The sequence below is a fragment of the Cetorhinus maximus genome, chromosome 19, assembly GCF_964194155.1.
Source record: "Cetorhinus maximus chromosome 19, sCetMax3.hap1.1, whole genome shotgun sequence".
NCBI classification, from domain to species: domain Eukaryota; kingdom Metazoa; phylum Chordata; class Chondrichthyes; order Lamniformes; family Cetorhinidae; genus Cetorhinus; species Cetorhinus maximus.
Genome location: NC_135897.1, coordinates 90,859,908 through 91,004,086, shown reverse-complemented (window position 1 = coordinate 91,004,086; position 144,179 = coordinate 90,859,908).

The following is a 144,179-nucleotide window of genomic DNA, read 5'->3' as shown; positions in this document are numbered from 1 at the left end:
AAATTACTCCTTCCAAAGTGTATCACATCAAACTTTTCAGGATTAAATTCCATCTGCCGCTTATTTGCCCATTTGACTATCCCATCTATATCTTCCTGTAGCCCAAGACACTCAACCTCACTGTTAACCACCTGGCCAATCTTTGTGTCATCCGCAAACTTACTAATCCTAACCCCCACATAGTCATCTATGTCGTTTATATAAATGACGAATAATAGGGGACCCAGCACAGATCCCTGTGGTATGCCACTGGACACTGGCTTCCAGTCACTAAAGCATCCTTCTGTCATCATCCTCTGTCTCTTACAACTAAGCCAATTTTGAATCCACCTTATCAAATTACCCTGTATTCCATGTGCATTTGCCTTCTTTATAAGCCTCCCATGTGGGACCTTGTCAAAGGCTTTGCTGAAATCCATATAAACTACATCAACTACACTACCCTCATCTACACACCTGACCACCTCCTCAAAATATTCAATCAAATTTGTTAGGCATGACCTCCCTCTGACAAAGCCATGCTGACTATCCCTGATCAAACCTTGCCTCTCCAAGTGGAGATAGATTCTCTCCTTCAGAGTTTTCTCCAATAGTTTCCCTACCACTGACGTGAGACTCACTGGTCTGTAGTTCCCTGGCTTATCGCTACAATGCTTCTTAAATAGCGGAACCACATTAGCTGTTCTCCAGTCCTCTGGCACCTCCCCCATGACCAGAGAGGAATTAAAAATTTGGGTCAGAGCCCCTGCGATCTCCTCCCTTCCCTCCCTCAGCAGTCTGGGACACAAATCATCCGGACCTGGAGATTTTTCCACTTTTAAGCCTGCCAACATCTCCAATACCTTGTCACTCCCTATATCAATTTGCTTAAGAACCTCGCAGTCTCTCTCCCTGAGTTCGATACCTTCATCCTCATTCTCTTGGGTGAAGACAGATGTGAAGTATTCGTTCAACACTCTACTGATGTCCTCTGGCTCCACCCAAAGATTGCCCCCTTGGTCCCTAATGGGCCCTACTCTTTCCCTGGTTATCCTCTTCCCATTGATATACCTATAGAATATCTTTCGATTTTCCCTACTTTTACCAGCCAGAACTTTCTCATATCCCCTCTTTGCTCTCCTAATTGCTTTCTTAAGCTCCAACCTGTACTTTCTGTACTCCACTAATGCCTCTGCTGATTTGCTTCCCTTGTACCTGCTAAAAGCCTCTCTTTTCCTTCTCATCGTATCCTGAATATCTCTGGTCATCCATGGTTCTCTGGGCTTGTTACTCCTTCCTATCACCCTAGAGGGAACATGTTGAGCCTGTACCCTACCCATTTCCTTTTTGAACTGCTCCTCTGTAGATTTCCCCACAAGTAGCTGTTCCCAGTCTACCTTGGCCAGATCCTACCTTATTTTATTAAAATCTGCTCTCCCCCAATGCAAAACATTTTTTTTTTCCTGGGAGTGTTTGATGGGACAGTGTAGAGGGAGCTTTACTCTGTGTTTAACTGCTTCCATAACTAATACTAGATGGGACAGATTCTGTCTCAACTATAAAAATTATGTTTAATATTTCTTGGATTTATTCATTAAAATTATGCTCATTTCAACTTCAAATAATAGTTCTTTGAAACCCCAATTTGTCTCCTTTCTGTACATTTATGGGTGGGTGTTTTGCTAGAATCCTGTTGCCATGGGCCCAAAGCTCTGCCATTGGTTGGGGCTCCAGCAGTGCCCAATTTATTACATTCTGACTTAACAGCGGGACGCTGATAACTGTGACAGAGAGCAGATGTTCCCAGAGTTAGGAAGGCTCCCTGGACCTTTAAAAGTGGCGGCTGGGACCCGGATGCAGAACTCCCGCCCCTATTTCCAACAAATCCAGTTTTTGCCGGTGGGGGAAAGGGGGGCGTGGCGTGATTCACACAGGCAGGAAACCCAAACTTAACAGGGCAATTTGAACTCAGATAAAAGCAAAGACAGAAGACCCTGGAAACGCTCATCAGGCCTGACGGCTTCTGTGGAGAGAGAAACAGAGCCAACGTTTCGAGTCTGAGTGACCCTTCTTCAGAGCTTCTTCAATTTGAGCTCAGTACTGAGTTCAAACAGACTCCATTTTGGCTGGTCCACAACATGGGGATCACAAATTGATGGAGTAGACGTAAATGTTCCTGAAGGGTGGGCATGTTCTGTGTCGCTGTCAGGGTCTGAAGTTTTTTTTAAATGCTCTGGACTTAAAACTTCAAAGTGAACAGGCTGCAGCTGTCAATGAGAATTAAACAAAAAGCTCTTGGCTGGACTGTTTATGTTAGAGGGGGAAAAGTGGTATTTAGTCATGTAGTTTCAATAGAGCTCCTTGCTGGCATTTCCCAAAGGGCTGTCATTATGAATGCTTGACTGAGTTTCAAAATCTACAATTATCTGAGCAAGAGGTTCTGAGTTCACAATTTGATTGACAATTTAAAGAAGCTGTCAAAGGTTCAGCTGCCTTTGATGTGGTTACTGAATAGAGGTTTTTTTGGGTTTTTTTAAGAGGAGATTTAAAACCTTTGAATTAATTTTATGAATGTGTGCTTTTTTCACTATTAAGTGTATAAGAATGAGAGCTATATAGGATTGTTAGAAGTCTACTCTTTCTCATTTCTATCACCTACCATGGTGGGATTTCAACTCAGGGCCAGATTTTCTGGCCCTCTGCTGAACATGTTCCTGCTGAGGGCATGTAAAATATGATGGATTTCAAGCCCACCACTTTCCTGCCCGCCTCCAAGCTGCTCCCCATAACATGGTAGGTGGGTGAATTGGCAATCCATCAGCCATTTTCAAAACATCAATCAATCTGTGAACATCACAGAGTCACAGAATTGTTACAGTGTAGAAGGAGGCCATCATGCCTGCACTCGATCTCTGAGCATTTTAACTTAGTAACAATCGCCTTTTCCACGTAACCCTGCACATTGTTTTCATTTAGACAATCATCCAATGCCCTCTTGAATGCCTCAATCGAACTTGTCTCCACCATACTTCCAGGCAGTGCATTCCAAACCCTAACTACTCGCTGTGTGAAAAAGTTTTTTCTCACCTCACATTTGCTTCTTTTGCAAAACACTTTAAAACTGTGCCCCCTGGTTCTTGATCCGTTTACAAGCGGGAACAGTTTCCCCCTATCTACTCTGTCCAGGCCCCTCATTATTTTGAAAACTTCTATCAAGTCTTCCCTTAGCCTTCTCCTCTCCAAGGAAAACAGTCCCAACTACTCCAATCTTTCCTCATAACTGAAGTGTCATCCCTGGAACCATTCTCGTAAACCCCTTCTGCACTCTCTCCAATGCGTTTACATCCTTCCTATAGTGTGACACCCAGAATTGTACACAATACTCCAGCTGAGGTATAACCAGTGCCTTATATAAGTTCATCACAACCTCCCTGCTCTTGTACTGTATGCCCCTATTAATGAAGCCTAGAGTACAGAATGCTTTAGAAACAACTCTCTCTACCTGTCCTGCCACCTTTAATGACTTATGTGCATTCACTCCCAAGTCTCTCTGCTCCTGCACATCCTTTAGAATAGTACCATTTATTTTATACTATCTCTCCATGTTCTTTGTACCAAAGTGTATCACCTCACACTTCTCTGCGTTGAACTTCATCTGCCACCTATCTGCCCACTCCACCAATGTGTCAATGTCCTTTTGAAGTTTTACACTGTCCTCTTCACAGTTTACAATTCTCCCAAGTTTTGTGTCATCCGTAAACTTTGAAATTGTCCCCTGCACACCAAGATCTAGATCATTTATATACATCAGGAAGAGCAAGGGTCCCAATACTGACCCCTGGGGAGCTCCACTAAAAACCTTCTTCCAGCCCAAAAAAACCCATTAACCATTACTTTCTGTTTCCTATCCCTCAGCCAGTTTTGTATCCATGTTGCTACTGCCCCTTTTATTCCATGACCTATAACTTTCCTCTCAAGTCTGTTGTGTGGCAGTGCATCTAACGCCTTTTGGAAGTCCATATACACCACATAAATGGCCTTGTCCTCATCAACTATCTCTGTTACCTCTTCAAAAAACTCCAGCAAATTAGTTGGACATGGTTTTCCTTTAACAAATCTATGCTGACTCTTCCGAATCAATCCATGTTTTTCCATGTGACTATTTTTCCATGGCGCATCACAGCCATCCCCCAAAATGTTACCCCCCTTTCATTCCCTTCTCCCTGGCCTCCAAAACCAGCGCCCCCATCCCACTCACCCACCCCCTACCCTCCTTCTATAGGCTTCCCGATCCCACCCTTCCCAAAAAGCCTGACTTACTTGGCTCCAACATCCATCCTCTCCTCGTCTTCCTGGGCCCGCTTGCAGTCCATGCAACACCCACTACTGCCCCCTGGCACTGCCGGGACTGCTGCCTCTGCCTGGCCAATCTGATTGGCCCTCAAGTCCAGCTCTCAAAGGCTGGACGTCCTCTCACTGAGGGGTGGGAGTCTCACTATCACCTGGTTTAACCTGCCCACAGCATGCTATGGCTGCCAGGTGACTTCCCTTCCAGAAGTCCACACCCACCCCACCCCTACTCCCCAACCCCGGAACGTCCAGCCCAATATCCTTAGAGCACTAGCCTGGGCCTCTGGATAACTAGTCCAGTGATATTACCACAGCACCACTGTCGCCAAAATGATGATCAGTGGAGTTCAGGAGGAGTCTATCCCACTATAAAGCAGAAACAATCCAGCCAGTGTCATTCGGATGAATAAATAAATAAGGGTTAAATTGAAACTTCGAAAGGCGTAGACCAAATACACAGACAACAACGGAGAGGATGAGGTGCTGGAATACCGAAAGGTTGGGAAAGGAATCAAAAATTCAATTGGAAAGGCAAAGAGAAATTAAATTCTCAAGAGATGGAAAAAGAAATGATAAATTATTCTCCAGTCACATAAATAACAAATCAACAGAGGGATGGGGTCGCTACACGTACAATAGACCCACAGGTAATGACAGTGGAATGGCAGAAATATTGAATAATGACTTTGCTCTTGTATTTACCAGGGAGACTAACATGGAGGATATGACACTGGAAGAAGAGATCAAAAAAGATTTAAAGACATTTGAGATAGAAAGAGGAGGGGGAATAATCGATAACCTAATCAAATTTAAAGCGGATAAAACCCTTGTTTGGATGGATTGCATTCACAGATATTACAAGAAGCTAGGAAAGAACAGCACAGGCACTATTATACATATATAACATTTCACTAGAAGAGGAAATAGTGCCAAATGGACAACTAATGTCATTCCCTTTATTTGAAAAGGGAAATGGAACAAATCTAGGAAACTATGGAATTCTTACTCAAAGATGTATTAGAAAAACATCTAGGAAGTAAAAGTATAATAGAATGGTCAGCATGGAGTCCAAAATGGAAGGTTATGCTTGGCCAACCTTATTGAATTCTTTGAAGTAACATAAAATGTAGACAAGGTGAACGCAGTAGAAATGATCATTCAGGATTTCCAAAAGGCCTTTGATAAGGTGCTACACAGTAGATTCATGTCTAAGGTCAGAACATTTGAAGTCAAGGGACATATAGCAGAGTGGATAGCAAGTTGGCTACAAAACAGAAAACACAGAGTAGGGGTTAAAGGTAATTACTCAGACTGGCAAAAGGTAGGAAGTGATATTCCATAGGGTTCAGTGCTGGGACCATTGTTGCTCACCATTTATATAAAGAATTTTGGCTCAGGGGATGGAAAGGCAAATTTAATATTTGCTGATGCCACTGAATTGAGGAGCGTGGTTAATACAGAGGAAGACTGCAAGAAAATACAGGAAGACATTAGCAAGCTTGCAGCATTGCCATGTCATTGGCAAATGAACATCAATTTAGTGTGTGAGGCGGTGCATTTTGGTCAGAAAAATAAAGAGGCCTCACACTGCTTGGAGAATAAGGCCTGGATTTTTAGCACTGAGGCGGGTAGCGGGGGTCAGGAAAATTCCTGGTTTGTCCGGCCCACCTCGGGAGAAAATGCCCACAAAGGTTGGATCTTCGTTGCCGAGGAGTGACGGCAGGCTGGAGTCGGGCCAGCTGACCTGGGGTAAAGTTTGGAGGCAGCCACAGGAGCTGCCGAGTGCCAAGGCAGGCTGTTTAAAAGGCCTGCCTCGATGCTCTGGGACCACACCCAGTTCAAATCAAAGCACAAAGGCCATCCAGCCACCCTCACACCCCACACACCCCCCCAATGCCCCATCCATGCCACCTCATGGCCCCCTCCACCTCCTATGGCCTCTCGTGCCCCCATGCTAAGCTATGGCACGTCCATGCCCTTTCACTCATTGTACACTGCATAGAAACAATGAACCCCATAGCGAAAGTCGGATGTGCAAAAATACCTTTAAAAACACTCATTCATTGATGATTTCCCACTTCCTTAAAAAAAACTTATTTTTACTACAGGCCAATAAAAGTGTCAATCATCCAGACCCTTTAAAGTTTCAACAGCTGAAATTACAGGTACTTGAAACCTCTTGTGTAAATATACATTGTGAAATTGACAGCAGAGATCAGAAGCAGAGCTGTCAATCAAGCAAAGTTTTCCTTGGATGTCTGGCCTCTCCTCACCTCCCAGCCACTCCTGATAGTGGAGGAAAGAGAGTCATTAAATTCCATGCCATGAGTGCTGGATACACTGAAATGTTAACATGAGAGATGGAACAGCGACAGCTTGCACCTTTAACATAGTAAAGTATCTTAAGTCGCTTCACAGGAATGCTACAAACAAAATTTAACAATCGAGCCGCATAAGGAGCCATTAGGACAAGTGACCAAATGTTTGATCAAAGAGGTAGATATAGAGATGTGGAGAACTTCAGTGAGCAGCTGAAGGGATGGCTGCCAGTAGTGGTGTGATGAAAATTGAGGGTGCCAAGGAGGCCAGAATTGAAGGAGCGCAGAGATCTTGGACGGTTGTAGGGCTGAAGGAGGTTATTGAGATAGGGAAGGGGGCGAGGCCAACGGGAGGATTTGAAAACAAAAACGGGAACTTTCAAAACGAGGTCAGGACTGCCATACAACATCACCCCATGCTGCCCAGTCCTACTTTCAAAGTTTTATTTTCCCAATGGCATCATTTTAACTGTGAAAAATGACGCCGATGGCAAAAGCAAGATCAAATGTGTTAAGGTTAACGGTGTCAAACATGACATTATCTTAGCACTGCACACAGGCCCCAAAGGTCAAAAGCCCTGTTTGTCACTTGGGACTGCCAAATTTCTTTCACTCCACTGGCCAAGGGTCATGGTAGAGATTTTCTGTCAGCTCCCCTTCAAAAGGATTTGCAAATACTCCAGCGATATTGATTTCGGTTTTCATCCAGGATAATACTGTAAATCTGAATGATAAATAAAAGACTGGCGCATCTTCTCAAGGGAAGTGGGAACAGATAAGATTGTTTTTTCTTGTCATTTCACAGCAGTGCTAAAAAAATTTATTCCATTCCTAATCTCCTCTCCATGCGACTGTCTCCAAATCCATCATCCTGTCAAAGTGAAAAGCAGGATGTCATTTTGCTAAGGTGAAAGTAGGTGGGCAGTGCATCACTGGAACTGAGCTTCAATGATATAAAGCAAGGGCTGAATGAAGTGGGAACTATTTGTTAACACGGGCTGGCCTATGAATAATGACAGCCAGCCCCATCTAGCCTACCTCATAGATAAGATAAATGTAATCGTTAAGAAGGCTGCCAGGAAAGTTGCCTCCTGACCAAACCCTCATTAATCTCAAGCTGATTATGTTTATTTGGAAATGGGAAATTCAGCTAGATATCCTGTGTGTGGTATCCTAGCCTGCATTGACCAAGAAAACATATCTTATCCTAGAGTCATATAGCACAGGAGGAGGCCATTTGGCCCATCACATCTGTGCCTGCTCTTTGAAAGAGCTATCTAATTTGTCTTTCTGAATCTACTCTTTCAAACTTTGACACAGAGCCAAAGGTACTTTAACAGATGAAGAAAAGCTTGCTCAAAAATGAAGGTTCTAAAGAGGGTCTAAAGGAGGAGAGCGATGGAGAAGCAGAGAAATTTAGGGAGGGAATCCCAAAGTTAACAGCCTAGACAGCTGAAGACATGTTCACCAATGGTGGAATAAAGGGAACTTGTGATATACAAGAGATCAGGGATGGAGGAGCACAGAGTTCTTGAGATGGTTGTAGGGCTGAAGGATGTAGAATTGGGGAGCGACGTATGTAAACATGAAGATGACAGTTTTAAATTCAAGGCCTCTCAAGCCTGCTCCTCTGTGCAGTAAGATTTTCCGATTTTCTTTTTAACCTCAGCTCCACTTTCAATGGGAGCTGTACCATTGGGATGGTCTTCACCTGAACTGTGCTAGGGCCTATGTTCTGGAGAATGACATAACTAGGGTGGTAGAGAGGGCTTTAAATGAAATAGTAGGGGTAAGGGATCATGTGAGAGAAGATATGATAATGTAAAGAGTGAGGACAAGGTAAGGGAGCAAGGTGGTAATAAGGAAAATAATAATGTGTGGCAGGAAGAGACAGAGCATACAAACTTAAGAGTGCATCAGCAGATAAGACTAGTGCGAAAATAATAAAAAGACATAATTAAAGACGCTCTATCTGAATGCACACAGCATTCGTAACAAGTTAAATGAATTGATGGCGCAAATAGCAGTAAACAAATATGACCTAATTGTCATTACAGAGATGTGGCTCTAGGGTGACCAAGGCTGGGAACTGAATGTTCAAGGATAGTCGGCATTTAGGAAGGATGGGCAAAAAAGGAAAGGAGGTGGGGTAGGGCTGTTAATAAGGGATGAGATCAGTGCATTAGTGAGGGAGGATCTTCGATCAGAAGGTAAAGGCGTAGAATCAGTTTGGGTGGAGCTAAGAAAGAGCAAGGGGCAGCAAACATTGGTAGGAGCTTTTTATTGGCTGCCATACAGTGGTGGTAATGTAGGGCATGGTATAAATCAGGTAATTAGAGGTGCATGTGGGCTGGGTAAACCTAATTAGCACAAATGTTGTGGGGGACGAATCCCTGGAAAGTATAGGAGATGGCTTTCTAGAACAGTATGTTGTGGAACCAGCTAGAGAATGGGGTATTTTAGATCTAGTATTGTGTAATGACAAAGGGCTAATCTTATTGTAAAGGAGCCTTTTGGGAAAAGTGACCATAGTATGATAGAATTTTACATAAAGTTTGCAAGTGATGTAGTTCAATACGATACAAGTCATAAATCTAAACAAAGGAAACTATGAAGGTGTGAGTGGCAAGTTGGCTGTGGTAGACTGGGAAACTACATTGTATTAAAAAAATTAATACATAGTTTACAACAAATTTACATTCCTTTGAGGCACAAAAGCCCAACAGTTAAAGCGATCCAAACATGGCTAACAAGGGAAGTTAAAGATTGTATTAGGACAAAGGAAGAGACTTATAAAGTTGCCAAAATAAGTACGACCTGAGGATTGGGAAAATTTTAGAATTCAGCAAAGGAGGGTCAAGAAACTGATAAAAAAAAAACAGAATATGAAAGTAAACTAGTGAGAAACATAAAAACAGACTGTAAAAGCTTCTATAGGTATAAAAAAAGGAAAGGATTAGCAAAGACAAATGTGGGACCACCGCAGGCAGAGACAGGAGAATTTATAATGGGGAACAAGGAAACAGTTGAGAAACTAAACAAATTCTTTGGCCAGGATTTTCCATGCGTCGGGCGGGCTTGGCGGGAGCAGGCAGGGGTGGTCAGAGAGCCGACCATCGCCAGCGATCAGCTCTGCATCGCGATTTCACGTGGATGGGCCAATTAAGACCCACCCCGCGTGGATCGCGAGTGGTAGCGCTGAGCGCTACCTGTGCGGGCCTGGGGGGGTGGGGAAAGAGGGAGAGTCGGGTCTAACGTGCAGTTCGCACATGCGCGTGAAAGAGTGCTTCAATCTCCCTGAGGCACAGAGCTGCTTCAGGGAGATTGAAGCACTTTTTTAAAAAAATTAATAAATACATTAAAAACTCAATGAAACATGTCCCCGCATGCGACTGTGTCAAATGAGATGGGACATGTTTTTAATTTCAAAGGGAAGTTTTAATTTAAGTTGTAATAGCTTTCGGAAACCTCATCTCATTCGTGGATGAGGTTTCCTAAAAAACGTAAAGGTCACTTGGCTTTTTCACCTGCCCGCCAGCTGTAAGGTTGGACGGGCAGCATAAAATTCACCTTAATTACCTAGTTAATGGCCTCAACAGGCCTTTGAATTATTGGCGGGTGCGCAGCCGACTCCAGCATGTGCCTGCCAAACGAAATATGACGCGAGTTCGAGATGACGTTGGGACACACGCCCGACATCATCACATGTAATTTTATGTTCTGGCATGTTGGGCATGCGCCCGCACGCCGAATGTAAAATTCTGCCCTTTGTGTCTGTCTTAATGGAGGATAATGGAGAAAAACCTCCCAGAAACACCAGAGGACCAAGGGACTAGTGAGATTGAGGACCTGAAAGAAACTAGTGTTAGTAAAAAAAAATTGTACTGGAGAAATTAATGGGACTGAAAGCGGATAAATCCCCTGACATGATGATCTGCATCACAGAGTGTTGAAAGGGGCAGCTGTAGAGATACTGGATGCATTTGATGGTCATTTTCCAAAATCCTATAGATTCTGGAATGGCTCCTGCAGATTGGAAGGTAGTAAATATTACCCCACTATTTAAGCAAGGAGGGAGAGAGAAAACAGGGAACTAGAGGTGTGTTAGCCTGACATCAGTAGATAGAATCTATTATAAAGCATGTGGTAACTGAATACTGAAAAAATAATGGTAGGATTGTACAGAGTCAACATGGGTTTATGAAAGGGAAATCATGTTTGACAAACTGTTAAAGCTTTTTGATAATGTTACAAATGGAATAAATAAAGGAGAATCGGTGGATGTGATGTATTTGGATTTTCAGAAGGCTTTTGATAAGGTCCCACATGTGAGGTTAGTAAGCAAAATTAGAACACATGGGAGTAGGGGTAATCTACTGGCATGGACAGAGGATTGGTTAATGGGCAGAAAACAGAGCGTACGAGTAAACGGATCATTCTCAGGTTGGTAAGCTGTGATTAGCGGGGGTACCGCAAGGATCAGCGCTTGGGCCCCAGCTGTTCACAATCAATGTCAATGATTTGGATGTGGGGACTAAAAGTAATATTTCCAAGCCTGCTGATGATACAAAACTTGGTGGGAATGTGTTTGGCAAGAAGGATGCAAACAGCCTTCAAGGAGATTCAGACAGGCAAAGTGAATGGTCAAGAACATGGCAGATGGAAGATAATGTGGAAAAAATGTTTTTACCCACTTTGGTTGGAAAAACAGAAATACTGAGTATTTCTTGAATGTTGAGAGATTGGGAAGTGTTGATGTACAAAGGGCACTGTGTGCTCTTGTTCACTGAAAGCTAATGTGCAGGTGCAACAAGTAATTAGGAAGACAAATGGTAGGTTGGCATTTATTGCAAGAGGATTTGAAGACAGGACTAAAGGAGTCTTCTTCATTTGTATTGAACCTTGCTTAGTCCACACCTGGAGTATTGTGGACAGTTTGGGTCTCCTTACCTATGGAAGGATATACATGTCATAGAGGGAATGCAATGAAGGTTCACCACACTGATCCCTGGGATGGCGGGATTGCTCTATGTGGAGAGATGGAGGAGACAGGGCCTGTATTCTCCAGAGTTTAGAAGAATGAGTGGTGATCCCATCGAAGAGTACAAAATTCTGACAGAATAGATGCAGGAAGGCTGTTTCCCCTGGCTGGTGGGTCTAGAAAAAGGGGACACAGTCTCAGAATAATTTAGGACTGAGATGAGGAGGAATTCTTCATTCAGAGGGTGGTGACTCTTTGGAATTCTCTACCCCTGGGAGCTGTGGTGGCTCAGTCATTGAATGTGTTCAAAACAGAGATCGATAGATTTCTAGATATTAAAGATATCAAGAGATATGGGGATAGTGCGGGAAAATAGCACTGAGGTGGAAGATCAGCCCTAATCTAGTTGATTGGCAGAGCAGGATCAAGGGGCCGAATGTTCCTATTTCCCACCCTATTCCCATCTCACTTGATTAATTTACTGCGCAAAAATCTTTCAATCTCTGTCTTAAATATACTCATCGACTGAGCAATAACCTGTTCAATGACGCCCAGTTTAGGTTCTGCCAGGTTCACTCGGCTCCTGACCTCATTGCAACCTTGGTTCAAACATGGACAGAAGAGCTGAACTCCAGAGGTGAGGTGAGAGTGAGTGCCCTTGACATCAAGGCAGCATTGGACCAAGTGAGGCATCAAGGAGCCCTGGCAAAACTGGAATCAGGTGGAAAATTCTCTGCTGGTTGTGGTCATGCCTAGCACAGAGGAAGATGGTTGTGGTTGTTAAAGGACAATCATCTCAATTCCAGGACATCACTGCAGGAGTTCCTCAGGATGGTGTCCTTGGCCCAACCATCTTCAGCTGCTTCATCAATGACCTTCCTTCCAATATAAGGTCAGAAGTGAGGATGTTCGCTGATGATTGCACAATGTTCAGCACCATTTGCCACTTCTTAGATACTGAAGCAGTCTATGTCCAAATACAGCAAGACCTGGACAATATCCAGGCTTGGCCTGACAAGTAGAAAGTAACATTCGTGCCAGGCAATGACCATCTCCATCAAGAGAGAATCTAACCATCGCCCCTTGATGTTCAATGGCATTACCATCGCCGAACCCCCCACCATCAACATCCTGGGGGTTACCATTGATCAGAAACTGAACTAGACTAGCCATATGAATACTGTGGCTACAAGATCAGGTCAGAGGCTAGGAATCGTGTGACAAGTAACTCACCTCCTGACTCCCCAAAGCCTGTCCATCATCTACAAGGCACAAGTCAGGAGTGTGATGGAATGCTCCCCACTTGCCTGGATGAGTGCAGCTCCCACAACACACAGGAAGCTTGACACCATCCAGGACAAAGCAGCCCGCTTGATTGGCACCACATTCACAAACATTCACCCCCTCCACAGCAACGCACAGTAGCAGCAGTGTGTACCATCTACAAGGTGCACTGCAGGAATTCACCAAGGCTCCTGAGGCAGCCTCAGACTCGAAACGTTAACTCTGTTTCTCTCTCCACAGACGCTGTCGGACCTGCTGAGTTTTTCCAGCATTTTTTGTTTTTATTTCAGATTTCCAGGATCTGCAGTATTTTGCTTTAATCTCCTTAGACAGTGCCTTCCAAACCCACGGCCACTACCATCTAGAAGGACAAGGGCAGCAGACAGCTGGAAGTTTCCCTCCAAGCCACACACCATCCTGACTTGGAAATATATCGGCCGTTCCTTCACTGTCGCTGGGTCAAAATCCTGAAACTCCCTCCCTAACAGCACTGTGGGTGTACCTACACCACATGGACTGCAGCGGCTCAAGAGGGTAACTCACCACCACCTTCTCAAGGGCAATTAGGGATGGGCAATAAATACTGGTCTAGCCAGTGACACCCACATCCCATAAATGAATTTTTAAAAACCTGAATTGAGGAAATCATGATTGCCCCTCTCTAAGGCAAATTATCCTCCCTTCGACAAGGAGATCACAATGTATGCTGTCCCCCAGCTATGGTCTCACCAAAACCCTATGTAATTGCAGCAAGGTTTCCGGTGCTCTTGTACTCCAACCGCTTTGCAGTAACATACCATTCCCCCTTCCTAACTGCTTGTGCACTTGCATATTAAATGTGATTTGTGTAAAAGGACTTGCTTCTATATTGGCATCTTTCACAGCTTTCGGACACCCTCAAGCAATTTACAGCCAATTAATATAGATGCGATATAGAGGAACATGGCAGCCAATTTATGCACAGCAAGATCCCACAAGCGGCAATGTGATAAAGACCGGGTAATCTATTCTTAGTGGACGTTGGAAAAGCTACCCTGCTCTTCTTGGGATCTTTTGCTGAGGCAGCAAACGGGCCTCACTTCAACTACAGCTGAAAAACAGCTCCTCCGACAGTGCAGCACTTCCTGCGCACGGCACTCAAGTGCCCATCTAGATTTTGAGGAGCAAGACTTGAACCCACAACTTTCTGACTTAGTGGTGACAGTGCGACTCCGTGACACATCTGAACTGAAAACACTGGAAGAAAACATGAGATAAGTAAAGTTGATTAAGTCTATGGATGGAATTGCCCCAGGTTTGCACTAAGTGCGGCAGTGGGCTGGAAAAGGGACATTTTACCCACCAGCAACATGATGGCTTTTCATGTCGTATCATCCACTTCTCACCTCATTAATTATTCAGCCACAGGAAACATACCATCTCGCTAGTGGGCAGTCTCTGAATCGCCCACCACCCCGTTACCTCACCGCTTCCTCACTCTGGGTGCCCTATCTAAACTGCAGCCATGTGCACACAGTTCTCAATGCCTGCAGCCCAGGACTGCTCCAGTGTAGACATGGCCCTGGAAGCCAAGAAGAGTTCAGTGACCCGTCACTGGACTGCGTTTTGGAGGCCCCCGCAGTGATGTCCTCCATCCCTTCTTTGGCCGCAGGAGGTCCAGCAATCTCACCACTCCAGCTTGGGAGGTGATGGCAGACGTGGTCAGTGCCAACGCTGCACAGAAGAGGTTGGCCATCCAGTGCAGATAGAGGATGAATGACCTCATCTGTGCCGCCAGGGTAAGGCAACAACCTGGTCACCCTAAACTCACACACTCACAAGCCCAGCACACATTCACTGGCATCTCACTCACTGCCAGCTCAAGGGACATCACCACTCACTCTCTCACACACACCCTCACATCTCCATCTGGCCTCATCTCCTCTGGAGACTGCCTCCTCAGGCCTCATTATCTTGAGGCCACTTTATTGATCAACGCACCCCCCTGGGATACCCTCCTTCCCCAGTACAGCCCTCGCCCTGCAGCCTCTTCCCTTGCCTGAGGCCACTTCACCCCCTCACTCAAGCGAGCCCTAGTCCTGCAGCCATTGAAAAGCCGTCCCGCCCTTCGGCTGGTCTGGTAGGTAGAGACCTGCCCGTGAGTGGCCCTAAAAGTGATGTGGTGCTGCCTGTGAAGCCTGGCGCTGATGACCGCGAGTGCTGCCTGAAGCAAGGGAGGCAAACTGACCTCGAAGCCCCGTGCGGAGTGCAGCTCGGCAAATGCACGTCGTTTATGTTCAGTTCTGAAATACGTCGGGGTCAATCACACCGGTGTGCCTGGATGGTTCAGCATTGAGGGGGGAATGGTTCCGGCGGGCAGGGAGTATAATTATATGCAGATGTATTAAAATGACATTCCCAACATCCGGAGGTGGGAAACGAGGCCCAACATTGACGGGTGGAGTGAACAAACACAAACTGCGTGAAATGGATTTTTGGCCTTCCTGCCATCTTGTCCACTCACGCCCACCATGCCTGCCATGTCCACCATGCCCGCCAATACCACCATGCCCACCATGCCCACCATGCCCACCATGCCTGCCATGCCCACCATGCCTGCCATGCCCACCATGCCCACCATGCCTGCCATGCCCACCATGCCTGTCATGCCCACCATGCCCACCATGCCTGCCATGCCCACCATGCCCACCATGCCCACCACGCCCACCATGACGCCTGACGTCAAGCGGGCACGGAAAATTCCAGCCCGTATCTTTCACAGGCCATGCAACTGATTATGAACCCTGTAGCCCCAAAGAGCAAACTGAATGAAACTCCAGGGCATTTGTTGGAGTACAGTACGTTTCGATTCAGATGGAAGTGAAGGATCCCACGGTGCAGAGCAGGGGACTCCTCCCTCCTGTCCCCACGACCAATATTTCTCCCTGAACCAACGTCAGGGAGGTGTCTCATTTTGCAATCTCAGCTTCAGTTAAATAACCTGCCCTCTCACTCCGAATGATCTATTCCTCCATTACACCCTTCACAAAGAAACTCCTCACGGTCGAAACTGCAGGTGATAAATCAGCTGACTCCTTTACAAGCAATTCCCCCGTCTAGTGTTTTAATAAAAGCGGTAAAGCAGTTTAAAGTAAATTATAAAATAATAGGTAATTTAATTTCATGCAAACTCTTCTCTGCAGTTGTTACTGAGACCTCACTGGGCAATTTCAATCCCTCTTAATCTTTTCAACTCTGCCAGTAAACTGATTATCCAGTTATTTATGACACCGCTGTTTAAGGGAGCTGGCTGTGTGATAGCTAGCTGCCATATTTCCCAACGTTGACAGTTGGAGGGTAAGCACTTTAATGCATGAAATTTTTCATGAGAAATATAAGCCTGTGTACTTCCTTTAACTCTCGCTGGTTTTGCCCGGCTCAGCTGATAGGCAGAGGACAAAAAAAAACAATCGACAACCAGCAAGGCTGAGAAAGAGGAAAAGAGGAAACAGGTGTGAAAATCCAGCCCCAAAAAAAAGGCAAAGGCTTTAGGGGCCGGGAGGAAGGAGATGACAAAGGGCGAAATTCTCCCAAAATGAAACGAAGGGCGGCGGTGGGCAGTTCCAGCAACGCCCAGCCCGCTATCCGTAATGGCAGCGACTCCCCCCTCGATTCTGCGCTTGGAACTTCGTCAATTACGCAGGAGCACATTCCGCTCTGGATCGCCTGGCTCGGGAGCTGCTTCGACCTCCCGCTGTCAACCGGCAGGCTCGGAGGTCCAGGCGCCGTATTTTTAAACGCCAGGACAACACACCCTCTCTCTCCGGCCCACCAGGGATGCCTGTAACCCAGAGGAGGAAAAGCCGAGAGCCTCACGGCAAAGTCTGCACCGCGCTTCACCCACCAGATCCCCCAGGCCTTGGTCAGAGGGGTGCAGGAACACCGGCATGTGCTCTACCCCACAGGTGGCTGCAGGAAACACAGCAGCCCCACTTCTCAGGCCCGAGACACCGTAGCAGAACAGGTAAGCGTGGCTGACACCCACACCTGAAGTGCCACCCAGGCAGGGAGAGGGTGAATGATCTCATCTGCTCCGCCAGGGTAAGTCATCCTTCAACACCCTCCAAAATCAAACTCTCATCGTGACATCATGCACTCAAACGGCTACTCCCTTTAGGGAGCTCACGCAACCATTTGTGGGGGCCACATATCAACACTCATTTTCTCACCGAGACTTTCACATCACCACCATCCCATCGATCATGTTGCTCACACTCCATCCTCTGGCCCTTCTGGGCAGGACTCACCACACACAGGGAACATGCATCTCACCCAAACTCTGCTCCATCCCTTCTCATCACATGCCTTTCATTCTTCTTCATACAGGCCAAGCTGCTGCACAACAGGTGCAAGAGAGCGCAAACTGGGGGAGGGGTGGCCAAAATCATGGCCGCACTCACCACCCACGCCTGCCTGGCATCCTTATCATCTGCCCTGGCATGTGTCCTGCTCAGACTCTCCACTTGTCTTTATGCAGGACGAGCTCACATACAATCGCAGGTAGAGTGCTCAGACTGGGGGTGGAGTGGCTGAAGTCAAGGTCCTCACTCCCTGTGAGAATCGAGCCATCGCGCTGGCTGGAGAGGATGTGGACAGTGCCTGTGGTGATGGTGAGGGTGGGCAGCACAAACCCAGGGGAGGATCCTGCACCAGCTTATCCCTCGGACAGCCATACCGTGAGCGCACTGTCCTGTTTTAGAGTCGTCTGCCGTGCACTAATTATCCCTCCTTTCTTTCATAGGCACCTCTGGAAAGCACCCGATGGCATCCACAAGCCAGACCCTCAGCTCCAGCCTCGACGATACCTCAGATGAGGAGCCAGACGGCAGCACCATAGAAGACCCGTCAGGGTGCTGACCCACACCCTCCAACATCGCAGAGACGCACGCACACCTCGGTGGGACCTACTTCTGGAGCAGCCTCGGGGTCACAATCTGCACATAACACAATCTGGTCCACGGAAGGCGGAAACAGGGACATCTAAGGTCACCAGCACTTGGAGGGCTGTGGAGCCAGGAATCTGTGAAGTCCGAGGCAGATGACAAGCCTCCAGACTCGGTACTAAATCAGTTGGTGGATGTACAGCGACAATCACAGGACCACCAGTAAAGCGATATCAGCTTCATCCCTCAGGTTGCAACACACGACAGGGGATTCCATCCATGTTCAGTCTGAGGTCATAGCACCAATGGCCAACACGCCAAAGTCAACACTGGTAGGATGGCGGCCACCATGGAGACCTTCGTGCAGGACATAGGTCCTGCGCTAAATCACTTTGGCCATTGGTTCGTGGCATCTATCAGTGGCTACCCAAGGGGGGCAGGACACCTTGATCTCACTCCAGCTGCCCCTTCTCCTCAAGCTGTCAGCCAGGGGCCCTCATGCACCCATAGGGAGGAGGACCAGCAGCTGGACACCCCAGGTCCATCCACCCCAGGTGACTCCGGGACTGTCTGGCTGGTCCCAATCCCCTCTTCCTGTGGCCCCATCACCTCCAGCTCCATCTGCCCCATAGCAGGGCACCCAAAACAAGCTGGTGCCCTCCAGGTATTGGCCCTCCTGAGGACACCCACTAATACAGACAACAGGGAGTAGCAGTCACAGGGAGTAGCAGTCAGCAAGCTGCCTCCACCTCTGCTGTGGACATCGGGGATGCACCTAGACCCAGTGGTAGGTTTGTATATAATGTTCAGAAATGTAAATAGAAGAGTCACACGGACTCAAAACATTAACTCTGTTTCTCTCTCCACAGATGCTGTTAGACCTGCTGAGTTTTTCCAGCATTTTCTGTTTCTATTTCAGATTACAACACTCTGTGTTGCTTTTATTTAATTTAATTTAATTTATTATTATTAAATATTTTGCTTTTATTTAATTTAATTTAATTTATTATTATTAAATAGAACACCTAGTTCTCATCTCCCCTTGTGTTTGGCTCCTTTTTATGATAAACTGTGTTGTTGTCAATCAGGTGTGATACCATGGCCCCTACCCCTGCTAATCGCAGATGTCGCTATCATGGGCCTCTCGTCTATGTAGTCTGCTTCTCTATCACCACAGCCTGTGCCCCTCTTTCAGACCATTCTCAACATCAGTGACGCCTCGACGCTAATGTTAAGTGTGCATCTGGATGGAACCTCATTCACATGCTTGGCAGGGTCATGCCATGTTTATTCTTGGCTGTGTAAGATTGAGAAGGTGATATTCTCCTATCTTGTCTGCATTCCTGAAAGGTGAAGGTGTAGTGTACAAGGAGAGGGTGTGTTTATGCACGGAGAAGGGTCATATATCGTGCAACTGCATCTACTCTCTGTCATCCAGCAGACTCAAGCAATGAGCCCATACCCCGAGCTCCTGTGCTCTCCTGTCTGCCCACCGCATTTCCGACGCTCCAAGTGTACGTCTGCTAAGCTCACCAATAAACGGGAGCAGCCTGCCACCTCAGGGTGCCGAAGTTCTGCCCCCTCAGCCACCTTATTGCCCTGGTGCTCAAACCTACAACCGTGAGCGTTTCTCAACCTGTAATTGTCCGGTTTGCAGCCACAAGGTTCTCGTGGCCGTGCTGGGGTGCAGCGCCGTGCGTCCCGTCACCTAAACACTCGCCCAGATGAGTGACGCTAATTGCGAATGGTGATTTTTAGCAGTCAGTGGAGCCTCTGAACATGCCCTGGAAGTGCACATCGTACCTTTAGACAATGTTGAGTGGAGCAATAGGATAGGAGCGGGGATGTATTGAAGCTGACCTATGCTCTTTAATAGCAACGAGCCAACACCTTGACGGCCTTGTGGTGTCTGAGCATTTTGGAGTTCACAAGGGCCAGGGCTGATCATGAGGGCACAATGTGTGTCTTAAAGAGGAGGCATTTTAATGCTTGGCATGCAAGCGGTTAAACATCATCATCCTCAGGTGGTCCACATGCATCGTAGGGCGAGGATAAAAGCAGGTCAGCATCCCTAACTGAGAGTGCCGGATGTCAATGTGATAGAGAAGGTGACACAGAGGATTGAGTCACCTCTGATTAGGTGTATACCTGCCGAATGTCCTCGGCTGCCTTGGCCCAAGTGTCACCTATCAGTTTCACCATCAATGGTCAGTAAGGGGCACGCAAGTAGACAGGCGACTACACTGGAGTGAGACGGAGACTGCGTGAGTCGCAAATTAGGCTCACGTGGGAATTTGGTGCACTGGGTAAGGAGGTGTGGTGTACATAGGAATTACTCTAAACTGGGAACAGGAGCAGCTGAGCAGAAAGTTATCTGGGTGTAATCTCCAGATTACACTTAGTGCCATGTGCAAGTGAGTTCAGAAATAGGAGGTAAAAGCAAAATATTGCAGATGCTGGAAATCTGAAACAAAAACAGAAAATACTGGAAAAACTCAGCAGGTCTGACAGCATCTGCGGAGAGAGAAAAAGAGTTGACGTTTCGAGTTCATGTGACCCTTAGTCATGCGGACTCGAATAGTAAGTTAAAAGGGGGAGTCGGAGCAAGGGAGAAAGTAGTGAAGTCTAAATCAGGCTTACTGTGCATGGATGTGAATGCACGGAGTATAGTAAATAAGATCGGTGAGTTACAGGCGCAGATTGCCATGTGGAAATATGATGCTGTGGCGATAATGGAGACTTGGCTCAAGGAAGAGCTGGAAGAAAAGGAGGAAGAGTAGCTATAAGGAGAGCATTGCAGTGCTGGAGAAAGAGGATTTCCCACAGGGTTCAAGGACAGAATTAATTTGGTTAGAGCTAAGGAACAAAAAGGATGCAAATACATTGCTCAGTGTGGTCTATAGGCCATTATACAAAACATAGGAGCATACGAAATAGGAGCAGAAATAGACCATTTGGCCCCTCGAGCTGCTCTGCCACTCAATAAGATGATGGCTGATCTGATTCCCTTTGATTCCCTTGCCTAACAAGAATCTATCTCCCTCTGCCTTAAAAATATTCAATGACCCCACATCCACTGCCTTCTGAGGCAGAGAGTTCCAAAGTTGCACAACCCTCTGAGAGAAAAAAATTCTCCTCATCTCTGTCCTAAAAGGGCGACCCCTAATTTTAAAACAGTGGCCCCTAGTTCTGGACTCACCCACAAGAGGAAACATCATTTCCACATCTGCCTTGTCAAGGCCGTTCAGGATCTTGTATACTTCAATCAAATCACCCCTCACTCTTCTAAACTCCAGTGGAAACAAGCCCAGCCTGTCCAACCTTTCCTCATAAGACAGCCCACTCATTCCAGGTATCATAGTAAACCTCCCCTGAACCGCCTCCAATGCATTTACATTCTCCCTTAAATAAGGAGACCAAAACTGCACACAGTATTCGAGGTGTGGTCTCACCAATGCCCTGTATAACTGAAGCATAACATCCTTACTTTTATGTTCAATTCCTCTCATAATAAAGGATAACATTCCATTAGACTTCTTAATTACTTGCTGTACCTGCATACTAACCTTTGTGACTCATGCACTAGAACACCTAGATCCCTCTGCAGCTCGGAATTCAGCAGCCATTCTCTATTTAAGTAATGCTTTGCTTTTATATTCTTCTCGCCTAAGTGAACAACTTCACATTTTCCTACATTATATCCATCTGCTAGATCTTTACCAACTCACTCAACCTATCTATACCCGTCAGCAACCTCCTTATGTCCTCTTCACAACATACTTTCCTACCTATCTTTGTGTCATCTGCAAATTTAGCTACCATGCCTTCACTCCCCTCATCTAAATCATTGATGTAAATCATAAAAAGTTGAGGCCACAGCGCAGACCCCTGTGGGACTCCACTCATCACATCCTGCCAATCAGGCAAAGAGCTATTTATGCACACTCTCTGCTTTCTGCCAGCCAGCCAATCTTCTCTCCAGGCTAATATGTTACCACCTAAATCATGAGCTTCTATTTTCTGCAATAACCTTTGATGTGGCAGCTTATCAAATGCCTTCTGGAAATCCAAGTACAGTACGTCCATAGGCTCTCCTTTATCTACAGCACATGTTACTCCTTCAAAGAACTCCGATGAATTGGTTAGACATGATTTCCATTTCACAAAATCATGCTGACTCTTCCCGATTACCTTCAGTTTCTCTAAGTGCCCAGCTATAACCTCCTTAATGATCAATTCTAACACCTTCCCCACAACAGACATCAAGTTAATTGGCCTATGGTTTCCTGTTTTCTGCCTCCCTCCCTCCCTCCCTCCTTGAATATAGGGGTTATATTTGCTACTTTCCAGTGTGATGGAACCTTTCCAGAATCTAGCGAATTTTGGAAAATTAACACCAGCACACCTACTACCTCATGAGCTACATCTTTTAAGGCCTTAGGATGCAGTCCATCGGGACCTAGAGACTTGTTAGCCCACAGCTCCATCAGTTTGCTCAGTACTGCTTCCCTAGTGATTGTACTTTCACCAAGTTCCTCTCTCCCCTCCACCTCCTGATTTGTAGCTATGACTGGAAGGTTTTTGTATCTTCTATAGTGAAGACAGAAGCAAAATAATTGTTTATTTCATCCGCCATTTCCTTATTATCTATTAACTCCCCACTGCCACTCTCTAGAGGACCAGCATTCACTTTACTTACTCTTTTCTTTTTCAAATACCTGTTGAAACTCTTGATATCCGTTTTTACATTTCTAGCTAACTTCCTTTCATGCTCTAATTCCTTTCTCCTGATAAACCTTTTAGTCATTCTCTACCATTCTTTACATTCTGACCAATCATCTGACCTGCCACTCATCTTTGCTCAGTTATATGCTTTTTTCTCAAGTTTGATGCTTTCCCTAACTTCTTTAGCCATGGATAGTGGGTTCTCCCCTTAGAATTTTTCTTTATAGTAGAAATATATTTATTCTGAGTATTCTGAATCCCCTTAAATCCTGCCGCTGCTTCTCTATTGATCTACCCCCTAGCCTAGTATCCTAGTTCATTTCAGCTAACTCAGCTTTCACAGTTGCCCTTATTTAAGTTTAAGATATTAGTCTTAGACCCGCTCTTCTCCCTTTCAAACTGGATGTAAAATTCAGTCATGTTGTGGTCGCTTGCTACCTACGGGTGACTTGACTCTGAGGTCATTAATTAATCCTGTCACATTACAGAATACCAGTTCTAGTATAACTTTTTCTCTGGTTGGTTCTAGAACATGCTGCTCTAAAAAAACTATCTTGAAAACATTCCATGAACTCCTCATCCAGGCTACTACTGCCAATCTGATTTCTCCAGTTTATATGTAGATTAAAATCAGCCATGATTATTGCTGCCACTTTACAGCCTTCCGGGCTGAATATTGAATTCAACAACTTTAGATCTTGAACTCCCTCCCCCCATCCCCACCCCGTTTCTTCCCCCCCTCACCCCCCGCTTATTTTTCAATAATTTATACAGATTCTTCTTTCCCCACCTATTTCCATCATTTTTAAATCTAAAACTAAAACCTTGTTAGCCTTTCCACCCCACCCCCACTAGAGCTGTACTTTGAATATCCTGTCCTCCATTCTTAATTAGCACTTTTCTCAGACAAAACACCTCTTTGACCCTTTTGTCTGTGACATCTTTTGATTATCTGCTCATCTCCACAATCACCACACCCTCAATGTCTCTCTCTCCCCCCACCACCCCCCCACCCCACCCCCCACCTTAAACCAATTTATATTTCTCCCTTCTTCTAACTATGCTTCAGTTCTGCCGAAGGGCCATGAAGGCTCGAAACGTTGACTGATTTCTTCTCCGCCGATGCTGCCAGACCTGCTGAGTTTTTCCAGGTAATTCTGTTTTTGTTTTGGATTTCCAGCATCCGCAGTAGCTTTTAGCTTTTTGTTTTTATGATTATTGCTGTCCCTTTATCACAAGCACACAATATTTCCTCTTGAATACTTTGTCCTAAACTATGGCTACTGTTAGGGGGCCTGTAGACCACTCCCCTAGTGATTCTTTCCTCTATTATTCCTCATCTCCACCAAAACTGATTCTACATCATGATCCCCTGAACTAAGGTCATCTCTAACTATTGCACCCAAACTGTCCTTGACCAACAGTGCTACCCCTCCAGCTTTCCCTAGCTTCCTAATCTTCTTGAATTTCAATATTCAGGACCCAGCCCTTGTTATCCTGCAGACACGTCTCTGTAATGGCTATCAGATCATATTTATTTACTTCAAAGTGCGCTATCAGTTCATTTACTTTGTTATGAATGCTATGTGCATTCAGATACAGAGCCTTTGGATTTGTCTTTTTGTTATTCTTAGGTTTTATCTCTCTGCCCCTTCCTGCCATTCTATGACCCTCCATATTACTATTATGGTCCCCTGCCTTGAATCTACCCCTTGATTTGCCACATCTACTCAAGCTTGATCCCTCACCTCCACTTATTTAGTTTAAAGCCCTCTCTACTTCGCTAGTTATGCAATACACAAGAACACAGGTCCCAGCACGGTTCAAGTGTAGACTGTCCCAATGGTACAGCCCCTGCTTTCTCCAATGCTGGTGCCAGTGCCCATGCACCGGAATCCACTTCTCCCACAGCAGCTTTTGAGCCAAGCATTCACTTCTTTTTATTCATTTACAGGATGTGAGCTTCGCTGGCCGGGCCAGAATTTATTGCTCATCCCTAATTCCCCTTGAGAAGGTGGTGGTGAGCTGCCTTCTTGAGCTGCTGCAGTCCATGTGGTGTAGGTACACCCACAGTGCTGTTAGGGAGGGAGTTCCAGGATTTTGACCCAGCAACATTGAAGTAATAGCGATATATTTCCAAGACAGGATGGTTGAGTGGCTCGTAGGGGAACTTGCAGGTGGTGGTGTTTCCACGTACCTGCTGCCCTTGTCCTTCTAGATGGTAGCGGTCCCCCTAATTTTATTTGCCCTATGCCAATTTGCACCTGGTTTAGGTAATAAACCAGAGAGGTTCCTTTGAGGTTCTGCTTCTCAATTTGGAACCTAGCTTCTCATACTGACTGTACAGAACCTCCTTCCTTGTCCTGCCTATGTCATTGGTATTTACATGGACCATGACAACTGGATCCTTCCCCTCCCACTGCAAGTTCCTCTCCAGCCCTGAGCAGATGTCCGGAACCCTGGCACCGGGCAGGCAACACAGTGTCAATCCCTCTCACTATACTATCCTCTACTACCACTACATTCCTCTTTGCTCCCCCTGCTTGAATGGCTTCCTGTACCATGGTGCCATTGTCAGCCAGCTCATCCACCTTGAAGACTTCACTTTCGTCCATGCAGATTGTGAGCACCTCAAACATGTTTGACAAAAGCAAAGCCTGAAGCTCCTCCCCTACTGTCTGCTCGGTCCCATTATCTGCCTCATTCACGGTCCCATCCTCCTGTCCCTCACTGCTGACCAAAACAGATGACCCTATTCTAAGAGGCGTGACCATCTTCTGGAACAAAGTATCCAAAAGCTCCCACATTCCACAGCTGCAAAATAGCACCTATCCTCCCATTGTTAATTATGTTATTTAGTTAACTTAATTTAATTACTCACTTAATTAACTTAGAATAATTCCTATGTCTACCACGCCTCTTTCCCCCCGCGCACTGAATTCCCATGTGAGTTTAATTCACTTCTCACTCAGTCTCCATCTCACTCCGGCGTAGTCGCCTGTCTCCTCACACGCCCCTTGCTGATCGTGCAGTTTGAAAGGCCTGTCTCTTTCATACTCTTCTGAGAGCCGAATAAAACAAATTAAACAATCAAACAAACTGGGTTGGGGGTGGTGGTGAAGTGGTCCACTAAAGGGACAACCTAAAGCAAAACACCTAAAGGAAATTTACTAACTTCAAATCAAAATGTGGTTCTGGTGAGAAATGATGCACCCCAGACCCCGCTGTGCCCACCGATCACAGAAGGCCTCCAATGTGCGGGCGCGCACAGTGTGCTCCCTCTCTATGGACACCCAGCCACGAACATAGCCGCGGAAGAGGGGCACAGACAGTCGGGTTGGACGACCCCCTTGATCGCCCACTGCCTGGTCCTGTTAATGGCCAGCTCGGCCAGGGCTAGGAGCAGGCCCAATGTCTCTTTTCTAGACCCTCTGATGAGTCACTAGCTAGTTTAGCTCTGTTAAAGCCAAACAAATTAACCAAATTAACAAAATGAGGGATAAAGTAAACACAGCCCCTAAGTTAGGTTAGCTGTAAAACCAAAATACAAAGTTTAAAGAAAACTTACAAACACCAAACCAAAATGTGACTAATGGGGTCGATAAAGCACCCCAGCCGCCGCACCCCCCCACCCCCCCCCCCCCCCCCCACCCCCGGTGCCCACCGGGCACGGAGGCCTCGACGGTGCCGGCAGACACCGCGTGCTCCCTCTCCAAAGACACCCGGGCGCGAACGTAGCCACGGAAGGGGGGCAGACAGTCGGGTTGGACGACCCCCTTGAACGCCCGCTGCCTGGATCTGTTAATGGCCAACTTGGCCAGGCCCAGGAGCAGGTTCATGAGGAGGTCCTCCTCCCTCCCGGCCCCCCTCCGCACCGGGTGTCCATAGATCAGGAGGGTGGGACTGAAGTGCAAACAAAACATTAATAAAAGGTTTTTTAACTAACTGAAAAGGGAGTGCAGCCTATCACACCCTATATATACATGGTCCACGGACTCCACAAGGCCGCAAAAAGGGCAGGTATCTTGGGATTCTGTGAACCAACACATCCTACGATTGTAGGGGACTGCTGCATGCAACACCCTCCACCCCAGGTCCCCGATGGAAAGCGGGAGGACACCTCCATAGAGGGCCTCCCAATGGGGACCTCCGCTGCCGGACGGCAATAAGGTGCGCCAGGGCGTGTCCGGGCGGCGGGCGAGGGCAAGGAAGCGAAAGGTGTGCATCAGCATCCCATACAAGAAAACCCTCTGTGCTGTGCTGACGGGCATGGAGGGCATTTCCACGAGGTGACTCAGGTTGCGGGGCACCGGCTCCTGAGGGAGGGTTCGGGGCTTGGGGCCAATGTGAAATTCCATCCGAACAGGGGAACGCTCAGACGGAAGACCACCGCGCACCTGTGCTACCTTGAGGCCCAGTATAACGTCGGGGCTGAGCACGACCGTCCTAAGGTCTTGGATGGCATTGGCTGTGAGCTGGACATCCACAGACACACAATGTGTCAGCTGCTGTGGTAGCATCCAGCCCATTCCTCCGCCACCCAGCCCGTCCCCGATCCTGGTCACCCCGGCAGCCACAGCCCTCCTCTCTGCCAGCCATTGAAACGGACGGAGGGGCAGATTCCTGAGCAGCAGCTCTCTGATGATAGCCGCTACTCCTGATGGGGGAGAGCTGCGTTGCGAGGCGACCATGGTCCAGACTTTTGATCAGGTTATGGGTAAAAAACGGGCAACGCCTGCAAGGAGCCACAAAGGCCCCTCAGCTCTATAAACAGGAGCTGCATAGCAGAATTCAGGCTGTGCACCTGGCGGAAGAAATGCGTCGCCAGGGGACACCATCTCAGAGGAGGCTCAACGTAAAGGTAGCGCTGCAGGGCCTGAAGGCAGAAAGATGCCTCCTGGGTGCGTAGGCACACCAGCGCCTGACCGCCCTCCCTAAGCAGGAGACTCAGAACCTCAGCAGTGACCCAGTGCAGCCTTTTGTCCCAGAAGAAGTCGACGAGCATTCTCTGGATTTTCGTGACAAAGTCCGGGGCAGTGGTCAAAGTGACCAGCTGGTACCACAACATGGCGGCAATCAGCTGGTTTATGCCCAGAACTCGACCCCGGTAAAGCAGCACTCGGAGCAGTCCTGTCCAGCACTGCAGGCGCGTGGTGACTTTGGCCTCCAGCTCCTGCCTGTTCGCCGGCCAGGATTCCTCAGCAGGGCAGAGGAGGACCCCCAGGTAGAGGAGGCTGGTCCTGCTCCAGGTGAAAGGCCTGAGCTCCTCAGGTAGGGGATCCATCTTCCACGGACCGACCAGGAGTCCCACTAGCTAGTTTAGTTTCCTGCTACAGTAATTAACACCACTTGAACCAACTGCTTTCGGGTGTTCGACAGTTAACTGCCACTCCAGGCCTTTCTGTTTAACAAGCTAACCTAACTTACTTGAAGGTTAGTACAATGCCAGGTCTTCATTCTTAATCTATAATTAAAATCTGAAAAGCACTTACCAGAACTTACTACAATGAACGCAATTCCCTACTCACTCAGCCTCCATCTTACTCCGGCGGAGTTGCTTGTCTCCTTGTGCACCCCTACCCTAGTGGGAAGGATGTGGAGGGACAAATATGCAGGGAAATTAGAGAGGTGCAAACATGATAAAGTAGTTGTAATGGAGGACTTTACCTGAATATTGACCGGGATAGTGGTCGCGTAAAGGGGCAAGAGTTCCTGGTGTGGGTTCAAGAGAATTTCCTACAGCAGTGTGTGTCCAGTCCAACAAGAAAGGAGGCACTGCTAGACCTGGTTCCTGGAAATGAGGTGGGCCAAGTAGATTGAGTGTTAATGGGGGAACATTTAGGAGACAGTGATCATTGTATTATAAGATTTAGGATGACAGTAAGAAAGGACAATGGGCAATCCAGAGTAGGAATAATTAACTGGGGGAGAACAGACTTCAATGGGGCAAGAACAGAGCTGGGCCGGATAGACTCGAACCAAAGGTTGGCGGGAAAAACTGTAGTTGAACAATAGGCTACCTCCAAAGAAGAAATGGTTCAGATACAGTAAAGGTATATTCCCTTAAAAGGGAAAGGTAGGGCAAACAAATCCAGAGCTCCCCTGGATGAAAAAGGAGTTAGAAATTAAGAAAAGGTGTGCTTATGACAGGTGTCAGATAGAAAATACAATTGAGAACCAAATTGAGTGCAGAGGGTTCAGAGGAGAGGTGAAGAAGCAAAAAGAGAAGCAAAGAGGGATTATGAGAAAAGACTGACAGCCAATATAAAGGGGAATCCCAAAGTCTTCTATAGGCACATAAATAGTAAAAGGGTGATAAAAGGAGGAGTAGAGCTGATTAGGGACCTAAAAGGGGACTTATACATGGAGGCAGGGGGCATGGCTGAGATATTAAATGAATACTTTGCATCTGTCTTTATTAAGGAAGCAGATGCGACCCAGGCCATGGTGACAGAGGGTGAAACTGTCACTAGAAGTATTCAAAATTGATAAGGAGGGGGTATTGGATAAACTGTTGGTATTTAAAGTTGACAGGGCATCAGGACCAGATGAGATGCATCCGAGGATATTGAAGGAAGTGAGAGTGGAATAAATGGTTATGGGGGGCGCGGTGGGGAGGCAGGAAAGCAGGGTTGAGACCACAATCAGATCAGCCATGATCTTATCAACTGGCAGAGCAGGTTCGAGGGGCCGAATGGTGTACCCCTGCACCCTATTCCTTATGATCTTATGAAATGGGGGCAGAAGTGTTTGAGTTTCAGAGTGTAGGCGCAATGGCTCAAATGAGTCACTGGCAAAGGAGGGGAGAGGTCAAATAAGGCGCAGGGCTATGCTTCATTTTAATATAATTCCTGACGAGAAGGATTGCCCATCCTTTTATGGATGGAATTAATTGACACAGAGGTTTTTGCAGTAGAGCCTGTCCCAAACCCACTACAACGCAGTGAAAAACGGATAATCCCAGTCTTCAAGTCTTGCTTGTTACGCCTTCCTTGTGTCTCATTTTGCAATCTGAGCCAAAGTTAAATAAACTGCTCTCTCTCACTGAATAATCTATTCCAACATCACATCCATCACAAAGACGGCCAAAACTGGGAGTAATAAATTGGCTGACTTGTTTACGTGAGCTTCCCCTTGCCTGGTGCTTTTAAAAAAGTGGTAAGGAATTAATAAAATAAACAGATACGTTAATTTCATACCAACTCCTCTCTGCAATTGTTACTAAAACCTCACAGGGCAATTTCAATCCCTCTCAGTCTTCCCAACTCTGCCACTTTCTCACTGTAACACAAAGGTCCGAGTTCCAACATTGTGTGTCCTTCCTTTCTTTGGCCCCTTTTCTAATATATGTTTTGATAACATGAAGAAATTTAAAAAAGGACTTAAAACCTTGTACTCGACAAAGGTATAAGTTCAATTTTGTTTTACCGTAAGCACCAGTTTAAAAGAAAAAATCTGTATCTATAGTAGAAATATCAGACAGGCAGATGGGACGTGTAATTATATGGCACATTTCACAACCTCAGGACACCCCAAAGGGCTTCACAGCCAATGAAGCACTTTTTGAAGTGTAGTCACAGTTCTAATTGCCATGAAAATATTATAATTCTCATAATATCATTGTGATTTATCGTAAAAGTAGGTTAATAGTGGGTTTTGGATAGTTTCTCTAAGTGTATGTGTGTGTGTGTGTGTGTGTGTGTGTGGGTGGGGGGAGGGGGGGTGTTGGGCAGTGATTTAATTGAGTTGGAGACAGCTGGTCTGGAGGGTTTGACTCATCAAAAGAAGCGCGGTTTGAAATGCTAAATACATAAACATGGCTGAAATCTTAGAATGTGAGGTGAGGAGAATTTGCATTTTTAGGTAAATCAGGGCAGTTTGAATTTCAAAGAGATGGTAGGATGTTTACACCTAGCCAGTGAAGCTAGGCCAAGCAGTGTGTTTATTTTTCCCAAAGGTTACTGACAATATTAGCATCATGCAGTGATTTATATTATGGGAAAGTTAAAGTTCCAAAGACATATGGGAACAGTGGAATTTGCATTAAAAGGGAGAAACATGTATCAAGGAGAATGAGGTTGTGTGTTAGAAAAGGCATTGTAAAATCTAACACAAGTTTGAGAAGTTTCCAATATTTGTGCATTAAGCCTGCTATCTACAGAAACCAAAGCTGGGAAAAGCTATTTTGAAATCTATTGTCCAGGGTATTGTGGTAGCTTGCTGACATCTGTTTAACATTTTTTTTACTGTTGCCTTAACGGGGATGTAACTGGAAGCCAGGTTAATTCGGGGTTTTAGGAGTTATTATAGTAGTAATTTGTAGACCTATGTATATGCTTGAAATTTTTTCTTTTGCTATTAAATGTTCAACTTAGTTTTCTATAAATCTCTAAAGTCTTGGTGCACTTATTACTTCTGAATTCAGGGCACGCATTCTCGAAATAAGATACAAATTGCAAAACCATTGTGACCGTGTGATCAAGTTTCCCTCATGGATTTGATTTGCCTGGCACACATCATTTGCCATTTTGTAACATAATTTAGGAAATGCAGAGGCCAATTTTCACACAATTTCCTCCTGTAAGACCCTCCATAAAGCCCATGTCTTTCGGTCACCCCTCTTAATCACTCCTTCTTTGGCTTTGCATCTGCATTCCTTACACTTCTATGAAGCACCTTGAAATGCTTCTCTATTTAAAAGCTCATATGTAAATTAAACCTTGTGTTGTTGTGTGCTGAAACTTTACTACAAAAGCAAAATACAGCAGACGCTGGAAATCTGAAATAAAAATAGAAAGTGCTGGAAATCTTCAGCAGGTCAGGCAGCATCTGTGGAGAAAGGAACAGAGTTAACGTTTCACGTCAATGACATTGACTGTTTCTCTTTCCACAGATGCTGCCTGACCTGTTGACCGTTTCCAGCACTTTCTGTTTCTATCCCACTTGACTGCCGCTGGCAGAACTCGGTACCAAAAGGAAAAGTTGTGTCGATGAAATTGAATGAAGAGTTTGAGACTTTGATCAGTTCCTGCTGTGCCCAGAAACGCCTTCAGTTGAAAAGTTAATAATTCAGCAGAAAGAATTTGAAGCAGAGATTCAGCGAGGAGATTTAGCAGTCAATAAAATGTACTCAGCAGAAATCAGCCTGGCCTGCGGGAGACCTCAATCATCCAGCACATCGCAATGACTTAAATTAAATTCTTCATGTAACACACATTTGATCAATGCGTTTGAGAACTGAGCTTGTGGACATTAGGTTTTGTTCCATCGATTGGAGGCACTAATTCTGTAACAGACTGGCCCAGTGAGGTATGATTCAATAGGTAACAGAGTATAGTTTTTCCTCCTTAACTATACTACCTTCCAAGATGAAACTCATCTTGTTGATTGAATCTCTGGGTAATTTTACATAGAATTGCACCGTAATGTGTAGCACAGGAACAGATCCAACTGACCTATGCCACTACTAATGCTCCGCACAAGCTTCCATCCACCCTATTACCCATCAGCATGTTCTCCTATTCTTTTCTCTCTCATGTGTTTATCCAGCTTCCCCTTAAATGCATCTATACAATTGGTCTCAACCACTCCCTCTGGTAGTGACTTCCGCATTCACACCACGCTCTAGGTCCAAGTGGCCACAGTGACTCTCTTATATTTATGACCTCTAGTTTCGGGCTCTCCCTGGTGAAGATATCTCCTCTGTGTCCACCCTATGGCCTGAATTTTACACTTGGCCTGGGAGCACAATCGGCGGGTCCGGAAGCGGATGTGAAATCCGCTCCCGTTTTCCATCGGCTCCCGACAGTGATTTCACGCTGGTTGGCCAATTAGCTGCCGGCCAGCGTGAAACGCTCAGCAGTGGATGGCGGTGGGGGGTGGTGGTGGTGGTAGGGAAAGGGCGTGCGCCCTGAGACAGGTGAGGGTGCAGGCGGGCATATCACACGAGCTCCCTGAAGGCTGGCAGCTGGTGTGAAGATGCCTCGAGTAGCTGCAGAATTGTTGGAGGGATATCAGCACACAAAAGGTGCCCCAGACTATCCATGATGACACAACAAACAACTGAGAGCAGTACTCAAACCTCAAACATATTCGGGCTTTTTATCCCGCCCTCGATCGAGAATGGTGAAAAAAAACGTGATGGCCGCCGTGCCCCACGTAAAATCCGGGACAATTGCGTGTTAATGGGATTAATTGCCCTTTTAATTGTCGGCAGATGCGCTTCTGACCCCCACGCGTGCCCGCCGACTGTAATATCGCTGGAGGGGGTACCATGACGTTGGGAGGTGCACCCGAAGTCTTCTCGCGTGATTTTACGTGTGTTCGGGTAGGGCGTGCGCCCGCTCAAGCTCTGTAAAATTCTGGCCCATAAATCAGTTCATCATTGCTCCCAGGCCAAGCGAAACATTCAGGCCATAGGGTGGACACAGAGAAGATATCTTCACCAGGGAGAGCCCGAAACTAGAGGTCATAAATATAAGAGAGTCACTGTGACCTCTATCAGGTCACCCCTCAGCCTTCTCTTTTCTAGATAAAACAGCCCAAACCTGTTCAATCGTTCCTGACAGTTATAATCTTTCACTTCTGCTAACATCCTTGCAAACCTTTCTTGCACCTTCTCCAGTGCTCCTGTAACTTGGGGAGCAGGACTGAGCACAGTATTCCAAATGTGTTATACAGAATTGTAAATTTGTTGAAGGCATCTCCCAGCAACGAGGAAGCGAATGGGATTGGGATTGATCAATCAAAAAGAGGCATTCTTTATGGGGCCAAATGGCCTTTCACCATGCTTAAAACCTCTTATGACCCTTGAAGCACTGACCTTGAAAACAATGCGGGAGGATGGAGTTGCGATACAGATCAGCCATGATCTAATTTGAAGGTGGAACAGGTTTGAGGCATTGGGTGGCCTCCTACCGTCCCTTGGTTTTCTGGTTACTGAAGATGATTTGAGCAAGAGACACTGGATAAGAAATTTCAGCCCAATGACACATTCCCTTCCCTCGCCACCACCTCCTCCTCTTCACTCCCTGCCACACTGGTCTGGCAGCGATAATTATAGTGTTCAGTGTTCTCTGCCTGACAGCCAGTCCATGTGTAATTACCCTGTGTGTTTCCGACAGAAATAGAACATCGATTGTTTGCTCACTGGCTCCACATTCACTTTGAGTTTGAATGGAGTTAGATATTACTCATCCATGTTTTGGTATGTTTTAAGTATAAAGGTTGCTGCCTCTGCTATAATGGCCTTCTCAGCGAGGCCACCTACTTCCATCTCCCTAACGTTGACCGTCTCTGTCCCTGCCTCAGCTCATCTGCTGCTGAAATCTGTTATGATCCCAGACCAGACCTCCAAGTATTTGGTACGATCCAGTTAGGGACCAATAACCTTTTGTTTAAAGTAGACAAAGTTTGAGATTCAAGGCACCTGCTACGAGGATAAAATCCACAAGGTTCCACAGATGTTAAATAAACTTTTCTATACAAGGTCAGAAAGGTAAAAACAATTTACAATATCTGCCCTATACTCTAACATTCAGGGTTAATATGAGGTACACGTGAATTAACAGGCAAACTGTGGTCGAACACACCATACTGTACAATAGGTGCCAAACGCGGCCAAGACAGTTTCCACCAATTTCTCAACAGCCTTCCCAGGTGTGTGTAAACACTCTGATCAACCAACCTCGTCGCCACTCTGTCTCTCACGAGGGATTCCAGTCTTTACCTTTGAAGATCTCGCCTTGGAATTCTCTCCAAAAGCTGCTCCAACTTAGATGGCACCAACGATGACCCATCTCGCAGGCTTTCGGTCTCGCCTCCCGAGATTCCCTTTCCCTGGATTCCCGAGTCTGTACTCCAGCGCCAACTCACAGGCACAACTTTAGCTCTTTGGCCGCACCGATCAGAACATTACTGCTGCAACGGCCTGAGTATGGAGTCACCAACCTTCTGCTGCCTCTTGGATCACCAGGGCTTCTCCTGAGCCCTCTTACCCCTGCTTCTGCTTGGAACCTCTTTCTCAATTAGGACCTGTCTCTGTCCTCTGTCTGGGACTCCCCTTTGGGGCCTCTCCCTGTCCCCTGCCTGGGACTCTTCTCTTCAATAGCATGCTATGCCTGGTCACATGATCCGGATTTTCATGCCAGTTTCCCTTTCTGCTCCGTGCTCATCCTTGGCCTGAAAACCTTAAAATGCTGGATTGCACATGTGCAGCCCACTCCCAGCCTACGCATGCACAGAAACTCCAAGATCTGCAGTTCCCCACATCTGCTCCCAGTTTAAAGCTGTCGGATTTCACGACGAGCTCTATTCGTAGCTTCATTACTTGTAGACTTTACTATTCCAATGCAACCCCAGTCAGCCTCCCACTTCCTACCCTAAACTTGAGCTCATCCTAAATCTTGCTGCCTGCACCCCATCTCGCACCAAGTCTCCTCGTTCAAAGGGAGACGGTGGTATGGTAGTTATGTAGCTGGACGAGTAATCCAGAGACTCTAGGCTAATGTTCTGGGGATGAAAGCATAAGACTGGCGGATGCTGGAAATCTAGAACAAAAACAAAAATACCTGGAAAAACTCAGCAGGTCTGACCGCATCTGCGGAGAGGGATACAGTTGACGTTTTCGAGTCCGTGTGACCCTTCGTCAGAATGTTCTGGGGATGTTGGTTCAAATCTCATTGTGGCGGTTGGTAGAATTTGAGTTCAGTTAGTAAAAATCAAGAATATAAAGCTATCATGGTTGTTGTAAAATCCCACCTGATTCACTAATTGCCCTTGGGAAAGGAAATCTGCTGTCTTTACCTGGCCTGGCCCACATGGGACTCCAGACCCACAGCGATGTGGTTGACTCTTAACAGCAATTAGGGATGGGCAACAAATGCTTGATTTTGCCAGCAATACCCTCATTCCTAGAAAGAATAACAAAAATCCAGTTTCTTGAGACCATGGTCCCAAAGCACCAATCTCCTCCTAACTTGGGAATAGGCTCACTCAGAGAAGCCCCAGTTTGCCTGGCGTAGGCAATGGCACTGTTCTGTGTCTGGACTTGGGCACGTTGGGGCAGGGAGCTTGGCTCTGTGTTGAAGCCATGGAATTGCTCCAGCAATTCTAGAAGCTGCCTCTTGTTCACCTCCCAGTCCCAGAAAGCAGCGATGGCGTTGAGGAGGTCGGGGTGGGGGGGCGGCAATAGATTTGAAAGTTCCTGTGAATTGAAGAGTAAATTTAAAAGCAGCAGAGTGCTTTTCTGGGTTCCGCATCAATGAGGTGAACTAATAACATGGGCTTAACTGCCCTTCAGCTGTGCTTTCAACTCCTTAAGCAAAGGCAGCCTGATTCTGCCTGAGTTATTGCAGGGGCTGCTGAGTATGGCAGATACAGCATTGATTCACCTCTACTGTTGTTCTTTGATGAAAAAAGTGTGCTGCAGGATGTTAATCCTGCATCGCAAATTCAGTCTGGCATCTTGTTGCATGTATATTTGGAACGAAAGCCTGGTGCAGTGATAAGTGTGATTACAATGTGCTTCAGTCGCTCTGTGAGCTTCCTCTTAACGTTTCCTCTGGGAGCCATCGCTGGCAACATGTGTTCTGGCCAAAATGATTTTTGCAGGAGGAAATGTTGTGCTTTTGTTCGGCTGTTAACGAGAAAGAAGAGAGCGACGTTTTATTTGGAAAGACTTAAATGAGCTGCTGTGGCATTAATTGGGTCACAGGGTCTCCTAAACTCTCCAGGAGTTTAAGTGTAACAGGGGGACGAGGGGACTGGTGCACGGAGTTCCGTTGTCCAATGGATAGTTTGTGTTATCCATTGGTGGAATGCTGGAAGTGCTGGCTAGGCCAGGTTTCATGGCCCATCCCTAATCGCTTTGGAGGAAGTGGTGGTGAGCTGCCTTCTTGAATTGCTGCAGTCAGTTGGTGAAGGTCATTGGGGGGGTTTTGAGGTGACTGAGGGCGGAATTTTCCACTCCCGCCAGCGGTAGGAATCGTTGATTGAGCGTGAGGCCAAAAGCCGGGTATCCGGGAAAATAAGTGGTAATCTTCCCCTCAAGGCTTTCACGGCGTCCGAATGACAGGATGACTTTCCCGTGTCGGAAACCCTATTTGCATGTATTAGCATGTCACGAATACTCATTAACATCACAACTTGCCAGAATCATGTTCTCCCTCCGAATTCAGTGGGTGATCCGGTCAGGTTTACGGCCAGATATAAGTGGCGTGGACATGCCCAACTTCGCTTCACTCATGATTTCGAGGTGCATACACACAGCGTTAACTCGCCTCTCACTGCACTACTGCCATCTCCCTCCGGTGCTCCACGTCCTGACCACTGAACAAGGCGAGGTCAGGCTGGGGTGGGCTGACAGGGCAGCACTGTACCCAGAGAGACTGTTGTGGGGCACAGGCAGGGCTGCACTGTACCCAGTGAGACTGTTGTGGGGCACAGGCAGCTCTGCACTGTACCCAGAGAGACTGTTGTGGGGCACAGGCAGCTCTGCACTATACCTAGAGAGACTGTTGTGGGGCACAGGCAGCTCTGCACTGTACCCAGTGAGACTGTTGTGGGGCACAGGCAGCTCTGCACTGTACCCAGTGAGACTGTTGTGGGGCACAGGCAGCTCTGCACTGTACCCAGAGAGACTGTTGTGGGGCACAGGCAGCTCTGCACTGTACCCAGTGAGACTGTTGTGGGGCACAGGCAGCTCAGCACTGTACCCGGAGAGACAGTTGTGGGGCACAGGTAGCTCTGCACTGTACCCAGTGAGACGGTTGTGGGGCACAGGCAACTCTGCACTGTACCCAGTGAGACTGTTGTGGGGCACAGGCAGCACTGCACTGTACCCAGTGAGACTGTTGAGGGGCACAGGCAGCTCTGCACTGTCCCCAGAGAGACTGTTGAGGGGCACAGGCAGCTCTGCACTTGGTACCCAGTGAAACTGTTGTGGGGCACAGGCAGCTCTGCACTGTACCCAGTGAGACTGTTGTGGGGCACAGGCAGCTCAGCACTGTACCCAGTGAGACTATTGTGGGGCACAGGCAGCTCAGCACTGTACCCAGTGAGACTGTTGTGGGGCACAGGCAGCTCAGCACTGCACCCAGTGAGACTATTGTGGGGCACAGGCAGCTCTGCACTGTACCCAGTGAGACTGGTGTGGGGCACAGGCAGCTCTGCACTGTACCCAGTGAGACTGTTGTGGGGCACAGGCAGCTCTGCATTGTACCCAGTGAGACTGTTGAGGAGCACAGGCAGCTCTGCACTGTATCCAGTGAGACTGTTGTGGGGCACAGACAGCTCTGCACTGTACCCAGTGAGACTGTTGTGGGGCACAGGCATCTCAGCACTGTACCCAGTGAGACTATTGTGGGGCCCAGGCAGCTCTGCACTGTTCCCAGAGAGACTGTTGTGGGGCACAGGCAGGGCTGCACTGTACCCAGTGAGACTGTTGAGGGGCACAGGCAGCTCTGCACTGTCCCCAGAGAGACTGTTGAGGGGCACAGGCAGCTCTGCACTTGGTACCCAGTGAAACTGTTGTGGGGCACAGGCAGCTCTGCACTGTACCCAGTGAGACTGTTGTGGGGCACAGGCAGCTCAGCACTGTACCCAGTGAGACTATTGTGGGGCACAGGCAGCTCAGCACTGTACCCAGTGAGACTGTTGTGGGGCACAGGCAGCTCAGCACTGCACCCAGTGAGACTATTGTGGGGCACAGGCAGCTCTGCACTGTACCCAGTGAGACTGGTGTGGGGCACAGGCAGCTCTGCACTGTACCCAGTGAGACTGTTGTGGGGCACAGGCAGCTCTGCATTGTACCCAGTGAGACTGTTGAGGAGCACAGGCAGCTCTGCACTGTATCCAGTGAGACTGTTGTGGGGCACAGACAGCTCTGCACTGTACCCAGTGAGACTGTTGTGGGGCACAGACATCTCAGCACTGTACCCAGTGAGACTATTGTGGGGCCCAGGCAGCTCTGCACTGTTCCCAGAGAGACTGTTGTGGGGCACAGGCAGGGCTGCACTGTACCCAGAGAGACTGTTGTGGGGCACAGGCAGCTCTGCACTGTACCCAGTGAGACTGTTGTGGGGCACAGGCAGCTCAGCACTGTACCCGGAGAGACAGTTGTGGGGCACAGGCAGCGCTGCACTGTACCCAGTGAGACTGTTGTGGGGCACAGGCAGCTCTGCACTGTACCCAGTGAGACGGTTGTGGGGCACAGGCAACTCTGCACTGTACCCAGTGAGACTGTTGTGGGGCACAGGCAGCTCTGCACTGTACCCAGTGAGACTGTTGAGGGGCACAGGCAGCTCTGCACTGTACCCAGAGAGACTGTTGAGGGGCACAGGCAGCTCTGCACTTGGTACCCAGTGAAACTGTTGTGGGGCACAGGCAGCTCTGCACTGTACCCAGTGAGACTGTTGTGGGGCACAGGCAGCTCAGCACTGTACCCAGTGAGACTATTGTGGGGCACAGGCAGCTCAGCACTGTACCCAGTGAGACTGTTGTGGGGCACAGGCAGCTCAGCACTGTACCCAGTGAGACTATTGTGGGGCACAGGCAGCTCTGCACTTTACCCAGTGAGACTGTTGTGGGGCACAGGCAGCTCTGCATTGTACCCAGTGAGACTGTTGAGGAGCACAGGCAGCTCTGCACTGTATCCAGTGAGACTGTTGTGGGGCACAGACAGCTCTGCACTGTACCCAGTGAGACTGTTGTGGGGCACAGGCATCTCAGCACTGTACCCAGTGAGACTATTGTGGGGCCCAGGCAGCTCTGCACTGTTCCCAGAGAGACTGTTGTGGGGCACAGGCAGGGCTGCACTGTACCCAGAGAGACTGTTGTGGGGCACAGGCAGGGCTGCACTGACCCCAGAAGACTGTTGTGGGGCACAGGCAGGGCTGCACTGAACCCAGTGAGACTGCTGTGGGGCACAGGCAGCTCTGCATTGTACCCAATGAGACTGTTGTAGGGCACAGGCAGGGCTGCACTGTCCCCAGAGAGACTGTTGAGGGGCACAGGCAGCTCTGCACTGTACCCAGTGAGACTGTTGTGGGGCACAGGCAGCTCAGCACTGTACCCGGAGAGACAGTTGTGGGGCACAGGCAGCTCTGCACTGTACCCAGTGAGACTGTTGTGGGGCACAGGCAGCTCTGCACTGTACCCAGTGAGACGGTTGTGGGGCACAGGCAACTCTGCACTGTACCCAGTGAGACTGTTGTGGGGCACAGGCAGCTCTGCACTGTACCCAGTGAGACTGTTGAGGGGCACAGGCAGCTCTGCACTGTCCCCAGAGAGACTGTTGAGGGGCACAGGCAGCTCTGCACTTGGTACCCAGTGAAACTGTTGTGGGGCACAGGCAGCTCTGCACTGTACCCAGTGAGACTGTTGTGGGGCACAGGCAGCTCAGCACTGTACCCAGTGAGACTATTGTGGGGCACAGGCAGCTCAGCACTGTACCCAGTGAGACTGTTGTGGGGCACAGGCAGCTCAGCACTGTACCCAGTGAGACTATTGTGGGGCACAGGCAGCTCTGCACTGTACCCAGTGAGACTGGTGTGGGGCACAGGCAGCTCTGCACTGTACCCAGTGAGACTGTTGTGGGGCACAGGCAGCTCTGCATTGTACCCAGTGAGACTGTTGAGGAGCACAGGCAGCTCTGCACTGTATCCAGTGAGACTGTTGTGGGGCACAGACAGCTCTGCACTGTACCCAGTGAGACTGTTGTGGGGCACAGGCAGGGCTGCACTGTTCCCAGAGAGACTGTTGTGGGGCACAGGCAGGGCTGCACTGTACCCAGAGAGACTGTTGTGGGGCACAGGCAGGGCTGCACTGACCCCAGAAGACTGTTGTGGGGCACAGGCAGGGCTGCACTGAACCCAGTGAGACTGCTGTGGGGCACAGGCAGCTCTGCATTGTACCCAATGAGACTGTTGTAGGGCACAGGCAGGGCTGCACTGTCCCCAGAGAGACTGTTGAGGGGCACAGGCAGGGCTGCACTGTACCCAGAGAGACTGTTGTGGGGCACAGGCAGGGCTGCACTGACCCCAGAAGACTGTTGTGGGGCACAGGCAGGGCTGCACTGAACCCAGTGAGACTGCTGTGGGGCACAGGCAGCTCTGCATTGTACCCAATGAGACTGTTGTAGGGCACAGGCAGGGCTGCACTGTCCCCAGAGAGACTGTTGAGGGGCACAGGCAGGGCTGCACTGTACCCAAAGAGACTGTTGTGGGGCACAGGCAGCTCTGCACTGTACCCAGTGAGACTGTTGTGGGGCACAGGCAGCTCTGCACTGTACCCAGTGAGACTATTGTGGGGCACAGGCAGCTCAGCACTGTACCCAGTGAGACTATTGTGGGGCACAGGCAGCTCTGCACTGTACCCAGTGAGACTGTTGTGGGGCACAGGCAGCTCAGCAATGTACCCAGTGAGACTATTGTGGGGCATAGGCAGCTCTGCACTGTACCCAGTGAGACTGTTGTGGGGCACAGGCAGTTCTGCACTGTACCCAGTGAGACTGTTGTGGGGCACAGGCAGCTCAGCACTGTACCCAGTGAGACTGTTGTGGGGCACAGGCAGCTCAGCACTGTACCCAGTGAGACTATTGTGGGGCACAGGCAGCTCTGCACTGTACCCAGTGAGACTGATGTCGGGCACAGGCAGCTCTGCACTGTACCCAGTGAGACTGTTGTGGGGCACAGGCAGCTCTGCACTGTACCCAGTGAGACTGTTGTGGGGCACAGGCAGCTCTGCACTGTACCCAGTGAGACTGTTGTGGGGCACAGGCATCTCAGCACTGTACCCAGTGAGACTATTGTGGGGCACAGGCAGCTCTGCACTGTACCCAGTGAGACTGTTGTGGGGCACAGGCAGGGCTGCACTGTACCCAGAGAGACTGTTGTGGGGCACAGGCAGCTCTGCACTGTACCCAGAGACTGTCGTGGGGCACAGGCAGCTCTGCACTGTACCCAGTGAGACTGTTGTGGGGCACAGGCAGCTCTGCACTGTCCCCAGAGAGACTGTTGTGGGGCACAGGCAGAGCTGCACTGTCCCCAGAGAGACTGTTGTGGGGCACAGGCAGGGCTGCACTGTACCCGGAGAGACTGTTGTGGGGCACGGCAGGGCTGCACTGTCCCCAGAGAGACTGTTGTGGGGCACAGGCAGGGCTGCACTGTACCCAGTGAGACTGTTGTGGGGCACAGGCAGCTCTGCATTGTACCCAATGAGACTGTTGTAGGGCACAGCCAGGGCTGCACTGTACCCAGAGAGACTGTTGTGGGGCACAGGCAGGGTCGCACTGTACCCAGAGAGACTGTTGTGGGGCACAGGCAGGGTCGCACTGTACCCAGAGAGACTGTTGTGGGGCACAGGCAGGGTCGCACTGCCCCCGGAGAGGCCAGACTACGGAAGCAGGGGGTGTGGAATAGGCAGAGCCATGCCTGTGGGGGGAGGGGTGTGTGGGTTTCAGATGACCAAGGGACGGAATGAGGGGCTGGCATACAGTGGAATGAGTGGGAGCGGGTGGGGTTATGTGGAACAAGGGAGGGTGGGGCTGGCAGGCAGAGGAATGATTGGGACTGGGGGAACTGGAGCCTGACATGCAAGAGGTGGTGACAGATTCCTGAGGGGATTGGGTGGGAGGTAGGTTCATGTGAGAGGGAGGGGCGCTCCCAGACTCATGGTGTGTTTTGATGCGATAACACACTAGGGTTTGGGGTCACATTTGAGTTGGTCTCATTGAGCCTTTGGCCATCAGAGGAATGAGAGAAGGGAAGAGGGATCACACCATTAAAGGGAGCACAGTGACAGGACATAGACCCATTTGCAAGATGCTCCATGAGACCCTGTACGTCGCATTGTGGAGTCGACATGGTTGACACGACACAGGGCTTCGAATCATTCAAAGCGCACAAGGCAAGGGTGTACTCAAATTCAAATGAGGCAGCCTGACAAAGCCTTGGATGAGTCTGAGATCACATGACTGCGCTCGACCCTCTCCAATCCTATTGGTGATTGAGCTGTCAAATTGCTTGGGGGGCTTATTGGGTATCTATCATCCTCGAGGTAGTGCCTCAGCTGCAAAGGTGGAACTGGGAATGGCACATATTCCATTACAGATAATAGTTATTTTTATTTCAGATTTATTTAATTATTAAATGCCATGGGAGGTTTGGAAATCATGTCTCCAAATCATTGGTCCAGGCTGCTGGTGTAAAGCAAGTTTACTTAATTATCCAACCAGTCCCGTATACCCCTTCCCCACCCCCAGTGGCTATCTTGCAACCCATTGCAGAGGATAAGAAAAGTCCTGCATTTCTAGAGCGCCTTCCAATGCCTCAGGACACTCCAAAGCACTTTACAGCCAGTCAAGTATGTCTGACTGGGGAGACGGAGGCATAGTGGTCTTGTCACTGGCCCAATATTCTGGGGACCTGGGTTCAAATCTCACCACAGCAGATGGTGAAATTTGAATTCAGTAAAAATCTGGAATTAAAAGTCTAATGATGACCATGAGATTGTTGACAATTGTTGTAAAAACCCATCTGGTTCACTAAAGTCCTTTAGGGAAGGAAATCTGTTGTCCTTACCTGGTTTGGCCTACATGTGACTCCAGACCCACAGCAATGTGGTTGACTTTTAAATGCCCTCTAAACGAGGGCAATTAGGGATGAGCAATAAATGCTGGCCCAGCCAGTGACGCCCACATCCCATGAATGAATGAAAAAAACTGCAATAGGAGGGAGAGATCAATGGCAGTTTTAATTCCGCTTTGATAAAAAATACTTAGGCGAAAGAGATTGAGTTGCAAACTTCTCTTTTTATCCTGAGGAGATGTAACAGTTTTGCAGTTCTGAAATATGAACCTGAATTCTGAAGCAGAAATTTAGAGTTATGCCCGTGAATTAGAACAATTGATCAAATATTTTTGCGGTAATAAATGTATACACAGCACTTTAATAAAGCGCATGATTCACAGCACATTTTACACTTCCGAGTTTTGCTCTGATTCTCACAGAGAATGCTGAATACACGGGTGCTGGACACAGCTTACAGGAGGCAGCTCTGTTTCTGGGTGACCTATATAGACGAGGCGGATAGGATGTGACAAGGTACTCAATAATACATGGAAGGGAGGGGAACTCTGTGGATATTCTCTCCCCTATCCTCTAATTCCCTCTGCTGATGACACAGCTGCTGGCTCCACAGATTGCCCGCTCCCCCCACTGATGCCTCATCCAGTTGCGAGTCTGGAACATGAGCCGTTCACATCTGGGGGCATCACAGCCCAATCTGATCATGTACCCATCCGGACCCCACACAGACAACCACTTGCAGTTTTCCACAGTGATCATCACGGGGTTGATCCTCCTCTATCTAACCCAGGGGCTGCCAAGTGCATTCAGAGCACAGCAGAGAGGCACTTTCTCCCTGTCAGCACGCTTCATGGGACATTTAAATTTGATGCCATCGGGGGAGGCATTTGCAAAGAGGGCAAGGGGAGTGGGCAAGACCAGGATTTAGTAAAAATGTTGGACAACTATATTTTTGTACATCTTATGGTGTGCATTTCATAATACCTTGCTGCACAGAAGGAGGCCATTCACTCCACCATGTTTGTTTCAGCTCCTTATACAGGCTAAGCAATTAGTCCCACTCCCCTACTCTTTCACATAGCCATTCATATTGTTTCCCTGTTTAAGTATTTATTCTATTCCTCTTTCCCAGTTATTGACTCTGCATCAAACATTCTTTCAAGCAGAGCATTCCAGGTCATAGCAAACTCATAGTAAGGAAGATGATGCAGTGCTGTCCAGGCCTCAATGGATAGGGTAAATGGAGAGGGCGGGTGTGGGAAAGGGATGAAGGGATGTTAGGATGCAATGGGGAACTGGGAATGGCATCCCAGAGGACAGGCTCTTCGAAGGAGCAGCGGCTGGTGGTGGACGTGGTAGCAGTAATGTCAGGAGGGAGTCCAGTGGGGAGGAGTGGAAGGCTAGAGAATTTTTTTTTTAAATCATTTCGGTAGAACCTTTCACACCCACATGTACCCCGGTGTACTTCACATCCAATGAAACCCTTTTGAACCATCAACACTTAAAAAAAAAATGATCTGGTCATTATCACATTGCTTTTTGTGGGATCTTGTAAATTAGCTTTGTCATGTTTCCTTCATTTAGGGGGAGATGGTGCCATAGTGGTGACATCACCGGACTAGTAATCTGGAGGCCCAGTCTAATGTTCTGGAGTATGGATTTAAATCCCACCTTGGCAGCTCAGTTAACAAATCTGGAATATAAAGCTAGTCACATAACTATCATCGATTGTCATAAAGGCACGTTTGACCCATTCATGTCGTTTAGGGAAGGAAATCTGCCATCCTTACCTGGTCTGGCCTACTTGGGACTCCAGACCCACAGCAATGTGGTTGACTCTTAACTGGACTCTGAAATGTTCAGCTCAAGAGCAATTAGGGATGGACAACAAATGCTGGCTTTTCCTGTGCCTCCCACACCCCATTAACAAATAAAGAATTACAGCAGTGCCTACAATTCAATAACACTTCTTCGGCTGTAAAAGTCCTGAAGCGAGCGGCGAAAGGCGTTATGGAAATGCAAGTTCTCTCTTTCTTTAGTGCTGGGTGCTATCAGCATAAAACCACTGACATTCCAGGTAATGTCATCAAGTTTGGTCTCAGCTTTGTGGTAAAACAGGAACCTTAGCTTAGAAATATCCCAATGCGCAGTATTTTATTCTGCTGCATGGCTGTAGCTTTAAACATCTGAAACCCAATCCATTTAAACATGGGAATGTGGGAAAGTCACCCTAGGGAGATCTAAAAGAAGCTGAACTGAACCTCGGAACACATTAAGCAATGGGTAATGGTACCATCGCACACAGTCGTTAGCTGGATTAAATGAAAGGAAGGTAACCGAGTTATTTCAATCTCTCCTCACCACAGAAGGTCATTATTTCAATACAGAGGTTGCACTGGACAGAAATGTTACTTGTGGAGGGAGAAACAGAGTTAACATTTCAGGCCTGAAAACCTTTATCAATTCTGATGAAAGGTCACAGGCCTGAAACGTTGGGCCGAATTTTTATGGGTGGAGCTGAAGTCCCGCCTTTGGAGCCAGAAGCAGGAGCCAACCTTTGCTTTGGTTGGTGATGCAACCTGGGGTACCATTTTGCCCATGGCAGCCAATTAAAGGACCCTCATCAGAGGGTTGGCATCTCAGCAGCATCACTGCTAGCAGTGGCCAGTGCTGAGACAGCATCTCCAGGATCAGGGTGCCTCTATGGCAAGAGGCCTCAGAAGAGCAGGTTGGTTTTTGTGGGGAAGCTGAACCCCAGTGACTTGGGGGGTGGTGTTTGGGGGTCAAGGTGCACCAGCGGGGAGCCCCTTAGTGGGCCACGGAGTGCCCATCAAGGAGGCCCCACTCCTTCCCCCTCAGGAACCCACTGGAGTCTGCCAGGGTTTACCTGGCAATCTCCCCACCTGAAGGCGGGTCCTGCTGACGCAGGCAAAATTCCCACGGGAGCGAGAACTGGCCCTTAATTGGGACATTAGGTGGTCCAATTGGCCACCCAGTGGTCATCCATGCCATTGTTCCGGCAGCTGGCAATACGCCACGATGGTCCAAAGACATTGGGCTCCCTCCCGACACCTCCTCCCGTTGTATTACCAACCCTCCCACCTCCCAGCCCAACCCCAATAGGTCAGGAAAATTCAGCCCATTGACTCTGCACACATCTCTCTCCACACATGGCTGAATCTTTCAGCATTTTCTTCTTTAATTTTAGATTTCCAGCATCTGCAATATTTTGCTTATGCAGAAGGGTTATTTGCTTTGTATTATTGGACAGCTGTATTAATTATGCTTTTATCTAATGTGTAATATACCTTTAAGAAGAATGTTTGTTAAAGAAGATCACATGAACTTTGGTACTCAATAGGAGTGTACCGCGGGCTCCCTCTGTAGTTAGCTGTCAGTAGCTAGTAGCTAGTAGTGTAGAGATAGAGTTTGAAGTGAAAGCACATGTGTAGTTGCTGCTGAGTACCTTTGTTAATAAACTAAAAGTTTTCCAATCAAGAAGTGTCTGCTGATCAACTCTATTGATGGTGCCAATTCGGCCACCACTCACAACAAACTGGCGACGAGGATAAAACAAGTTTAACAGAAGAAATCAAGTGAAATCGGCGCTGTGCCTCGAATAGTAATTGCAAGTGAAGTTCCGTTCGAATCGACAAAGTGTTTCTCTCTCAGAATGCTGCAATTCGGAAGAATTGATCCTTTCAACCCAGCAGCGGACGATTGATCTCATTACATTGAACGTCTCACTTTCTTTTCCAAGTGAACGAGATTACAGAGGAAGAGAAGAGGTGGGCGATCCTCTTAAGTACATGTGGGAATAAAACTTATGGCTTGATTCAAAGTTTGACAGCACCCAGTGCCCCAGATTTTAAAAAAATTGATGAATTGGTGGACCTCGTGAAGGGTCATTATCAACCAAAGCCCTCAGTAACAATGCAAAGGTTCAAATTTAACTAGAGAAATAAAACCCTGGGGGAGAGGGTTGCAAGCTATGCAGCAAGTTTGAAGCAGTTAACGGAACATTGTGAGTTTGGTACATCTCATAACGACATGCAGTGTGAATGAGGACATGGTTCAGAAGAGATTGTTATCCAAAGCAAATTTGGATTTCAAGAATGTGCTAGAGATAGCGCCAGCCATGGAGGGCGCAGTAAGAGATTCAAAAGCCATACAGGGCATGCAAAATGGCACCATCCTCCACATCAGGTGGGAAACTCCAGTCAAAAAGGGCGCGAAAATGCAAGACTCTGCCAAGAAGTGGAAACAGCCCCCCCACTAGCCAGGAAAAGAAAAAATGACTTAGCAGAAGAGACAAAGAATAATTCCAACAGAGGTGGAAACAAGTAGTCTTTTAACGATGGCAGTTTAAAAAAATCGAAAGTCATTATTGTCACAGAAACAGACGCATAATGAGACAGTGCAAGGAAAGGTTCAAGCAGGCTTATAAACAAAAGAGAAAACCTAGTGAGATGTACAATATCGAAGAGCCTGAAACAACAAATTCAGATATTTACTCATTGTTTAATTTGAAGATTGGAAAGACAGAACCAATATATGTAACGGTGAAAGTGAATGGTAGACCTGTTAGAATTGAAGTGGACACAGAAGCTTCCACTACAGTAACTGGGGAACATACCTTCAGATATCTGAATAATGGGGAACATCAATTAAATTTAGAAGAAACAGCTGCCCATTTAAAGTATATATGGGTGAAGACATCCAAGTCAAAGGCATAAACAGAGTAACTGTCCATTATGGAAGCCAATCGGTAAAGCTACCATGGTTGGTATTGAGAGGCAGAGAACCAAACCTTCTAGGGTAAAATTGGCTAAGTGAAATTGACCTTGATTGGCCACTGTGATTCCAAAAGGAAGCTGGGAGCGTTTCTGTTTTGGGAAAGGAGTGTGTAAAGACTCCACAGCCTCAAGAAACGCAGGCTGTTTTAAGTCAAAACATGGAAGAGCAACAGAAGGAAGCAAAAGAAAACCTGAGGAAAGACTTTCACACACAACAAGATTCCTTCAGGTCAAAGTTGGCACCTCTGGAAAAGTATGACGAGAAGCAGAAAGAATTCAGCTTTTCTCTGAATAAACTGAAGAATGAGTTGGCAGAGAAGACACAACAATGTTCGATTTTCCAGGAGGCAGCAAAAAAATACAAAAAAAGAGACGGAAGAGCTGAAGAATCAGCTGCATGAAGCCAAAGAGGCTTTGGAGGCAACAGCCGCAGAATTTTCTAAGAAACAGGCAGATGATGACATTTTGGGAGACTCAACCACTGAGTTCACTCAAGTCGAACTTACATCTGAGAGTAGTCTGGCCATTATTGAAGCCAAAAAGAAAGGCGGGGTCAAAGTCAACATTAGAAAGAAGACACAGAAACATAAATAAAACTCTAATCCTGGCAGCATACGAGTATACTTTCGTACATAGGCCTGGTAGTCAAATTGCAAACACCGATGCCCTTAGTCGTTTGTCTTTTTAAGAAAATGATGAGCACGTCCCAGTTCCACAGGAATTTGTTCTATTGTTAAATTTCTTAGATTCCTCACCGGTATGTGCTCGACAGATCAGAGACTGGACAAGTCGGGACCCAGTCCTATCTCACGAGAACAAGTGTTTCATGGTTCGTCACAAGAGTCCGTAACTGAAGAAATGAAACTGCACTTTAACAGGAGACATGAAATAACCAGTCAGGATGGCATCTTATTGTGGGGAGCATGAGTGATAGTTCCTCCAAAGGGAAGGAAGCCACTTCTTATTGAACTACACAGTGTACACCCAGGAATATCCCGAATGAAGACCATAGCACACAGCTATCTATGGCGGCCTTGGATGGATGGTGAAATAGAGAGTTTTGTGAAGAATTGTGTGCAATGCCAGAAACTGCAAAAGTTGCCTTCTACAGTTCTGTTACACCATGGTGAGTGGCCAGGAAGACCATGGGTGCGGTTACACATTGACTATCTGGGACCTTTCTTGGGGACAATGTTTCCGCTCATTGTCGATGCCCACTCAAAATGGATGGACATCTATGAGGTGAAGTCACCAATGTCTTCTGCTACAATTGAGAAGCTATGTCAAAGTTTTGCTATTAACGGACCATTAGAAGTAGGCGTTTCTGATAACGGCACGGCATTTACGAGTGCTGAGTTTCAGTGGTTTATCAGCCTCAACGGTATCACTCATGTAAAAACTTCACCGTACCACCCTTCCTCAACAAAAAAGCAGAGTATTACTTAAATGGAGAACAGCTGCATAATTCTGAGGTGCAGAGGGATCTAGGTGTTCTAGTACATGAGTCACAAAAAGTTAGTATGCAGGTACAGCAAGTAATTAAGAAGGCTAATGGAATGTTATCCTTTATTACGAGAGGGATTGAACATAAAAGTAAGGGTGTTATGCTTCAGTTATACAGGGCATTGGTGAGACCGCACCTCGAATACTGTGTGCAGTTTTGGTCTCCTTATTTAAGGAAGGATGTAAATGCATTGAAGGCGATTCAGGGGAGGTTTACTAGATTGATACCTGGAATGAGTGGGTTGTCTTATGAGGAAAGGTTGGACGGACTGGGCTTGTTTCCACTGGAGTTTAGAAGAGTGAGGGGTGATTTGATTGAAGTTATACAAGATCCTGAACGGCCTTGACAAGGTGGACTGGAAAGGATGTTTCCTCTTGTGGGTGAGTCCAGAACTAGGGGGGCATGGTTTTAAAATTAGGGGTCGGCCATTTAGGACAGAGAGGAGGAGAAATTTTTTCTCTCAGAGGGCTGTGCAACTTTGAAATTCTCTGCCTCAGAAGATGGTGGATCACTGAATATTTTTCAGGCAGAGGTAGATAGATTCTTGTTAGATGAGGGAATTAAAGGTTATTGAGGTTAGATGGGAATGTGAAAATTGAAACACAAGAAGATCAGCCATGATCCAATTGAATGGCGGAGCAGGCCCGAGGGGCCGAATGGTCTACTCCTGTTCCTATTTCTTATGTTCTTATGGTCTTATGTAAATGAATGGGTTGACAGGGTGGTTCAAACATTCAAGGCTGGCATAAAGAAGCTAACTGGAGATTCTTCAGCAATCAAGCTAGCCCACTTTCTTTTCCATTATAGGACCATCCCTCACACAACAACAGGTGTCACAATCTGCGGAGTAATTGATGAAACGCTGTCTCAGGATGACATTGAGCTTAATAATGCCAGTTTAGGGTGGTAGGTGGAAAGGAGTCAGGGAAGCCAGAAAACTGGCATAGTCGCAAGAGGAAATTTACTGTGGGAGAGTTGGTATACATGAAGAACTTTGGAGAAGGACCAAAGTGGTTACCGGGTGAAATAAGTGGTGACTGGACCTCTATCTTACCACGTGGATGTGGAAGGCCAAGTCATACGGAGACATGTGGACCATCTAAGGACAAGAAAAACAAATCACCAAGAATTGATTTCACCAGTGATCATGACTGGGTCAGCGTTTCCTGTTGAGAGAACTCAACATGTCTGATGTTCCTGTAAGAGTTGAGGATACAGAACTGCGAGTGCCCATCGAAGCACCTGATGTTCAGGCAACTCTGGAAAAGGAGGTTCCTGGCAAAGAATCTGAAGCTGCAGAGCTGAGACATTCTACACGCATAGGGAAACCCCCAGAAAGACTGAATTTGTAAACCACCTACCAGTGTAAATATTTTGCTGCCTTGAAGAAAGTGTACTTGTAAATATAAAATGTATATCTGAGTAAAGGGGGAGGGATGTGGTAATTATGCTTTTATCTAATGTGTAATGTACCTTTAAGAAGAATGTTTGTTAAGGAAGATCACATGATCTTTAGTACCCAATAGGAGAGTAACGCGGGCTACCTCTGTAGTTATTAGTTAGTAATCAGTAGTTGATAGTTAGTTGTGCAGAGATAGAATTCGAAGTGAAAGTATATGTTTAGTTGCTGCCTTGTACCTTCGTAAATAAACCAAAAGTTTTCCACCTAAGAAGTGTCTGCTGATCAACTCCGTCAATGGTAGCAACTCGGCCACCTCTCACAACAAACAGTTTAACCAGTTATATTCTAATCTCCAATTATAGAGTCTCCCATTGGTACCAGGTCACGTGCCACATCATGAACAGCTACGCCTGCTCATGGGCTGGGATATATGTCAAAGTATTATTAAGTGACTTTGAGATATAATCAAATAAGTGAACATAGGAATGCAGGAGAAGTACATTCGGCCCCTTTTCAGATATTCAGTTAGATCATGGCTGACCTGTATTTTAACTTCATTTACCTGCCTCAGGAAAGATATATTGACTTTGGAGATCTATAGATCTACCAGATGGGGACTGGAACTAAAAGGGCTAAACTATGAGGATAGCTTGCATAGACCAAGCTTGAATTCCCTTGAGTATAGAAAATTTGGGGGTGATCTTTTTGAAGTGTTTAAGATGATTATAGGATTTGCTAATGTAGGTAGAGTTATAGACTGTTATGAACACTGGATCTTAAAAGATAGTTATGCTTTAACATTCAGGAAAGGGGGTTGCTGAGGTCATACTAAACACCTCTGCTTGGAGACAGGGCCATGTAATCTGGTGGCCATGGGACAAAAACTCAAACAGTAACCTATTGAAATCAGGTGACAGTTTTCACGCCTTACACAGTAACTCACAGAAAAAAAGAACAGCTGCTTTTTGAGACACAGCGAGAGAAAAAAAAGCAATAAATGATGTACAAGGAAGCAAAGCAAACGCTGCTGTGTGGAGAAGGACTGCAGGATGCCTGTGAGAGATGGCTTTCTGTTCAACAGGAAGGGGGCAGAACCGACAGGACGTTTGGAGATTTAAGGAACAGGGAGTCACCAAGGGGGCATCTTTCTGGTGAAAGTCAGATTAGGAAGACTTAGTTTAAGTGAAACAATTTTTGAAGGTCACCAGAAGTTACAATCTAATGCAGCAGGGAGAGGTGGACCCGCTGGAGAGCTGAGAGTAACTTTGAACATGTCCTTCTATTGCTACACATCTGCCAGAAGGGGTACACAGCGAAAGGGGTTCTAAGACATATCTCAATTGCCTTAATTAGTTAAAGCAAAAGTGCCTTTTTTTAAAATCAATGTCTTAGTTGCCTGTTAAGTAATTTTTGATTTATAGTGATTTTAGCTCACTTGTTACAGTAAAAGTCTTAAAATGTGAAATTTTGTCCTTTGGTTATTCCCATTGGCTGTTTAGGAAATTCATCTTTTTAAAAAGTTGTCAGTCTCTACGGGGACCGTTACAAGATCCAAAAAAGACACCATGAGATGCACTGGGGCAAACACACTGAGCCCTTTTAGGGCAATAAATTGGGATCATTTATCTCCGCATTTCCCAGAATATTACATTCTGTTGTTCCTGGCAGGAAACAGCTTTCTTCAACTTGCACATCATAGAATCTCCCAGCACAGGAAGAGGCCATTTGGCCCATCGCAGCTGAAAAAGCTACCCAATTAGTCCCATTCCCATGACCGTGAAGTGGTTGTACTTTGCATCTCCCATCAGCACCCTCACTGCCGCAGTAATGACCCTGGGGTTCAGACCCACCTCTACTGCTTTCTCACGCAGTGCAGCCTTGTGCACGTGTTGAAAAATACACACCCTTTAAGCACAGTCCCATTCCAAAACATCAAACCCCAGCCCCAGATTACTGATAAATAATGCGCAGAGAGCTCACTCTGAATGTCCAGCATGATTTCCGCCCACAAACCAATCATTTGCATCAACTACAATGTGTGGTTCAGTCTGTGTTTGCTCAAAACTCACATTGGTAACACGGGGTTCGAGTCTATACCTTCCTGTCAATGGTTATGCTGGGCTCCAGCTCATTCCAATATTGGCTTTTAATAAATGTCACGATGGTTTTATTGTTAGTTCTGTCAATGTTGCCCCATGATCTGCTACAGAGCTCTCTGTTTGGGGTGACTATGTACCAGTGGTAGGGATTGAAGCCTATTTCTTCTCAATACAATTGGCCCATTACCGTTCCTGGAGTCGCCATGTCAGTTTTAAAGTCAAACAGTCTATAAATTATAATCTCCTGGAGGTAGGTGAAAGTAAAAGACATTTTTCCCAATTACTGCCATCAATCTTGACGGGGCCTTGGCATTTTTGCAACAATGAATAGAAATGTTCTACTCTGGTGATTGTTAAATAATTATAGTCCTGATACCTCCTTCAATTACCTGGTACTGAAATGACGGCCCATCACTCATAACAGGGGAGGAGAAAGACACCCTTCAGTCTTACAAACAGAAGCAGTAAAGCTCAATTTAACCTCAGATTAGACAGTCTTTCTTTCACTTACAGCTTCCACAATTAACAAAATGTACCGTTAATCCAGCCAACATCTTGAAAGTAGGTATTCAAATACTGAACCAATGCTCGTTCAGTCATGTAAAGGCAAAGGCTTGTGCTTATGTAGCATCTTTCACCATCTCAGGGCATCCCAAAACACTTTTAAAGTGCAGTCACTGTTGCAAGGCAAGAAACAAGGGTTGATTCCAAACAAGGCATCCTGGGCAGTTTAAGCATTGACTTTCACTGTTTGAAGCATCACTCTGGACATGGTCTTGCCTGATCCACCGAAACCTTTCAACAAGGTTTACTGGATGGGAATTTGAAGTCAGAAGACTGACTAGCACCAGGGGTCAGCCAATTCTTATTTGGGTTATAGCTGCTCTGTTTCCTGATATGTTCCAGTAGGATGTTCTTGCACAATGGATAGGGTTGCCAACTCTAACTGGGTGTATTTCTGGAGGCTTGATCACATGATTTCAATTCCTACTTCCCGCATCTGCTATTGGTCAATTAAGATGTCCACCTTCGTAGTCTCTTCCCGATTGGAAAACAAGCACACTCTTTATTATCTGTTTGGATGATTCTTTGCTGTCAGTCCAATAGTCTTTTCCTTCCCAACTCCAAAATTTTAGGAACATGTAAAGAAAAACAGTGAAGGAAAATGATTGTTTTTTTTTAATGATCCTAAGACTTTCTCCTGGATGTTATTGCCAACAAAGTGCTGAAGTTTCACCTTCAATTCCCAGAGACTCCAGGGAAATCCTGGAGGGTTGGCAACAAGAACTGCAAAATTGTAGCAGTGATTGAAAAGTCAAAGGAGGGGGAGGTTTAGCTGGCTATCTGTCTGTAAAACATTGATTTGACTGCTAGACTACATCTGCAGCACACAAATTAAAAGTGAAAGCTGATGCCCTGAATGAGTTTTAGTTGGAACCACCTTCCTCTTTATCACTCTCTGTGGCAGTAATTGCCTTTGAGCGTGTGACTCCTGTTATTACTGTGCTCCGAGTCCCAATGGTCTCCACTTTCACCTTGCTGAGGAGACGTCTGGAGATATTGATGGTTACTCTCTACTTGGAACAACAGCCAGGGTAATTGATGAATGACAAAAGTCACAACTGGATTATGATGAACTTCGTAAAAGGGGATATTTATCAAATCTCTCTCTGCTGATTATCTCTGATCATAACACTTATTTGCTACTAGGGAGGTAGAGAAGGAATGAAACCTTTACTAAGTTTTTGCACAGTTGCATATTTTACAAAGTCAGAGGACACTGTTCGTATGACCTGGTCAGTGGGGTTACATACATGTGGGCGTGGTGTGTGTTTTCCTTTATTTTTAATCTTATCTCAACAAGGCCTGTTTTCTTGCCCTCATGCTCAGTATTGAGGCCTCCAGGGCAGAGAAAGCACAAATACAAAGGCAAAATACTGCAGAAGCACTGAAATGTAAACAGAAAATGCTGAAAGCACTCGGCTGGTCAAGCAGCATCTGTGGAGAGAGGACCAGTGTTAACATTTCAGCTTCGTGGCTTAATAACACTGTGGGTATACTAACACCATGTGGCCTGCAGCAGTTCAAGAATGTGGTTCACCTTCACCACCTTCTCAAGGGGAAATTAGGAATGGGTCTGGAGTCACGTATGGGCCCAGACCAGGTAAGGATGGCACGTTTCCTTCCTGAAAGGGCTAGGGAATGATTTGGATTTTTACAACCATCTGGCAGGCTCATTCTCACTTTAGCTGACACGAGATTTTTTTCTTTCTTTACACATACTTTAACTGCCATGGGTGGATTTGAACTCATGCCCTCTAGGTTATTAGTCCAGACCTTTGGAATCCAAGCCCACTAATTAAACACGGGCCTTAGAAGTGCTCCTATATTTCACCATTGTGGCATTTTCTGTTCCCCCCACCAAATGCTCTTAGGCCTCTGAGTTGGTTTGTCCTTTACTCTCTCTCCAAAATGTTTTATTCTTTCACAGGACGTGGGCGTCGCTGCCATTTCCTCAAACTAACTTCCCTTGAGAAGATGATGATGTGAACCGCCTTCTTGAACTGTTGCAGTCCATGTGGTGTAGATACAACCACAGTGGTGTTAGGAAGGGAGTTCCAGGATTTTTACCTGGCGACAGTGAAGAAACAGTGATATAGTTCCAAGTCAGGATAGTGTGTGACTTGGTGGAGAACTTCCAGGTGATGGTGTTCCCATGCATATGCTGCCCTTGTCGATCTAGGTGGTAGAGATCACGGGTTTGAAAGTTGCTGTTGAAGGAGCCTTGGTGAGTTTCTGCAGTGTATCCTGTAGATGGAACACAGTGTGCCATTGTGCATTGGTGGCGGAGGGAGTGAACATTTAAGCTGATGGATGAGGTGCCAGTTCAAGTGGAGCTGCTTTGACCTGGATGGTATTGAGCTTCTTGAGTGTTGTTGAGCTGCACTCATCCAGGCAAGTGGAGAGTATTCCATCACATTCCTAGACTTGTGCCTTGTAGATGGTGGATAGGCTTTGGAGACTCAGAATGCTTTGTCTCTGCCCTGCCCTAGAAGCCACAGTATTTATATGGATGGTCCAGTTAAGTGTATGGTCAATGGTAACTCCCAGGATGTTGTTAGTGGGGGACCCAGCAACAGTAATGCCATTGAATATCAATGGGAAATGATTAGATTCTCACTTGTTGGAGATGGTTATTGCCCGGCACTTGTGTAGTGCGAATGTTACTTGACGTTTGAATGTTGTCCAAGACTTGCTGCATTTGGACATGGACTGCTTCAGTATCTGAGGAGTCACGAATGGTGCTGAACATTGTGCAATCATCAGCGAACATCCCCACTCCTGACCTTTGTCAGGAATTTATAATAATTTTCATAATGTCATTGGAATTTATTGTAAAGTAGAGTAATAGTGGAGTCTGTGTCTATGGGTCTGTGTGTGTGTGTGTGGGACTTAATTGAATTAAAGGCAGCTGGTCTGAAGGCTTTGATGTATCAGAAGATAAGATAGGTTTCAAATGTTAAGTAGGTAAACATGGGTGAAGTTTTAGAATGTGAGGTGCAAAGGGAACATTTGCATTTTTAAATAAAGCAGACTACCTTGAATTCTAAAGAGGGGGTAAAATGTTTCACCTAGCCAGGAGAAGTTAAGAAACAATGGCCTGAATCTTCGGCTCGGTGAGCGGGGGCGGGGTCCGCTCGCTGAGGCGTAAAATGACGCGCGGTGACATCGGGCGGGCGTCCCGACATCACTGTGCGTCATTTAGATTTTCAGTTTGGCGGGCGCGCAGCCAAGTCGGCTGCACACCCGCCGAACTGTTAAAGGCCTATTGGGGCTATTTAAGTATCAATTAAACTAATAAACTGAGCTGCCCGTCCAACCTTAAGGGCAGGCAAAGAGCCCAGGTGGCCTTCGCATTTTTCGGAGGGGGGATGAGGATTCATGAAGGGTTTATAAATTGATTAAAAATTTTTATAAAAATTCATTGACATGTCCCAGCTCATGTGACACTGTCACATGAGGGGACATGGCTTAAAATATTTTCTTTTCTTCATTAAAATTTTGGGAACTTAAACTAATCTCCATGAGGCAGCTATGTACATGAAAGAGCGCAGGCCCCTTAATTGGCCTGCCCACGTAAAATGGCGGCAAGGACTGGATCGGGGGTGCCAATCAGGTATGCGCCCGCCCCTGCCCATTCCACCGGCCCCCGCATAACCCTCCCCCCGATGGGGCAAAAATTCTCCCCAGTGCGTTTATATTTCCCAAAGGTTACTGGTCAATTTGGTACTATGATAGATTTTTATTATTAGAGAGGTAAAGTCCAAAGATGTAGTGAAACAATGGGAATTTTCATTCAAAGGGGAAATCTGTACAAAGGGGATTAGGTTGTCTGTAGGAAGGAAGGCATTTTGAAATCTAACACGTGTGTGAAAAGCTTCCAACATCTAAGTCTGAAGACGCTGTCTACAAGGAACCAAAGCTGAGAAAACTCACTTTGAATTTGGCTGTGAAGGATGTGGGCTTTGCCTGGATCTATTTAAATCTGTGCGTTTTATTGTTGCCTTAACGGAGGTGTAACTGGGCGTTAGATTAATTAGTGGATTTATAAGTTATCAGAGTGGTAATTTGCAGATATTTGTATGTGCTTAAAATAATTTCTTCTATTAATAAAGGTTTAATTTAGTTTTGTGAGAAACCTATAAGACTCGGTGGCCTTCTTTTACTGAATTCAAAGCCCGCATCTTGAAAAACATACAAATTATAAAACAGTTGTGGCAGCTGTTTCAAGTTTCCCTTTGGGGTTTGAGCGGCTCAGCATTTACCATCGGATGTGCCGTAACAGAAATTGAGGATTCTTTGCGGGATCTATTTGAAATTCGTTGATTGAGTTAGAGTTGGTGAATCTTAAGGTTATGAGTATGAGAAGCGCTTTGAATTCAGGGGTTGATGTGAGGCATTTTTTTGAAGTGATGCTATATGGCTTTGGCAGATGCTAAGACTTGGCTGGGAGTTGAAGTTATATAAAAGCACAAAAACTGCGGATGCTGGAAATCCAAAACGAAAACAAAAATACCTGGAAAAACTCAGCAGGTCTGGCAGCATCTGTGGTGAGGAACACAGTTAACGTTTCGAGTCCGCATGACTCTTCAACAGTTCCGCTGAAGTTATATGTTTGTTTCGTTTATAAAAGGTAAATAAAGGGTAAGTTAACAGAGTTGGCGGACAAGTTGCAGGTGAGGTTACCAGCAGGGGCAAAGAATGCAGGCATAGTTGAAGGTTTAGCACTTCATTTAAAGTTGGAAGTGATACCTGACACTAGTGAGTCACAGCTGGAGGGAGTGAGACTTCAGCTAAAAATAAAGAGGCTTGAATTTGAACGAACAAAGGAACTGAGAAAACTTGAACTGTATGCAAACAAAAGGGAAAAGGATTGGAACTGAATAAATTGGAACTAGAGGCAGCAGAAAGAGAGATAGAGAGAGAGAGAGAGGGAGAATTCCAGTTTAAAATACTGGCTGCTAAAAAAAGAGACACAAGGAGGTGAGGAATGATTTATTTACAGATCAGAACCCAATGGGGAGATGTTTAAATTTGTACAAGCTCTTCCAAAGTTTTAGGAAAGAGACGTTGAAAGATTCTTTATTTCATTTGAGAAGATAGCTAAACAGATGAAACGGCCACAGGGAAATCGGACATTGTTGTTACAATCCAGGTTGGTGGGTAGAGCACATGAGGTTTATGCTTCATTGTCAGAAGAAATGTTAGTGAACTATGATGTGGTTTAAAAAAAGGCTATTTTGAGTGCATATGAGTTGGTTCCTGAGGCATACTGTCAGAAATTTAGGAATATGAGAAAGCAGCCTGAGAAAACCTATATTGAGTTTGAGAGAGTAAAACAAAATAATTTTGACCGGTGGTTACGGGAATTAAAGATAGAGACAACATATGCAGCTCTTAGAGAGGTCATTCTTTTGGAAGAATTTAAAGATTCAATTCCTTCGGTAGTGAGAACTCATGTGGAGGAGCAGAGGGTTCAAAAGGTAAGACAAGCAGCAGAGGTAGCTGATGATTACGAGTTAATTCATAGATCTAAACCTTTTTCTCGTCACCCTTTTAAATCAGAGAAGGATAGAAAGTGGAAAGGCAAGAGGAAGGTGGGTTGCCAGGGAAAAGAAGGAGTAGATGGAAATTCCCAGGAAGTGTTTTCTCAGAATAACACAAAAGGTGCTGAGGGTAGAAGTAACACTCGAAGATTGAGGTGTTTTCATTGCAATAAAGTTGGACACACAAAGTCATTGTGTTGGAAATTGAAGGGAAAATCTGTTGGAATTATAGGGGTGCAGAAAAGCACTGGAAGCAAAAGTACCATGGGTTTGGAGGTTCGGGCACAGGGAAAACCTATGGTTTGTGTACAGGTAAAACAAAAAGAATCAGTAATAGGTGAAGAAGTGAGAATTTATTCACAATTTATCCAGGAGAATTCTGAGGAACAGGTTGCAGAAATGTTTAAAAATTTTGCATGTGAAGGGAAAGTCTTTCCATGTGCACAATGTGGAGCAGGTAAAGATGTTAAAATTTTAAGAGACACAAGGGCTAGTCAACCCTTAATGTTGTGGGATAGTGACATTTGTTGTTCAGAGGGAGTATTGCAGGAACAGCTAATAATAAGTGGGATTCATGGAGATGCTAAACCTGTTCCATCATGGAAGGTAAATTGAAAAAATAAGTGGAAAACAGGGGAGGTGATTGTTGGAGTAGTGGGATTCAATTTATTCTGGGTAATGATATAGTTGGATCATAGATGTGGGTGATACCTATGGTAGTGGAGCAGCCTGTAAAAGTGTTTTCAACAGGATTGTTGCAGAGAGAGCATCCTGGGTTATTTCCAGATTGTGTGATAGCGAGATTACAGGCTCATAAATTGAAACAAGAAGAACAGGAAGTTCAAAGGCAGAGAGGAGGTGTGGATGTCCAATTAGCTGACACTGCCTTTGATAAGATAATTCAGGAAGAAAGAACTGAGAACAATGCAGCTGAGGTATTTAACTCAAGGCTGTTGGTAGATTTATAGAAGAATGATATGCAAATAAAACAGTTATATCAGACAGCTTACTCAGAAACAGAGGCAAGCTATATTCCAGAATGTTATTACCTTAAGGGCAATGTTTTAACAAGAAAATGGAGGCCTTATCATGCTTCAGCAAATGAAAGCTTGAGGGAGGTGCACAGATTCCTGCACCTTCATTTGGATATAGAAATGAGATTCTGAGAATTGCACTGAAATTGCATAGGGATGTAGCCAAGTTCTGTAGAGCATGTCACACATGCCAAGTGATAGGGAAACCATAAGCAGCGATTCAGCCGGCACCTTTAATTCCCATTCCAGCATTTGAAGGACCTTTTACTCGGGTCATAATTGATTGTGTAGGACCCCTCCCTAAGACTGAAAATGGAAATCAATACTTACTGACAATAATGGATGTCTACAAGGTTTCCTGAAGCAACACCTTTGAGAAATATTACAAAAAAGAAAATTGTGGAAGAGTTAACTAAATTTTTTACAAGATATGGTTTACCAGAAGAAATACAATTAGATCAGGGTTCAAATTTCATGTCACAACTGTTTAAGGAAGTAATGATCAGTTTGGGGATAAAACAGTTTAAGTCCACAGCTTATCATCCTGAGTCACAAGGTGCTTTGGAAAGATGGTATCAAACTCTAAAAACTATGATGAGGGCGTATAGTCAGGATTATCCACAGGGTTTGGATAGGAAAATCCCATTCTTGTTATTTGCCGTTAGGGATGCTCCTGATGCATCAACTGGTTTTACCCCTTTTGAACTAGTTTATGGTCATGAGGTGAGAGGATCAGTGAAATTGATTCATGAGAAATTGGTGGATCAAAATTCAGAAACTACTCTCCTGGATCATGTATCAAATTTCAGAGAGAGATTGGTCAGGGCATGTGAGTTAGCTAGGGAACATTTAAAGATATCAAGTGAAGGCAGATAGGAAAGCTACAGCTCATAGTTTTGTTTCTAGGGAGAAAGTGTAGTTCTGTTACCAGTACTGGGTGACTCGTTAAAGGCAAAGTTTAGTGGACATTACAGGATTGAAAAGAAATTGAGTGAAGTAAATTATTTAATAAATACTCCAGGTAGAAGAAAGAAGCAGAGGGTGTGTCATGTAAATATGCTTAAAAATTACTTTGACAGGGAAGGGGATCAAAAGGAGGTATTAGTGATGGTAGACAATGAGAAAGAGGTAGAAATGAAGGATTCTGAAATTTATTTTCCTCTAATCAAATTGGATAATGAGGGGTACTTGAAAATTTAAATGTAATATTGAGTTACCTTCCAGACAAGTGTCAAAGTGATATGGGGAAACTATTGAAGTCACACAAAGCTATTTGTGGGAATAATCTGGGAAGGACAATATTCATTCTTTAACCAACATTTCCAAATGAAAATATTTCATTCCTTCTTGAAGTAGAAGAGTCATGTTATGAGCTGCCCAGGAATGTCATTGGGCTAGCCAGGTGCAAGAGGCTATTAGGTGCTTTTCTGGAAATAAAGGATTGTGGGTTTATGTGGGATACTTTCCTATAATGGCTCCCACACTCCCAATAGTGTAAATATAGAATAATCAACCTTGTGTTTTCCCATCCTGACTTCACCCTCTCTGAGCTTATAACCTCCTCCAAACTCACGACTTCTCCTGAACTCTGCATTTCTTTGAAAAAAATTTCTAATGCATCTGTTATCCTTGACTTCATCATTGATGGCCGGGTCCTTCAAAAACACCCCCTGAAACCCTTCTGCCTCTCCAGCCCCTCTCCTCTTTCCTTAACACTCACCTCCTTGACATCCATCCTAATATCTCAGGTGGCTCAGTGTCCATGTATTTTTTATTATGCCCCTGTGAATCACTGGGGGACAATTTTCTACATTGAAGGCGCAATAGAAATGCAATGTTGTTTTTGTTGTTGTCGCCTAGACCAACACTCTTAATCCCCTTCATAATCTTCCAAACTTCAATTTGGTTGCCTTGATGTCTCCTCTTTTTCAAGTAAACAGAACCAACTCATAATTTCAACTCACTATTATTTGGTTTTACTGGTTCTTGGAGGTGATTAGCAAGCTTCGCCTATCAATAATGTCATCATATAGATGTTGATTCAGAAAGAATTAGGAACCAATTGATCCCTGGCTGCTTTGCTTAAACAGAGCCAGCGTAAGGTCAGAGCAGCGGGCACATGAATTATATTTTCACAGTATGTCTCCAGACAACTGCTGTAAATCGATAGATCTTTCAATGACACTGGGCTGCCAGTAATTCTTGAGCATCAAAGAGCCACAACTCATTCGATCAGCGAGTGTGAGGGACTGATAATGAATTTGTTACATGAGAGAATGAAACATTTGCTGTCGCTTGTACAATAGAAAAAGTAAGTAATGACAAGCTACTTGTTGAATACTAGGGTCATCCCTGCAGTGTGCTTTGCAATAAGTTAAATGCTGTCCTATAATGATAGGAGTATTATACCATGTAGCAGGTAACATACTGAGCTTTTCATGGTCTACTCCTTTATGCCGATCAAACTGGATAGATATAAATAGGCAGGTGTTGAGGTCAAGGTCAAGTAGAGGCTAATTGCTGTTTACTTCCAAATCACTGCCGGAATAGGAGTATGAGTTCTACCCTGAACCGCCCTGAGAGGTTGGTGGTGAGTCACCTCTTGAACTGCTGCAGTCCATGTGGTGAAGATGCTGCCCCAGTGCTGTTACCTTGAGTCTTTCAGGATTTTGACCCAGCAACGATTATGGGCTGCGTTTGTTGACTAACAGCTGCCTGTAAATTTCTGTTGCAACACCAGAAAAATCCAACAGGAAGTAACTCTCTCTTTTTGTAACTCTGTTTACTACTTTAACACATGATGTTGGGAATTTGATTGGCACGCAGTAAATTTAAGGAATGATGGGGTCAGCAGGAGAGTTGGCTGAATAGCTCCCCAAGAATTTCCAACCCTGATCTTCTGGAAAGATGTCAAAAGCTGGTCCAACTCCAGTGAAAAATCTTACCCATTGTATATTAATTGAAGGATATCAGATAAACTCGTCACCTTTTGTTGAACACCCACACATTGATAATCTGCATTGGAATTTATTATTCCTGTCTAGCGTTCGTCACTAACTTCATACAACTCAAAAAGAGGCCATTCAACCCATTGTGCTTCATGCCATCTCTTTGAAAGGGCTATCCTATTAGATCAACACTCCCTGCTCTTTTCACATAACCCTGAATATTTTCCCTTTTCAAGTGTTTATCCAATTCACTTTAGAAAGTTCCTAATGAATCTGCTTCCATCGCCTTTACAGTCAGCAGGTTCCAGATCACAACAACTTGCTGTGTAAAAATCACTTCCTCATCTCCTCTGGTTCTCTTGCTAACTATATTCAATTTGTAGCCTCAGCTTACCAGCCCTCCTGTCAATGAAAGCAGCTCCTCCTTATTTGCACTACTGAAACCTGTCATAATTCTGAACACCTCTGTTAAATCTCTGTTAAATTGCTCCGCTCTAAGGAGAACAATTTCAGCTTCTCCAGTTTCACTGCCTAACTGAAGTCCCTCGTCCCTGGCACCATTCTAGTAAATCTTCTCTGTAACTTTGCCAAGGCTCTCCATATTACTGGAATTGCAACAGCAATTTCAAGCGGAGCACCGTTGTTGAGGTTTTCCTTAGTAGCAGGTTAACCAAGTGACGTCAGTGTGACTAAGGCCTGAATTTTTCCCATGCCAGGCGGGTTCGGCAGGAGCGGGCAGGGGCAGTCGGGGTGCTGCCCACTGCCCGCTCTCGGCTGGCCAATGAAGGCCCTTCCTGCGTGGATCGCGAGTGGTAGAGCTGAGTGCTACCTGTGTGAAAGGGAGGGGGGCGGGGGAGGGAGAGTCAGGTCTAGCTCACAGTCCCCCATGTGCGCGAAGGAGCTCTTCAATCTCCCTGAGGCAGTTCCGTGACTCAGGGAGATTGAAGCGCTTTTAAAAAAAAATTAATAAATACAGTAAAAATTGTCACATGAGACGGGACGTGTTTTTAATGCCGAAATAAAGGTTTTATTTAATTAATGCTGGCTTTAGGAAACCTCACCCGGCTCGTGGATGAGGTTTCCTAAAGAATGTAAAGGCCGCTTGGCCTTTTCACCTGCCCGCCGACCGTTAGGTTGGTCAGAGAGCGTAAATTTCCAGTTAATTAGGTTCCTTAATGGTCTTAACAGGCCTTTCAGTTATCGGCGGGCACACAGCTGACTCCAGCACGTGCCCCACCAAATGAGGTGTCGCACGAGTGCGCGATGATGCCAGGGCACATGCCCGACGTCACCGTGTGTTCATATTACATCCCGGCATGTCGGGCACACGCCCACATGCTGAAGATAAAATTCAGGCCTAAGGGTGCAGTGTCACCTGAGCAAGATAATATCCCTCACCTGTATTTAATGCTTCACTGGTACACTCCCACTAATAAAGAAGGCCCTTTACGATGTGAGCATAAGATATAAAACCCCTGGTTTTGGGATTGACTGATGGCTGCAGCATTAAACAAACAATACCCATGTTTGACCTGATGCAATGAGACTTCACGGAGTCATGTTGAACGAATACTTCACATCCATCTTCACCCATTGAACAAACCTGTCTCCCCCAAGATGTTCCAGGCTCACCTCTGGCGATATCTTTGGAGAGCCTTTGCCTTTGGTTGTTGCAAATGTCCTCTTGCCATAACTATAATAATGAAACCTCATCTGAAAGACCTAATTGATAGACTTGTCTTTTGCTGCCTGGGCCTAAAATTGGTGCTGTCAATCAACTGCCCTCTATAGAATCTATCTGATCTTCATTGCAATGTATGGGAATGAAATTTCGGCAGTTTCTGTCATTAACGTTAGTTAGGCACCCGGGCAGAAAGTTTCATGTCCATCCCACTCATCAGCTCAAGCCTGAAGGTTGTCCAGGTCTTCCTGTGTGTGGTTAGGGACTGCTTTAGTATCTGAGGAGTCACAAATGGTACACAACATATTGCAGTCATCAGCAAACGTCCCCACTTCTGCCCTTAAGATGCAGAGAATGAAACAGCTGAAGATGGTTGGGTCTATGATACTAACCTGAGGAACTCCTGAAATGATGTCCTGGGGTTGAGATGATTGGCCACTAACAACTTCAACCACCTTCCTTTGTACCAGGTCCAATTCCAGCCAGGAGAGAGTTCCGATTGTGTCCTGCTTTTTGTGGGCAGGACATAGCTAGAAAACTTTTCACTTTATTGGGTAGATGCCATAGTTGTAGCTGTACTGGAACAGCTTGGCTAGGGGTGTGGCAAGTCTTCAGTACTATTGCTGGAATGTTGTGGGGAACCGTATTTGTTGCAGTATCCAGTGTCTTGAACCTTGTTTTCTGATATGTAATGGAGTGAATTTAATTGGCTGAAGACTAGCATCTGTGGCACTGGGAACCTCAGGAGGAGACCAAGATGGATCATCCACTCTGCACTTCTGGCTGAAGATGGGTTCATATGTTTTGGCTTTGTCTTTTACACTGATACGCTGGAATATTGGTGGAATCTTCTCCTTTTAGTTGCTTAATTATTCACCACAACTAAATGTGGCAGGACTGCAGAGATTTAGTTGTGGGATTGCTTAACTCCATCTTTTACATGCTGCTTCCACTATTTAGTATGGATGGAGCCCTGTGTTGTAGCTTCACCTCATTCTTAGGTATGCCTGGTGCTGCCCTCCTAAACTTCTAATTCAAACAATGTTGACCCCCAGCTTGGTGGTAATGGTAGAATAGAGGATATGCTGGGCCATGAGGTTACAGATTGTGGCTGAGTACAATTCTGCTCCTGTTGATAGCCCACAGTACCTCATGACTGCCTAGTTTTGAGTTGCGAGATCCATTCGAAATCTATCCCATTTAGTACAGTGCTGGTGCTACACAACATGATGGGGGGCACCTTCAGCGTGACCATAGGAACAGGAGTAGGCCATTCAGCCTATCGAGCCTGCTCCTACATTCAATTAGATTATGGCTGACCACCTACCTCAATACCACTTTCCCGCATTATCTCCTTACCCCTTGATGTCATTCATCTCCAGAAATCTATCAATTTCCGTTTTGAACATACTTCCACAGACCTCTGGGGTAAAGAATTCCAAAGATTCACCACCGTCTGAGAGAAGAAATTCCTCCCCATCTCAGTCTTAAATGGTCCACCCCTCATCCTGAGGTTATGTTGCCTGGTTTTAGATTCACCAACCAGGGGAATCATCTTATCTAAGTCCACCCTGTCACGCCCTGTAAGAATTATGTAAGTTCCGATGAGGTCACCCTTCATTCTTCGAAACTCAAGGGAACACAATCACAGTCTCCCCCAGACTTGGTGTTCACAAGGACTGTGTTGGTCATTGTTACCGGTAGTGTCCTGGACTGATGCAGCTGGGACAGGTAGGCTGGTGAAAGTGAGATAAAGTAAGTTTTTCCCTCGTATTGGTTCCCTCACCACCTGCCACAAGCCTACTCTGGCAGTAATCCTTCTGGACATAACCGGTTTGATCAGTTATGACACTACTGAGGCACTCTTGTTGATGGACCTTGAAGCCCACCACTCAGAGTATAGTCTGTGCCTTTGCTACCCTAAATCCTTCTTCCAATTGGTATTCAAAATAGAGGAGTACTGATTCATCAGTTGAGGGAGGGTGGTAGGATGTAATTAGCACAAGGTTTCCTTACCCATGTTTGACCTGATGCAATGAGACTTCATGGAGCCATGTTGAACGAATACTTCACATCCATCTTCACCCAAGAGAATGAGGATGAAGGTAAGGAACTCGGGGAGAGAGACCGCGAGGTTCTTGAGCAAATTGATATAAGGAGTGACAAGGTATTGGAGGTGTTAGCAGGCTTAAAAATGGACAAATCTCCAGGTCCGGATGATTTGTGTCCCAGACTGCTGAGGGAGGGAAGGGAGGAGATCGCAGGGGCTCTGACCCAAATTTTTAATTCCTCTCTGGCCACAGGGGAGGTGCCAGAGGACTGGAGAACAGCTAATGTGGTTTCGCTACTTAAGAAGGGTTGTAGAGATAAACCAGGAAACTACAGACCAGTGAGTCTCACGTCAGTGGTAGGGAAACTATTGGAGAAAATTCGGAAAGAGAGAATCTATCTCCACTTGGAGAGGCGAGGTTTGATCAGGGATAGTCAGCATGGCTTTGTCAGAGGGGGGTCATGCCTAACAAATTTGATTGAATTTTTTGAGGATGTGACCAGGTGTGTAGTTGAGGGTAGTGCCAGTTGATGTAGTTGATATGGATTTCAGCAAAGCCTTTGACAAGGTCCCACATGGGAGACTTATAAAGAAGGCAAATGCACATGGGATACAGGGTAATTTGATAAGGTGGATTCAAAATTGGCTTAGTTGTAGGAGACTAAGGGTGATGACAGAAGGATGCTTTGGTGACTGGAAGCCAGTGTCCGGTGGCGTACCACAGGGGTCTGTGCTGGGTCCCTTATTATTCGTCATTTATATAAACAACATAGATGACTATGTGTGTGGTAGGATTCGTAAGTTTGCGGATGACACAAAGATTGGCCAGGTGGTTAACAGTGAGGTTGAGTGTCTTGGGCTACAGGAAGATAAAGACAGGATGGTCAAATGGGCAGATAAGTGGCAGATGGAATTTAACCCTGAAAAGCATGAGGTGATACACTTTGGAAGGAGTAATTTGACAAGGAAAGTATTCAATGAACGGCATGGCACTAGGAAGTTCTGAGGAACAAAGGAACCTTGGTGTGTGTGTCCGTAGATCTCTAAAGGCGGAGGGGCATGTTAGTGGGGTAGTGAAAAAGGCATATGGGACACTTGCCTTTATCAATTGAGGCATAGATTACAAAAGTAGGGAGGTCATGTTGGAGTTGTATAGAACCTTGGTGAGGCCACAGCTGGAGTACCGTGTGCAGTTCTGGTCGCCACATTATAGGAAGGATGTCATTGCACTGGAAGGGGTGCAGAGGAGATTCACCAGGATGTTGCCTGGGATGAAACATTTAAGTTATGAAGAGAGGTTGGATAGACTTGGGTTGTTTTCGTTGGTGCAGAGAAGACTGAGGGGTGACCTGATCGAGCTGTACAAGATTATGACAGGGTGGATAGGGAGCAGCTGTTCCCCTTAGTTGAAGGGTCAGTCAAGAGGGGACACAAGTTCAAGGTGAGGGGCAGGTGGTTTAGGGGGGATGTGAGGAAAAACTTTTTTACCCAGAGGGTGGTGACGGTCTGGAATGCACTGTCTGGGAGGGTGGTGGAGGCGGGTTGCCTCAAATCCTTTAAAAAGTACCTGGATTAGCACTTGGCACGTCATAACATTCAAGGCTATGGGTCAAGTGCTGGTAAATGGGATTAGGTAGGTAGGTCAGGTGTTTCTCATGTGTCGGTGCAGACTCGATGGGCCGAAGGACCTCTTCTGCACTGTGTGATTCTGTGGTTCTGTGATTCTGTGAGTCTGTATTCAATGTTGAGGACTCCAAAGGCCACTCACCTCCAACTGTATACCACTGTGTTGGCACCTCTGGTGAGTCTATCCTGCTCGTGGGACAGGGCATACCCAGGGATGGCCATGGAGGAGTCTGGGACATTGACTATAAGGTATGATTCAGTATGTAAAAAGAAAAGACTTTCATTTATGTAGCACCTTTCACAACCACTTTAAGCACTTTACAGCCAATGAAGAAATTTTGAAGAGTAATCATTGTTGTAATGCTTGTGATGTTGAATCAGGGATAAGCATTGACCAAGACACCATGGATAACTCCCCTGGTCTTCTTCCAAATGCACTAGGGGATCTTTTGCATCCACCTGAGCAGGCAGATGAAGCCTCAGTTTGACATCTCATCTGAAAGACAGCACTTCCAATTGTGTGAAGTGACCCCTCAGTGCCACACTGCAGTATCAGTCTTGATTTTCATACTCAAAGTCCTGAGTGAGAATTGAACCTAGAAACTTATATCTCAGAGCTACCAACTGAGCCACAGCTGACACACGAGGCAAGCAGGGCTATCTCAGGCAGTTGCTTGGCTAGTCTGTGGGACAGTTCTCCCAATTTTCACACAAGTCTGCAGATGTTAGTGAGGAGGATTTGCAGGATTGACTGGGCAGATTGTGACTTTGCCATTTCTGGTGCCTGGGTCTGTGCAGGGTGGGCCTTCCAGTTTTATTATTTTTTTGACTTTTCTTCAATGGTTTGATATAACCAACAGGTCTCAACCTCGCCCCCGTCTGTGGTGCGGTGACCCTCAGGTTAAACTTATCACCAGTTGTCTCTCTGGATGGGAGAGCAGACTACGCTTTAGGATGGGAATAAAGGGATTACGGACCCCGGAAGTGCAAAATGTTTTAGTTGACGGGCAATATGATCGGCGCAGGCTTGGAGGGCCGAGGGGCCTGTTCCTGTGCTGTACTTTTCTTTGTTCTTTGTTCTATAACTGAGTGGCTTGCTAGGCCATTTCAGAGGGCAGCTAAAAGTTAATCGTGTTGCTCTGGGTCTGGAGTCACATATAAGCCAAGCAGATTTCCTTCCCTAAAGAGCGTTTGTGAACCAGATGATCTTTTTTAAAATAAAGCACTAGTTTCAGGGTCACCATTACTGAAACTAGCTTTTTAATTCCATATTTACTAATTGAATTTAAACTTCCAGCTGATATGGTGTGATTTGAGCCCATGACTCTGGATTACTAATCTAATGACATCACCACTGTATTACCTAGCTATGTGAATCTGCTGTGAAGCATTTAGAAATAAGAAATAGTCTTTAAATGTTCAGCATTGCTCACCTACCATCATCATGCCTTTTAATCAATCTCCCAATGTACGTTAACCAACTCACCCTTAAATTGACGCAATTGGCTTTATTTAAGTTTTGGATTTACGTCATTCTCAGACTCAATATTATGATCACCCTTTCCTAGTGGATCATTTGCAATGAGATTACTAATTTGCTCTGTCTTATTATACAAGAAATGTTACAAAATAACCTCCTCCCTGGTTCATTCTACAAAGTATTGTTCTAGGAAACTGTCTCACATGTATCCCCTGAACTTGTCCTCCAACATACTTTTGCCAATTTGATTTGTCCAGTCTATATAAAGATTAAAGTTCCCCACAATGATTGCATTGCTTTTGTTACAAGCTCCTCTTATTTCTTGATTAATACCCTGTCCAACCTTGGTCACCATCTCTGTCTCTGTAATGACTATTAGATCAAAGCTCTTTGGTGCCATTAATTCATTCATCTTGTTACAAATGTTTTGTGCATTCAGATAAAGCACATTTAATTTTGACTTTTTTCAATTTTCTCTGGTTTGACCTTACTTGCTGATGCACCATTACTGTCAGACTTTCTATCCCTTCTTGTCATATCTTCCTACCTTTCCACAAATCATGACACTTCTCTATGACTTTCCTCTTTACATTCAGAAAGTCCCCTTCGCTTGAATGTAACCCCCTGCCCTGTGCAACTATTTAATTTAAAACCCATTCTGCAATCCTCCTTATGCAATTTGCCAAAACTCTGGTCCTAGCCTAGCTTAAGTGAAGCACGTCCGAGTGGAACAGCTCCATCTTTTCGTAGTCGCCCATAAATTGAAACCCCTGTCTCTTAAATCACTCTTTGAGCCAAGCATTCAACTGACATGTTTGACCCAGTGGTCAATTACACGTGGCTCATGTAATAATCCAGAAATGATTATCTTTCAGTTTTACTTATTAATTTGGTGTGTGTCCTTACCCTTTCACTGCAACATCTTCTCTAGCCGAGAGGAGATGTCCTTAAACTTGGAACAAGACAGGCAACACAACCTTCAGAACTCCAGGTGATGGCTACAAAGTACAGTATATATTGCCTTGACTCTATTGTCCCATATCATTACCATATTAATTCTCACTCCCACCATTTGAATGGCCTCCTGTGCCATGGTGCCATGGTCAGTTTGCTCATGCACTCTGCAAACTTTGCCTTCACCCACACAGCAAGAACCTCATACGTGTTGGATATGGGAAAAGGCTGAGGCTCCTCCAGCACGATACATGGGTTCCCCTCACCTGCCTGACTCACAGTCACTCCCTCCTGTGACAACTGACCAGACCTATAGCGCTATCTAACCTTGCAGTGTGACTGCCTCCTGGATCGAGGTGCCCAGGTAACTCTCCCACTCCCTGATGCTCTGCAGTCGCTGCAGCCCAGCTATCAGCTCAACAACCCTGAGCTGAAGCTCCTCGCGATGTCGACACTTGAAATAAACATGGGCTGCGCTACTCTCCATTAACCCTCATGGTGGGGAGGTGGTGGCACAGCGGTATTTTCACCGGGCTAGTATTCCAGAGACCCAGGGTAATGCTCTGGGTACAAATCCCACCATGGCAAATGGTGAAATTAGAATCCAACAACAATCTGGAATTAGAAGTCTGATGAGGCCATTGCTGATTGTTGTAAAAACCCATCTGGTTCTTTAATGTCCTTTAGGGAAGAAACCTGCCATCCTTATCTGGTCTGGCCTACATGTGACTCCAGACCCACAGCAATGTTGTTGACCCTTAAAATGCCCTCTGAACAAGGGACAATTAGGGGATGGGCAATAAATGCTGGCCTAGCCAGTGACACCCGCATCCTGTGAATAAATAAAAGGAACATAATGCAGTTGTCACACACCATCTGTATTGTCATCTTGTTTTATCTATTAAATTCATTAATCTATGCATTTAATCATCTTAGCTTATAGCTTTTAGCCTTTAACTAATTACTTGATCCAATTTAAGTTGTAAATAGATTAAATTAAAAATTTTCCTTTAACACAAGTCTCTACAGGCATTGGTAGCAAAAAGCAACACTTCCTTCTCCCGCTGCGCCAAATCCCTAACTTTCACACTCTGTTTGTGACGCACTCTGTTTATGAACTCTCTGTGTCAACCACTTTCAGCCCCTTGAGCCTATTCCGCAAATGAATTTAAACCTGTCTGAACTGTACTGCAACTCCATTAACCTGCCTTTGTTTCAAATCCTGTGATGCCCCAAGCCAACAACAATCAATCGATCTCAGGCATGAAAGCTCCAGTTCAGGAGCCCCTTGAAGGAGAGAGTTCCACATTCCCAATGCCCCCTGTGTGAAGAGGTACTTCCTGATTTCACCCCAAAGCAGATTAGTTCTAATTTTAAGATTGTGCCTCACTCGTTACTGATTCCCTCAGCAGAGCAAGCACTATCTTTTCAAATGCTCTCAGCATTTTACACACATCAGTCACATTACCCACTCAGCCTTCTATGTTCATGAATGTCAAGTGGGCATTCAAACCCATGATTTTTCGACCCGGAGGTGAGACTGTTAGTTTTGTAATCGGCTGGCTAAATCACCCACGCGAACTCATTTCCTATATTGGGTGAAGAATGATGTCAGGATGGGTGACAGTTCTGTAGATGAATGGGACCAAAACTTGGGACTTTCCAATAGCTCATTCCTCAAGTGGCCCCTCCTAGCCACGTGTATTCTCCTTTAGTGGAGGTACGTGTCCTGTGGTATGTCAGTGGGGCCAGCGTTCTTTGCCGGTGAGTTATGAGATATCACTAGGGCGGGGTGATATATATTCATCACCTATTTCAGCGCAACTGAGCTGCTGCAGACATGAGACAAAAGCATCTGGCCTGAGGCAGTGCATCTGCTTTTAGTTATCTTGATTTCATATTTTATGAACTTCTAAAAGCGCCTTAAATGAACAAACACAGCTCTGCTGTAGCACCCGACAGCACTCAGACAGCACAGAAGGAGTCTGCCTGTGCTGGCTCTATGAAAGAATCATCCAATTAATCCCACTCCCTCTCCTCTTTCCCTATAGTCCTGCAAATGTCCCCTTTGATGAGAAGGAAGGATTTCTTCTCACGGGGTGAATTGGCAGGAACGCTCTGCATGAAAAGATGGAGGAAGCTGATTCCATAAATAATTTTACAAGGGAGTTGGACAGGCACTTGAAAGTAGGAAACAGAGCGCTATGTGGTGAAAAATGAAGGCATGAGACTAAACATGATTGCTCTTTCAAAAGCATAGATATGATGGGCCAAATGGCCTGCTTACATGCTGAACATTTCTATTATTCTATGTACCTGTCCAAATAATTTTTAAAATTGATCAGTGAATCTACTCCCACTACCCTGTCAGGTACTGCATTCCAAATAAGTACAGGGCATCAGTGTGGGTTCCTCAGCTATTCTCCACTACATAGCACTCTGTGCTGCCAGGAATCACTGACAAGATTCAAAAAATGTTTTGTAGACAGAAAGAAGCACAGCTGTGACCTTTAGAAGGGTGACTCACATGTTGGAGAAGCTAAGGAGATTGGGCAGAAAGATGAAGCAGGGTGTGAATCACTGGAGAAGTGACAAAGACAGCACCACTGAAGACTCCCCTCTCTGTATTAGCAGGAAGGCACAAGTCCAGTTAATGTGCAATGTTGTAAATGAGGTACAGTATTTTTTTTTAGTTATTTGCACACAGGATGTGGGCTTCGCTGGCTAGGCCACCATTTATTGTCTATCTCTAATTGCCCTTGAGAAGGTGGTGGTGAGCTGCCTTTTTGAACTGCTGCAGTCCATATGGTGTAGGTACATCCACAGTGCTGTTAGGGAGGGAGTTCCGGGATTTTGACCCAGCGACAGTGAAGGAACGGCTGATATATTTTCAAGTCAGGATGGTGAGTGACTTGGAGGGGAACTTCCAGGTGGTGGTGTTCCCATGCATCTGTTCTCCTTGTCCTAGGTGGCAGTGGTTGTGGGTTTGGAAGGTGCTGTCTAAGGAGCCTTGGTGAGTTGCTGCAGTGCATCTTGTAGATGCTACACACTGCTGCTACTGTGCGTCAGTGATGGAGGGCGCAGTTGTTGAAGGTGGTGGATGGGGCACCAATCAAGCGGGCTGCTTTGTCCTGGATGGTGTTGAGTTTCTTGAGTGTTGTTGGAGATGCACTCATCCAGGCAAGTGAAGAATATTCCATCACACTCCCAACTATACTCCACTACCTGCCATTTTGGAGCCAAACAGGTTGTTTGCCTGTACTAAAGAGGTATTATTACTCTGATACTTTGATTGTGAGTAACCTTGCTGCTGCTGTGTCATTTTACTTTCACTATTACTGAGGTTAACCCTGTTACCTGCAGGGTCTAGTGTTCACATTGCAACAAATAAAAGAAAGATTTCCATTTCTATTGCGACTTTCACAAACTTAGGACATCCTAAAGCGCTTTTACAGTCAATGAGATACTTTTATAGTGCAGTCAGCATACGCACAACCAAGTCCCAAAAGCAGTAATGAGATAAATGTCTCAATAATCTTACCTATTGTTGGTTATTGTTGAGGTATAGGCAGTGGGGGGAAGATAGGATCGTTTACATCCATTTGAGAGGACAGGCAGGGGGACCTGTGCCAGGGAGGTGGGAAGGGAGGCACAGGGGGCAGGTAAAACCACGGGGTGCTGGGTGGGATAGGCACCCCCCCAAAGCAGTCCGGCCATCGAGGCGTTTCACCGATGGTGGGGCCGGATAAGTTGAGTGTGCCTGTCCCAGCTGATTTAATACGGAGCTGTCGGCATTTTGCTAATGGCAGAATGACCCCCCCCCCCGCTGTATGGGAAGCCCGTCGATAAATGGACGCGATCTCCCAATAGCAGATGGAGGAAGCCTCCATGGGCTAAAAAAAGGGGCTGTGGGCAGAGAAGGCAGCACCAACAGCCCCAACAACCTCCCCATAGGGATTTCCCCTCTCACCCTTAGCTCCATGAACTTCAAAGTTTTTTTTTTCTACTTGTCTGCCCCGCTGCCACAATCTCCTGCGTAACTCAGTAGCCACCACCTCTCCCAGGGGCACTGCTGAGGCCTCAGAGCTGTCGGGGCTCTGTGATTGGGCCAGCTGCAGTAGGAACCCACCAATTAGGAGGCCAATGGTGGTAAAATTACTGAGCAGCTGCCGGTAAGCGCGTGTTTGAGATCCGTCTTTCACCATGAAGCCACCGGTGGACTGGGCGGCCATCGTAACAGTCAGCCCCGGTTCTCAGTTTGACATAATCACCTGAAAGAAACATTAGTGGAAATGCAGTGCTCTCTCAATACTGCTTCTGAAGTGGCGGTCTAGATTTTGTGCTTCAGACTCTACCGTAGGCCTTGACCTTTAACCTTTTTGTCTCCATGGTGAGAGTGCTATCCACCGGCACAGTTAACACAGCAACCAAAGTTGGAAATAGTTGCTTTGGAAAAGGGGAGACTCTGAGGGAAACGAACTGAAGTGTTCAAGATTATAAAGGGTTTTGGCAAAGTTGTTCTGGGCAACATAGGAACATAGGAGCAGGAAGATGCCATTCATCCCCTCCATGCTGTTTTTTTTTTATTCATTTGCGGGCTCTGGGTTTTGCTGGCTGGGCCAGCATTTATTGCCCATCCCTAATTGCCCTTGAGAAGGTGGTGGTGAGCTGCCTTCTTGAGCCACTGCAGTCCATGTGGTGTAGGCACACCCACAGTGCTGTTTGGGAGGGAGTTCCAGGATTTTGACCCAGTGACAGTGAAGGAATGGTGATATATATTACCAAGTCAGGATGGTGAGTGACTTGGAGGGGAACTTCCAGGTGGTGGTGTTCCCATCTATCTGTTGCCATTGTCCTTCTAGATTGTAGTAGTCATGAGTTTGGAAGGTGCTGTCTAAGGAGCCTTGGTGAATTCTTGAAGTACATTTTGTAGATGATACACACTGCTGCTACTGTGCGTCGGTGGTGGAAGGGGCAAATGTTTGTGGATGTGGTGCCAATCAAGCGGGGCTGCTTTACCCTGGATGATGTCAAGCTTCTTGAGTGTTGTGGGAGCTGCACTCATTCAGGCAAGTGGGGAGTATTCCATCACACTCCTGACTTGCGCCTTGTAGATGGTGGACAGGCTTTGGGGAGTCAGGAGGTGAGTTATTCGTCGCACGATTCCTAGCCTCTGACCTGCTCTTGTAGCCACAGTGTTTATATGGTTAGTCCTGTCCAGTTTCTGGTCAGTGGTAACCCCAGGATGTTTATAATGGGGGATTCAGCAATGGTAATGCCATTGAACATCAAGGGGCAATGGTTGAATTCTCTCTCTTTGGAGATGGTCATTGCCTGACACTTGTGTCGCACAAATGTTACTTGCCACTTGTCAGCGCAAGCCTGGATATTGTCCAGATCTTGCTGCATTTGGACAAAGACTGCTTCAGTATCTGAGGAGTCACGAATGGTGCTGAACATTGTGCAATCATCAGCGAACTTCCCCACTTCTGACCTTATGATTTAAGGAAGATCATTGATGAAGCAGTTGAAGATGGTTGGACCGAGGACACTATTCTGAGGAACTCCTGCAGTGATGTCCTGGAGCTGAGATGACTGACCTCCAACAATCACAACCATCTTCCTTTGTGCTCGGTATGACTCCAACTAGCAGAGATTTTTCCTCTTGATTCCCATTGACTCCAGTTTTGCTAGGGCTCCTTGTTGCCACACTCGGTCAAATGCTGCCTTGCAATGCAATCATGGCTGATCTGCATCTTAACTCCATCCACCTGTCTTGTCTCCATATCCTTTTATACCCTTGTTTCGGAAAAAAGAAGCCGTGATCTCCGGTTTAAAATTATTCACTGAGCTACTAGCATCTAACACTTTTTGTGGGAGAGTGTTTGGCAAATCTACAATCTTTTTTGTGAGGAAAGGTTTCTGAACTTCCCTCCTGAAGGGTCTGGCTTTGATTTGAAGTTTATGTTCCCTAAGGTTATGTCATCTAAAGTTAAATGATGTTATGTTATGACCAGGTGATGAGGGGTAGAATGGTTCCTTGCTTTTCCCATTGCTCGTTTGACCACAGTAGGTGTTATTTTTGGGTATGTTTCCAATTCAGTGAGTGATTAACTGTTTATGTGCTGTGACTGTAAAAAACACACATCGGCAGGCTTCTTTGTGTGTTTATTTTAAAAGAAGAGGAAATATTTATTGTACTTAACCTGGTCTAAATAAAGCAATAAAAATGCATTGACTTTCATGCACACATGCACTCCAAGGTTTGTACACAGACACACAAACACAGGCACACACACATGCACGTATGCACACAAGCACACACACGCATACACACACACATATTATAAGATGGACGGTTAGATTAAGCAGCATTATTAAAGTGCAATAAAAGTTAAAGGTATACAGGTCTTGTCGATTGATGACTTGGATGGTTTCAGGCTGATCTTGATGATCCCTCTGAATTTGGCATCGAGTCGATTTGAAATTGTTAAGGGACGATTTATTTTTGTTCTTGTGGAGTCAGCAGCTGCTAGGTTGATTCTTAAAACTCTGCCTTCAATGTTTGGATGGTCAAACTGCAAACAGGGCTCAAACTTGCAGGCAGGATGGAGAGAGAGAGAGAGAGTTTCCCACTCAGCGGTCCCACCTCTTTAACATCTCTGCTGCTTCTGTTCTGTGTTCTGGGGAAAAGCTGTTTCTTAAAAACAAAAGAGAGTTAGTTGGCTCATCACATGAAATCTCTCTCTAACTGACCAGTTACCCAAGCATGGTCACAGCTCGTGGATTCCAGATCAACATGGTTTACATGATTAGACTTTGGCTGGATTGATTCCTTTCTTAACCAGAGTTCATTGTCTGAGGTGATTAAATCTAATGCTTCGTCCCCATCCAGTTGCTAACCCAATTGATTGGATGCTTTGTGAATGGGTTAGGGGATGGCCCATTCGAACTCTTTCAAGGTGATTGTTTCTGATAGGGTTTTCTAGACAGGCAGGCTCCATTTTAATGGCTTTGGAATGTGTAAGGAACAGGCATGCAAATGTTCATCCATCTTAGAAACTGCTGTTTCAAGTCACAGGAATGTAGTTTCAGTCTTTTAAACCCAGTCAGCGTTTTTCAGCCAATAAATCCCTCAAGTCATTTTTGTGAAGCATGGCTTTATAACAGTTATGTTATAAGGTTCCACCATCAGTGGAAAAGGTTTCTCTCGATCTGCCCTATTACTCTCTTTCAAAATTCTAAAATACTCAATCAAATTGCCCTTAAACCTTTTATATTCCAGGGAATACCAACATAGTTTATGTAATCTCTCCTCATGATCTAACCCTTGGAGCCCTGGTAACATTCTGGTGACCTTGTGCTGCACCCCTTCCCGGGCCAACATTTCCTTTCTAAGGTGCGGTGTCCAGAACTGCACATTGGACTCCAGATTGTAATCCAGATCCATCCAGTAAATATGGAACAGAAAGGTTCTACATTCTCCAGAGTTTAGAATGAGAGATTATCTCATTGAAAAAGCTCTTAGAGGGTTTAAGAGGTTGATTCCCCCTGGCTGGAGAACCTTGAACTATGGGACACAGTCTCAGTATAAGATGGGAACAAATTTCTTCACTCAGAGGCTTGTGAACTGTGGATGTACAGTCATTGAGTATATTCTAGGCTGAACTTATTAGATTTTTGGGCATTAAGGGAATTAAGGGACATGTGGGTCAGGTTGAGGAAAGCAAATTTGAGGTAGAAGATATACCATGACCTTATTGAATGGCAGAGAAGTCTTGAGGGGCCATATGGCCAACTCCTGCTTCTATTATGTTCTTATAAATACTATTTGCACCATTTTTATGAGGCTTCTGTTGCTGTTCTACTGAAGCTCCGGGTGATACTTGGGAGAATCCACACCCTCTGTGTCTAACCGCATTCCCCCTGCCCCCTACTATTACACCACATGGTGTAACCTCAGCCCCAGATCTGATAACAATATGGACCTAAGCAACAGCAAAAAAAACTAAATTTTATCTAATACTTAGTGATCGCTTCTTTGCATCTGGAACTAAGGGGCTGTAGTTCTCTATCATGCCCTCTGCTGCAGAGTCAGTATGGGGGGTACAGGGGAACAAGTCCTCCACTGGGTTTGCACTGTTCCACACTTCCCTCTTCCACAGGGGAAGCTGCCTTTCCTCCAAGGTGCAAGCTTAATTCATGCCGGTGATTTTTTGGATCAGGAGCGTTTGTCTGCTGCCACAAGTATTCTGATGCATTGCATCATTGGTACAATTCTAATGTGTGCCAGTAAAAGCTAAACATACTCCTGCAGGCGTGCAACCACCAAGGTAATTTTAAATCTTTGATGTCCGACTACCTGCTGTGATTTATGAGCACTCATTACAGGGCTTTTATTGCTGACTTTATATTGTATTTTTATTGACTCAGGCGCTGTATTGGTTGGAACCTTTGGATGATCGGAACAGGATCAAGCCATTTAGCCCCTCAAGCCTGTTCCACCATTCAATGAGGTCATGGCTGATCTGTACCCTAACTCTCCGCCTTTGACACGTATCCCATAATATCCTTGGTTAATAAAAATCTAACAACATCAGAATTAAAATTAACAAGTGATCAGTTATCAGTTACCAATTACAGATAAGATTTCCAAATTTCTAACGTCCTCTATGTGTGGAAGAGTTCCCTAATTTCACTCCTGAATGCCATGGCTATATCTTCTATTCCTAGGCTCCCCAATCAGCTTTTTGCTATTATACCACTTCAATCCTCTTAATAGCTTGAAACCGTCAATCGAATCACCCCTTCATTTTTTAACTTCCAGGGAACACAAACCTAGTTTGTGTAATCTCTCTTTGTTGTCCTTTTTTAGGTTTGCCTTTTGGTCCTCCTGTTTGTAAGATAGTTTGCCTGGATTAGGTTAACCGTGTCCCATCAGTAGCATCCGCATTCCCAGGGGAATTCACCTCCTTGTCATTAGAGTGCTGGAATGGGTGTATGGAGGTCTGGCTAATCTACCTCCTAGGTTGTAATTCCAGTTGTTGAATGCTGATAGAAAGATGTTTTCCGAAGTGATTCCCCTGCTTTCATTTCGACAGCTAACCCTATCCTTTGGAAGGTCTGGCACAGGTTCTCAGGTTTTGGATGGATCGTTGGGGGTGTGATAAAGTTTGTGTGAGTATTTGTTGGCAGTCCCCAAGCGTGTGCCAGTATTTGCAGTGGTCCTTCATTCTGAGACTCCTGGAAAGCCCCAGGATGTCTATCATTCAAGCATTGGAGCAGGGACTTGACATCACTGTCTTGATTGGGTCTCTATGACCGTTGATTATTTCAAACAATGTAAAGTTGACCTAAAATGTTTTAGAAATGTGCCAAAAAAGGAAAGGCAGATTAATTGGACATCTTGAGAAGGACATGAACTTCAAGGAATGAAAACGGAAGGTTCCAGAAATACACAACAGGGTAGTCAGTGTTGCTAAAGACTTGCTCTCAGGGTGTCACCCATGACTGCATTGGTTGTTCTCTTGTCCCTGGAGCTTATGGGTTCAAGTTCCATTCCAAGGACTTGAGCCCATAATGCACACTTGACAGCCCTGGTGCAGTACTGAGAAGGTGCTGTACTTTTGGAGGTACTGTCTTCTGGATGAATTGTTAAACTGAGGCTGTCTGCCCTCTCAAGTGGATGTAAAAGGTTCCATGACACTATTTTGAAGATTAGGGATGACTGGGCTGTCCTATGAGGAGAAATTGAGCAGAATAAACCTATAGAAGAATGAGAAGTGATCTATATTAAAATATATGAAATCCTTAGATAGTTTGACAGGTTGGATGCTGAGTGGGCAGTTTCCCCTGGCTAGAGAGTTATGTGTTGTAAGATGTTGTGTGTAGTTTGGTAGGTCTCATGAAGAGATTCTGAGACTTGTATTGTTTTTTTCTATTCATTAATGGGATGTCGTCATCGCTGGCTAGGCCAGCATTTATTGCCCATCCTTAAATTTCCCTTGAGAACGTGGGCTGCCTTCTTGAACCCTAGCAGTCCATGTGGTGCAGGTACACCCACAGTGCTGTTAGGGAGGGAGTTCCAGGATATTGATCCAGTTACAGTGAAGGAACGGTAATATAATTCCAAGTCAGGATGGTGAGTGACATGGAGGGGAACTTCCAGGTGGTGGTGCTCCCATGTGTCTGCTGCCCTTGTCCTTCTAGATGGTTGTGGTCATGGGTTTGGAAGGCACTATCTATGGACGGTTAGTGAGTTTCAGTAGTGCATCTTGTAGATGGTACACAGTGCTGCTACTGAAGTTCGGTGGAGGACAGAGTGAGTATTTGTGAATGGGGTCCCAATCAAGTGGGCTGCTTTGCCCTGGATGTTGTCAGGCTTCTTGAGTGTTGTGGGAGCTGCACTCATCCAATCAAGTGGAGAGTATTCCATCGCATTCCTGACTTGTGCCTTGTAGATTGTGGACAGGCTTTGGGGAGTCAGGAGGTGAGTTACTCGCCGCCGGATTCATAGCCTCTGACCTGCTCTTGTAGCCACCATATTTATATGGCTAGTCCAGTTCAGCTTCTGGCCAATGGTAACCCCCAGGGTGTTGATAGTGGGAGTTTCCATGATGGTAATGCCATTGAATGTCAACAGGAGATGGTCATTGCCTGGCACTTGTGCGGCGCAGATGGTACTTACCGCTTGTCAGCCCAAATCTGGATATTGTCCAGGTCTTGCTGCATTTGGACATGGGCTGCTTCAGTATTTGAGGAATTGTGAATGGTGCTGAACATTGTGCAATCATCAGCGAACATCCCCACTTCTGATCTTATGATGGAAGGAAGGTCATTGATGAAGCAGCTGATGACGGTTGGGCCGAGGACACTACCCTAAGGAACTCCTGCAGTGATGTCCTAGAACTGAGATGATTGACCTCCAACAACCACAACCATCTTCCTTTGTGCTAGGTATAACAAAGAGAGTTTTCCCCTTGATTGTCTCCAATTTTGCTAGGGCTTCTTGATGCCACATTTGGTCAAATGCTGCCTTGATGTCAAGGGCAGTCACTCTCACCTCACCCCTGGAGTTCAGCTCTTTTGCCCATGTTTGAACCAAGGCTGCAATGAGGGCAGGAGCTGAGTGACCCTGATGGAACCCGATCTGGGTGTCAGTGAGTAGGTTATTGCTAAGCAAGTGTTGCTTGATAGCATTGATGATGGCCCCTTCCATTACTTTACTGATGATGGAGAGTAGACTGATGGGGCGGTAATTGACTGGGTTGGATTTGTCCTGCTTTTTGTGTACAGGACATACCTGGGCAATTTTCCACATAGCTGGGTAGATGCCAGTGTTGTACCTGTACTGGAACAGCTTGGCTAGGGGCGTGGCAAGTTCTGGAGCAAAAATCTTCAGTACTATTGCCAGAATGTTGTCAGGGCCCATAGACTTTGCAGCATCCAGTGCCTTCAGCCGTTTCTTGACATCATGTGGAATAAATCAAATTGGCTGAAGACTGGCATCTGTGATGCTGGGGACCTCCGGAGGAGGCCGAGATAGATCATCCACTCGGCACTTCTGTTTGAAGATTGTTGCAAATACTTCTGCCTTATCTTTTGCACTGATGTACTGGATTCCCCCATCATTGAGGATGGGGATATTTGTGGAGCCTCCTCCTCCAGTGAGTTGTTTGATTGTCCACCACCATTCACGGCTGGATGTGGCAGGGCTGCAGAGCTTAGATCTGTTTATCACTTGCTGTTTATGCTGTTTGGCACACATGTAGTCTTGTGTTATAGCTTCACCAGGTTGACATCTCATTTTTAGGTATGCCTGGTGCTGCTCCTGACATGCCCTCCTGCACTGTTCATTGAACCAGGGTTGATCCCCTGGCTTGATGGTAATGGTAGAGTGGGGGATATGCTGGGCCATGAGGTTACAGATTGTGGTTGAGTACAATTCTGCTGCTGCTAATGGCCCATAGCACCTCATGGCTGCCCAGTCTTAAGTTGCTAGATCTGTTCGAAATCTCTCCCATTTAGCATGACAGTGATGCCACACAACACGATGGGCTGTGCAGTGATCACTCCTACCCATGGACAGATGCATTTGCAGCAGGCAGGTTGGTGACGAGGAGGTCAAGTATGTTTTTCCCTCTTGTTGGTTCCCTCACCACATGCCACAGACCCAGTCTAGCAGCTACGTCCTTTAGGACTCACCCAGCTCAATCTATACTGGTGCTACTGAGCCACTCTTGGTGATGGGCCTTGAAGCCCTCCACCCACAGTACTTTCTGTGCCCCTGCCACCCTCAGTGGTGTTCAACATGAAGGGAGTACTGATTCATCAGTTGTCGGGGTGGTGCAGTGGGGGCAGTACATGGTCATCAGCATGAGGTTTCCTTGCCTATGTTTGACCTGAGGCCATGAGACTTCAGTAGGTGTTTATGAACTACTTGTAACTCTGTATATTTATATACTGTATAAGATCTAACCTAGGAGCAGTCTCCATGCTTGCCTCTACACACTTCTCTGTCTACTAAAAGACTGCCCTCTAGGCTCCGGTCATGTGTTTCTTTACCTCACACCACTGGCAGTACTGTACCCAGTCCTCCATGAACCCTTTTCTATGCCAGACTCTTATACTACATTGTGAACATGGGGCCATAGTGTCAAGACTATAGGGGAGGCAGCGGTGTAGTGGCATTGCCACTGGACTAGTATTCCACAGACCCCGTGTAATACCCTGGGGGCCTGTATTCGAATCCCACCACGGCAGATGGTGAAATTTGAATGCAATAAAAATCTGTAATTAAAAGACTGATGATGAGCATGAAACCATGGCTGATTGTCACAAAAACCCATCTGGCTCACTAATGTTGTCCTTACCTGGTCTGGCCAGACCCACAGCAATGTGGTTGACTCTTAACTTCCCTCTGACCAAGGGCAGTTAGGGATGAGCAATAAATGCTGGCCTAGCCAGCTGTGCCTACATCCCATGAATGAATAACAAAAGATGAGCAATCAGACATTTAATGATAAAGAGAAATTTCTTCACTCTGAGGGGTGTGAATCTTTGAAATTCTCTACCTCAGGGAGATTTCTGTGCTCTTTTTGCGAGCATGCGCAAAAGAGCGCAGACCCCGACTCAGCCTCCTCTCCCCCCCCCCGCCCGCACAGGGAGCGCTCCTCACTTCCGGGCGCGCGTCACGCTGGGCGGGCCTTAATTGGCGCTCAGTGCTTCCAGGTGCTCATCACGCGGGCGGTGATCGGCTGAGCGCCCTCCCTCACCTGTCCCCGCTCAGCCCCTCCCCCGACAAGGAGAAAATTGCCCCCTAAGTGAATCAAAATAGTCGAAGATACAATGGGGAAGTGAAGCTGATTGAAAAGTTTAACCATGACATTACTAAATGCTGGTACAGGCCCAAGGGGACAACTGGCCTACTCCTGCACCTATAGTTCTATTATTACATTCTGGTTTTCTGGAAGAGCAGGGGAGTTGTCCCTGGAGCCCTGGCCAATATTCATCCCCTCAACCAGCTTCAGTCGTGTGATTATTTGGTCATTATCACGTTTGCTGTTTGTGGGAGCTCGCTGCGTGCAAATTGGCATCCACTTTTCCTTCATTGCAATAGCGAGTATGCTTCAAGTAGCATTTTATTGGCTGAAAAGGGCTTTGGGCTCTGTGCCCAGATCGTGGAAGGCACTATAGAAATGCAGCCTTTTGAAATTCATTTTCTGCTTCATCTTTCAGCATTTGCAGTTTTTTTTTTATATTTTCACTGTTGAAAATTAAAGGTCAAAACTGCTGCTCCAAGACGCTGTTGACCAAAGAGGTTTTGTACCTGTGTGTGATCAGGTGGCATCCCAGGATTCCAGGCACAATCCCAGGGGGACTAGTTCACTCCTGACAGAACATCCACATTGTGCCAGAACTCAGCCTGCCTGCTCAAGAGAGTACAGCTTACCCTGCATATAAAGCATCCCATTTACATATGATTTATACCCCTGCAACGCTGCTCAGTGGGAAGCAGCTGAGAATATTAAGTTTCATTTCATTTTATCAGTTGCTATAGCAACCGTCCTTCAGCAATTTTGTTTTAATTCTAAAGGATCTACCTACACTGAAATCTTTTAGTGCCAAGCTGCACTGCCTCGCCCGCTGCAATTGCCTCCAGGGACCACCAGGACAGAGCTGATGGTGGGACCTTGGATCAGTGATGGAAAGTCTCACTAAACCCCCTATCCTTGGAGTTAGCGAGGATGGGGGGAAAACCTACGAGTAGGATGTCCCCCTTTCCTCATTTCACAGAGCCTTCTCTGTTATCTACTGTTCTACATTTTCATCTAGCTTCCAAATCTACCTTAAACAATTTGCCCTTCGCAATAATATAATTGGCTTCATTTAATTTTAAGATTCTAATTTTGAATGTAAGTGTGTTATTCTTGAGCGCAATGTGAAATTCTATTATATTATGATCAATCTTCCTCAGAGGAATCCTTTTGAATTAATTAACATTAACCCAGCCACATTACACAAGACAAGATCTAAATTAGCCTGTTCCTTTGTTGATCTAGAATATTTCTCAGATGCATTCCATGAACTTGTCCTACAAACGACTTTTGTTGTTTTGATTTGCCCAGTCAATATGAAGATTAAAAGCCCGTTTGATTATTGCCCTGCCTTAATTCAGTCTCCTTTTATTTCTTGATTAATGCTCTGTCCAACAACATTGCATCAATTAGGGACTCAAGTTTTCTGCCTTTTGTTACTCCTTATTTCCATCAATACTGATTCTACTTCCCGCTCTTCCAAACCTGGATCCTTCCTCACCACTAACTTTGTGTCATCCATTATTATCAGGGCCAATCAACTCCCCCTTTTGTCCGCCTTCTCGAAATGTCAAATACACTGGAATTTTTACTTCCTGACCTTGGTCACCATGCAACCATGACTCTGAAATGTCGATGAGATAATACCCATTTATCTCTATTTGTGACATTAATTCATCTTGTTCTAAATATTTCATGCATTCAGATAAAACACTTATAAATTTACTTTCTTTTTTACCATTTTCCCCTGATTTGAACTTCTTCACTATTGCTGTTATACTCTTTGTCCCTCCCTGTCACACTCTGCACATCTTTACCCTGTGCGTTTGGGGTGGATGGGGATGCCCTCCTAATCAGCAACTCTGGGGCCTACTTCTGTATGGCCTTGACTTTTCTCTTTGGATTTATAGATTTTCTCTTATCTGAACCCCGCCCCCGACTCAACTTTTTTAGTTTAAAGCCCTGTCTACTGCTCTAGTGATAACCATTGCCGGGTACACAAGTCCCCGCCCTGTTTTTGTGGAGATGGTCCCAATAGAATAGCTCCCTCCTTCCCCAGTACTGGTGCCAGTGCCCCATGAATTGAAACCCCTGCCTCCCACATCAATCTCTGAGCCAGGCATTCAGCTCTCTGAACCGTTTGACCTTATTCCATTATTCATATAATGGCCAAAATTTTGTTAGGCTACCGGGAGCCCTGATGACAGGCCTGACATCTGTGGGCAATTCCACCCCTCGGTCATTTGGGGGAACCCCTGCCACATTTTGGGCCCATCACGCAAATGAGCTGCAGTCAGAGCACCTGTCCATTTAAAAGACAGTAGCCCCACCCCCACCCCCCCCACCCCCACCAAAGCTGCTGGCCAATCAGAGGGCTGACAGCTCTTCCGTCTCAGCAGCACCACCCTGAGTAGTGGCCGCTGCTGGGACTGCACCCAGCCAGCTGGGAGGGTGCAGTGATGGACTTTGCCCTCGCCACGAGCTAAGTGGGATCAGGGGTTGCTGGAGCCTGTCAGGCAGGCCCAGTGAGGGTGAGGGGGAGGGGTGGTGGGGTGCTGCCCTGGGGACAGCCATTGCCACTGGACCCCTTGTGGGCACCCACCTACCCCAAGCCTCCAGGGAAGCCACCAGGGTCCAGCAGGCAATCTCCCAAGCAGTGGAGGGCTCACCTACTACTGGTAAAATGCCAGTGGCAGCAGGAAGTGGCACATAAGTGGCACAATTGACCTCTTGGCAGCAGAGCCATCCGCCATCTTCTCCACCACTGGCAGAACGCCATAGAGACAGGGAGGTGACAGGCACTCCACCTCCTGCCCCCTCTCACCATTTTACAGGCTCCCAGGCTGTGAGGACTGGGAAAATCCAGCCCCAAAATCCCACAGATTGCTATCGTTAAGGCTCTGCTTATTAATTTGGACCCTGACTCCTTAAATTCTCTCCGAAGGCAGAGTGAGGAGATAGGGTGGGAGGGTGAGGGTTCATCGGTAGTCGTAGAAGGGACGGCAAGGGTGGCTGTGGGGACTCGGAGGTAGGCACAGACCCGGGGGGTGGAAAGGAGGAGGTCGGGGAGGTGAATGTGGATGGGGGTGGGGTCTTTGGGAAGGAAGGGAACTTGCACATTTACCTGGACATCCCCGAAGGGAAAGGGTTGTAGCCAGTAGGTCACGGATGGGAGGTGGAAGGTGACGCCAGGGGGCTCAACAGGGATGGGGATAAGGAAATTCATTGTCACAGAAGGCTGTGGAGGCCAGGTCATTGAGTGTATTTAAGACCGAGATAGATAGGTTCTTGATTGGTAAGGGGATCAAAGGTTACAGGGAGAAGGCAGAAGAATGGGTTGAGAAACTTATCAGCCATGATTGAATGGTGGAGCAGACTCGATGGGCCGAATGGCCTAATTTCTGCTCCTATGTCTTATGGTCTTATGGTCTTATGGAAATGGGTGACTGGGGGAGGGTAAATGATGAGGAAGCGCATGAAAAACCGAATCCAGACCGTGCTGTCCAAATCGAAAGTGAAACGAGAGTCGTGGTGGGTGAGATCAGGTGCTGCATGGGAGTATGGTCAGTGGGTGGGCGGAGATACAGGTCAGGCTCAGATGGTCAACTGAAAGTGAACCCCAGCAGGCAGCATTCAAAATGCTCAGGACATTGAGATGAATGAGACACATGAAGGACCCGCGTGTGTGGGATACAGTGCTCGCTCGAGGCTCCGAAAGGCCCTGCCAAATATACACCTCCCTCCAGAATCACTCATTGGCTAGCTGCTCCCTCTGTAGTGACAGAGGACCAGGATGAGGGGCTCACAGGCAAAGGGGACTCGGAGGGAGAGGACAACCTCTGCGATTACTGAGTGGTGACCCAGGGGTGTCCAGCTGCCGCTCCTCCTCCCCTCGTGTACCCGGGACCCCGGCCTAACTCCTTGAGGGGAAGGAGCACCTAGAGGGAGGTCAAGGTGCCCCATTTCCCTCTCATGTTGCCACTGCAGGAACTCACCCATGGCTACCACGATGGAGTGGAGGCCTGCACATATCTCCATGTTCTGCTGGACCAGGGTCTCCATGGCGTCTGCCATCCTCCCCATGGAGACCTCCATAGGCGCACATGAGGGCACCACTTCACCAGAGAGCAGGCGGACACATTCCTCCCACTCACGTGTCACTCAGTTGAGGGCTTCCAACAGCTCTGCGTGATGTTCCCCCGCCTTCTGCTGACTCTCCACGATGAGCTAGAAGGCCAAACCTAGAGGCTCGTCATCTGACCCAGACCTCCCAGACGCCTGATCCCCAACAGTCTTCTGAGTGCCAGGGAGCTCGCACTAACCTGTCTCCTCCTGCTGTGGACATGTGTCCATGCGGTGACCACCACATTGTGAGCGCTAGTCTGCTCTAGGTCTAGGGTTCCACCGAGGTGTGTGTCTCTGCGCTGGTGGAGGGTGTGGGTAAGGGCTGTGATGGACCTTCCAGGCTGCTTATTTCCAGCTCTTCAATGGGAGAGGTGTCCTCTTGGCTGGAGGTGAGGACCTGGATGGAGCTGAGGGACTGGCTGGCTGAGGGTGTCGGTCACTTGGCAGAGCTCCCTGTGAACCAAAGTAGAGATAATTAGTGCATGGCAGCAAGGTCAAAAGCAGGAGAGAGAGGGAGCACTCACAATTGCGCTGAGAGAGGGATGATGTGGTGCAGGATCCTCGCGAGGGTGTTCGCCACTGACTTCATTGTCACCGCATGCACCGCCCATGTCCTCACCAGTCACACCCCTCAAAGTGAGTGAGGGACCTAATGTGGGTCACTCCACCCCCCGGTCTGGGACCTCTCCCTGCTGATGTGAGCAGGCTTCTCCCGTATGGAAACCGATGGAGAGAGTGTGAGCAGGACACATGGCACTGCATGGAATATTTGTGTGGTGAGCAGAGCCATGGACAGGATGAGGACGCGAGTTCAAGAGGATAGGAGCCTGATGGAGATGTGAGGGTGTGTGTGAGAGTTAGTGGTGTTGTCCCTTGAGGTGTGTGGATGTGTGATGGGTTTGTGAGTGTGGGAGTTGAGAGTGATGAGAAGAGTGATTTACCCTGACGGAACAAAGGAGATCATTCATCCTCTTGCGACACTGGGTGGCTGTCCCCTTTTTCAGGGCGTTGGCACTGACCACCGCTGCCACCGCCTCCCAAGCCAGATTAGTGAGGTTGCTGCCCATCCTGCGGCCAGAGTAGGGGTAGAGGATACCACGGTGATCCTTCACCGTGTCCAAAGGCACTGGAGGGACATGTCATTGAACCTGGGGACTGCAGTCTTTTTGCCTTTCAGGGGCATGTCTTCCTGGCAGTAGTCATGCGCTGGAAGCACTGAGAATGTGCGCGCGGCGGGACTTTAAATATGGTGGCCAGTGTGATGAAGCGGCGAAGTGATGGGGTGGCGGGCGAATAAGAGCCTGCCTGCCATGTAAAGGCATTTTTCCTGGGCATGCGTAATTAATGCGGCGGGTTTGGGATGTTACAGCATCCATAGCCACCATTGCAACCGGCGGGTAAAATATCGATTTTCCTGCCCGCTACCACACTTAGTGCAAATCTGGGATGATTCTGCCCACTGTCTGCAGAGGTGGTTGCTCACTGCACCATCATCCTAGCTAACCTTGTTTTTTATATGTTTAATTAAGGTTAATTAAGTTTTTGATTCATTCAATATTTTTAGTTTTATTAGCTAATTCGTTTATCTAAAGTTTTAATTTAATTTTATTTTAGCTTTCTCAGCCCTTAGTTTAAACCAAAGTCCTAACTTACAGAGCAAGAGCTGTTCACCAGCCAGTCACCTCATGCTGCCTTATAACATCACTACTTTGCTACTTTTTGCTCTCTCTTGTTTTGCTCTTTCCCCGCCACTCTCATTGTGACCTATTTCTCTCCATCACTCTCACTGTACTCTCACACTCCCCCACTCTCACTCTGCACTTTTTATCTCTCATTCTTGACATAGCTCTCATTGTGCCCTCTCACCTCCCTGCTCTCACGGTGCTCTCTCTGTCTCCAACTCTCGCTGTGCTCTCTCTCTCTCTCCCGCTCTTAATGTGTCATCTAACTCTGCCACTCTCACTGTCTCTTTCTCTGCCACTCCCGCAGTGCTTTCTCTCTCTCTCTCTCTCTCTCTCTATTTCTGCCACTATCAATATGCTCTCTCTCTGCCACTCTCGCTGTGCTCTCTCAATATCTGTTGTCCTCGTTATGCTCTCTCTTTCTCCGTCACTCTTGCTGTGCTCTCTCTCTCTCCCTTCACCACTTTCACTGTGCTCTCTCTCTCTAGTGCCCTTGCTGTGCTCTCTCTCTCTCTTCGCCACTTTCACTGTGCTCTCTCTCTCTCTTCGCCACTTTCACTGTGCTCTCTCTCTCTCTCTTCACCACTTTCACTGTGCTTTCTCTCTCTCTAGTGCCCTTGCTGTGCTCTCTCTCTCTTTTCACCACTTTCACTGTGCTCTCTCTCTCTAGTGCCCTTGCTGTGCTCTTTCTCTCTCTTCGCCACTTTCACTGTGCTCTCTCTTTTTGCTGCCCTTGCTGTGCTCTCTCTCTCTCTTCACCACTTTCACTGTGCTCTCTCTCTCTCTAGTGCCCTTGCTGTGCTCTCTCTCTCTTCCCCACTTTCACTGTGCTCTCTCTCTCTTCACCACTTTCACTGTGCTCTCTCTTTCTGCTGCCCTTGCTGTGCTCTCTCGCTCTCTCACTCCGCCACTCTCGCTGTTCTCTCATTGCCCATCGCGCTCACTGTCCGCTGCTCTCACTGTGCCATCTCTCCTTCTGTTGCTCTCACTGTGTTCTCTTTATCCTCACTAGTTATTTTTATTCTCCCTGCTCTCCTCCACTTCCACTCCTAATCAGACAGACAATCAACTTGGGCATATATCACCACTGCTGTATCAAAATTCTAGAGCTCCCTTCTTAACAGTGCTATGGCAATCCATTCATTATGCAGGCAGCAGCAGTTTGAGAAAGAAGCCCATCATCGCCTCCTCCAAAGTGACTCAGGATGGGCAATGGACCCCACACTTACCAGTGAGGTCCATACCCCGAGGATAAATTAAGAATTATTCCAAAGGTTGATGGAATACTCTCCACTTGCCTGGATGAGTGCTGCTCCAACAACACTCAAGAAGCTCAACACCACCCAGGACAAAGCAGCCCCACTTGTCTGGCATCCCTGTCATGAGCCAACACTGGCAAGATTGCATCGGTAGCATTAATGCCTAGCCCCAGTTTCCTGAGGAGGTAGCTTTATTCGGGCTTTATTCTCGAACCGGTGTGGTGAAGGGACTCCCACAGTGGTGTTGGGCAAGGAATTCCAGAATAATAACACGTCCTAAATGACATGTTGGTCACCCGTGGTCATTCAGCTCATTGCTGTTCCTGGGCTATTGCTGTATGCAAAGTGTTGGCTGTGTTTACTTGTGTATCAGCAGTCCATCTATTTCTACCGCATAAAGCTTATTGTTGATGTCTGGGAATCATGACAGAATGCTGGTAATGAAAGTCCATCTCTCTTTCATGTTTTGACACATTGCTTTAATTTAAGCCGTTTCCCAGTAAATTCCCCATAAACTGACAGGAGCTTTCTCTGTTCCATAGTGATCTGATCCTTTTTTTTATATATAGGTACTGAAGTTGTTGAAAGTGAACGAGCCCTAATCCTAACTCTCCCTGATGTGACTGAGAAAGACGGTATAGAATAATGAAGGATTAGTTCCAGCTGTGAAGGCGTTAGGACATAAAAACATAAGAAATAGAAACAGGAGAAGGCCATTCAGCCCCTCAAACCTGCTCCACCATTCAGTAAGCTTTTGGGTAACCTGCTTCTTAACTCCATCTACCCCACCTTGCTTCCATAACCCTTAATACTCGCGCCTAACAAAAATATATCAATCTCAGTTTTTGAAATTTTCAATTGCCCCCAAACCTCAGCAGTTCTTTGGAGAGGAGAGTTCCAGATTTCTATTACCCTTTGTGAGGGGAGGTGCTTCCTCACATCACCCCTGAACAGCCTAGCTGTAATTTTAAGGTTTTGCCCCCCCCTTGCTCTGGGCTACCCCCATCTGGGGAAATAGTTCTGTTCGATTTACCCTATCAACATCTGCCCTTTTGGCTTTTCCCCCTGCGATGTGGGGTCACCACAATGCTGGTTGATCACTCCCTCATATCAGCCATATTTTTGAATTCAGCAGGCGGTTTTCCAGCTGGATGCTCTCCCTGCCGCTGACCCTCCGCGTTTATCCAGGCTGGGGAACCAGCACCAGGGGCTGGGGCTCTTTCACGGCCAGTCAATCCTGGAGTGGGACTTGAAGCTGGGGCTTTCAGTTCAGAGGCAGGAGAGCTACCCACTGACCCACCCCTAGAAGCACCTTTAGTCATCTTAAACACGACATTCAGATCGCCCTGTAATGTTCTACGCCCGAGGGCATACAAGCCTGGCCTGTACAACCTGTCTTCATAATTTAACCCATTTAGTGGCAGCAGTAAATATTTCTACAGCTCTCCTGCTCGCTTATGAGCCAAAGCAGCATATAGTGTGGCACTAATCCATTCATATCAGGAGGTTCCATCTCCAGCGCACAGACAAACTGACCTGGGCTGAAGGGTTGTCTAGGGTGGGCAGGAATGTGGAGTTGAGGTTACAATCAGATCAGCCATGATCGTATTGAATAGTGGAGCAGGCTCGAGGGGCCAAATGGCCTACTTCTGCTCCTAATTTGTATGTTTGTATGTTTTGTTAGGGACAGGAGGGTGTCAGTTCAACCCGCACTGTTTCCCTCTTACCATCTGTCCATAAACAGAAGGTGTTTTGAATTAGTCTGTCTTAAAGAATAAGCGGTTCAAAATCTGTGAAAGGAGCGTCTGCAATGCCCTACTCCACATTCACACAGTAAAGGGGGGGATAGAGAAAAGGTGGTTTACAGTACAAGGACCACAGTAAAACTGAACATTGGCTCACACGGTCTCCAGAGTCCCAAAGTCAGAGTCCAATGAGGAATGCTTTCACATAGGCGTTTAGAGTTTAGCTGGCTGGGGCCCGGTTTTGTAAGATTCACTTTTCAGGTGGTGTCGATAAAGTAGACATGCAGAGATTGAGTCGGCCCTGTAGGCGATGATAAGAAATCTTCCAGCAGAGCCAGGTTAGATGGGCCGGTTGTCCTGTCTGGGCAGAGCCGGCTTCCTTGTGGCTTGCCACTTGGATGATAAAACACCAAACTGGGTTTGCAGCCCAGAAAGATAATATTAAACTGTTCTAAGGGCCAGAGCCTTGGGTCATGCGACTTTCCTCCTCCTCAATGACTTCCGAAGGGATGTTTATCCCACCTCTCAAATTGGTTTTGTTTTCGGGACTGATAATGTTTCAGCCATTATGGGTTGAAAGGGTACCATTTATGTTGAGGGTCTGGCGTTTGGGAAGCCATTGTCTCAGTAGACCCACTGACTCCACTAGCAAGATTGGCTTATCAAATGCAATTGCCATTCCCACGTCTCCCTTTTAAATTGGCCTGGACAGCCCCAGGTTGTCTGTTAGTAGTTTCTTAGACATAACAAGGCACGACATTCTCGAAACTGAGAAGAGAAATCTTTTGTCCTGCAGAAAAAGTCCAGTTTAAATATAACAAAATAGCAATAAGGATAAAGTTTTTAAATATATACGGTGTTGGGTTCCTTTCCCGTGTTGGAGGAGTCATCCCCCCACTCGAAGAACAAAAATTAATTTGATTTCTTTTTTTTATCAAGTGGTCTAGTGAAAGAAATCCAGGAGGTAAAGAGGCATGTGGTCATTCTCTCATTCACACTGGAAAGTCAAACACACAGCGAGTGGGGCAATGACAGTCCCCTCCTGCATTTCCAGGAGTTAAACCCGGGATAGGGCGTCAGCAAGGACAATGTCCTTTCCTGTGATGTGGGTAATATTTAGGCTGGCCTGGGGGATTCAAAATCTGTCTTTATTGGGGAATTCCACTCGGGGGTTAAGAGTTCAGAACTTTTCTCTGGTGAGGATTCAGGCGCAAGCAAAGTCGTTGTTTATAGAGCTGTCCAAATCCTGATTACGTGTCTTCTAAAGGGACAAGGGGCCTTTACATGGTGGTTAGCATCTAGCTGGCTAATTACAGTCAAGCTGCTCTGGGCCATCTGTAGGGTTTCTCACCCGGTGATTGCAAGGTCTTTTGGTCGTAGGGCTGAGTGGCTCTTGTCCAGCTTAACTCTTCCCTGTCCACCTTGGATTCAGTTGTTACAAACCCAGGCCATGTGGTCAAGCTGATTGCCAGGAGATTGGGGATTTTTAATGCAATTTTGGCCTCTTTTAGGAGTTCCAGTTCAGTGTCCATCTCGGGCATGAGTGTAACTGGAGTGTTCCAGTTACTGTTGCTAGGTGCTAAGAATTGGCACTGCAATCTTCTCTGCAATCTTCTCCCGAACCTGAGCCAACCTTTTTGGGCCCAGATGATGGGGAGGTTGCCTTATGGAAGGACTGTCTCCAATATCTATACCGGGGACGGCTACAGTGATGCAGCCTCGTGCCTGTTTATGGGTTGTTTTAAGTGCAGTGGGCAACCCTATCAGGTTGCCTTGTGATTCTGCATTAAAGTGAGTGAGAATGGGGTCCAATCTCATTGGAATATCTCTGGTCAGTCGGATAGAAGGGGGTTCAATGTGGGCTTCACCTACGCCTCCCTCTAATTCGTAGTTCCTGTTCCTCACTTGCTCTTTTGCTTTTGGAATGGGTTTTCACCTAAGCTATTCCATGTCTTGTGGAACACGACTGCGGAGGAGAACTTCCAGGCGGTGGTGTTCCCAGCTGTCTGCTGCCCTTGTCCACCCACGACCTCTACCATCTAGAAGGACAAGGGCAGCAGACACATGGGAACACCGCCACCTGGAAGTTCCCCTCCAAGTCACTTACCATCCTGACTTGGAAATATATCGCCATTCCTTCAATGTCGCTGGGTCCAAATCCTGGAACTCCCTCCCTAACAGCACTGTGGGTGTACCTACACCACAGGGACTGCAGCGGTTTAAGGAGGCAGTTCACCACATGACACCCTTTAGGTCTCAAGACCAATAGCGATGGGCAATAAATGCTGGTCTAGCCAGCAATGCTCACGACCCATGAACGAATGAAAAAAAACTACTGCCCTCTGGTGGGTGGTCAGCTCCGGCTGTACTTCCCTGTTGCTTTTCAACTAAGTGAGGTATCGTCTTCACTCTTTTCTGGGTCCGTTTGAGAGCTTTCCTGCTCCCCATTTAAATTTGGAAGAAGGTTTCTACCAGCCATACTTTGGGCAATTCCTTAACCTTTATCTTTCCCATTTTAATAATTTGCCTTTCCTCAGGCTTCTCAACTATGTGGGGCATCTCCCTCACTATTTCTTTTCTGGCTGTGGGACTACTCTGGTCCTTCTTTAATTCTGGAGTATTCTGTGTGCCTGTTTTAACTTCTATTCACCCTTCCTGGACCTCCCTTAACTCCACTGGCCGAACTTCAGCCTTGTTAAATTCAAGCAGTTCTCGCTCAATTCTTATGGGTTCTACTTCACCCTTTAGGTCTCAAAGATTTTCCAGCTCCCTGCATTCCTGCAGATTCCTGCTGGCTGTGGTTGGCCTCTTTTTCTTTTAATAGCTAAAACTTTGCTGCCAGCCAGATTGTTACCGAGGCGGAGATCAGTTTCTGCTACTGGTAGTTCAGGGGCAATTCCTACTGTTACGGGGGCCTGAAAATAAGTCACAGTCTAGGTGGATCCTATGGAGTGGGGGGCAACCACGGATCCTCCTCCCACTCCACCTTGGCCTAGGCCTACAGGGAGGACTCAGGGGGTAGATTCCTGCCTCCCTCCACCATGAAGGGCTGAGGGGCCCCTGTGTCTCAGAGCAGCACCATGGACTTGGTCCTACCTTGGGACAGGTACGGAGACACAGTTCCTGAAAGGACAAAACTCCGGAAGCTGTCTGGGGTTTTGTCCAGTTTGGACACACGTGGTACCATGCCCCCCAAAAGGGTAAGTTTCTGCAGCGAGTGTCTCTTCCTGCTCTGCCGCACTACCCATTGGGACGTCCTTCGGGGTACTGCTGTCAGGGAGCCCTATTACACCCACTAGCTTCCCTTGCAACCTCCAGCACTCAGGTCTGGAGTGACCTCCTTTATTACAATGGAAACGCACAGGTCTCCGGATGCCCTCCTTTCGGGTTATAGCGAGACTTCTCGCACCTTCAGTTGTATTGTCCCTTCTGGGTGGAGGGCCTTTCCTATGCATGTTGCACTGTTTAATCTTTCCAACGATTGTGGGAGTGATTTGGAAAGGGTCTGCCTGAGTTTCTAGGCCTCTGGTTGAGATTGTAGCTGTCTGCTGTGACTGCTGCATCCCTGGCTGGGAGGGCTCTCTGCTCCTCCAAGTACATTCCATGGGTTGGAGGGTGAGCAACTTTTGAACTCCTCCAACAAATCACTCAATCCCTCGTAGGCGTGTGGGATTTTTAAAGATTGGACCCGTCGGCTGAACATCGTTCGAACATAATGTAGGTCTGGGTTGGCTTTTTCCGAGCGTTCCCGGATTGCTGGCGATATGCCATGGGGGCACTTAGGATGGCAGCCTTAGTCTGTTCATAATTCATGGGCACATCAGGAGGCAGCATGGAGTAGAGCCCTTGGGCTCTCCCTGACAGCTGCCCATGAATTAAAAATGACCAGATATCCGATGGCCATTTTAGCTGTCCTGCTACTTTCTCAACAGTGGCAAAAAATGACTCTATGTCACTCTCTTCGAATTTGGGAATGAACCTAGTGTACCTGAGGGCCTCAGAGAGTGGTTCTGGGGTGGGGAGGAAGGGGGTGGTACCGGGTAGAGAGAAGTTTTCTCTCACAGCTGCCTGGTCTCTCTCTCTTTCTCTCCCTTTGTTCTGCTAACTCCATTTCCAATTTTTGGAGCTGGAATTCTTCTCCTTCCCTCTCTTTCTCTCTTTCCCTTTCACTCTCTCTCTTTCTCTCTTTCCCTTTCTCTCTCTCTTAAGGATAAAGTTTTAAAATATATACAGTGTTGGGTTTCTTTTCCACATTGGAGGAACCCAACAGCATGTAGGCTCACATTTTAAGACTGAGCGTTTAAGACAAGATGCTGGAGGCACTTGGCCCTAGGGAAGGTTGGCGCCTTCAGGAAAGACGATAGGGGAAAGGTGAGAAAGCAGCGATCAACTATCCAGTGTGCAGAAACAGGAGTGATTGAGTGGAAACATAGTACCATGGACAAGCGACAATACATCTTCAGACTGAGATTAAATATTGTGACCTTGATATTCCTGTCTTTTTGTTCAATTGCCTTTGGTGTTCTTTGAAAACTTACACTGAAGTTTTGTGCTCAGAGCTTTTTTCCCCCAGTTTTTCTCTTCCCCGAAAATATTAAACAATCATTTGATGAAAAGGCGACACCCACATCCCAGTATAAATAATGCAGCTGTTTAAATACGCAAATGGTAAGGGGTAAGGGCAGGAATAGGCTTGTAACCCATAGGTCTAGTCTAACCAATCCAGAAATCAAGGCTCTGTATCCCACCATGGTTGGCTGGGAATTTTAGCTCAGCTTTTCTTAGTTTCAAGGTTACCATTAGTGACACCAACTTTCTTATTCCGGTTAAATTTAATTGAATTTAAATCCCTGTGGTGGAATTTGAATTCATGCCTGCAAAGGGGGCTTTAGTGGTGTAGTGGTAATGTCATTGGACTAGCAATCAATCTGGAGGCCCACGTTAATGCTCTGGGTCCAAATGGGTTCAAACCCCACCATGTCATGGTGCAATTTAAATTCAATTAATAAATCTGGAATTTTTTTTTAAAAATCTAGTTTCAGTCATGGTGACCGTGATAACAATCATCGATTGTGTAAAACCCCATCTGGTTCACTAATGTCCTTTAGGGAAGGAAATCTGCAGTCCTTACCTGGCCTGGCTGACATGTGACTCCAGACCCACAGCGATGTGGTTGACTCTTAAATGCCCTTTGAAATGGCCGAGCAAGTCACTCAGTTCAAGGGCAATTAGGGATGGGCAACAAATGCTGACCTTGCCAGTGGCACCCACATCCCATGTAATAATAAAGGGAAAAAAATAGTCTGGCTTCTGGTCTACTAGTCTTACTAGTCCAGTAAGATAACCACTTTATGACCACATTGCACGTGCATGCACATGTGGCATGTGAGCGTGAGCCTTAGTGAGACAGTGGGCGGAATCGTCCCAGATTTTGCACAAAGTGCAGTAGCGGGTGGGGAAAAAAGTCGATTTATCCACTGGCCTCAATGGTGGTTTTTGCACTGTATTGTCCCATTCCCGCCTCATTAGTTATGCAGCCACAGGAAATACGTCGTCTTGTGATTTGCCCGCCAAACCTTTACCTCACTGCTTCCTCACTCTGGGTGCCATATTTAAACTGCAGCCATGTGCACACTTCTCAATGCTTGCAGCCCAGGACTGCTCTGGTGAAGACGTGGCCCCAGAAGCCAAGAAGAGTGCAGCCCCCTGATTCAGAGACGTATCCCTGGGGCACCTTCTGGACACCATGGAGGCTCCATTCCGGCAACAGGAGGACCATCAGTCTCACCACTCCAGCTTGGGAGACGGTGGCAGAGGTGGTCAGTGCCAGTGCTGCACACAAGAGGTCGGCCATCTAGTGCAGGAAACGGATGAATGATCTCATCAGTGCCACCAGGGTAAAGCAAACGTCTCATCACTCTAAACTGACACACTCACAAGGCCATCGCACATTCACCGGCATCTCACTCACTCTCTCACACACACCCTCACATCTCCATCTGGCCTCATCTCCCTCTGGGGGACTGCCACCTCAGCCCTAGCCCTCTTGAGGCCACTTGCACAGATCAACATGTGCCCCCACACACACACCCTGGGATACCACCCCCCCCTTTACCAGAATAGCCCTCGCCCTGCAGCCTCTTCCCTCGCCTGAGGCCATTTCTCTCCCCTCCCCAAGCAAGCCCTCACCCTGCAGCCTCTTACCTCACCTGAGGCCGTTTCTCTCCCCTCCCCAAGCAAGCCCTCGCCCTGCAGCCGTTGAGAAGCCACCTCTGCCTTGCGGCTGGTAGGGTAGGTAAAGATCTGCCTGTGAGCCCCCGAAAAGTGATGTGGTGCTGCCCGCGGAGCCTGGCACTGATGACCCACGAGTGCTGCCTGAAGCAAGGGAGGCAAAGGGAGCTTCGGAAACCTGAGTGAGGAGCAGCTCACCAGGTGCACATCGCTGATGTACAGTTGTGAAACACGTCGGCGTGCAATCGCGCTGACATGACCAGATGATCCCGCGTTGGGGGGTGGGTGGGGTGGGGGGTTGATTCTGGTGAGCAGGGCTTACAGTGAGAGGCTAAAGTATTGAAATTAGGCTCCAGAGGTGCAGTGGTGGGAAACGTGGCCCCGCCATTAATGGGTGGAGCGGATGATTGCAAACTGGCTTCACGATGGTGTGACGCTGATTCTTGGCCTTCTGGCCATATTGCCTGTCCCCCCCACCACCCCCCCGCCCGCTACGACGCCCGACGCCAACGGGGTCAGAAGATTCCAGCCAGTGAAACCTTGTGCCAGGGTCAGGGCAGAATAGGCGCTTTGACTCTGCAGTTTGACTTTGCCCAGCCTTCATGAATATTCTGCATTGTGTCTCCACGTTCATTACCATCTCCAATCTCTGTCTGTCACTTTAGTGCGCAGCGTGAGTTGGCTTTGTGGTGAAAAACAATCTTGATTTGCCAGTAAAGTGATTCCATCGCATTGATCCCTCTACAGAAATTGAACAAATAAACCATCAGGCTCGAGGGTGAAAATCAATAGCCCCAAAATGCGAGAATTTATGAAACTAATTGGAATTCTTCCTTTTTCACAGAGATTTCTGCAGTAGGGTGTGATCTCAAAGAACTGTTCATCCAGGACTCTGCGCAGACCTCATTTCCTCTCTTGAATGATGGTTATGGTCTTTTGTCCTTGAAATTGGCCCTTTTCTCTGTTACTTGTTTTCCAGCTTTCTCTCTGATACACACGCAATTACACATTGAGCTACAATGGTTCAATCTTCTCGCTCACTCAGAACACATCATGAAAATATAAACAAGCCGCACAAAATTTCAAATGCAAAGTTTTTCAAGTCCAGCAGATACATCGATTTTCTGTTAACATTAAGGGATCTTGATATTCTGCAGAGGTTGTCCAGGTCTTTATACAAAATAACATCAGCAGGAGACTTTATTCTCCTCTGCCTCCCACTCCTCCATCACTCTCAGTCCAATGAGCTCCACACAAGTAACAGTACCAGTGTTCAGCAACAACAACTTGCATTTATATAGCACCTCCAACCTAGTAAACATCCTAAGGCACATCGCAGGAGTGATTATCAAATAGAATTAGGGACAGAGCCTCGTTAGAGGCTATTAGGACATGTGACCAAGAGTTTGGCCAAAGGCTGTTGAATAATTGACACAGTCTAAACACTGGTCGCTACCACTGCATCAGACGTCAGGTCAAAATGACCATTAGGCCATAAGACCATAAGATATAGGAGCAGAAATTAGGCCATTCGGCCCATCGAGTCTGCTCCGCCATTCAATCATGGCTGATAAGTTTCTCAACCCCATTCTCCCGCCTTCTCCCCGTAACCTTTGATCCCCTTACCAATCAAGAACCTATCTATCTTGGTCTTAAATACACTCAATAACCTGGCCTCCTGTGGCAATGAATTCCATAGATTCACCACTCTCTGGCTAAAGAAGTTTCTCCTCATCTCTGTTCTAAACGGTCGTCCCTTTACTCTGAGGCTGTGCCCTCGGGTCCTAGTCTCTCCTACTAATGGAAACATCTTCCCCACGTCCACTCTATCTAGTATTCTATTCTGTATTCTAAATGCTGTCAGACTGACTGCGTTTGAAGAAATAAATGATTGTCTTCCTTTCGTTCTCTCAGCTTTTCCCGTGTTACATGCATCGCCACATTGCTGGTTGATCGCCCTTCAGATCAACCATGGCTTTGTTTTTGGATTTGGCGGGTGGTTTTACAGCCGGATGACCCTCCTGCCATTCACCCCACTTCTCCAGGCTGACCACCAGCCCTGCACTAGTGGCTGCGTGGATAACTGACTGTGTTGCCACCCACACAATCATTTTAACTCATGCTAGTCTTTGAATAGCTCCATAGAGTAAATAGTCTGCTGAGAATGCTGTAGCTTTCGATAGTTTAACAAATTGCCTTTCAGTTGGAGGCTTATACTAAATTTATCATACTTAAATCATCTGTCAATGGGACAGAAGGTAGCCGTGAGACTTCAAACATTGGGCCAGGGCTCTTAAAAGCCTCAGGACAGTCATAATATTGATAAAGCAATCGAGTCGCTCAAAAATGCTTTTTGTAAATGTTTTCATGGGGATACTGGTTAGTTCAATTGGCTAGACAGCTAAAGTGTGGACCAGATTAATGTCAACAGCACGGAATTTAATCCTCAATCCAGCTGAGATAGACTCAGTGCCTGCCCTCTCACCCTATGCAGAGTAAAGATATCACATCGCCTAGCTATGGTCTGGCAAATAATTGCCATGGACCTGCCTTTGCACAGAGAACTGAAAAGAAAGAAACATATTCATGATATTTTCATCCTTCACTGTCACTGGGTCAAAATCCTGGAACTCCATCCCTAGCAGCGCAGCGGGTGTACCTACACCACATCAACTGTAGCGGTCCAAGAAGGCAGCAGCTCACCACCTGTCATGAAAATATAATAGTTTTCATAATGTTTTGGGCTTTATTGTAAAGTAGGAAGAATAGTTGGGGGGGGGGGGTCTGTGTGTGTGTGTGTGTGTGTGTGTTTGTGTGACAGGTGGTCTGAAGTCTTTGATGTACCAGGAGAGAAACTAGGTTTGAAATGCTAAATAAGTAAACATGGCTGAAGTTAAAAATGTACATTTTTAGATAAACCATAGTAGTTGAATTTCAAAAGAGGTGGTGAAATGTTACACTTAGCCAGAAGAAACCAAACAGTGTGTTTATTTTTCCCAAAGCTTACTGATAAAATTGGTACTATGAAAGATTTTTATTATTGGAAAGGTGAAGCCCAAAGACATATTAGAATAATGGGATTTACATTAAAAAGGGAGAAACATGTATAAAGGAGATAAGGTTATGCGTAAGAAGGAATTTGAAGGTCTAACAAGTGTGAAAAGCCTCCAGCCTTTATGTCCCAAGCTGCTGTCTCCAGGAACCGAAGTTAAGAGAATTCATTTTAAATATCACTGACCAGGGTATCGTGTGCTTTGCCTGGGTCTGTTAAAATCTATTTTGTTTTACTGTTGCCTTAACAGAGGTGTAGCTGGGAGTCAGATTAATTATGGGAACTAGGAGTTATCATGGTAATAATTTGTAGATCTATGTGTGTGCTTAAAATTATTTCTTTTATTAATGAATATTTAATTTAGTTTTGTAAAAATGCCCTCTAAGACTTGGTGGACTTATTACTACTGAATACAAGGCATGCATTTCGAAATAAAATGCAAATTGCAAAACAGTTGTGGCAGTTGTTTCTAGTTTCCTTCTGGGATTTGAGCAGTTTAGCATTTACCACCTGCTGTGCAATAACACCACCACCTTCTCAAGGGCAATGGGGGATGGGCAATAAATGCTGGCCCAGCCAGCGACGCCCACGTCCCATAAATGACTAAAATGAAGAAAAAAAAAAGCTCTTTTTGGTCAGATGTCACACTCCATATGCTACAGTCCAGATATTTCAATCCAAATGTCACAGCCTGATGTCACACTCCAGATGTTACACCCTGATATCACAGTCCTCATGTCACACCCCGGATGTTGGACTGTTTAACACAGCAAAAAATCCCAACTGTAAACTTTTGGCTCGCTCTGGCTTTTTCTGCCCTCCAGATAACTTGGAGGGGTAGTTGGAATATGAAGAGGAGAATCTAGCAGATCTCCCAACAGCAATAATACACAGAACATAACCAATAGGAGCAGAAGTAGACCATATGGCCAGTCAAGCCTGCTGCACCATTCGATATGACCATGGCTGATGTTGGGCTTCAACTCCATTTTCCCATCAGGCCCCCAAATCCCCTCATTCCCTGAGAGACCAAAAGACAACCTCTCAGTGTCCACTCTGTCAAACGCTTTCAGAACCTTGTAGGCTTCAATGAGGCCTCTCATTCTTCCAAATTCCAGAGAATACAAGCCCAATTTACCCAGCCTCTCATCATTGGACAATCCTCTCATCCCAGGAACCAATCTAGTGATTTTTCCCTGTATCGCCTCCAAAATACTCCCTTAAATGTGCAGACCAACTGCACACAGTTTTTCAAAAAAAAAAGCGTTCTGCAATTGAAGATAGCTTTATTCTTGCACTCCAATCCCCTTGCAATAAAGGCCAACATGCTATTTTCCTTCATAATTGCTTTCTGTACCTGTATGCTAACTTTTTGTGTTTCTTGTACGAGCACAACCAACTCTCTCTGAACATCAACATTTACAAGGTTCATACCTTTGAAATTATATTCTGCTTTCCTAGTCTTACGACCAAGTGTATAACCTCACACTTTCCCACATTGTACTCCATCTGCCATCTTGTTGCTCACTCATTTAACACGGCTATATCTCTTTTCAGCCTCTCTGCGCCTTCCTCACACCTTATATTTCAACCGAGTTTTGTATCGTCAGCGAACTTAGATACATTAGTTCTGTCTTAGTCTAAGCCGCCAATGCAGATGGTAAATAACTAAGGCCGCAGCACTGATTCTTGTGGCACTCCACTAGTCACAGTCTGCCAACTTGCAAATGCCCCATTTATGCCACACTTTGCTTCCTGTCCATTAACCATTCCTCTATCCATGTTAATATATTACTCGCAATTTCATGAGCCCTAATCTTGCCTACTAACCTTCTGTGTGGCACAATATCGAATGCCTTTTGGAAATCCAAGTGTACTACATCTGCCAGTTCCCCTTTATTTGCCTTAATATTTACTTCATCAAAAAACTTTAATGTATTTGTCAAACACAATTTCCTTTTCATAAAACTGTGTTGACTTTGTCTAATCATATTATGATTTTCAAAGTGCATTGTTATGAATCCTTAGTAACAGATTCCAGTGTTTTCCCCATGATTGATAATCAGGATAACTGCCCTGGAGTTTCCTGTTTCCTTTCTCCCTCCTTTCTTGAATGCCTCAGGTTCTGGTGAGTGGGGACAAGCCTCTGAATATAAGATCAAAGCCCTGTGGGGGGCTTAGTCCAATGGAAGCAGAATGTTGATCACCTGACTCCATCACCACCTGCACCCCCAACCCCCACCACCCCACAAACTCCTCTAACCTCACTGTATCTCACTGTTCTGCGAGTCAGGTATTTACTTGTCCACATAAGGCAGGGTAGATGACCTGGAAGATGACCTGGAAGGGAATGCCGGTGTTAAGCAGATGTCTCCCGGAGCAGGACACAGGAGGGGGACAGGGGAAGGTGTCAGAAGGAAGCCATAGACAAGGGATAAAAGGCAGGGGAAAGAACTAGGTTCTGTTAAGTCAAGTTAGAAGGAAGAAGCAGAGAAATAGGCTCTGAGTTCAATAAAAAGCTGCAGGGAGCACATTTTAAGCAAATTGGGCACAAGTGAAGGCCTAAAGATCCAAGAAGGCAGCTGAAAGTTGGTGACTCTGCTGCGGGCTGTTGGGGCAAAAGCACCCCTTTGGAGTAGTGGTGTTCTGCTTGGCATGGCCGAAGGTTTGAAGTTGGGCTTGTAAGGTGACGCTCGAGTGTACTCAGAAATCCATGGGAAAGGAATCTCGGAAGGCAAGATTGAAACCCTGCTAGGTGGTTCATTGTTGAAGACATCCGAGTGGGAGCAATTTTTGGAAAGAATTCCAAGGTGAGGTCTTCAGATATGGAGACTGGAAACCCTTGTGAGAAAGATGAAGTTTTAGTGAGACTCACAATGTGACAAAGGTCTGAGTGGGTTGTTGTGAAATCCATGGAATTTGTTTTGGTCACAACTGTCATCTATTGTGTAGTGTGGTGTGTTTGACCTCAGTTCACCTATTAATCCACATGTACCTCATACTTACCCTGAATGTTAGTGTATAGGATAGATATTGTAAATTGTTTTATCCTTCTGGCCTAGTATAGTAAAGTTTACTTTTGTTTGTTCAAAACCCGTGGAATCTTATGGCTTTACTCACTTAGTAAGTGTCTTGAATCTTGAACTTTATCAATTTTAAACAAAATGTTATTGGTTCCCAATTGGATCTTCCCCTATGACCCAGGGTCTGGCCAAGGAACATAACAATATGGAAACAACCCAAACTATCATCTGCTGAATGTTTAAAATTCTAATCTTTTTTTCCAACTCCCTCTATGGTGTCATGACACAGCAGTTGGTAAAGGCTGAGTTGTTTAAAATCCCAGAGGGAAACTTTAAACAACTGTCATAACCTATATTTACAATTGGTATGTTTGAGATACGGCTCTGAATTCAGGGATAAAAACCACCAAGCCTCAAGAGGTTTTTTATATAAATTAAACTAAACATTCATTAATTTAACTATAATTTATTAATTTATAAATTTAAACACATGCACATGTCTACGAATTACTACCATAATAACCTTTAAACAAATCCCCAAATTAATCACTCCCAGGCAATCTCCCCCAAGACCACAATAAACCATAGACTTTTTTTTGTTCATTCACGGGATGCAGGCTTCACTCGCTGGGCCAGCATTTATTGCCCATCCCTAGTTGCCCTTAACCAGACACCAGGCAAAGCACAATTTATCTTACAAATTCAAAATGAGGTTCCTTTCAATTTGTTTCCTTTGCACCATTGTAGGCTTACAGGTGGCTTAGAACTTCCATGTCTCTGACCCACACACACAAAACTCTTTTCTGTATATACCTAGCTTTCCCTTTGAATGCAAATTCTCATTGTATCACCAGGCCCTTTGAACTTCACCTCTTCTAACAATAAAACCCCTCTCATAGTACCAATTTTATTACTAATATAAATATATTGTTTGGTGTCTCCTAGCTAGGTGCAAGATTTCACCCCCAGTCTTTGAATGGTTTATTCAACAAAATGCAAATGTACCCTCTACCTTACCATTTAACATCTCAAAACTACTATACATCAAAGCACCCAGACTAGCTGGCTTTAATCCAATTAAGACCCACACACTAACACCCACAGACACAGACACTAATACAAGTCCAATTTAAAATAATTTCCAGTAACATTATATACATTAATATCTTCATGACAGTGGTCTCACCGGCAGCACACCCCCCCCACACACACACACACACCCACCCCCCCACCCCCACCCCCACCCCCACCCCTACCCCCCTCACCAACTCTGTAACCCCTCCTCTCCTGCAATATTCTGACATCCCTGCATTCCTTCAATTCTGGCCTCTTGTGCTTCCTCGATTTTCATTGTTCCACCATCGGTGGCTGTGCCTTAAGCTGCCTGGAACCTAAGTTCATGAATTCCCTCCCTGAGCCTTTGTGCCTCCTTCTCTCTCTCTCTCTCTCTCTCTCTCATTTCTCCTTTAAGACACTTCTTGAAACCTACCTCTGTGACCAAGCATTAGGTAACCTCTCCTGATATCTCTTTATGTGTCTCAGTGTCAAATGATGCCTGATTATACATTTCTGTGAAGCACCTCGGGACATTTTATATGATTCAAGCTGCGATATAAATGCACATTGTTGTACTTGTAAAAACAGTTGATGAAATAGATTGCCATTGAATACAGAAGAGAAGGAACAGAAACAAACCTCAGGAATTAATTAGACCATATGAAGGTCCCAAATAGTGGCCTTATAAAGGGACAGGTTAGGTTAACAGTTACACATCACATGCATGCTCTCTAGCGCACCCGTGAGAAATGCCACAGAGAAAGAAATGAATGGCTGCTTTTTCAAAAACTTTGATTTTTCAAAATATATTTTTCTAAATATAGTGGATTCTCAATCAACCAACCACCTGAATATAATCCTCCGCAATGATAAACTCCATTAGACCCTGAGAGCTCTAATATGCTTTGGCAGATGGTTGGTCTCCTCAGCAATGCATCAGGAAAGCAGGCACATTTATACATCAGGGGAAGGCTCTGACATCCTGCCAGGTTGTTAAATTCAGGGCAGCAAATGTGCACATTGAGAGATTGTCTTGACAGATACAGTCCATAGCCAAAACAAGACTGACTTTCTGTGCAAGGAGGTTTAATAAACAAGGCTTTTCTGAGCCCCATTTCTGCAGGAATTAATTCCGTATTTAGGGTTGTATATGTATATATCTCAGAGCTATGCAGAGATGACACTAATTTTGATGTGTGTAATGGGATTTTCTTCACAAAGTTTTAAGTTGCCCGCTACATGCTTCTAGCTCTCCTCCTCCTCCTTCAGGTACCATGCCCCAAGAGGGCATTGGCAACCATGGACCTCATTGGATTGGTCCATCATTATGCTTGGCGAAGTACTGCCATGGTTTGCCATTGCCTCTGCAGTATGGCTGACCAGGAAACTCTCCTGCTCTTACCACCTGCCATCAAGCACACTGGAAGGATTTACAGGTTGAAAGTCAACCTGTTTGGCCATGGTACGAATGCACCTTCCATGGCCATCAAGTCCTAAAGCGGAATTTCAACCCGGAGCTTCTGGCCCAGTGGTCTAGCACCTCTCACACCTCTAACTCTAGCTTCCAGCTTTCCAGTAACTCCTACAGTTCGTTTACTTTTCTCTGAGTCCACACCAAGACTTATCCAATCAAGCACAGTGAGCATGGATCAGACCAGACATGCATCATCAAACACAGAACAATTACATTTAGGAGATGACAAGTACAAGGTACTCAAACGTACCTTGTCTTCCCTGGAGTTTGGCAGATTGAGAGCAGTCCGATCAAAGTAATCAAAATGTTAAATGGATAAGATGAGCTGGATATAGAGAAACTATTCCTTCTGCTGCAAGGGTTCGGGGGTGAGGTGGGGAGGTGAAGTCCAGAACAAGGGGGATATATAATCTTAGAATTCGAACTGGGCCACTCATGGGTAATGTCAGTCAGTATTTCTTCACACACAAGGTAAAAATCTCCCCCACTCTGCTATAACTATTCTATGATTCTATGAAATGCAGTGAATGAGGCCTTCGGAACTGAGATGAATTGAGTTTTGCTGGGGAAGGGTATCAAGGGATTATAGAGCAAAGGAGGGTAAAGGGAGTTGACGTACAGATCAGCCATGATCAAACAGATTTGTGGAATAGATTGAATGGCTGTCTCCAGTTCCTCTTTGCTTGCGGGAGAGGTGGCGCACAGAGTGAAAGGTGAAATAAATTCTAACCATAAGAATTTATAGGAAGCACAATGACTGTTCTCTTGACAGGGCAGCTAAATCACAGCAAAAAAAGGTCACAGAAAACAGCAGTAATATATTGAATCTTGCTGCTGATGTAGGGAAGACCAGCTAAGGGACTGAAGCTAGTATGAGGACTTTAAATGACTGTAAATTGTCAGCTCTGATCTACAGGAGACAGTGTCAGTTCAACACTGCTGGTATTGGTTCAGTGTTGTTAATGGGGCAGTGTCATTGCAATCTGGCTGATGTACATGATGCTGAAATTAGGTCCCAGCCATGTTGAGCAATGAGGAGACCCCCCCCGACCGCGTGTCGTGAATATCCAGGTATCCTGCCTGATTCCGGCACATTCCGCGAGACTCCCAGCTGGAGTTTTTTGACACAGTGAGCTGTTGTGATCTGGAACGGATTTTCCTGAAAAGGCGGCAGAAGCAGTTTCCATCGGAACTTTCAAAGGGAATTGGATAAATACTTAAATCGGGGGGAAAAATAATTGCCGGGCTATGGGGAAAGAGCAGGGGAGTGGAACTACCTGGATAATGCCTTCAAAGAGTTGGCACCGGCATGACGGGCTGAATGGCACACTTCTGTATTATGTGATATTGTGATTCTATGAGTTTAAAGATTGTCACGTTAAATCTGCAATTCCGCACTGAATCGGAAAGCTTGAGTGCTCAGAATTCCACGAGCTTTGCATTAACATGTGGATAAAGTGACTCTCTCTCCCCAGAGAACACAGAGAGCCCCCAGCTATTCATTACCATGTCAGGTTAATCCCCTGTCTCCCCCACTGCTGATACTTCACCTGTTAGAATGAGGCTTTGGCTTTTTTTGGTTGTGATCAGCCATTGACCCATCTGGGGCGTAGCTCTTTCTCTGTAGGTTGTGTCCGCTGTAGGTGACCTGAACAGCTCTACCACTAACACAGAGGCAGAGGGTATGCGAGGATCTAAGATTGAGCCAATGCTCCTCATGCATCCACTTATGTTCTCTCTGCCTTTCTTCCTCTCTAATACGCCCTGTGGCAGAAGTCATTGCTCACAGACAACCGAGAATACTGTCTATCCTCCCAGTGCCAGTGCTGAGGGAGCATTGCACTGTCGGAGTGGAGACATTCCATCGACTCTCTCTAATGGGAATAAAAGATCCCATGGCTCTATTCCAAAGAAGAGCAGGGGAATTCTTCCCAGTGCCTCGGCTAATATTTATCCCTTAACCAACATCAATAAAATGGATTATCTGGCCTTTCTCACATTGCTGTTTGTGGGATCTTGTTGTGTGCAAATTCCCTATATTACAACAGTCACTACACTGTACAAGAAAGTTATTGGCTGTAACATGCTTTAGGACATCCTGAGGTCATGCAAGGCACTATAGAAATGCAAGATCTTTCATTATTTACCTTCATGCCAGCTTGATAGTCCCATGTCCTCACCCTCCCTATCTCCGTAACCTCTTTCAGCCCTACAACCCTCAGCACACATCTTATTCCCAATGTGGTTGGCTCTTAACTGTCCTCTGAAATGGCCTAGCAAACCATTCAGTTGTATCAAACCGCTACAGAAAACTTAATAAGGAATGAAACCAGGTAGCCCACTGGGGATCGACCTAGGCACTGGAAATGACAATGGCCAACTCAGCCCTGTCGACCCTGCAAAGCCCTCCTTACAAACTTGTGGGTGCTGGTGCCAAAATTGGGAGAGACACCACACAGATTAATCAAGCAACAGCCTGACATAATCATACTCACAGAGTCATACCTTACAGACAGCGGCCTCTATGCCACCATCACCATTCCTGGGTATGTCCCATCCCATTGACAGGAGAGAGTCACCAGAAGTGGTGGCTACTGTGGTATACAGTCAGGACAGAGTCCTCAACATTGAAGTCTCATGGCATCAGGTCAAACATGGGCAAAGTAACCTGCTGCCGATTATCATCTACCAGCCCCCTCTCAGCTAATGAATCAGTACTCCTCCTTGTTGAACAGCAATTAGAAGAAGCATTGAGGGTGGATAAGGCACAGAATGCTCTCTGGGTTGGGGACTTCAATGTCCATTACTAAGAGCGGCTCAGTAGGACCACTACTGACTGAGCTGGCAAATTCCTTAAGGACAAGGCTGCTAGACTGGACCTGCAACAGGTGGCGTGGGAATCAACAAGAGGGGAAAAACCTACAGGATTTTGTCCTCATCAAACTACCTGTCACAGATGCATCTGTCCATGACAGTATTGGCACAGCCCTTGTGGAGATGAAGTCCCGTCTTCACATTGAGGATACCATTCATTGTGTTGTGTGGCACTACCACTGTGCTAAATGGGATAGATTCCTAGCAACTCAAGGCTGGGCAACCATGAGTCACTGTAGGCCATCAGCAGCAGCAGAATTGTACTCAACCACAATCAGTAACATCTTGGCCCAGCATATCCCCTACACTACCATGACCACCAAGTCAGGGGACCAACCCTAGTGTTATGGCGCAGCTGATGGTAAATGCTGAGCTGCTCAAATCCTAAAGGGAAACTTCAAACAACTGCCACAACAGTTTTGCAATTTGCATATATTTCGAGATGCGTGCTTTGAATTCAGTAGTAATAAGACCACCGAGTCTTATAAGTTTGTTACAAAACTAAATTAAACCTTTATTAAATTTTTTTAATGATTTTAAGCACATACACAGGTTTACAAATTATTACTATGACAACTCCTAGCTCCCCTAATTAATCTAACTCCCAGTTACACCTTCATTAAGGAAACAGTAAAGCACATAGATTTAAACAGACCCAGGCAAATCACACACCCCGCACGGCTAGACTTTTCACACTTGTCTTAGATCTTAAAATGCCTTCCCTTACACACAGTCTTCTCTCCTTTATACATATTTTCCCCTTTGAATGCAAATTCCCATTGTTTCTCTATGTCTTTGGACTTTACCTCTCTAATAATAAAAATCTATCACGGTACCAATTTTACCAGTAATCTTTGGGAAAAATAAATACACTGTTTCTTAACATCTCCTGGCTAGGTGAAACATTTCACCCTTTCTTTTGAATTCCAGCTAGCCTGCTTTATTTAAAAATGCAAACGTTCTCTTTACACCTCACATTCTAAAACTTCCCCCATGTTTACCTACTTAACATTTCAAACCTAACTTATCTTCTGATACATCAAAGCCTTCAGACCAGCTGCCTTTAATTCAATTAAGTCCCACCTACACCCCCCACACACACAGACCCATAGACACAGACCCCACTATTACTCTACTTTACAATAAATTCCAATAACATTATGAAAATTATTATATCTTCTTGACACGTGGTTCAATGAAGAGCGCAGGAGGGCATGCCAGGAGCAGCACCAGGCATACCTAAAAATGAGGTATCAACCTGGTGAATCTATAACACAGGACTCCCTGCGTGCCAAACAGCATAAGCAGCAAGTGATAGACGGAGCTAAGCGATGCCACAGCCAACGGATCAGATTTAAGCTCTGTAGTCCTGCCACATCAAGTCATGAATGATGGTGGACAATCAAACAACTCATTGGAGATGGAGGTTCCACAAATATCCCCATCCTCAATGATGGGGGGAGCCCAGCACATCAATGCAAAAGGCAAGGCTGAAGCATTTGCAACCAACTTCAGTCAGAAGAGCCAAGTGGATGATCCATCTCAACATCCTCTTAAGGTTCCAAGCGTCACAGATGCCAGTCTTCAGCCAATTCGATTCACTCCACATGATATCAAGAAATGGCTGTAGGCACCGTGTGAAGGAATACAGCTATAAATACAAAGTTATAAGAGAACACAGATATAAATATGGAGTTATAAGATTAAAATAGTGATTCTCCTATGAAGTAGGGATTAAAATTTAAAAGTAGAGTTTATCTGCTGCACAAAGGTTCAGAAGTTTATAAATATGCCTGGTCATAATTGTGTGCTCAGGGACAACAACATTCTGTGGAGTATGATATGGTATATCCTCTAACAAAAGGCAGTCCTGAAAGAAAGAGGAACTAGCCTCTACACCACCTCAGCAAGGCATTGATAATTTGTAAGATACTACAATGAAACAATGGATAACCTTAAGGAAGACCCTGAATAACTTGTCAACGGAATCCTGGCAACTGAGTGTAGTAACCACTATCCACACCTCTTGCTAGCCTGTTTGCTTGCAGGATGTTGACCAAAACAAAGGATGTTGTCCAGCATGAGTGCTCACCATACTTCCTGCTAGTTCAGTTATTTTATGGTAAAAATATTAGAAGAACATAGTAGGATTTTCAGATTTGTTGGATTCACTTATAGCCTCTCAAAGTAAAGGTATAGGTACAGCCCGTCCCTCTGTCCCCATCCCGTCTTTCAATCCCAGCCCCAGCCGTGTATTCACCATACCCGCCTCTCTGATGCTGAACATTCAGTGCTCAGCAAAGGATTCAGTTTCATACCCTTACGCCCTCATCTCAATGAATTTCGGGCTCGGCACGATGCTGAACTCTTCTTCTGCCGCCTTCGTCTCCGTGCTCACTTCTTTGGGCAGGAGTCCTCTCCCCGTTCAATGGATCCTTTTACCCACCTCCAATATTCTCTCTCCACCTGGACCCCTCCCTCTGGATTCTTACCTGTTCTTGATCTTTTCATTGAGAACTGTAGGCATGACATCAGTCGTCTCAATTTCTCTGCTCCTCTCACCCATTCTAACCTGTCTCTTTCTGAACTTGCTGCACTCCGTTCTCTCAGGTCCAACCCTGACCTTGTCATCAAACCTGCTGACAAGGGTGGTGCTGTTGTTGTCTGGCACACTGACCTCTACCTCGCAGAGGCTGAGCGTCAACTCGCAGACACTTCCTCCTACCTCCCCCTGGACCATGACCCCACCACTGAACATCAAGCCATTGTTTCCAAGACTGTCACTGAGCTCATCTCCTCTGGAGATCTTCCATCCACAGCTTCCCCAACCTCAGAGTCTCCCAACCCTTATACAGCCTGCTGTCTACAGAAACAAAAGCTGGGAAAAGCTGCTTTGAATTCTACTGTCCAGGATATTGTGTTGACTTGCCTGGATCTGTTTAAATCTATTTTTTTTTAACGCTGCCTTAACGGGAGTGTAACTGGAAGGCAGATTAATTATGAATTTTAGGTATTATTATTATTGTCATAATTTGTATACCTATGTATGTGCTTAAAATCTTTTCTTTTTTTAATAAATGTTTAAATTAGTTTTCTAAAAAAATCTCTGAAGTCTTGGTGGGCTTACTACTACTGAATTCAGGGCAAGCATCTCGAAATAAAATACAAATTTCAAAACAAGTTTCCCTTGTGGATTTGATCAACCTGACACACATCATCTGCTGCATCATAGCAGATGAGGAGAAACTTCTTCACTCAGAGGGTGGTGAACCGATGGAATTCTTTCCCACAGGAGGCTGTGGAGGCCAAGTCACTGAATATATTTAAGAAGGAAATACATAGAATTCTGGACTTTAAAGGCATCAACGGGTATGGAGCGAGCGCAGGAGTACGGCATTGAGATAGAGGATCAGCTATGATCATATTGAATGGTGGAGCAGACTCGAAAGGCTGAATGACCCACTCCTGCTCCTTTTTTCTATGTTTCTCTCCTGGCTCACGCTGGTGGTAACGCAGTATGTCCCATTGCCCTCATATGCCACCTGGGGTGGAACATGGTCCTGGACCATCACCTCCATAGTGCAGTTGGCGGGTTGTGCACCTTCTGATTCAAACCCACACACCAGCCGGTGGAGTTCATTCAGGCGATATGGACACAGCGCCATGTGCGAACCCCTCCCCTGAAATATGCTTTCCCACCCTCCAACACACACATAAATCCCTTGTTCCTCCTTCCACCATATGTGCCAACATAATTTCACACCCCACCTTTAGTCCCCATAATCCATCTGTCCTGCTCCAAGCGGGATTATCACCGCCCCCAGCCACAGGGTACTCCTTTGATGACAATTCACACTTAGCGTTGAGAAAGACAGGCCTCGGGTGCACTTCAGGAGGTCTGAACAACTGATCCAACTTTCCCCGAAGGAAATGGAACCATCAGAGAATATCACCATCCTTCAGATAGCCTTTTTAACAAGATTTTCCCAGATTTTAACAGCTCACATGGATATAAGTTCTTGTGTCCCTTTGTGTCCTCGGTTCCACTTGTTTCTGCAGAAAGGAAAGAGACAAATCGCACCGCTCTGTACGAACTCTTCCCTCCACAGGTCAGAGTTAGGTTATATACATATTTACACTGAATAAGGGGTCTTCCCTTTAAATAAAGAAAAATTCCTTCTCCAAAATTCAAACCCCCCTTTTCTTAAAAAAAACCATATTCCCAAATTGTCCTATTTCACTCTTTAAATTCCTTTTGTCAAATGATCCTTTGATTTTCCCGCAGTCTGAACTGCAAACGCACAGTTTGAGCTTTTCTTCTCAATCTCTAACTCACTTGTGTGAATTTATATCGTGAGCTGTTAAAATCTGGGAAAATCTTGTTCAAAAGGCTATCTGAAGGATGGTGATATTCTCTGATGGTTCCATTTCCTTCGGGGAAAGTTGGATCAGTTGTTCAGACCTCCTGAAGTGCACCCGAGGCCTGTCTTTCTCAACCCTAAATGTGAATTGTCATCAAAGGAGTACACCTGATCTGGAATAATCCCAAAAAGGGGCTCGAATTATGATCCACTTCAACTGGATACTGCAAAGGCTATGGGCCCTGACAATATTCCGGCAATAGTACTAAAGACTTGTGCTCCAGAACTTGCTGCACCCCTAGCCAAGCTGTTCCAGTACAGCTACAACACTGGCATCTACCCAGCAATGTGGAAAATTGCCCAGGTGTGTCCTGTACACAAAAAGCAGGACAAATCCAACCCAACCAATTACCGCCCCATCAGTCTACTCTCAGTCATCAGTAAAGTGATGGAAGATGTCATTGAAACGCTAACAAGTGGCATTTACTCAGTAATAACCTGCTCACTGACACTCAGTTTGGTTCTGCCTGGGCCACTCAGCTCTTGAACTCACTATAACGTTGGCCCAAGCACAGAAAGGGGAGCTGAACTCCCGAGGTGAGGTGAGAGTGACTGCCCTTGACATCAAGGCAGCATTTGACCAAGTGTGGCATCAAGGAGCCCTAGCTAAACTGGACTCCATGGGAATCAGGGGGAAAACTCTCCGCTGGTTGGAGTCATACCTAGCACAAAGGAAGATGGTTGTGGTTGTTAGAGGTCAGTCATCTCAGTCCCAGGAAATCACTGCAGGAGTTCTTCAAGGTAGTGTCCTAGGCCCAACCATCTTCAGCTGCTTTATCAATGACTTTCCCTCCATCATAAGATCAGAATGGGGATGTTCGCTGATGATTGCACAATGTTCAGCACCATTCGTGACTGATCAGAAAATGAAGCAGTCCATGTCCAAATGCAGCAAGACCTGGGCAACATTCAGGCTCAGGCTAAGAAGTGGTAAATAACATTCATGCCACACTAGTGCCAGGCAATGACCATCTCCAACAAAAGAGAACCTAACCATCTCCCCTTGACATTCAATGGCATTACCATTGCTGAATCCCCCACAATCAACTTCCTGTGTGCCACTTTCTCAAGGGTAACTGGCGAGGGAAGCAACAGGAGGAAAAAACCTACTTGACCTTGTCCTCACCATTCCTTCACTGTCACTGGGTCAAAATCCTGGAGCTCCCTCCCTAACAGCACTGTGACGGTACCCACACTACATGGACTGCACAGTTCAGGAAGGCAGCTCACCCCCACCTTCTCAAGGGCAATTAGGGATATAAAATAAATGCTGGCCCAGCCAGCGATGCCCACATTCTATGAAAGAATAAAAGAAGCAACTGAACTGGACCAGCAATATAAATATTGTGGATCAAGTCAGAGGCTGTGAGTTCTGTGGTGTGTAACACATCTCCTGACTCTCTGCCATCGACAAGGCACAAGTCAGGAATGTGATGGAATACTACCCACTTGCCTGGATGAGTGCAGCTCCCACAACATTCAAGAAGCTTGACACCATCCAGGACAAAGCAGCCTGCTTGATTGGCGCCACATCCACCACCTTAAATGTTCACTCCCTCCACCACCGATGCACAGTGGCAGCAGTGAGTACTATCGACCAGATGCACTGCAGCATCTTACCAAAGGTCCTTCAACAGCACCTTCCAAACTCACAATAATAAAAGCAAAATACTGCAGATGCTGGAGACCTGAAATGACACCAGAAAGTGCTGGAAAAACTCAGCAGGTCTCAAAACTCTGTTTCTCTCTCCACAGATGCTGTCAGACCTGCTGAGTATTTTAAATACTTTCTGGTTTCATTCCAAATCCTTGACCTCAACCACATAGAAAGACAAGGGCAGCAGATAGATGGGAACACCACCACCTGGAAGTTCCCCTCCAAGTCACTCACTATCCTGACTTGGAAATGTATCGCCGTTCCTTCATTGTCGCTGGGTCAAAATCCTGGAACTCCCTCCCTAACAGCGCTGTGGGTGTACCTACACCACATGGACTGCAGCGGCTCAAGAAGGCAGCTCACCACCACTTTCTCAAGGGCAAATAGGTATGGGCAATAAATGCTGGCCCAGCCAGCGACACCCATAGCCTGCGAAATAATTAAATACAAATGATTATGGCCTCTTGCGTATCTCCAACTTCTATCACTCCACCTTTGGTGGCCGTGCCTTCAGTTATTTGGGCCCTAATTCTCTGGAATTCCCTTCCTGAACTACTGTGCCTGTCCACCAACACTTCCATTTTTCAGGCAGTAGACTCTGTTATTGCTATTCACAGCTCTGCTAGGCCCAGCTTTTGCTTCTTTACTTGTCCCTTTACATAGTTCATAATTATACAAAGTATTTTTAATTGGCCCAAGTGGTCAATACTAGTGTTTATGCTCCACACGATCACTCTCCCACTCCTTTTCACCTAGTCCCACCAACATACCCTTCTATTCCTTTCTCCTTCATGTGTTTATCTAGCTTCCCTTTAAGTGTATTTTTTTCACGGTCTCTTCCCTGTGGTAATGAGTTCCACAATCTCACCACTCTCTGGGTAAAGAAGTTCCCCTGAATTACCTATTGGATTTATTAGTGACTGCCTTATACTTATGACCCCTTGTTTTAGTCTCCTCACAAGTGGAAGCATCTTCTCTATATTGATTCTATCAAATGCTTTCATCATTTTAATCGCTTCCTGTCAGGTCCCCTCTTCATCTTCTCTTTTCTAGAGAAAAGCATCTGGACTTTCAATCTTTCCTGGTAGTTTTCTGGTATCATTCTTGTAAATCTTTGTGCACCTTCTGCATTGCCTCCTTCTTAGTTTTTCAAGTGTTTCAAGCAGTTCCTGTTTTTATTTCAGATTTTCAGCATGCTCGCTATTTTCCTTTTCCTGATAACCTATCCCTGCGACTGAATTTTTGGCCATTCACCCTGATACCTCCTTACCGGCTCATTGTCCAATCTTTGTTTGCTAATGTACCTGTGAAGCATCTTGGGATGGTTTTGCTAAGTTAAAGATGCTACATAAATGCAAGCTTTTATTGCCATTACTAAGTACTCTACCAGGCATCTTAAACCCTGCCATGTCATGGCCCAGTCTATTCTCTCTTTTTTGCATTCAGTCAGTGGAAATGCCCTTCTAAAGCTTCATTGAAAGGAGACAATCACAGGACAGGTCAGGGGAGATCCAGGCTATGATCCAGAATGTATTTCTACATGGATGGGAGAGGTCTGGAGGGTTATGGACTAGGTGCAGGTCAATGGGACTAGCGGAGTAATATTTCAGCACAGACTAGAAGGGCTGAATGGCTTGTTTTCTGTGCTGTAGTGTTCTATGGTTCTAAGGTTCTATGGTTCTATGGCTTGTTGGAGTGAGCTTGGTGCTTTAGTCTTGCAGCCTCCCCCCTACTGCCAGAGGCAGCTGCAACCAGCTAGTCTGTAACAACCATGGCTGCACACCAGAGTAAACCGTTATACATGGAAGTGCTTTGGGATGCTCTGAGAGATGTGATCATCTGCTATCTAAACGCAAGTTATGTCTGTTAGTGTAGATACAGCTTCTCAGTGTTAAAGCACTTTACTGAGCTAGGGGAGATGGCAGACAGAGCTGGGTGCATGAGGGGTAGAGGGGAAATAAGACAGGGGCATGGCAGTGAAGATCGGTTGGAACAAGAGGATACAAACATATAAATTAGGAGCAGGAGTAGGCCATTCGGCCCCTCGAGCCTGCTCAATAAGATCATGGCTGATCTGAATGTAACCTCAGCAACACATTCCTGCCTACCCCCAATAACCTTTCACCCCCTAGTTAATCAAGAATCTATCCACCTCTGCCTTAAAAATATTCAAAGACTCTGCTTCCACCATGTTTTGAGGAAGAGAGTCCCAAAGACTCACGACCCTCAGAGAGAAAAAGATTCTCCTCATCTCTGTCTTAAATGAGTGGCCCCTTATTTTTAAGCAGTGACCCCCTAGTTCTAGATTCTCCCACAAGAGGAAACATCCTCTCCACATCCACCCTGTCAAGACCCCTCAGGATTTTGTATGTTTCAATCAAGTTGCTTCTTACTCTTCTAAACTCCAGTGGGTACAAGCCTAACCTGTCCAACCTTTCCTCATGAGACGACCCACCCATTCCTGGTATTAGTCTGATAAAATTTCTCTGAACTGCTTCCAAAGCATTTACATCTTTCCCTAAATAAGAGGCCGATACTGTACGCAGTACTCCAGGTGCGGTCTCACCAATACCCTGTATAACTGATGCAAACCTTCCCTACTTTAATACTCAATTCCCCTCACAATAAACAACACTTGCAGATTATTTCTGTTTAGGCGCCAGCTCCTGATGTTTCAGACTGTCGACACTGCTGTGTTCTAAAAAAGCAAGAACCGGTCATGACCCAGGTGATCCCAAAGCGTTTTTATCATCAATTCAGTGCTTTTGAGATGTAGTTACCTCTGTAATTTAGGAAAACTGGCTGCCAATGGCACACAGCAAGCTCCTACAGACAGCAATGTGATCATGGCCGAAAGTGTTTTCTAGTGATGTTGATTCAGCAGTAAATATTGGCCAGAACACTGGGAAAAACTCTCCTGCTCTTCTTTACAATAGTGGCAACTGGGACTTTTATATTCATAGTTTACATTTTATATTCACTTGAGAAGACGGTGTTTGACTGAAGGCAGCACCTCCAACAGTGCAGCATTCCCTCAGTACGACATTAGAAGTGTTAGCCTAGAATGATGTGCTCAAGTCTCTGGAGTGGGACTTGAACCCACAAACAGCTGACCCAGAGGCAAGAACACTGCCCTCTGAGCCACAGCTGATTGGGGAAATTGATGGTATAGCTGCCACCCTCCAACTGTCCATATCCAGCACCCATTCGCCCACCTCACCTGTGACCCACTGCCTTATACAGCCTCCTGGTTCTCTGTCCCTCGAAGTAACTCTAACCTTTTTGAGTTTGTATTTCAGATTCGCTGGTTTGCTCTGTTTAAGTTTTGTGGGCCTAAAACAAAGGGCAGGTTTTAATGTTCTTCAACAAGATGCACTGCAGCAACTCACCGAGGCTCCTCAGGCAGCACCTTCCAAACCTGGAACCTCTACCATCTAGAAGGACAAGGGCAGCAGACACATGGGAACATCAACGCCTGGAAGTCCCCCTCCAAGCCACCCACCTTCCTGGCTTAGAAATATATCACCGTTCCTTCACTGTCGCTGGGTCAAAATCCTGGAACTCCCTCCCTAACAGCACTGTGGGTGTACCTACACCACATGGACTGCAGCGGTTCAAGAAGGCAGCTCACCCCCACCTTCTCAAGGAGCAATTAAAGGTGGGCCTTTTCAGTAATCCTAAGAATGAATTGAAAAAATGATCTAATTGAATGGCAGAAGAGGCTTGAGGGACTGAATGGTCTCATCCTTTATTCCTGCCCTAACCCATTGCGATTAAGTGCTGCAGTGTTTAGCCATCATGCAAGTAAATGATGTATCACCTCCTTCACTTTAGGCAGTGGAGATTATTCTAACAATGGCAGCAGGCTCTATGTTATCTCAATGATTAGCATTCAAGGACATGGAGATGTCTGAAGCCAGCTCTTACACAAAGCTTTGTTTCAGTCGTATTTGGGGTGTCGCGTGTCTAATAGGCGGATGTCCATTTGCTGAATCAGGCAGCAGGAGACATCCTGTGAATCACAACTGTTTTATTGTTAAACCATAGTTCAGGACGAATACCAGTTTCCACTCTTCCCTTCAGGATCTTCTCCCTGTCCAGAAGCAAATCCCCTGCACTCCCACCACCGGGGGAGTAACTCAGCTCTTACATACAGGCTTCAATGAGCGTCACCTGCTCTCAATTCACTCTGAAGTTTGTCCTGGTTTAGTCTTCAGGGGACCTGCATTTCTAACATTGTCATAGAGATAGTAGTTGTTTCATTGGCTACAGTGAACACATTGACAGCAGAAATGGCTTGCATTTACAGATCATCTTTGCGTAATAAAGGTGCTTCCGGGATAGATTATGAGATAAGATTTAAAACTGAGCCACATAACGAAACATAAGGTGGGATTTGCCGGTCCCACCCTCCAGAGGACCGGAAATTCCTACCCAAAATCAACAGATCTTTTGCTGGTCCGTCAAATTTTCCATCCCCCTCCCCCCACCTCCAGTGACGATTCCCGTGGCGGGTGGGACCGGAAAATTTAGGCCACTGGTTCTGAGGAATGGTCATCAGCCTGAAAAATTAACTTTGCTTCTCTCTCCACTGTTGCTGCCTAACCTGCTGAGCATTTCTACCATTCTCCATTAACTGCCTGGGATTTAACCTGTCCATCCACAACTTTTCTTGGCGACACATTTGACCCCCAGGTGAACTTCCAAACATTCAGCCATGTTGTCACTAAAACCGCCTATTTCCACCTCTGTAATATTGCTTGACTTTGCCCATGTCTCAGCCTCACCTGCTACTCAAACTTTCATTCTGCCTTTACCACCTCTTGACTGGACTACTCTACAGCACTCCTGGCTGCTCTCACACATTCTAGCCTTTGGAAACCTGAGGTCATCTAAACCTCTGCTGCCCATGTCCAATCTCACAGCAAATCCCACTCCCCTATCATCCCTGTGCTCGCTGACTTGCATTGGCTCCCGGTCACAAGCAACATCTTGATTTTAAAATTCTCATTCCTGTTTTCAAATCTCTCTATAGCCTCACCCCTCCCTATCTCTGTAATACCTTCCAGCCCCACAGCCCTCCGAGATATCTGCCCTCTTCTAATTCTGGTCTCTTGTGCATTCCCAATTATAATTGCTCCACTAATGTTGGCCGTGCCTTCAGTTGTCCAGGCCCTAAGCTCTGGAATTCCCTCCCTACACCTCTCTGCCTCTCAACCTCACGTTTCCCCTTTAAGACACTCCTTGAAACCTTCCTCATTGACCAAGCTTTTGGTCAACTGGGCTAACATCTTCTTACACAGCTCGGTGTCATATTTTGTTTTATAATGCTCCTGTGAAATGCTTTGGGATGTTTCATTGCATTAAAGGTGCTATATAAATAAAAGTTGTTGTTGTTTTATTTAAGGAGACATTAGGACAAGTGACCAAAAGCTTGTTCAAATGTTTTAAAGAGTGTCTTGAGAAGAGAGAGGAAGAGAAGTGGAGAGGTTTAGGAAGGGAATTCCAGAGCTTAGAACTGAGGCACCTGAAGACGTAGCTGCCAATGGCGGAGTGATTAAAATCAGAGACGCTCAAGAGGCAACTGTTGTGGAGGTTTGTATGACTGTGGAAGGTTACAGAGATAGAGGTGGGTGAGGCCTTGGAGAGATTTGAACATAAAAACGAGAATTTGAAAATTAAGGCACTCCCAGGCTGGGAGTCAATGTAGGTCAGCCAGGGGTGTCGAGCACAGTGTTATGGGGAGCAGAGCTTCAGGTGAGCTCAAGTTTACAGAGTCAAGTAAGAGGGTGGCCTGCCTGTGATTCAGCAAAATCCTGCATTGTTTAAAGGGTAGTGGAAGAAGATTCAATAAAAGCTTTCAAAAGGTAATTGGATATATACTTCAATTATTAAAATTTGCAGGGCTATGGTGAAAGAGCAGGGGAGATTTGGACTAATTGGCTAACTCTATCAAATTGGTGACACAAGCATGATGGACCAAATGAGTTCCTTCCTTGCTGTAAGATTTCTTACATTAAAGGTGCTATGGCACAGAGATTGAATTTTATCATTCACATTTCTCTTTGATGAGATTACAAGGACTTTGGTCAAAAATTTAAATGAATGGAAATGTTTTATTTAATAAATTGGTTAACTGATTGCCACGAAGACTTGCTGAAGCTATCAAGCAAAACAAAGATGGAGCAACTCGTGTTTCTTTGAAACTTTTCACTTTAACACTGTTTTTTTTTGCTTGTTACAGTTCTGTTACACCCCCAGGCACTTTCTCAGAGTCTTCAAATGAAAGTCATCTCTTTAGATGCTTTTCTGAGAGGATTCTTGACATAGTCGGCAAGAAGCATTGGCCATGCCTTAGGGAAGATTTTGCCCTCGTTACTTCGAAATATCCATTTTTTGTCTTCTTTCACTCCCCTTGCATTAGCCTAGAGTGTAACTATACAATGCGCTGCTCTGGCCCCATTAGCAATAGTCATCACCCATATACAACAGCAGCTAGGTGTATGGGAATGCCATCACTTCCACGCTCCTCTCCAAGTTACATACATATCATCCTGATGAACACACATTGCTATTGGTTCATTGTCAAAATCTTGGAACTCCCTACCTAACCATACTGCACCATTTGAACTGCAGCGGTTCAAGACAAAGGCCCACTACCACCTTCTTAAGGACAACTAAGGATGGGCAATAAACGCTGGCCTCCCCAGAGATACCCACCTTCTGAAAAATGATAAAAGAAAAGTCAGAGGTCATTGGGGCCAATGACATGGGCAGGAAAAGGGATGAGGTCCTGAAAGCAGATTTTAGAGAGTTAGGAAGGGAATTAAAAAGCAGGACCTCAAGAGCAATAATCTCAGGGTTGCTCCCAGTGCCACGTGCTAGTGAACATAAGAATAGGAAGATTGAGCAGTTCAACACGTGGCTGAAGAAATGGAGTAGGAAGGAGGGCTTTAGATTTCAGAGGCATCGGAATTGGTTCTAGGGCATGTGGCACCTGTACAAAGAGGACGGGTTACACCTTAACAGGACTTGGACTAATGTTTGCTAGTGCTGGTGGGAAGGCTTTAATCTAGATTGGCAGGGGGATGGGAACCTGAAATTCAGAGTGGAGAGGAGAAACACTGGCAGTCAGAAGTAGTGAAGTGTCAACTAATAATGAGGATATATCAGAGAGTCACATCAAGGTAGAATACTTGGAGAGTTTGACAGAATTAAAGAAGGCAACAATAAGCCATTAGCTGGGGTCAGAAAAAGTGGGAAAGTAAAAAAGCCTAAATCAGGGCTAATGTGCATGTATGTGAACACACAGGGTGTGATTAATAAGATTGGTGAACTGCAAGCACAGGTTGAGAAATGGAATGATGATATTATTGCTATCACAATCCTGGCTCAAAGAAGGGCAGGATTGGCCATTAAATATTCCTGGGTGCAAGGTGTTTCGGAGAGACAGGGAAGGAAGAAATAGGTGGGGAGTGGCAGTATTGGTTAAAGATGGCGTTACAGTACTGGAGAGAGAGGATGTTCCAGAGGGGTCAAGGATGGAACCTCTTTGGCTAGAGGTGAGGAATGGAAAAGGTGCAGTAACATTGATTGGTGTTGGATGCGGAGAAACAAATTTGCAAAGCAATTATGGAGAGATGAAAGAGTTATAGAGTAATCACAATGGGGGACTTCAATTATCCAAATATAGACTGAGATAGGAATAGTTCAAAGGGACAAGCGGGGCGAGAGCTCCTAGAATGTGTTCAAGATCATTTTTTGGCAGCAGTAAGTTTCCAGTCCAACGAAAGGACTTTCACTTTTAGATCTGGTTCTGGGGAATAAGTTGGCCCAAGTGGATCAAATATCAGTCGGAGAGCCTCTAGGGGACAGTGACCATTGTATCATAAGGTTTAGGTTAATCATGGAAAAGGACAGAGAACAACCCAGAGCAGGAATAATTATTTGGGGAAAAGCCAACTTCAATGGGATGAGAATTGAGTTGAGTGAGTTGGAATCAAATGTTGGCAGAAAAGACAGTGGCTGAACAATGGCTGACAGTGGCTGCCTTCAAAGAAAAAGTATTGCAGCCAATGTCAAGGTATATTCCCTTGAAGGGGAAATGTTGGGCAAATAAATCAAGAGTGGCCTGGATGTCAAGAGAGATAGAGGTAAAGATGAAAGGAAGAAGTGCACGTACGACAGATGTCAGGTAGAAAATACAATGGAGAGTCAGGCTGAATATAGAAGGACAAGAGGGGAAGTGAAGAAATTAATGAGAAAAGCAAGGAGAGAGCATGAAAAGAGACTGGCAGCAAACATAAAAGGGAATCCCAAGGTCTTCTGTAAGTATGTAAATAATAAAAGGGCGGTAAAAGAAAGAGTAGGGCCAATTAGAGACAAAAGACGGAACTTGCATGTGGAGCTAGGGAAATAGCGGAGCTGTTGAACGAGTACTTTGCATCTGCCTTTACAAAGGATGAACTTGCTACCTAGGTCAAGGTGAGAGAGGAAGTAACTGGTACACTAGAAGAACTTACAATCGAGAGGAAGGAGGTGTTGGAAAGGCTAGCTTTACTTTTACTAAAATAGATAAGTTACCAGGACCGGATGAGATGCATCCAAGGGTACTGAGGGAAGTGAGAGTGGAAATTGCAGGGGCACTAGTGATAATCTTCCAGTCTTCCTTAGACACAGGAGAGGTGCCTGAGGATTGAAGAATTGCAAATGTTACACCCTTGTTCAAAAAGGAGTGCAAGGATAAAGCTGGCAACTACAGACTAGGCAATTTGGCCTCAGTGGTAGGTAAACTTCTGGAAACTATAGTATGGGATGAAATCAATAATCACTTAGACAAGAGCAAGATAACTAAGGAAAGCCAGCATGGAGTCATAAAGGGAAAATCATGTTTAACTAACTTGCTGGAGTTTTTTGAAGAGGTAACAGAGAAGGTTGATAAGGGAAACGCTGTTGATGTAGTGTACATGGATTTTCAAAAAGCATTTGATATAGTGCCACACAACAGACTTGTGAGCAAAATTCTAGATCATGGAATAAAAGGGAAAGTAAGCACTTGGATAAGAAATTGACTGAGTGACAGGAAATAGAGAGTAGTGATAACTGGTTGTTTTTCAGATTGGAGGAAGGTTTGTTGTGGAATTCCTCAGGGTTCAGTGTTGGGACCCTCACTATTCCTGATTGTATATTAATGACCTAGACTGTGGTGTGCAGGGCATGATTTCAAAAATTGCAGATGATACGAAGATTGGAAATGTTGTCAACTGTGATGGGGATAGTCTTGAACTTCAAAAGGACATAGACATGTTGGTGGATTGGGCAGACAAGTGGCAGATGAAGTTCAATGCAGAGAAGTGTGAGGTGATTCGTTTTGGCAGGAAAGATATGGTGTGACTGTATAAAGTAAAGGGAGAGCCTCTAAAAGAGGTGCAGGAACAGAGGGACCTCGGTGTATATGTACATAAGTCATTAAAGATAGCAGGACATGTTGAGAGAGCAGTTAGTAAAGCATATAGCGTCTGAGGCTTTACTAATAGGTGCATTGAGTACAAGAGAAAGGAGGTCATGTTGAACTTGCATAAGACACTAGTTAGGCCTCATCTGGAGTACTGTTACCAGTTCTAGGCGCCATACTTGAGGAAAGATGTGAAGGCATTGGAGACAGTACAGAGGAGATTCACAAGAATGATTCCTGGGCTGAAGAACTATATCTATGAGGATAGATTAGAGAGGTTGGAACTGTTTTCCTTGGAGAAAAGAAGGCTGAGAGGAAACTTGATAGAGATATTCAAGATTCTGAAGGGTATGGACAGGGTAAATAGTGAGAAACTGTTCCCATTCAAGAGAACATCAAGAATTAGAGGGCACAGGTTCAAAATAATTGGAATAAAGAGTAAATGTGATGTGAGGAAAAGATTTTTCACCCAGAACGTGGTTGGAGTCTGGAACAAACTTCCTGAAAGGGTGGTGGAGGCAGGTTCGATCAAGGTATCCAAAAGGGAATTGGATTGCTACCTGAATAGAGAGAATGTGCAAGTTTACGGGGATAAGGCAGAGAAGTGGGGCTAGGTGGAATGCATTTTCAGAGAGTCATTGTAGACTCGATAGGCTGAATGGCCTCCTTCTGTACTGTAAAGATACTGTGATACTGTGATATTGTTGGACTACCAAGGCATTGTAGAGGGAGCAGTGAAGAGTTCCTATACTGTACCTCAGCAGAGCCAAGTGAGCTATGATGAGAGGTTTCAGAAGCTCGGAATGTTTTGACTGGAGAAAGGAAGATCACATGGGAAACGAAGGAGTAGAGATAAATTGAGCCCTAATAGGTTTGACATAATCATTCTGAATGGCTTGGGATGTTACCATTCTGCTTGCTTCATTGGCCTGTACGTTTTTTTAATAGATTCCTTGCACCAAATTTACTGGACTTGGAAATCATCCACAGTCTTCATTAGTGCATGTCTGGCAATACTAAACATGCAGGGAAATGAATGATTGTTGCTCTTGATACATGGAGATTAATGTCCCTCCAGTGGCCAAGTTGTATAAGCCAGGAAAGGAGAGCTGTAGATTCTGTTCAATTTTTGGTCTCTGTTTGAGTTGGGCAATCTCGGGATGGCAATCAACAACTTAAGAGTCTTGCCCTTAAGTGTCAAGTAACATTTGTGCTACACATGTGTCAGGCAATGACCATCTTCAACCAGACAGAATCTAACTATTTCCCCTTGACATTCAGTGGCATTACCATCACTGAATCCTCCACTATCAACACCCTGGGCGTTACCATTGACCAGAATCTGAACTGGACTAGCCATATAAACACTGTGGCTACAAAGCAGGTCAGAGGCTGGGAATTCTGTGGACTGTAATTCACCTCCTGACTCTCCAAAGCCTGTCCACCATCTACAAGGCGCAAGTCAGGAGTGTGATGGAATACTCCCCACTTGCCTGCGTGAGTGCAGCTCCAACAACACTCAAAGAAGCTCGACACCATCCAGGACAAAGCAGCCCGCTTGATTGGCACCACATCCACCAGCACAAGCATTCACTCCCTTCACCACCGAATCACAGTGGCAGTAGCGTGTACCATCCACTGCAGCAACTCGTCAAGTCTCCTTCAATAGCACCTTCCAGACCTGCGACCTTTACCACCTAGATGGGAACACCATCACTGCAAGTTTTCCTCCAAGTCACTCACCATCCTGACTTGGAACTATATCACCATTCCTTCACTGTCGCTGGGTCAAAATCCTGGAACTCCCTTCCTAACAGCACTTCCTAACCTGCACCCCATGGACTGCAGCCATTCTAGAATGCGACTTACCGCCACTTTCGCAAGGGTAATGGGGAATAAATGCTGGCCTAACCAACGGTGCCCACATCCCATGAATGAATAAAAAAAAACTAACATTTGCCTCAGTATCCCTGGGATAGGCAGGAGAAATTCCACCACTCCTGCCGGGAAAGTGAATTGATCCAGTCCCACCTCATTTTGCTGCCATCTCCCTATAATTCAAGTTTACCGTCGATTTTTATATATGTACATTAACTGTCAGGATGTGGGTGTTGCTGACAAGACTGGCACTTATTGGCCATGCCTAGTTTTCTTTTGTAAAGGTGGTGGTGAGTCTTCTTCTCGAATCACAGCAGTCCATGTGGTGAAGCTACTGAAGGGTGTTGCAGGATTTGGACCCAGCAACGATGAAGGAACAGTGTTATAGTTCCAAGCCAGGACGTTGTGTAACTTGGTGGTGAACCTGCAGGTGGTGGGGATCCCATCCCCCTGCTTTCCACCTTCTAGATGGTCGTGGTCGTGGGTTTGGGCAGTGCTGTCGAAGGAGCCTTGGCGAGTTGCTGCCGTGCATCTTGCAGATGGCACACACTGCTGCCAGTCAGCGGTGGAATGGTTGGATGTTTAGGCCGGTAGATGAGGTGCTGATCAAGCCGGCTGCTTCGTCTTGGATTGCGTCAAGTGTTCTGAGTGGTCTGATTTCATTTTGCCGCCTCCTAACCCTTTAATCTGGCAACAAGAGAGATTATGAAACTTCCAGAGTAAATTACCCGGCAGTGTAAGAGTGATTCAACAGTGGAAAGGAGAAACTCACCTTCATTTAACATCGCACAACATTTTAACTGACTTTCCTTCCATTAACCTTGGTGCATGGGCAATTCTAACAGGGCATCATTTATTGTCCAGCTTTTATTACCCTTAGTGCCTTCAGAGTTAACCATGCAACGTAGATCATTTGTAGGCCAGACTGCGTAGGGATGGTAGGCTCCAATTTCCTCAAGGACATTAGTAAACCAGTTGGTGTTTTATGACAATCTGTCAGTTTTAATGGACATTAAGGCCAGGATTTTACAGCCCCTGCCAGCCAGTGGGATATTACGGCCCCATTGAATTTAATGGAGATTAAAAGTCTCGCCGCATCCACCGGGAGGAGACACACAATGACGGGGGTCGTGAAATCCTGGCCCTGTTCTGGTACAGCCTGTATATTTATGGACCTCCATTGCACATTTTGTCATGATAGAACTTGAAGTCACAACAGTGACCAAACATACCAAATGGTACAATTTTCAATCAGCGAGAACAGGCAGACCTGGAAGTGTTTATGCATAAATCTTTGAAGGTGGAAGAATGGGTTAACTAAGCAGTTGATGAAGTACATGGGAACATGCAGTTAAAGCTGATGGGATTCTGGGCTTCAGAAATAGAAGCATTTAAATGAGTGAGATTTTAACACACTCAAAATCCATTCACTTACACAGAGAGTAAAATTGGGCCTTAGAGTCCAAAAGCCAGGAGGTTATGCTAAACCCTGGCTCTGTCCCAATTGGAGAATTGCATCCAATTCTGGGCACTACACGTTAGGAAAGGATGTGAAGACTTTCTGGTGCAGAAGAGATTTACTAGAATGGTTCCGGGGATGGGGCATGCTACAATTCCATGCACAGATTGGAGACATTGGGTTGTTCTCCTTGGAGCAGGGAAGGTCAAGAGGAGATATGATAGAGGTGTGAAAAATCATGAAGGGTTTAAATGTAGTAAACAGAAAACTGTTTCCGATGGCTGAAGGGTAGCTAATCAGAGGGCACAGATGGAAGGCAGATTGATAAAAGAACCAGGGGCAATATGAGGAAAAATGTTCTTGCATAATGAGTGGTTAGGACTTGGAGTGCACTGTCTGATAGGGTGGTGGATACTGATTCAACAGTAGCTTTCAAGAGGCAATTGGATAAATACTCAAAGGTGAAAAATTGCAGTGATAGAGCGATTGGGGTGGATCTAACAAGATTGTTCTTCAAAAGAGCTAGCATAGACTCCATGGGCCAAATGGCCTGTTTCCATGCTGTACTATGCTATGATTCTATGAACTTTAGACCTGTGGAATATTGACAAAGTAGCCATCTAAATCTACCATCAAAACTGCAAAGTATGCTATCATTTTACTAGCTGTGAGTAATTTCACCAAAAATGTCCTCTAATTGAATCTGTAGGTCTTTTTCTTGAGAGTTGTGGTAAAGGGAGGTACCTTTCCCTTTAAGGGAATGCAAGTGTACTGATCATGTGACAGTACTGACGAATCACTGTACAGCACGGGCAACTGGGAACTGGAAGTCTAGTTCTGGAGGTTTCTGAGTGAGCATGTATGATCTGGTGCTATGCCCTATGTCTCAATAAACCATCACTGTTCATTCTTACATCAGTCTTTCCCCGTTATTGATTGCAAGCCGCAATTGAGGAGGACAAAGGGAGGCGTGCAGGTAGAGTTCGGTTGGCCAACAAACTCATTTACCCAAGACATAAAAGGAGTGGAAGAAGATGAAACCCGTTTGCAACTGTACCAGTTCCAAGTGAGAAGTGTTTGTGCCGATAATAGTGGTAAATTTTCACTGGTTTATGTGTCTGCAAAGATATTGCTGGAGAAAAGGGATAGTGTGAATTTGAAGCATCTTCTTGAGTTTGTATTGAAATCTTTCCAACCATTTTGTCTGGTGTAGTTCATTTTTCATATTTAATAAATATGTTATTCTTTGTGCTAAGAGTTCATAGGAGACTCCTGTGAATTTGTCCAGTGAGGGAGGCAGCGGCACTGGGGTATTGTCACCAGGCTAGTGATCCACAAAGCCAGGGGAATGCTCTGGGGACCTGGGGCTGAATCTGAATTCAATGAAAAACCTGGAATTAAAAGTCTGATGATGATCATTGTCGATTGTCGTAAAAAAAACCCATCTGCCTCACTAATCCCCTTTAGGGAGGGAAATCTGCTGTCCTTACTTGATCTGGCCTACATGTGACTCCAGACCCACAGCAATGTGGTTGATTCTGAAATGACCTAGCAAGCCACTCAGTTCTCAAGGGCAATAAATGCTGGCCTAGCCAGCGACGCCCCCATCACATAAACGAATAAAAAACAAAGTAACTTACCTCAACAGTTTCTGCAAAAGAAGCTAGGACCCATCAAGCCAGGTTTCACCCTGGGCCCTGACTTGTCCAGTACTAACATCAGCTGGGATTGTAACACATATCACCTGAAAGATGGCATTGCCCAGGTGTAGCCCTTGTTCAGCGTTGGCACTGGCAGTGTCAGCCTGTAGTTAGTGCTGAGGCTTCCAAACCAAACTCAAACCCACTACCTCCTGCCTCAGAGGCATGAGTGCTGCCTACTGAGTCGCAACGGCATCGAATTGTCATTCACTGTTGGCATGGTGTTATGTCATTCTTGTACATTCACATATACACTTCCATGAATATCACTGCACTTTAATTTGTATTCACAAATGATATGTTTTGGAAAGGCCGTGAACAAAGAAAGCCTGGCCAATTCTCATTTAATATCCATCAAAGTGCATTAAGCCATTCATGCAAATTACCGACTGTCAAAATGGCTGAAGATGTGCAGCAGTAGGAAAAGCATCTTTCCTTTTAAAAGGGCGTCTCAGAGGAATAATTAATACGCTCCCTGATGCTCTGCTTATTCCATGACAGAATCAGAAACCAACTGAAAATCCAAATAATGCACCAACATCCAGGTGGAAGAAACATTGAGTTTGTCTCTTTTAGAATCTAATTGAAGATCTCCAGATAGTGAAGCAAATTGACTAAGCTGTTCCAGACAAGTTATTTACTGCAGGAAGGGGTTGAAATGCCAGATAGAAATGGAGAAGGCAAGTGAGGTGAAACATTTTCATCCAAAGGGTAATTTGTTTGTGAAATGAATTGCTGGGGGAAGGGTTTTACAGTGTGCAGTGGAAACAGATTTGGATGACAGTTAGTAGGATGGGGGATGATTCATCTGATTGTTACGTGTTGGCAACACCGTAACCACAGCAGGAAGATAGGTGCTAGCAACATTGTAAACACAGTGGCAAGAGGCGAATTGGCAACACTGTAAACACAATTCCTCTGGTCCTTAGATGTCGGGAACATTGTAAACACAGTGTGAGGATGCACACTACATCGTAAACACATTGTAAAGATGTGTGTCGGGTGCATCATAAACACATTGTGAAGATGTGTGTCGGGTGCATCGTAAACACATTGTAAAGATGTGTGTCAGGTACATCGTAAACACATTGTAAAGATGCGTGTCGGGTGCATCGTAAACATATTGTGAAGATATCCCCTGGTTGGTGCATTTAAAGGAAAACAGTTACAACTTTACCAGAAATAGCAATCACAGGAAATGTTCCCTCATTGGTTCTACAAACATACGAACACACGAAACTGGAGCAGAAGTAGGCCACTCGGCCCTCGAGCCTGCTCCACCATTCAATAAGATCATGGCTGATCTGTTTGTGTTTCGATATCCAAGTTCCCATCTACCCCCAAAAACCTTTGATTCTCTTGCCTAACAAGAATCTATCTACCTCTGCCTTAAAAATATTCAATGACCCCCACCTCCTCCACCACCTTCTAAGGCAGAGATTTCCAAAGTCACACAACCTTCTGAGAGAAAAAAATTCTCCTCATCTCTGTCCTAAAAGGGCGACCCCCAATTTTAAAACAGTGCCCCCTGAGTTCTGGATCCACCCACAAGAGGAAACATCCTTTCCACGTCCATCTTGTCAAGACCGTTCAGGATCTTGTATACTTCAATCAAGTCAACCCTCACTCTTCTAAACTCCAGTGGAAATAAACTCAGTCTGTCTAACGTTTCCTCATAAGACAACCACACTCATTCCAGGTATCAATCTAGTAAACCATCTCTAATGCATTTACATCCTTCCTTAAATAAGGAGACCAAAACTGCACACAGTATTCAATTCCCAGAATAAGGGGCAGGCCATTTAAGGCTGAGATGGGGAGTGGTTTCTTCACCCAGAGGGTGGTGAATCTTTGGAATTCTCTACCCCAGAGGGCTGTGGAAGCTCAATCATTGAGCACGTTCAAGACAGAAACCGATAGATTGCTGGAGACTAATGACATCAAGGCATATGGGGATAGCGTGGGAAAATAGGGTTGAGGTGGATGATCATCCATGATGTGTTTGAATGGCAGAGCAGGCTCAACAGGCTGAATGGCCTTCTCTTGCTCCTATTTCTTCTGTTGCTAGCATATAGGATGTTTCCTCCAGATGGAGAGATGTGATGAAAAAGTGGGTCATTGGGATTGGGACCTACCAAACAAGAGGAATGTCCTTTCATTTTCCCTTCATTTAAGGTATCGGCAGTGTCTTAGTGGTTACCACTCTCGCCTCTAGCAGAGGAAGTTTTGGTCCCAATCCAGAGATATAAGCACAAAATCCTCAACAGGCACTTCCGAAGGAGTGTTGTACTATCCCTCGGATGAGACATTAAACTGAGATCTTCTCTGACCTCTTAGGTGGACATAAAGGATCCTATGGCAGGATTTCAAAGATGAGCAGGGGAATTTTCCCTGGGAGTCCTGGTCATTATGTGTCCCTCAACCAATATCACTAATAAATAAATCATCTTTTCATGATCTCATTGCTGTTTGTGGGAGCTTGCCGGGCCCTTCCTGTTTCCCTATGTTACAACAATGACTACACTTCAACAGAATTGTACCTCATTGCCTGTAAAGCACTTTGGGATATCTTGAGATCATGAAGAATAGTACAGCGGGAGGGAGTGGCGTGGTGGTATTGTCGCTAATCCAGAGGCCCCAGGGTAATGCTCTGGGGGGCCCAGGTTTCAATCCCACCATGACGGATGGTGAAATCTGAATTTAATAAAAATCTGGAATTAAAATCTGATGATTGTCATAAAAACCCATCTGGTTCACTAATGCCCTTTAGGGGAGGGAATCTGCCATCTTACCTGGTCTGGCCTACATGTGGCTCCAGACTGACATCATGTGGTTGACTCTTAAATGTCCCCTAAGGGCAACTAGGGATGGGCAATAAATGCTGGCCTGGCCAGTTATGCTCACATCCCATGAGCAAATATAAAAATAAGCTGTTTCTTCTTTCTAACCATAGGGCAGCTCTCAAACTAAATTTAACTCAAATAACTGAACCTTTCTTTCTGCTTTGAAGACAATTGCTCAGCTAATCACATAGCAGAAAGGAATTCTGTGCTCACTCAACTGCAGGGCATATCTGGGAACAGAGCGGGAGATGGATCACAGCAACACCCCTGATAGAATCAAATCAATGGCAAACTAGAAAGAGGAGAGCGTCATAGCTGAAGGGCCAGTGAAGGTTCAAGAAATTGAGTTGGATAAAATCTGTAAGTAGGTGGTTGAGTGACAGATAAAATTTAATACACACAAGTACAATGTTTTTCCTTTCAATGTATTCTCAGGATGTGGGCATGTTAATTGCCTATCTCTAGTAACCCAGTGAAAATGGTGGTAAACCGCCATTCATCCTGTGCAGCCCGTGTGCTGATGGTGCTGGGAAGGGAATTCCAAGATTTTGAACTAGTGATGATGACCTTTCATAATCTCAGGATGCCCCAAAGCACTTTAGAGTCAGTGAAGTACTTTCTTGGAGGGCAGTCATCGTTGTAATGTTGGAAGAAGTGATCAGCAAACTCCCGCCAACAGCAATCAGATCAATGACCAGATAATCTGTTTTAGTGATGTCGGTTGAGGGATAGATATTGACCCAGTCGGGAATTGTGTGTGACACTCAAAGGAGAAAATGGACGGTCCTTCATCTTCTTCATGAAAGATCTTCATGAACGGGGCTGTAATAGCTCCCTGTGTTTTGCTAAGGGTAGGGATATTGAGTGTTGTACAACATTATCCACCTGTCACTGTGTGTGCCTGCCCATTTGTGAAGAGGGTGCCCATCCTTGGATGGGCCAGCTACTCTGATGAGGAAAATTGGGGCAGAGAGCTGGCATAATCCTGTCTAAATGTTTATGCCTGCCCGTGCCGCTGCCTTGAATTGCAAGGAAGTTGGAGGCACAAACCCCTGATAAGACTCAAGGATGGGGCCTGGGGTTATCAGGCTGGTGCAATAGATGTAGACTGATCTTCAAAAGAGCCAGTGCAGACTTGATGGGCTGAATGGCCTTCGTCTATGCTGTACTATTCTATGTTAATGTTCTGAGGCTGGGACTGGCACAACAGCAATAACAACAACAACAGAAACTAGCATTTATACGGCATATTTGATATTGTAAAATGTCTCGAAAAATGTCCCAAGGTGCTTCACAGGAGCACTATCAGACAAAAATTAACATCAAGGCACATAAGGAGATATTAGGACAGGTGATCAAAAGCTTGGACACAGAGGTAGGTATTAAGGGTCATCTTAAAGGAAGAAAGAGGGGTAGAAAGAAGGAGAGCTTAGGGGAGGGAACTCCAGAGCTTAGGGCCCCAGGCAGCTGAAGGCACAGCCATCAATGGTGGAGAGATGGAAATTGGGGATGTTTAAGAGGCCAGAATTGGAGGAGTGTGGAGATCTCAGAGTGTTGTAAGGGCTAGAGGAAGTGATAGAGAAAGGGAGGTATGATGAGGTCATAGGGGGAATTGAAAAGAAGGCCAAGACAAGAAATCAAAGACATTTTCATCACACCTGTCTCCCTCCACAGGCTAGGTGTGATCACCTGAGGGAAGATCCTTCGGGGACCTAATTCCTACCTCAACCATGAGAAAGTGCAGCATTTCACCAATTCCCATGTCACTTATTGTATTGGCTCAGCTCAGTCCAAGTTGCAATTGGTTTAATTAGCTGTGCCTCAGCCAGTATTATCATTGCCTTTCAGTCAGGGGGGTTGTGGGTTCAAGTCCCACTCTAATCCTTAAGCACATAATCAGGGCCGATGCTCCTGTGCGGTCCTGAGGAAGTATACCTACCTCTCTGACCAAGATGTTAGCCACCTGTCCTAAAATCTCCTTCTATGGTTTGACGTCAATTTTTGTCTCATAAAGCTCCTGTCAAATATGCTATTTAAATGCCAGTTGTTGTTGTTGTTGTGCCAGTCCCAGCCTCAGTGCATTAACATAGAACAGTACAGCAGCAACGAAGGCCATTCGACCCATCTAGTCTGCACAAGCTCTTTTGAGGATCAATCCACACCCACTGCACCAATTTGTTAATCCCAGTTTCCACTGTTGAGTCTTATCAAGGGTTTTCGACTCCAACTTTCCTGCAATTCAGGGCGTGTTACAGTTGAGCAAGTGTGAAGATTTGGACAGGATTAGGCCCCAATAATCACCCCAACTTCCCTCATCAGAATACCTGGTCCATCCAAGGGTGAGCACCCTTTCACAAATGGGCAGGCGCACACAGTGACAGGTGGATGATGCTGCACAACTCTCAACATTCATACCCTTATCATACCCTTATTTCAGCCCAATTTGTGAAGGACTGGACACCACCCATGTTCTTCGTTGAGTGTACAGATTGTACCCATTTCCCCCTTACCCATTGGTCCAGGTGGTTGTCTGGAGTGTCTAAAACTAGGGTTAATAGAGTAGGAATCAACCAATTTGGATTGACATGAGGGGAAATTTCTCCACCCAGAGGGCTGTGAATCTTGGAATTCTCTACCACAGAGAGCTGTGGATGCTCAGTCATTGAGTATATTAAAGGCTGAGATTGATAGATTTGTGGACACTAAGGGAGCCAAGAGATGGGGCAGAAGATCAACCATGACCTTATTGAATGGTGGGGAGGGCCAAGAGAACGAGTGGCCTATTCCTGCTCCTAATCCTTGTGTTCTAAGGAAACATGGCACTAAGGGGTGGATTTTGCTGGGGCACGGATTACCTGCCCCTACAGCCCACCGCACCCCCCCGACTGACCAGTCAGTTGCTGCCTCGTCAACCAGAAATATGGCTGCCCCACAGCAATATTACACTTGAGGGCGGCTGTAATTGGGTCAGAGTGGGACTTGCACCTCCACCAGGAGAGGAAGCTCCAACCTAGAGAACTGCCGGCCAAACAGATTGCCGGAAGGGGGCAGTGGCTACTGCTGGGACTAGAAGCAGCCCTAAAGATGAAGCCAATGTGTCTCCCGGACTTGAGGTAAGTCCAGAGATTTTGGGCGGGCCCGGCTGAGAGGCCTCGATGGAAGGCGGGGGCGGGTTGGGGGCTTGGTTAGAGAGGGCAGGGAGGAGGGATGGTTTTTAGGATTTTGGGGGAGTTGGGGGGGTGGGGTCAGTGAGGGTGCCATGATGGACACACGGGACCCACCCTCCCCACCCCAAAGAAGGTAACCCCTTCTCCCTGACAGCGGCCCTGCAGCCAAAGATGCCACACCGCTCAGCATAACCCCTGCCTTCTCCCACAGACCAGAAAATTGTTGCGGAGGTGGGTTGAAGCCCTGAAGTGTCAGCTAATTAGGCACGTAAGGGCTTCAGTAGGTCTCAGGGTGGGGAGGGCTGCCTGATGCCTTACCTGCCCAACCCCACCCCCGTAAGATGGGGGACAGCTCAGGGGTGTCTGGGAGGGCAGCGGGCAGACAACCTGCTCTATTTTACGAGACCCTGCCCTCAGACACGCCAACGTTGCGTTAGGGGGGGTGAGGGGGGAGCGTAAAACTCTGCCCTATATGAAGAAGAGCAGAGAGTGATCCAGAGAAGGTGGATTCAAACCATTGAACTTGAGAATTTTACTCAGTTTAACAAAAATACCGGGGAACACAAAGCGTTTAATTCAATAAAAAATAACCATGAAAACTGGTCGGATTGCTGCCAAAACCCAACTGCTTCACTCAGGAACCCTTCCGCCCTTGCCCAGCCTGGGTCTAGGAGTGACCCCCTGTCCCACACCAATCTGGCTGGCTTCCTGTTAACTGCCCTCTGAAGAGCTCACTCAGTTGTATCGACTTGGTGTGAAGGGGGAAGCAGCCTGCTGTCACCTTCGGTAAATCCTGACCTCGCCACCTCTCTGGAGAATAGATTTTTTAAGACCCTTCACTTCAGGGACCATTGAATGCAGCCCAGGTTTCTTCAGACGCATCGCAGCTGTTCCAGGGCGAGCTCAGTCCAACCCCATAAATCCCAGGTTCGTCTCCCGCACTGTACCCTTCCCTCCACCGCCACCTCCCCTGCCACCTTCCCACTCCCCCCACAACCCCCCCCACCGCCCCCACACCCCCCCGCACCCCCCCACAGTGCTCCAGCGGACTCCGAACTCAGTGATAAATAAATCCTGTGGAGGGAGAGAAACAGAGTTGACGTTTCAAACCCATATGACCCTTCTTCAGGGGTCAAGCAGTCTTAAGAAGGGTCACACGGACTCGAAATGTCTACCCCTGTCTCTCTCTCCTCGGATGCTGTCAGGCCTGCTGAGTCTTTCCCAGCATTTTCTGTTTTTGTTTCAGATTTCCAGCACCCGCAGTATTTTGCTCTGACATAAATAAATTCTGCTGAACATCAAGGAGCCTTGGGAAAAACTTTCACCCTGGTGATTAAAGCTGTTTCTCAAACTGGCAACTGATCAAAAAGTGGGGAAACTTTGGCTTTGCGAAAGCCAAAAGTGATCTAACCTTGGGTTTGAAGGCCGAGCAAACATTGAACCATCTGCTGTGCGCCTCGTTCCCAGGTCTGCCCAGTCGGTGCTGCAGATTAACACGGCCCTTGAGTGATGAAACCCATCCAGTTCTACGGTCAGGTTATTAAGAAGGATGGGATAGTCATTCGCGCTGGCTGAACAGGGTCGGCAAGATGGATCTGTGCCCATCATCAAAGAGAAGAGACATCATGGGGAATACGGGTCTCTTCTCCACGGAGCTCCCACAGAAATAGCTGAAGACCAGAGTGGGGAGGGCAAAGGTGGGGAACCACATTCAGGCTAATCAGCGGGTGGTCAGTGAGCCCCTGGGCCATTCCCTGAACTGTGTCAAAACAGTTCCAGGGTCGATCGATTTCGATATTAGTGTCAGTCACTGGCTGGCATCAGACATGAAGAGTGATGATGTTGGCCGTGGCACCAAAGGTCAGAGAGAATTGAACCTCGGCAAACAGCAATCATCATTGGAAGAATAAAGACTGGGCGGAGCAGGGTGGGTTTGGGTTCAAAAGAAGGCTTTTATTTTCATATTCCTGTGCACCATCCTATGAAATATTTACCAGAGTGCTACCTGCTTTCACATGTCAGCTTTTCAGTTAGGTCATCTGCCCCGGAGAGGGAAACACTTTAACCAAAGTGAAGGCTCCCCGAGAGTCAATAAAACACAAGCCTGGTATCAATTACACTTCAGTGCTGGCTGACAACATCATGACAGGATTATAATGTATTCCTTACATAACAGCAAAACTGCGCATGTAAACAACGATCCAGAAATGAATAGGATTAGTCAGAAATCTATATCTAATCCAAGCTTTATTTGACATGGCACTGTTTGATAGCACAGTGTAGATGGAGCTTTACTCTGTATCTAACCCCGTGCTGTACCTGTTCTGGGAATGTTTGATGGGGACAGTGTAGAGGGAGCTTTACTCTGTATCTAACCCCGTGCTGTACCTGTCCTGGGAATGTTTGATGGGGACAGTGTAGAGGGAGCTTTACTCTGTATCTAACCCTGTGCTGTGCCTGTCCTGGGAGTGTTTGATGGGGACAGTGTAGAGGGAGCTTTACTCTGTATCTAACCCTGTGCTGTACCTGTCCTGGGAGTGTTTGATGGGGACAGTGTTGAGGGAGCTTTACTCTGTATCTAACCCTGTGCTGTACCTGCCCTGGGAGTGTTTGATGGGTCAGTGTAGAGAGAGCTTTACTCTGTATCTAACCCTGTGCTGTACCTGTCCTGGGAGTGTTTGATGGGGACAGTGTTGAGGGAGCTTTACTCTGTATCTAACCCTGTGCTGTACCTGCCCTGGGAGTGTTTGATGGGTCAGTGTAGAGAGAGCTTTACTCTGTATCTAACCCTGTGCTGCACCTGCCCTGCGAGTGTTTGATGGGGACAGTGTAGAGGGAGTTTTACTCGGTATCTAACCCCGTGCTGTACCTGTCCTGGGAGTGTTTGCTGGGGACAGTGTAGAGGGAGCTTTACCCTGTATCTAACCCCATGCTGTACCTGCCCTGGGAGTGTTTGATGGGTCAGTGGAGAGGGAGCTTTACCCTGTATCTAACCCCATGCTGTACCTGTCCTGGGAGTGTTTGATGGGTCATTGTAGAGGGAGCTTTACCCTGTATCTAACCCCATGCTGTACCTGCCCTGGGAGTGTTTGATGGGTCAGTGTAGAGGGAGCTTTACCCTGTATCTAACCCCATGCTGTACCTGCCCTGGGAGTGTTTGATGGGTCAGTGTAGAGGGAGCTTTACTCTGTATCTAACCCCATGCTGTACCTGTCCTGGGAATGCTGCTGTTTGTGGGAGCTTGCTGCATTGGGTACATTGCAGCACTGAGACTTTGGGATGTCTCGAGGTTGTGAAAGGTGCTGAATAAATTCTCTCATTCCTATCGTACCCTTGCTGTCATTGAGAAATTAATGGGGAATGTATTACAGTCTTGGTTCTTATCCTGCCCTTGCAATGTACTGCAGTATTCAGTCTTTCACACTCTGTCCCTGAACTCCTGCCAAACTATTGCTTTTGAAAACAAACTTAAATTGTTTTTTTGTATTGCTTTCCCCACCGGACTTCACACTGTGTTCCTTTTCTCTTTGAGAGATTCACCTCAATCACTGCTATTATGTGTTTTGAGTTTCTCTTTCATGTCTGTTTAATGGCGATGGAGACTCCAGAGGGATGGGGGTAGAGGAGGTCTCTTTATCGAGCTATTTTTGGATGTTCATAGTCATGTATTTAATATTCTACAAGGTACCGCAAGGTTTAATTGCTTTCCAGTGATTGTAATCACAAAAAAGGCTCAGGGTGTGAGGGGGTCATGGTTTTGTGACCTGTCTGCATCCACTCCCATTGAGGCAGGTCGCATGCTAATTTGTTGCTGTGTCTTCGTTTAGCTGATTGCCGTATTGGTCTGAGCAGTGCCCATGCTGATGGCTGCCTGAGTGCTCAGCAGAGGGCCCAGCAACATGCACTGATACAATATGGTGCAGCCGGTCTACTCTCCTTACAGGGCGGTGACACCCAGTGGGAGGGAGCTGCTGGTGACCGCCCGTACTCACACCGGCCGTGAGTGGATGCACAGCGGAGCATCAGGGAAGAGAGAGAGGGCTCCTCAGCTCGTGGTTGTGGCAACGGAGGCCTTAATGGGGGGATTTTGTCAGGAGGAGAGAGGTCCTATTTTCACAGAGGGCCCTGATGGATCACCTCCAAAGGGAATGGTGGTCAGGGAACACCCAGAGAAGCTGTTGGAATGAAGTTTGATGACATCACACAGGTCAGTGAATGCACTTTCAAAGGGTATCTCCTGTCCACTGCACTGACCATCTGACATACCCCACCTCACCCTCACACATTCCAACGCTGCCAGCCTCACACTCAACTCTTCCATATACCACCAGCTATTCAGCTGTGGCAGGCACATCGCTCGAACACAGTGCCACACTATCACCAGCCTTCTGCCCTCTCTCTCTTGTAGGCCGAGGTTGCCCAGAGGCACTGGAGGTCAAAGGGCAAGCGGCGAGGGACAAGGACACTTGCATCGACTGAGCCCTGCAGAGGAGGTGGCTCTCCACATCATTGGCCACCTGCAATGTGGCACGTGGCATCCAACATCATTGAGAACATTGAAAATGATGGTGTGACCCCTGCCTTATGTCCCCTCATAATTCCCAGCTGATTATGTTCCTCTTGTTTTCCTCCACCACCCTCCCCTCCCTCGCCCCGACCTTCCCCTTTCTGATTGTGTGCCTTCAGAAGCCCAAGAACTGTTTGCCTCCCCAGCCACAGCACTCACCCACCCCCCCACCCACCCCCCCAGAGAAGGCAAGAGAGGGAGCAACATCACAGCACTGATAAAGAGGCCCCTTCACTTGATCTGACCCTCACAGCCACCAGTGTAGGTACTGGCGCTGCACCAGGTGCTGCTGGTCTGCAGCCAGGCCAGTGGGAAAAGGGTAACTCAGGTTCCGGAGGGTGAGGTCACACAGGATTATAATCAAAATACTGCGGATGCTAGAAACCTAAAATGAAAACACAAAGTACTGGAAAATCTCAGCAGGTCTGGCAGCATCGGTGGAGAGAGAGAAACAGTGAACGATTCGAGTCGGTATGACTCTTCTTCAGAGCTGAAGAGAGGGTTTACAGATGAGTCCTGCTAAAGGGGGCTCAGATGAGGACTTTGATGAGGCGGTGTACAGGAGAGCACTGAGGAGGATGCACACCGAGAGGCTGAATGCTGAATGGGAGTCTCCTGTCAGCCTGATAAAGCATGTGGGAGTTCGGCTCCAACTTGACAGAGGGGCATCGTGTGGATCTCCCCATCGCCACATGTTCCTGTCACACCGCTGACCCAGAGGCCCTGGCACTGCCACACCCAACCTCACTCCCCACAGCTGTTGTGGTCTTTTTATGGACAAGTTACCCAATTGGCTGTGAGGATGCAGTGACACTCCCCCATCGAAGGCCAGCAGTCACCCCCAACACCTCCAGAAACCCTCCGCAAACTTCACAACGGCAGCCATTTGGACTAAATCACCTTTCCAGCCAGTGGGACGTCTGACCCTTTACATTAGGGGCGGGTCCCTCTTGCTGAACACAAGTGTTCCTCAGTGAGTGACGAGCGAGGGGACTGGTGTACCTGCAGGGTCCAGGTTTGTAATGTGTGCGTCAAATCAGCTGGGTCAGGGTGGCCCAACCTGGTCACTCACGGCCCACCCAGACGGACGCCCTTTCCAGCTGCGGGCAGCACTGCATGCCCCACTCAGAGGGCCTCCAGATTCCATAGCACCACCTCCAACAGCAACCAACGAGGCTGGTTTTGTGTCCACAGGATTTGATATGTTCAGTGTGCTGTTGGACAGTAGATCAGGAAAGCTGAGTTCTGGGAACTTTGTTATTTTTTTTTAATTCATTCATGGGATGTGGGTGTCACTGGCTGGGCCAGCATTTATTGCCCATCCCTAATTGCCCTTGAGAAGGTGGTGGTGAGCTGCCTTCTTGAGCCGCTGCAGTCCATGTGGTGTAGATACACCCACAGTGCTGCTAGGGAGGGAGTTCCAGGATTCTGACCCAGCGACAGTGAAGGAACGGCCGATATATTTCCAAGTCAGGATGGTGAGTGACTTGGAGGGGAACTTCCAGGTGGTGGTGTTCCCATCTATCTGCTGCCCTTGTCCTTCTAGATGGTCGTGGTTGTGGGTTTGGAAGGTGCTATTGAAGGAGCCTTGGTGAGTTGGTGATTAATAAAAGGACTTTTGCTGTTGTTTGAACCTTCATCCATGCTTTTGTTACCCTCTAGGCTCAACTATTCCTGGTCATCTCTCCTGGTTGTCCTCTCACTTTCTACCCCCCCATACACTTGAGGTCACCCAAAACTCTACTGCTCATACCTTCCCTCGCACCATCCCGTCTGCCCATCACACCCTGTGCCCACTGGCCTACATTGGCTCTCAGTCTGCAAACATCATCGTTTGAAGATTCTTATCCTTGTTTTCCAATCCGTCCATGACCTCCCCCACCACCCCACCCTTCCCCACCAACCCCCCCTCCCCACCCCCCCCATCTCTGTAATCTTCTCCAACCCCACAACCCTCTGAGATCTCTGCGCTCCTCTGATTCTGACCTCTTGCCGCACCCCCCGATTTTAATCACTGCACCAATGGCGGCCATGCCCACACAGCTGCCAAGGTCTTCACTCTGTAAACCTCAACAACAACTTGTATTTATATAGCACCTTTAACATTGTAAAGCATCCCAAGGTGCTTTATCAAACACAATACTCAGGACCATAAAGTGATATTGGGACAGATGATCAAAAGCTCCTATCTCCCTCTCTCCCCCACCCCCTGTATGACACGCTTAAAATCTAGCTCTCTGCCCAAGATCTTTGTCACCTATCCTTAATACCTCCTCCTTTGGGAGGGTGTCCATTTTGTTTGATGATGTTTTGGGATGTTCTACTATTTTAAAGGTGCTATATAAATGCCAAGTTGTCATTTGACCAGTTT